Consider the following 144179-nt stretch of genomic DNA (forward strand, 5'->3'; position numbering starts at 1 on the left):
AGTGCAGGCCGCGGAGTATTGGTGAAATGTGGGCAGACCTTGGAAGCCCCATGATGGTTCTCGCGGCCGCGTTCTGCATGATCTGAAGTTTCCGAACACTCTTCAAAGGTAGCCCCATGTAGAGAGCGTTGCAGTAGTCAAACCTCGAGGTGATGAGGGCATCAATGACTGTGAGCAGTGACCCCCAGTCCAAATAGGGCCGCAACTGGTGCACCAGGCGAACCAGGGCAAATGACCTCCTCGCCACAGCTGAAAGATGGTGCTCTAATGTTAGCTGTGGATCGAGGAGGACGCCCAAATTGTGAACCCTCTCTGAGGGAGTCAATAATTCTCCCCCCCCAAGGTAATGGATGGACAGATGGAATTGTCCTTGGGAGGCAAAACCCACAGCCACTCCGTCTTGTCAGGGCTGAGTTTGAGTCTGTTGACACCCATCCAGACCCTCACAGCCTCCAGGCACCGGCACATCACTTCCACTGCTTCACCGTCTGGACATGGGGTGGAGATATATAACTGGGTATCATCCGCATACTGATGATACTTCACCCCATGCCCTTGGATGATCTCACCCAGCGGTTTCATGTAGATATTAAATAGCAGGGTGGAGAGGACCGACCCCTGAGGCACCCCGCAAGGGAGAAGCTTCAAGGTCAACCTCTGACCCCCCACTAACACCGACTGCGACCAACCGGAGAGGTAGGAGGATAACCACTGGAGAACAGTGCCTCCCACTCCCAACCCCTCCAGCCGGCGCAGAAGGATACCATGGTTGATGGTATCGAAAGTCGCTGAGAGGTCAAGAAGCACCAGGACAGTGGATAAACCCCTGTCCCGGGCCCGCCAGAGATTACCCATCAGCGTGATCAAAGCAGTTTCCGTGCTGTAGCCAGGCCTGAATCCTGACTGTTGAGGGCCTAGATAATCGGCTTCATCCAAGGACCGCTGGAGCTGGAGCGACACCACCTTCTCGACAACCTTCCCCATAAAGGGAAGGTTGGAGACTGGATGATAGTTATTAAGTATGGTTGGGTCCAGGGAAGGCTTCTTGAGGAGGCGGTGCATGAATGCCTCTTTATAAGGAGCCAGAAAGTACCCCCCCCCCCCCTCAAGGAGGCATTGACAATCTCCTAGTCCCAGCTCCGTGTCACCTCTCTGCTGGCCGAAACCAGCCAAGAGGGACATGGATCCAGCAAACAGGTGGCGGAACTCACAGCTCCAATGGCCTTGTCTACTTCATCAGGTATCACCAGGTCAAACTCTTCCCAGACAGATGGACAAGGATGGGCCCCAGTCACCTCAACTGACTCATTGTCAGTTGACACTGCTATCCAATCGGAATCAAGGTCTGTCTGGATCTGAACGACTTTATCAGCGAAAAATGAGTTAAAACCCTCGGCATTGCTCTGTAAGGGTTCCCCAGCCCCCCCCCAATTAAGAAGGAAGTGAATCACCCTAAACAGAGCAGGTGGATGGGATTCTGCTAATGCAATCAAGGTGGCATAGTACGCACATCTTGCCGCCTTGAGCGCAACTTTGTAAGTCTTAATATGAGATCTTACAAGTGCTCGGTCAGATTCGGATTTACTCTTCCTCCACCATTTTTCTAGATGTCTCTTCTGGCATTTCAACACCTGGAGCTCCTCGTTGAACCATGGAGCTCTACGGGGTCTAGTGCCACAGAGAGGTCGCAACAGCACAATTCGGTCAAGAGCCTCATTTGCAGCCCTGTTCCAGGCCTCAGCAAGAGACTCCGCCAAGCTGTGTATGAGTGAATCCAGTAAAACCCCAAGCACCCTCTGAAAGCCTTCTGGATCCATCAGGCGTCTGGGGCGGAACCACCTAGTCGGTTCTACCTCCCTGCAGGGGAGGATTGGAGCCATGAAGTCAAGCCGCAGCAGAAAATGGTCTGACCATGACAAAGGCAACACTTCTAAGCCCCTTAGTCTCAGACCATTACTCAACTGCTCTGAGAGAAATATCATGTTGGGTGTGTGCCCCCCCTCATGAATCGGACCTTGAACTACTTGGGTCAGGTCCATGGCTGTCATGGTGGCCATGAACTCCTGCGCTAGCCCAGAGGATTCGCAGAGCGATGGCAGGTTCAAGTCCCCCAGGACAATAAGTCTGGGGGACTCCACCGCCAGCCCGGCTACCTCCTCAAGCAGCACAGGCAGGGCCGTTGATACGCAGCTGGGAGGCAGGTACGTGAGCAACAAGCCCACCTGAACCTCTAGGTCCAACTTCACAAGGAGGCACTCACAACCCGCAATCTCAGGAGCAGAGAGCCTGCGCAGGCTAATAGTCTCCTTGGCTATAATAGCCACTCCTCCCCCCTTCCCTGGGGTCGTGGCTGGTGCTGCACCTGAAACCCAGCTGGGCATATCTCAGAGAGAGGAACTCCCCCCTCTGGGCCCAGTCAGGTCTCAGTCACACATACCAGGTCGGCCTCCTCCTCCAGAATCAAGTCCTGGATGAGGAGAGCCTTGTTAACTACCGACCTGGCATTGAGCAGCAGGAGCCTGAGTCCAGGGTCCAGATTACAATCATCACCAGAACCCCTTGAAAACTCAAGGGGCCAGAGCAAGGGATCGCTTTCAGGTAGCATTCTCTCGTTCCCCGGGAGTGGCGTGCCCCATGGTTCCCGCCATATCTGCCTCTCCCCAGCAGCACTGGGATTTTCTGGCCCTCTATCACCCCAGAGATAGGTCCCCCCCCCAATCCTCTCATCTCCAAGTCACCTGGCAGGCCGGCCTCCTCATTCCTAGCAATCCATTCATTCACCATACATATCACCTTGCCAATCCCAATCATTCATCCTTACAAACCCACCCATCAAATATTACTAGCAATAGAATTAAAATTAAAAGTATAAAATATAGAAAAAATATAGAAAGGATTTGGATAAAAATTGAATGTTTGTTCGGTAGTTGAATTAAACTAAAATCAGATTAATTTAATTTTAATGTTGTATTTTGAATTGATTCTGGGAACATCCGATTTAATTACCACTATTGTGTCTTCTTTTAAAAAAAAAATTTTTTTTTTATTATTTTCAAAAGAAAACAAACAAAGACATACAACATTGAACATTTAAGGAGCTACCATTGCTATGCTTATCATAGAAGTCTAACTAATACAGAATATAAAAAACTCTAACTATTATCAGATCTAAGCAGAAAAACCACACTTGAAGATTACATTATCGTTAAGTTTAATTATAAATTTTTAAAATTAAAATTATTAATTAAGTTTCTTTATGTGTTTTTTTTAAAAAGAAAAATCATAGAAAATAATATACATATATATATATATATATACATATATGTATGTATGTATGTATGTATGTATGTATGTATGTATGTAGATTGTTCTGAGTTCAGGTTTTGCCCTGTGTAATATTTTGCATGTTTATGCGACGTTTCGGTGAAATCACATCCACCATCATCAGGCTGAAGTTTCCAAGCTTCGTGCTGTTGTAAAATGGATTTTACATTTTACATTTACATGTTTATAAAAATCACCATTCAATCCTTCTAATAATTATGATTTTGGACTTTTGAAATTTGGAAACCAGCCTTAAACAAAAAACACTTCATAAAATCACCATGTCAATCCTTCTAATAATTATGATTACACCAACCAATCAGATCACTGAAACATAATCACCCAATCTATTTGCTACATTCAAACCAAATCTCCACCCCCACACTATACACTAGGAAGAAATGACAGTTGCAGACATTCCATTTTACAACAGCACGAAGCTTGGAAACTTCAGCCTGATGATGGTGGATGTGATTTCACCGAAACGTCGCATAAACATGCAAAATATTACACAGGGCAAAACCCGAACTCAGAACAATCTACATACATATACCCGTGAAAATTTACGAATATATATATATATATATATATATATATATATATATATATATATATATCAAAAAGCAATAAACAAATTATTAGTAATACAAGAAGGAGATAATATAAACACTTCTAAATTAGTTATAATATAAACTATATAGTTCTATCTTATGATTTTAAAATAGTCATTTATTCTTATATATTTAATTTTTTATACTGTTTTTAACATTCCACCAATCATATACTTTATCCCAAATTTTATAAAATTCTGTTTCGGTTTGATTGTTCAAACGTTTAGTCATCATATCTAGTTCTGCACACTCTATAATTTTTTTAAACACCTCAGTGTCTTTCGGTATCGTCTTTTCTTTCCATTTCTGCGCGAATGTTATTCGTGCCGCTGTCAATATATGTATTATTAAATAGTAAATTTCTTTTTTATACTTTATGTTTGAAATACCCAATAGAAAAAATTCAGGAGATTTTTTTATCTTCTCCTTTGTTATTTCATTTATCCAATTCTCTACTTTATTCCAAAATATTTTTGTCTCCGGACAGGTCCACCATGCATGGTAATATGTGCCAACTTCTTTTTTGCATTTCCAACAAATGGGCGATACCGAAGGAAACATTTTAGAGATTCTATATGGTGGAAGGTGCCATCTATAAAACATCTTAATTTGATTTTCTTTGAAAGAGATTGATTTTGTTATTTTCCAATTATACATCCATATCTTTTCCCAAGTATCTAAATCAATCTCTTTACCAAAATTTTTGCACCAACTGATCATATTATCCTTCAATATCCAACCTATCGTTCTATGATTTAATAAATATTTATAAACGTTTCCAATTGTCTTTGTTTGATTTTGGAATAATAATTTGCTCAATACATTATTTTCTTTTTTAAAAATATAAGTCTTTACATCTATTTGATATCTAGAACTAATCTGCATATAATGCCACCAATCTAAATCTATACCTAACTCATATAACTCTTGTTTTGTTCTTAGTTTTAATTGATTATCTAACAAATCACTATATTTCCAAATCTTACCTTTTCCTTTAAGATTTGGGTGTACTATAGCTTCAAGGGGTGAAACCCATTCTGGCATTACTAAAAAGTGATTTTTCTTCATTTCATTCCACACTTCTATCAATGCCTTTCTAATAACATTATTTTTAAAATATGAGTGGGTTCTTAACTTATCATACCATACAAATGCATGCCACCCGACCATCAAGTCGTGGCCTTCTAGATTAAGCAATCTTTGATTTTCTAGTGTGAGCCATTCTTTTATCCATGTCAGGGCCGTGGCATGGTAATATAGTTTCCAATTTGGGAGACCCAGGCCTCCTCTTTCCTTACGATCTTCTAATGAGTTTTGTTTTATTCTTGATTTTTTACCTTGCCAAATAAATTTTCTTATTATCTTATTCAATTCGGCAAAAAATTTCGTTCCTGGATTTATTGGAATCACTTGGAAAAGAAACAATATTTTTGGAAGGATATTCATTTTAACTGTGGAAATTCTTCCTACAAGTGATAATTGTAGATTACTCCATATTTCTAAGTCTTTTTTAATCTGATTTAATAATTTTAAATAATTGTCGTCTTTTAAAGATACGGCTTTGGAAGTCATCCATATCCCTAAATATTTCACTTTTTTCGTGATCTTCATGTTTGATAGGTCTCCTAAGTATTTTCTCTGTATTTCAGTCATGTTTTTTGTTAATATCTGTGTCTTTTCCTTATTTATTTTCAATCCTGCAACTTTCCCATATTCTTCAATCACATTTATTAAATTTAAAATAGATTCTATTGGGTCATCTAAAATAAACACTACGTCATCAGCAAATGCTTGTGTTTTATAGGTTTCTTTTCTAATTTTCAATCCTTTTATTTTCTTGTCTGCTCTTATTTTTATCAACAATGCTTCTAAAGTTAAAATAAATAACAATGGTGATATTGGACAACCTTGTCTTACTCCTCTTTGTATAATTACTTTTTCTGTTTGTTCACTATTTATTATAATTTTAGCAGTTTGTTCAGAATATATAGCATCTATTATATTAAAAAACTTTGTTCCTACTTCCATCTTATTTAATTGTATTTTCATAAAATTCCAATCCACATTATCAAATGCTTTTTGAGCGTCTAGAAATATAAGTGCCATTTGCTTTTCAGGGTGCTGCTCATAGTATTCCAAAGTATTAACTATTATTCTTAAATTATTTTTAATTTGTCTTCCTGGTAGAAATCCATTTTGATCACTATGCATCATATTATTTATAATACTTTTAAATCTATTGGCAAATATTGATATAAAGATTTTGTAGTCGACGTTCAACAATGATATAGGTCTGTAATTTTCATTTTTTTCTTTCTTAGTATCTGCCTTATGTATTAAGGTTATTAAAGTTTCTGACCAGGTTTTTGGTAATTTACCTGTTGTCAATATTTGATTATATATCTCAAGCATGTTGGAAAAAAATATTTCTAGTTCTAGTTTATAAAATTCAGCTGGTATTGCGTCTGGACCAGTCGCTTTATTATTTTTTTGATTCTTTATAGATTGTTTTAATTCTATATCTGAAACAGGTCTATTTAATCTTTGCTGTTGAGCTTCCGTTAAAACTGGAAGTTCTATTTTTCCCAGATATTTAAAAATTAAATCCTCACTTATCTCTTCTTTCTTATATAATTGTTTATAGAATTCCGATACTATTTCCTTTTTATCTTCTATTCTATGTTTTATTGTACCTTTTGAATCTGTCAGATTTTTTATAATTTTATTTTCTCTCTCTTTTCTTAGTTTGTATGCCAGCCATCTTCCAGGTTTATTCGCATGTTCAAAATAATCTTGTTTTACTCTCTTTATCTTTTCTACAATTAATTCTTGTTCTATTAATCTCAGTTTATGTCTTATTAATTCTCTCTGATTTTTTAATTTGTCGTCCTTATCCTCTTTTTGCATTAAAATTTCTAATTTTCTTAATTCTTCTACTAATGTTCCTTGATATTCTTTCTTTTCTTTATTTTTTTTTGCTATGAATGATATTGTTAATCCACGTATATATGCTTTGGTTGTATCCCATAAATTTTGAGGGGTGGTATCTGTGTTTTTATTTATTTTTTAAAAAATCTCTAATTCCTTCTCTATCCATTTCTTATATTCAGGATCTTTTATTATTGTTCTATTCATTGACCAATTCTTTATTATCCTTTTACCTTTCCAATATATGGATAGAGGGTTATGATCCGCCCAAGTGTTTGTCTCTATTTCTATTTCACTTATTTGTTCCATTATGTGAATAGGGGCCCAAGCCATATCAATTCTAGACCATGTCTTATGTGGGTTGGAATAAAAAGTATACTGTTTATCTTTTAAATGCTGTTCTCGCCATACGTCTTTTAATGCTAATTCTGAACTCATTTTCCAAAATGAGGCCGGTAATATTACCTTTTTTTTCTTTTCTTTTCTTTTCCCGTTATAATCCATTTGGTCATCTGAAATTGCATTAAAGTCTCCTATTATTATCATATTTTCAATTGATAACTCATTAATTTTTTCATGTAAATCTTTATAAAATTGTTTTTGATTATCATTTGGTGCATAAATTGAGACAATTGTTAAAGGTTTTATTTCTAAATCTAATTGTACTATCAAAATCCTTCCATCCCCGTCATTGTATATTTCTTTGGATTCAATTAGATCATCAATATACATTACTACACCTCTTTTCTTTTGATTAGCCAAACTTGTATATAATTTCCCCAATTTTGAGTTTTTAAGAAGACTTCTTTTTGATTTTTTGATATGGACTTCTTGCAGGATGTTTATCTGGGCTTTTTGTTTCGTAAGTTTAGTTAATACTTGGTTTCTCTTCCTTGGGTTATTCAATCCATTTACATTGACTGAAAATATTTTCAAATCATGTGTCATCTTTATTTATAGTACCTTTTCGGTTCTTTTGGTTCTCGAAGTCGGGTATCCAAAATTAAGTCCTGTGAGATCTGTAGTTGTTTCTGCCTCACCACCAACGCTTCTTCCCCTCCACCACCTGTGGCCCCCATCGTTTCGTCGCTGGGCTGTGGTTGAATCTGGATTTGTGCGGTGCTGTCCAGTCCACTGCGTGCCAGGAAAGATCTTGCTTGTTCTACGCTTTCTATTTTCACTCTCGTTGATTGCCATGTTAAGGTCAAGCCTTCTGGGATCAGCCATCTGAAAACAATGTTCTTTCTGATTAAAATGCTTGTAAGAAAATAATATTGTCTTCTGCTCTCTCGGATTCTCCTCGGAACTTGTTTCAGAATCGTGATTTCTTTCCCATCCCGTTTAATGGACTCATTTTTTGTGTATCTCAGTATCGTGTCTTTAACGATTCTTCTTGTAAACTTGATGTGGACTTCTCTAGGTAAATTATGGCGCCTTACATATCCAGTCTGGACTCGGTAGACTTCATCGATTTCTGTTACCAGGTCTGTTGGGTCTAACTGCAAAATAGCGCCCATGACTTCTGCCATTTTTGCAGGCAGATCTTCGTCTTTTTCTTCTTCAATATTTTGGAACCTCAAGCCATGTTGTGCGGAGTGAAGTTCAAGATTAGTTATTGCTATATCAAAATCTCTGCGGGCTGCATAGTTACGATCTTCATATTCTTCTACTCTCTGTCCCACATCTTGGATTTTCCCTTCTGTCACTTGTATTCTCTTTTCGCTGTCTTGTAATTTTTGTTGAATGACTTTTATGTTTCCATCCATTTCGACAACGTTCCCTTTTACTTCAGTTAATTCGGTTCTAAGTTCCGCAATTTCTTTTTTGATTTCGTCTTTCATCTCCTTCATCTCTTGCCTCAGTTCTTGTAAGTTTTCATTTCTTCCTTGTCAGTGTCACTTTGAGTTTTTGCCTGGGTTTGTAATGCCTTAATGTCTGCTAGTGCTTCTTGGATAATCTGGAAACTAGGGTCCATCGTAGGCTTATCTTTTTCTTTCTCTTTGGCCAACATTGTAGGTATGGTCCTTTGTTGTAGCGGTGATGAAGTTGGGGAGACCCTGGGTGTAGAGGTTGGGACGGGAGTAGTTGGTTGTTTTCGCGTTGTTATTGTAGCCACTGATGTCACACTCTGTGCCCTGTGGGAACCTTTCATAATCCAAAATCACTGTTATTATTTTATTTTAAAATTATTTTAATCTAAATCTTATGTATTCTTAATGGGAAAGTAAAACAAAGGAGAGGAGAAGGGGAAAAAAAGGAAATTAAGTATATCAATTCAATTCAATTTATGTTATAATTAATTATTTTAGTTTAATTAGAAAGAAAGGGAAAATGAAAAAAAAATGGAAAAGGAAAAGGGAAAAGAAAGGAAGGGTGGAAAGGTAAAAAAAATATTTCAATAAGTTCCTAGACTCCTTAAAGGGGGGTTCAGGTGGGGGAAAGGAAAAAGCCAATATTCTAGCACATAGCTATTTGATACCAAAAAAGAGGAAAAAAAATATAAATATGATTTTAAAAGGGAAAAAAGGGGAGAAAATTAATTGAAAGAAAAAAAAATCCAAAAAATCTAAAGGAAAGGTCCAATAGGTGAGGAAAGGAGCAAAAAAAAGAAGAAGAAAACTATTAAGTCCAAAAATGCCAAATATAGGTTATGCTTTAATAAAAATCTCAAAAAAGAAGATACTCCAAGCAAGTGTCCACTGTAATATCCAATGTAATGTCCAGTTAAAATAAATGTCTTCTTATTATATGGAAAAACAAGGAGAGAAGAGACAAGCACGAAAAATATCCTTACACCTCCAAATTTGTGTTGAGAAAGAGAGAATAATCCCACTTAGTCCATAGGAAAAATATTTCTGGCAATAAATCCAATTAAAGTGAACCTTTCCAAATTCAAGTACTTATAAAATAATCTGAGTCTCTTTATTTTATAAAAAAAGTAGAAAAAGTAAAAGTACAAAAGATATCCTTACACCTCTATTATAACACAGAAAAATAGTCCCATCAGGTCCAAAAACAACAATAGAAGAGAAATAAAAATGATGTCAACAGTTTTAAAAATAGAAAAATAGAGTAAGTAATCCAAATTTCATTTCAAATAATTATAGCTTCAGTAGGATTCCATTCAAATAACGTAGCTTCAATTTAATTCAGTTCATAGGTTCATGTATTCAGTTCATTGGTATATTTTACTTCATCCACTCAATGTTTAGCAAATCAAAGTTTAACTTTATTTAACTTTATTTAAGAGGAAGAAAAAGAAAATTTATATATCAAAAATATAGGAAAAAAGTAAAAAGGGAAAGTGTACACACCACACTATAATCTTAAGTTTAGAAAAAAGTGAAAGTTATACTTAATTGTAACAAAGACAAGTAGTTCCGGCTGGTTTTCTCTTCAGCGAATGGATATCACTTTCAGTTTTCTTCTTTTGTGGATTCGCCTTAAAGTTTAAAAGCTTCTTCTTCCAAAGTCGCCCCGATACCAAAAGAATTCCGTGTGGTGCTAACGATCTCCTTTATCTGCCGATCTGTTTTTTGTAGACTTCAATTCTGTTTTTTGAAGCTTCCGCTTTCGGCGGCCGCTATGGCTGTGTCCAGGCAGCCGCCTGGGCACAGCTCTCCATTCCTGCAGCTGCGGGGTAATCCCTAACCCCCGAGACCTCAGCGATCGGTCTCGGGGTGTCCAGGAGACCCCCTGACCCCTCCGGTGCCGGCACAACGCGAATCTGCGTCCTACAGGAGGGAAAGGAAGGTTGCGGAGCCGGAGCTTGGCTTCCGCACCTCCGACGTGGTCGAACTCCACCCGGAAGCCTCCCACTATTGTGTCTTCTTATATCAACCCAATCATAGAATTTTTCCCAAATTTCATCATATTTTGATTCTTCTTTGTTTTTAAGTTTTTGGGTTAATCTGTCCATTTCTGCACAATCGTAGATTTTTTTGATCATTTCTCTTTCTGATGGTATTTCCTCTTTTTCCAGTTTTGAGCTATCGTGATTCTGATTGCTGTTATAATATGTTGTATTAAATAGTAATAATCTTTTTTAGCTTTCTGATTTATTATGCCTAGAAGAAAAGTTTCTGGTTTTAGTGTCAGTTTGATTGTAGTCATTTCAAAAATCCACCTTTTAACCTTTTTCCATATTTCTTTTATTTGGGGATATGTCCAACATAGATGAAAAAACGTTCTGTTTTTATTTCTAAACCTCCAACAATTTGGTTTCAAATTTGGGTACATTTTTGCTATTCTGGCTGGTGCCAGATGCCATCTGTAGAACATTTTTTGGATATTTTCTTTATATGGAACAGATTTTGTTATTTTGTAATTTCTCCACATTGATTCCCATTGTTGTAGATATGTGGTTACATTTTTTGCCCAGCTGATCATGTTTCCTTTAACTATTTCTGTTTCCATTTTATAATCCATTAAAAAACTATATAGCCTAGTTATAATTTTTTTTCTTGGCCTAATATTAATTTGTCTAATATAGTATCTTTATCCTGAATTCCGTTATTCTTTTTGTCTTTTTGCCATTTTACCTGAATTTGTGTAAATGGCCACCAATCAATAATAATATTTTGTTTTTCCAGGTATTGTCTAGTTTTAATATTACCCTTTTCGTCTAATATATGATTGTAATTCCCTATTTTTTTTTATCTGAAGAATGTTTGGAGGTGTAAGTGCTTCCATGCTGGAATACCATCTTGGTATTTTCATATAGTGCTCTCTCTTTATCTTTATCCATATCGTTATTAAAGAATCTCTAATTATATGATTTTTTAAAAAGTTGGAACTTTATTTTTCTCATTCCATAGGAATCCATGCCACCCTTGTAAAATGTTGTGTCCCTCTAAAGCTTGTAATCTTTGATTTTTAACCTCTATCCAATCTTTTATCCAAAGCAGTGTTGTTGTTTGATAGTAGGTTTCCAAATCTGGGAGTCCGAATCCGCCTTGTTTGGTCTTGTCGTGTAACCATTTTAGCCTTATTCTCGGTTTCTTCCCTTCCCATACAAATTTAGAAATTATACTATGTAATTTTACAAAAAAAAAATAATAATAATTTTTCTGGAATCGTTTGGAATAAGTAGAGAAATTTTGGTAGAATCATCATTTTGATTGTGGAAATTCTCTCTATAAGTGAAATAAGCAATTTGTTCCATCTAATCAGTTGTTCTTCTGTCTTTTTGATTAATGTATCGTAATTTTCTTTTTTAATTGTACTGCATCTTTTGGTTAGTATTATGCCTAAGTATTTTACTTTCTTTACAATTTGGATCCCTAAACGTTTTTCTAATTCCTGATCTTGTTCTAGTTTTATGTTTTTAGTTATAATTTTAGTTTTTTGTTCGTTGATTTTTAGACCTGCCACCTCTCCATATTGTTTTATTTCGTTCATTAAGTATTCCCCTGCTTCTATCAGATTGTCTATTATAAATACTAGGTCATCTGTATATGCCTGCACTTTAAATTCTTGTTTTCTAACTTTCAAACCTGTAATCCTTGGATTTGTCCTCATTTGATTTAACATTGCTTCAACAGATAGTATGTATAATAGTGGAGATAACGGGCACCCCTGATGTACACCTTTCCAAATTTGAAATGATTTTGTTAATCCACCATTAATCATGATTTTTGCAAATTGTGTATGGTATATTGTTTGTATCATTTGAATAAATTTTGGTCCAAGTTTCATTTTTTTCTAATATTTCATATATAAATTCCCATCTCAAATTATCAAATGCTTTCTGCGTGTCTAAGAACATAAGCGCCATTTGTTTCTCAGAGTGTACATCATAAAATTCTAATACATCCAATATTGTTCTTGTATTATTTCTTATATATCTTCCTGGGAGGAATCCATTTTGATCCATGTTTATCCACTTATTCAGAATCAGTTTCAATCTCTCTGTCATAATTGACATAAAAATCTTATAGTCTACATTAAACAGCGATATTGATCTGTAATTTTGTATATTTTGCTTTTTTGAGGTGTCCTTTGGTATCAAACTTACTAACGCTTCTGTCCAGGATTTCTGTGTTATTCCCTGTTCTAAGACTTCATTAAATATATTTTTTTTATATTTTTAGTTCTTTATAAAGTTCACCTAGTATGCCTTAAGGCCTGGTGTTTTGTTGTTTTTTTGTTTCATTATTGCATTTTCTAATTCCATTAATGTTATTTTCTTGTTTAGTATTGTTCTATCTAATTCTGTTATCTCTTCTAATTTCATTTTTTCTAAATATGTGTTTAATTGTTCTTCTTTTATCTCTGTTCTGTAAAATATTTAATATTTATTTCTGTAAAATATTTAATATTTAGTTCTGTAAAATATTTAATTGCGATTTTCTTTTTTGCTTCCATTGTATATTGGCTATCTCCATTTTTGTCTTCTAATCTTTGTATGTATCGTTCTTCTTCTTCTTTTTTTAATTTATATGCCAGCCACCTACCCGTTTTATTTGCGTTTTCAAATTGATTTTGTTTAGCTGCCCTAATTTTACCGGTAATCTCGTCTTGTATTAATAGATTAATATTATGTTTTAGTTTATCCCTGTCTTCTCTTAATTTCTCATTTTGTAGATCTTTTTGCATTTCTATTTCTAATTGTTTTATTTTATATTCTGTTTTATTATTATATTCATTCAGTTTTTTATCTTTAGATTTCTTTACTTTAGCTGAGTATGCTATTGTTAGTCCCCTTGTGTATGTTTTTGTGGTGTCCCAGATGTTCTGTATTTTAGTGTCATTGTTCCAATTGTCCTGAAAAAATAAGTTAAGTTTTTGTTTGATATAGTTAATGTGATTTTGTTCTTTAGTCAACGTTTGGTTTAAAGTCCATCTATAATATTTTTTCTTTGGTTCTTTTATCTTCATTATTATTGGGTGGTGGTCCGCCCATATATTTGGTCCTATTTCAATTTCTTCAGTAATTTTTCCTATTTCTTTATTTGCCCAAATTATGTCTATCGTTGATCATGACTACTGGGGTGGAGAGCAGTAAGTATATTCTAAATCCTTGATATGTCTTTCCCTCCATAGATCTGTTAGTCTGTGTTCTCTCACCATCTCAAAGAATTCCATTGGCAAGGTTTTCCTCTCTTTATTTTTTATTTTTTCTGTTTTATAATCTTTTTGGGTATCATGTATCGCATTAAAATCAACAATAATGCACATATTTTTCCCTCCTACTTGTCTTACCTGTTCTTCTAATTTTTTTATAAAATTCTTTTTGATTTGAGTTTGTAGCATATATTACCATTAGGATTATTTCTTTGGCTCCTATTCTAATTTTTATACTCAGTATTCTTCCCTCCTTATCCGTATAGATTTTTTCAGGTTGAAGTTTTTCCCTAATATATACTGCTATGCTCCTTTTTTTGGATTCTGTTAATGCTTGTGAATAGTTTACCTAATTTTTTGTTTTCTAACCATTTAGAGCAGTGATTTTCAACCTTTCTTGAGCCGCGGCACATTTTTTACATTTACGAAACCCTGGGGCACATTGAGCGGGGGGGGGGGCTGCTAAAAAAAGTTTGGACAAAAAAATTATCTCTCTCTCTCTTCCTCCCTTTCACTCTATTTCTCTCTCCCTCCCTCTTTCTCCATCTTTCTTTCTCTCTCTCTACATCCCTTTCTTTCTCTTCCTTCCTTCCTTCCTCTCTTTTTTGCTCTCTTTCTCTCTCCCTCCCTACCTCCCTCTATGTCTTTCTCTCTCTCTCCTTCCCTCCCTCTCTCTCTCTTGCTCTCTCTCTTTCTTTCTCTTTCTCTCTCTCTTTCTTTTTCTTGTTCTCTTTCTCTCTCTTGCTTTCTCTCTCTCTTGTTCTTTCTCTCTCTCTCCCTCCCTCTTTCTCCATCTTTCTTTCTCTCTCTCTCTCCATCCCTTTCTTTCTCTTCCTTCCTTCCTCTCTTTTTTGCTCTCTTTCTCTCTCCCTCCCTCCCTACCTCCCTCTATGTCTTTCTCTCTCTCTCCTTCCCTCCCTCTCTCTCTTTCTCTCTCTCTTTCTTTCTCTCTCTCTTTCTTTTTCTTGTTCTCTTTCTCTCTCTTGCTTTCTCTCTCTCTTGTTCTTTCTCTCTCGCTCGCTCACTCTTTCTCTCTCTTTCTTTCTTTCTCTCTCTCTTGCTTGCTTTCTCTCTTTCTTTCTGTCTCTGAGCTTTGCGTCACACCTGACCATGTCTCGCGGCACACTAGCGTGCCGTGGCACACTGGTTGAAAAACACTGATTTAGAGTCTTGATTTCTTATATGTACTTCTTGTAGGCATAATATATCTGCATTTTGTTTCAATAATTTAGTCATTGTCTGTTTTCCTTTTGTGGGTGAATTCAGTCCGTTAATGTTTACCGAAAGTAATTTTAATGTTTTCATCATCATTTTTTTTCTTTCTTCCATTTCTCTACTCCCTTCTTCTCCTTCCCTCTCCTCCCTTCTTCTCTCTACTGCCGCTTTGCCACTGCTCTTGTTACAATTCTCTCCTCCTTTTGTGTCTCCCTCCTCTCTTTTCTCCTTTTGTCTCTTTCTCCTTTGATTCTTCTTCCCGCATCTGATTGTCTATGTCCGCATTACTATCTCCTTCTTTTTCTAGATATTGTCCAATGAAGTAATTGGCCTTTTTGAATGAATCTATTTTAATTTTTTTCCTTTCCAAGTTATTAAAAGTCATTCCGGGATTAACCATCGAAATGGTATTTCCCGTCTCATAAGTTTGGCCGTTAAGTAATGATAGTCTCTTCTTTTCTCTCTTATTTGTTTAGGTATCTGTTTGAGAACAATTATTTCCTTCCCCTGGTACATTACTTTCCTGTTTCTTGTTGTTTTGTAAATTTCATCTCTGATAGATTTCTTCGTAAACCATACGTGCACTTCTCTTGGTAGTCTGTGGTTTTTTGCGTAGTTGGTCTGAATTCTGTATATGTTGTCAATATGATTTCTCACCTCCTCTTCTTCCATTTATGTATTTTCAGTTATTAGATCTGCCATTTTATTAAATAAATCTTCTTCTGTATTCTCAGGAATGTTCTGGAATCGTAGGAAAAGTACTGATTTCTCCATCTCTAAGACTGCAATCAAGCCCTCCAGTTCTTTGTTGGCGGCTCTCAGCCTTCCCTCTGCTTCTCCTATTTTATCTTCTGTTCGTACAATATTAGTTTCCATTCTTTTTATTCTTTCTTTGTGATTTATAATGATTTCTTGTATATTCTCCATTTGTGTCTCTAAACCTTTGATTTTTCCCTGCCATTTTTTCAAAATTCTTGTTGTTTCTTCCTGTTTTTTTCTTTATTGTTTCTTGTGTTGTTGAAGCAGATTCCTGTCTTCACACCATAAATTCCTGGATTAGATCTAATGAGGCTTGTATTGATTGGAGAGATGATTTTTCTACCGTTGCCATTTCTATGTTTGCTTTTGTATTGGATATAGAGGGGGTTCCAGGTGTAGTTTTCTTCTGATATTTAGAAAAGTTTGTTGACATATTCAGAATTCTCTCTAGATGTTCCCAGATTTTTCCTATGTTTATATTACAGCTAGTGTAGAAATAGTATAACCACCAATACCTACTACTTAAAAGAAACAGATAATAATCTTGCTTTGGACAATCAGTCAGTCAATCTTATCACACTTCTAAATCTTGTGAGTCGCTAATCATTAATTAATCAATAAATGCAGTAAATAACAGTTTTTAAAGTTCTTAAGAGTATATCTATCTTAAATAAGTCAATATATATGCTATATATACCAATTTATCAGTAATTCAATAATAGTTCGCTAAGTTAATATCTATATAAGAATAATAAGTATAATGTCTATTTAATTAATATTGGAATAAAATGTTACAGTATATTAGATGTTAAATATTAAGTATTAAATATTAAATATTAAGTGTTTATTAATATAAACTTAATTATAAATTTAATTATTCTATAGTATTCTATAAATTTCTATTAAATATATTAAATAAATTCACTATGTTAAATATTTCTTAATATATCTAAATTAATATATACTATAGCATATACTATATAATTTTAAGGTTTGAAAAATTACATTCACTATATTACTTTCTTAATCAATTAATTTTTTAAAGTCAAATCTCATGGAGGGGAATCCAACTATAAATTAGATAAAGTAAATGAAGAAATAAAGAGAGATACAGAGAGGTAAAAAGAAGAAAAGAAAGAAGAGGCAGAGAAGGGGACGAGTAAAGATAAAAATAAAAAAGAAATAAAGTAAAGTAGTAATAATAAAGCGAAAAGGGGGAGAGGACAAAAATCACATAGGGAAACAACAGCGGTTAGTTCTAATTAGTTAAAACTTATGATTTGTAAAGTTTGTTGATTTCTCTTAAACTGGTTCTTAACATTTGATAGTTTAGTATAGTTCAGATAGTTCAATATCCAGACGCAAGAAGGAAGTTCTCTAAATTACAACAAGAGTTACAGTCTCCGATGGTCTCTTTCTCTTAAAAGAAAAACGGCGTCTCCAGTCCTTCTGTCACGTGCATGCACACTCACACTCTCCTCGCCTGATCTTTCCCAAATTCTGTCAAAATTTCTCTCAAAGTTTCCCAAACCTCCAAGCTTTCCAATCTCCGATCTCGATCTCACTACTGTTTTCAGATCCCTCACATCGAACACAGCAAACACAGGCACGTCAGGCACATTCACTGCCGATCACTCTCCAGTCTCCATTCTCCCTCCACTCACCAACTTTTCCAACCTCTATCTCCTGTCGCCGATCTCCTGTCACCGATCTCCAAACCGATCTGTGATCTCCGATCTCCGGTTTCTCACACAGGCAGATGAGCACACATTTTCCCCACAACCACAGACACACAGGCTGCCGATCTCAAGTGTTATGCCGATGCAGTTCTATTCCTTCTTCTCACCAGTCATCCATCGACTACCATTCACATCTGCCCACCATCAAAAACTTCCTTTCACTTTCTTACACTTTTGGACTGCTCCACTCTCCTAGATCGCTGCTATTTAAGAAATGGGAGACTCTCTAATTCTTTTCTCCCAACCCTTTTAGCCTCTGAGATTCTTACGGGTAAGTAGATATAGTAGTTTAACAATGAAATCTGCTGATGCCGCCACTCCTTTTTTGCTTCTCAGTTGTCAAATCGGTGTGCCAAGCCCTTGGGCCAGGGATAAACCCCGGGGGGTTTTTCTGCTGAAATACGGGGGTTTCGCCACCCGCAGTGGGGGATTGCACCCCACCCACTGCTGGAAAACTTCCCCTTGCTCTAGCTCTCCTCACTGTGGAGAGCCACCCCCGATTATACGGTTTTTTGATGAAAAATCTCGAGTGTAGACCAGGAGCTTCTAGTTTGCACATCGCTTCAGTTTGGCACCACCCCCGGAAGTCCAACATAACTTATTTACATACTGAATATTTACATAGGAACACAACAGAAACAGGAAAAGGCAGGGAGAAGCCTCCATGGGGCCTCTCTTGAATCTCCTGGGAGGAAACAGGGGCTCCACCCTCCCTGTGATTTCCCCAATCGCACGCATTATTTGCTTTTACACCGATTCCTATGGGAAAAATTGCTTCTTCTTACAACTTCTTCTTAAGAACCTGGTCACAGAACAAATTAAGTTCGTAAGTAGAGGTACCACTGCATTTGGATTGATAATGCTGGATTTATTTCATAAACTGATTTTAGAAGCTGAAATCCTGGAGAAATGGACAAAGGCTCTTATTACTTTGATACCGAAAGAAGATATGGGTATACAAAAAGTCTAAAAATATAGATCTATCTTATTATTGAATGTGGATTATAAAATATTTGTATCCATAATAGCAAATAGGCTCAAAAGATTTCTTAATGAATTTATTCACATGGATCAAAATGGATTTCTTTCTAAAAGACAGATATGTGTATAATTTTAAATACCATAGAGCACTACAAACAGTATCTTGAGAAGTAAATAGCTATAATGTTCTTAGATGCGCATAACATTTGATAATTTAAATTGACAGTTTATAAATAGACAATTACAGTATATGGACGGGGCAAGTTTTTTAGTTGTAATAAATGCAATTTATACTAAACAAACAGCAATAATAATAATAAATGGAAAAATGACTGACAAAGTTGTTATTGCTAAAGTAACAAGTTGTGAGCTGCTCCGAGTCTCCGGAGAGGGGCGGCATACAAATCTAATTAATAACAATAACAATAACAATAATAATAACAACAATAACAACAACAATAACAATAACAACAACAACAACAACAACAACAACAAGGCAAGGAGGCTCATGATCTCCATTGTTGTTTATTTTGACATTAGAAATATTAAATAAGATGGTAAAATGACAGAGAGATTATAAGGATTCAAAATCAGAAAAGAAGAATATAAACTATAAGCATTTGCAGATGACTTATTATTTATACTTGAAAATCCACTAATTTCAGGATTAAAACTCTTGTACCAAATTGAAAATTATGGCGAGGTGGCTGGATTGAAAATAAATAAAGAAAAGATGAAAATGACTATAAAAATATGACCGAAAAACAAAAAATGGAATGGACAGAAGTTCTAGATATACAAATAATTAAAAAAGTGAGATATTTAGTGATCCTACTATCAGCAAGGTGTTCAACGCTTAAAGAAAACAATTATTTGAAACTTAAAAAACAAATTGAGAAAGACTTGGAAAAATGCAAAAATCTCCAACTATTATTAATGGGTAGAATTACACCAATTAACATGAACATCTTACCATAGTTACTTTTCATATTCTCGATGATACTAATAAAATTTGATTAAAAAAAAAAATGTGATTAACAAAATAATGTCAAAATTTATTAGGCAAAGGAAAAGACCAAGGATTGGTTTGAAAATGTTACATCATGCAAGAATAAGAGGAGGCTTTGGTCTCTCTAATAGGGAGCTATATTACCAAGCAACAGCAATGGCATGGATTAAGGAATGGATTCTGCTTAGAAACAAAAGACTTTTGAAATTGGATGGCACACATTTATTTGGTATGGTGGATATAAACAGTATTGGGTTTCTACCTGGATGAGAGGGACGGTATTCCGGTAGCAAAAATGGAGCTGTACGCACAGCTCCAGTTGACTGGCAGGTACGTGCACACATCGGAGTGTGTTTTGGCTTCTGTGCATGCAGGAAGCAAAATCTTGCAAGAGGACACATGGGTGTGTGAGATTTCGGTGCTTTTTTGGCTTCTGAGCATGCTCAGAAGCCAAATCTCACTCCAATATACGTGTACGTGAGTACTGGACACATGTGAGCTCCCACCACTCACCCAAAGCTGCGCACACTACTGCACTGATAGCGGAGGTAAGCTGCAACCTCCACCTGGACCTAAGATACATAGCTACTTCCAGAGGCATATTATAAGGAACTCATTATTCTTAGTTTGGCAAATAGTACTAAACATTATTCTAAATTTATTGGTTATCGGCAATTGATACACCCAGTAGAACAGATTGGAATTACATTCTGAAATACAGTGATATTTTATTAAAGACAGATAAGCTAAAATCCACAACAAAACTGGAAAATCAAGGTATAAAAATGAACTGGTATTTGAGGATGCAGCTACAAGCAAGATTTGAAAAGGATAGTAAAGCAGAAGGAATTAATCTGGAAAAAACAGAACTAGATAAAATACTAACAGGGATAGATGAAAATAGGATAAAGAAACTCTATAACTACTTCTTGACTATTGAATTAGAATTTGAACAAGTTAAAGAGATGATTATAAAATGGATGAGGCATACAGTCTGATAGCATATGAGTCCTTAGAGAGGGGTGGCATACAAATCTAATATATTATTATTATTATTATTATTATTATTATTATTATTATTATTATCATCATTATATAGGACATACAATTGATATGAATCTGTGGCAGCAACTATGGGAAAGGAATTATAAAATGACAATGGCAACAGCATTTAAAGAAAATATGTATGTTTTACAGATGGCATATGTCTCCATTTGTCAAGAACAAATCGATGAAGCATTGGAAGTGTAACAACATATCTGGCTTTTTTTTAACAGCCAATCACTGTGCCCGATGGAGGAGTGATGTGGGCAGTAAATGACTCTTTGGGAAGTTTACCGAAAACCCCTGAGATTGTAATGTTTGAATTGTATAGCAAAGGTCGATCTCTGCTCGCCTGGGGGATCTGGAGAGAATAATAATGTCGTCCAGGTATGCTTGAAGACTTATGGAGTGTAGTCACAGATCCGCCATCACCACATCCAGAATTTTGGTGAATGTCCTGGGAACGGAAGAATGGCCAAAGGGCATTGTTCTGTATTGCAAGTGTGTACCATTTAGATAGAAACACAGGTACTTCCTGTGATCTGGGTGGATTGGTCTTTATTCTCAGCCATTGTGCTATGACAGGTAGACTCACCAATTACAATGCCTATTTCAGCTGTTAAAAAGGCTCAGCGAATCAGCAGAGCACCAAGGAAAGCAGTGGAGTTAAAGGCACCAGCATTTCCCTCAGCCGGGGATTTAAAAGCTTTCTCTCTGACAGAAACTGGAAAACCCTGCCAATTGCTTCAGCTGATAGGCTCTTCTGAGTGAAAGGGAGCTGTGGGCATGCATGGGATTGCTCTCCTCTCTGAATTTTGCATAGATACAGGTAATGTTGATTCCAAAGAGCCAATCACCAATCAGAAGCCGGCATCCAAAAAGGCAACCGCCAAACAGAAGCCGCCCATCAGAAGCAGGGTGGGAAAATGGTGAACAATCTGTAATCCCAGCGAGGAATCACCCTGTTTGAAAGCGCTGGTTTTTCAATGTGCTTGCTCACTGCTTTATGAAACCTTCCTGACTAGTAAGCAGTGGAGAGATGGACCCTCCTGACCAATGTTCCCTCTAATTTTTTTTCGGGGTGGGCGGAAAAGTATAGTGTCTGAGCGGCAGTTCCCTTGCGACCGGGCGGCATAAAAGTATAAATAAATAAATAAATAAATAAATAAATAAATAAATAAAAAAATAAAAAAATAAAAAAATAAAAAAAATAAATCCCTTCTTTTTTATTAAAAGAAATTAATAATAAAACAAAACCAAACTCTATTACTATTAAAACTAAAACAACCAGCAAATCCAAAAACATAACTATTAATAAAAACAGGTGAGGGCTGGGGTTTTTTTCTCTGTTATTATTTGAGTGCTTTTACCATATGCTTTAAATCAAGAGTCACTTCTCTCTCTGTTTCTCTCTCTTTCCTGTCATTCTCTGCCTCAATCATTTTCTCATTTCTCTTCCCCCTTTTTTCTATCATTTCTCTCTCCCTCTCTCTTCCTTCCACTCCTCTCTCTCTCTTGCTTTCTTCCTCTCTCTCTCTTCCTTCCTCTCTCCTCTCACTCTTTCTTTCTTGCTCTCTCACTCTCTCTTCCTTCCTATCTTCTCTCTCTTTCTCTCTCTCTCTCCCTTCCTTTCTTTCCTTCTCTCTTCCTTCCACTTTTTTCTCTTTGTCTCTCTCTTTTCCTTCCTTCTCCTCTTCCCCTCCCTCTCCCTCTCTTTCTTCCTCTCTCCCTTTATATTTATCTCTTCCTTCCCTCCTCTCTTCCTCCCTTTCTCTCTCCCTCTCGTTCACTTTTCTCTCCCTTCCTTCCCTCCCTCCCTCCTTCTTTCCTCTCCTCTTTCCCTCCCTCTCTTTCCCTTCTTTTTCTCCATGTCTCTGGCGGGCAGCTGGCTTTGCTGACCGGCACAAGGCTCAAGCCAGCTGCCCGGGAAAGCCAGGAAGGTCCTCCTGCACCCTCCCAGCCGAAAACACAATGGAGGTCTGCCACCACCAGCTTGAGCCTCCCGTCGCTCCACCCCGCTTCGCCTGTCATCCTGGACCTCCATTTTGTTCTCGGGGGGGGGGAGGAGTGGCAGGAAAGCCCTGTGCCGGCTAGAGCTTTTCAAATGCGCTGCTTTCTTGCAACTCTTTCCTGGGCAGGGGGGAGGGAGGCCACCCCCCCTCAGGAAAGAGGTGCAGGAAAGCAGCGTGTTTAAAAGGTGCGCTGCTTTCACGAAAAGCCGTCTTTCCTGGCCGGCACAGGGCTTTCCCGCCGCTCCCCCCCGAAAGCACAACGGAGGATGACAGGCAGGGTGAAGCGGGGTGGAGCTACGGGAGGCTCAAGCAGGCAGCCTCCGCCCTTTTCTTTCGGCGGAAGAGGTGGAGAGGGGGCGGATCGGGCGGGCGGGGGCAGCGCCTTCTACTGCCGGCGCCTCCCCGCCCCCCCGCAGGCTGGCAGGGGGATGGGGAGTGCGCGCCCGTGGAAAAGGGCGCGCAGGGGTTATTTTGGGGCGCGCGCATCCTCACGCGCGCAGCTTACGGGGAACAGTGCTCCTGACTGCTGAGAAGCAAGTGATTGGCAGGCAATGCCCACGGAGATCAAAGGCCTGCCGAGGTGATGGCAATAGCCTCTGTCAAGCCTTGCTCTCTGAGGTAAAGGCTTGGGCTTACAAATATTGTGAGTGTTTGGGTGGTATCCACTGAAGAAAGGGACCTCTCACATAATTTCCATGGTGGTTCTTGTCAGCGGACTGGCTAACCAGGTCATTAATCTTTCAATAACTTACCTGTTGATGTATCTAGCCCTGTAAGAAAGTCGAAGATGGGCCAGAATTTTAAGGTAAACAGTCGAACAGATATTGTATTTAAATCCCTACTCTACAACTGAGTTTTAAAAATTGGATCCTTAGAGGCAGCTAGGGGGCATTACCTCATTAATATGTAAATTTAAACTCAGTCCCTACCAATAAGACTGAAGTATGACCCCTGCTGGACTCTCCTAAGCAGCGCATTGGAGAAAGGAGAGAGTTTAGAAGGGGTGGGAGGGAAGGAGGTTGAGAGGAAAGAAGAGGAGAAGGTAGAGGAGTAAGAAAATAGGTATTAGAGGTGGAGTAGCCACTTGAGATAGAAAGAAGGGAGTGTGGAGAGGAAAGTATGAGATAGACTAAATATTATAAATTAGAATTTGAATGTAAATTAGGTTATTATTTTAATGTATTTAAGAGATAATACACGATTATTGATTTGTTTAGAAAGTTTATTTGATGTCATGTATGATTTTGAAGTGGAGAAAAATGAAAGAAAAATTGTACTTGGAAAAAAAATACAATATCGGAAAGCTTAATTTCCCGAAGGTTTTCCTTGTCCCTCAGGTAGTCGAATCGCACAAGCAGGAACCACAGCCTCTCGCTGTTTTGCCTGTCTGCCATAGTGCCTCATGGTGCCCACGCAATGGAGCAGCAACAATTACCGCTTCCCCTGCTGCCGTGCTGAACTCTGAACAGGCGGGGCGGTTGATTTCCGGACTCCATTTTAGACTCACAGTGGGCTGGGAGGGGTGTTGGATGAGCGGCTGTTTGCTGGGTAGCGACGGGCTACGTCAAGACCGGGCCCAGGCTCTGGCCTTGTTGCGCGTGCCCATTGTGTGACGCTACCTTCTGCCTTTTGGGGTCTCAGCCGTGCTGAGTAAAAAGGAAACAGCAGCTTCCAGCGGACAGAAATGGGCGCTGGGGGCCGCGCCGTCAGTCCCGTTTCTGGAAAGCGCTTCTCTCTTTCTTGCCGCTCCTAAGCCTAATTGCCAGTCGGGCGCCTAGACAACCGCCGACCCGATGGAGACCCCCGTAGCTGGGCCCCCCGTCACGCTCATCGTCAAAGCGCCCAACCAGAGGTACACGGATCAGACCATCAATTGTTTCCTGGATTGGACCGTCGGGAGACTGAAATACCACCTCTCCAAGGTGTACCCCAGTAAGCCGGTGAGCCCCTAGCCTTTCTTTTAGCTCCTCCTGAGTCCCCGGGCGGAACAGAGCAGCTGGTGGGGTTCAGGAGATGTTGACTGAGAAAAGCTGCTGCGTGGAGGCAGGACGCTTTATTTTCTTTTGGGCTTGCTTTAGTTAAAATGGAGTTTTTCACACCGCCTCTGTATTTGAGCAAGCTTTCTTTGTTATATTTCAGGGTTTTATATTATACAATAGTCAGAAATAAAATATAGCATTCCTATTGGTACCCCATGGGACCTCAATGCCATTTTTAAGTTATCTGCTCTACCTGCTCAACTAAGCAACGTTGTGAGACCTTCGCATAGTGATAACAACTAGGCCTCTCCCCCCCCCCCCATTTCCCAAATCAAAATCTCACGCTTGTGCTCCAGAGTGCTCCAGTTAGATTGTATTCTTCATTCAGTGTTCAACAGTGGGCTCACTTGTTGCTTATTTTCTCTTCCTTCAGCCCAAATCGGCAGCCAAGATGTTGGTTAGTTCTCTTTGTCTTAATTACTAGATGACGAATTTATCTTTTTTTTAATGTATACTGTAAGCATGTGTACCAAGACAAATTCCTTGTGTGTCCAATCACACTTGGCCAATGAAATTCTATTCTATTCTACAGATACAGAATGGTATAGTAATATATTATTTAATAAAATACCAGTGTAGCAGAATTCTTTTTACAAACCATTTACACTTTTTACAAACTTCAAACTTGACAGCCTTAAGACTCCTGGACTTCAACTCCCAGAATTCCTCCTCCAGTTATGCTAGCTCAGGAATGGGAATTAAAGTCCACAAGTCTTAAACTTGCCAAGTTTGAATACCCTTGCACCTCTAATCCCTAACCTAGGGGTCTTCAAACTTGACATTTTAAGACTAGTGAACTTCAACTCCCAGAATTCCTTTTCCAGTCATGCTAGATGGGTTAATTAAAAGGCAAAATCAGCCCCATATTTTTTTAAAAAATACCTGAGCAGTCCCCCCCCCCCTTTTTTTTTTGGAAAAATTGGGTGGGCAAAAGGTCTGAGAAGTCTACAGGGAGCTCCTAGGAGCTGGGAGATGACAAAAATGCCCCCATTTTTGTGAAAAATGGGAAGTTTAATATTGTCGATTTCAATTTCTATTTTTAAGCTAGCATGACTGGAGGAGGAATTCCAGGAGTTGAAGTCCACACGTCTTAAGGCTGTCAAGTTTGAAGTGTACATGGTTATAAAAAGTATAAATGTTTGTAAAAAGTATTCTTTTTAAGTTACACTGGTATTTGAAGTCCACTAGTCTTAAAGTTAGTTAATTAGTAAAATGTATACGCTGCCTGTCAGAAAAATTCCCCAGACCAAGAGAATAAAAGCTAAAAGTCTTTATTAACAATATGATATAAAACATAGAAACATATATCAAACATAACATAAACATAACATAAACAAAGTTTCCGACATGATCATACAGTATCATACAGGGACCTAGAGAAGTCACGGGAAGAATACCCATGAACTTCAGAAGGTAAAGTACCTAATTACAAGAATCATCTTATATAGCATTTTTATGTCTTGTTTACACCCCCTTCTTCCTGTCTACTATTTGTCCATATATGGGTTTGTCTTGCATCCAATTACATCATAGTTCCTCGGAACTCTCTAGATTAATCCATCAAGTTGTTGTTTTTCCTTTATGAATGTTTCTTGGCCTAGAAAATAGGATTTCTTCATCTCTGATGCAGGATGTAAACATGTTTTTGTTCTTTTGCATTTTCTGGCAAAGTCCACTGTCCAAAAGGTTGGAAGTTCAGTACTCTAATACAGTGATTTTCAACCTTTTTTGAGCCGCGGCACACTTTTTACATTTACAAAATCCTGGGGCACACCACAAACCAACATGACACAAAAAGACAGTAAATATTATTTATTTATTTATTTATTCAATTTTTATGCCCCCTTCTCCTTAGACTCAGGGCGGCTTACAACATGTTAGCAATAGCATTTTTTAACAGAGCCAGTATATTGCCCCCACAATCTGGGTCCTCATTTTACCCACCTCGGAAGGATGGAAGGCTGAGTCAACCTGGAGCTGGGGATGAGATTTTAACTGCTGACCTTCAGATTTACAGTATTTCTACATGTATTTATACATAGAACATACAATCCCATGTAACATCCCCTTATAAATACAGTCAATCATCAATCATCCCTCCTCAAATTTATACTACTGTCTCATTTCTGTCTCTCCCCCCGCCCCTTATATGTCTGTGTGTACTCAAACCATTTCCAAAACCAGGTGAGGGCTGGGGTTTTATTCTCTTTTATTCTTTTCAAAAACAGGTGAGGGCTGGGGTTTTTTTCTTATTATTTGGGTGCTTTTTACCATATGCTTCAAGAATCACCTCTCTCTCTCTTTTGTTTCTCCTCTCATTCTCTGCCTCAATCATTTTCTCATTTCTCCTCCCCTTTTTGTTCTCATTTCTCTCTCTCTCTCCTTTCCTCTTCCTATCTGTCTCTCTTGCTTTCTTTTTCTCTCTCTCTCTCTCTTTCTTGCTTTCTTTCAGTATCTCTTGCTATCTCTCTTTTTCTCTCTTGCTTTTCTTCTCTCGTGCTTTTTCTTGTTCTTTCTCTCTCTCTGTTGCTCTCTCTCATTCTCTTATTTTCTCTCTCTCTCTTTTCTTTCTCTCTCTCTGTTGCTCTCTCTCATTCTCTTATTTTCTCTCTCTCTCTCTTTTCTTTCTCTCTCTCTTAGTCTCTCTCTCTCTTGTTCTCTCTTATTTTCTTTCTCTCTCTTGTTCTTTCTCTCTCTGTCATGCTTTCTCTCTCTTGTTCTTTCTCACTCTCTCTCTCTCTGTTGCTATTAGCACTCCGGATCGGGCAGGCAGAGACATCGACAAGAAGCCATGGGCGCGAGGGGGCTCCAGAGAAGGAAGGATCGGGCGGGGGGGGGCTCCTGCAAGTGGAAGCCTCAGCCCTGGAGCCCCCTCGTGCCCATGGCTTCTCGTCGATGTCTCTGCCTGCCCGATCCGCGGGAGTGCTAATAGCGGCGGCGGGCAGAGACATCGACGAGAAGCCATGGGCGCAAGGGGGCTCCAGGGCTGAGGCTTCCACTTGCAGGAGCCCCCCCCCCCCGCTATTCCCGCCGCCGCCGCCGCCGCTATTAGCACTTCCACGGATTGGGCAGGCAGAGACATCGACGAGAAGCCATGGGCGCAAGGGGGCTCCAGGGCTGAGGCTTCCACTTGCAGGAGCCCCCCCCCCCGCTATTCCCGCCGCCGCCGCCGCCGCTATTAGCACTTCCATGGATCGGGCAGGCAGAGACATCGACGAGAAGCCATGGGCGCGAGGGGGCTCCAGAGAAGGAAGGATCGGGCGGGGGGGGGGGCTCCTGCAAGTGGAAGCCTCAGCCCTGGAGCCCCCTCGCACCCATGGCTTCTCGTCGATGTCTCTGCCTGCCCGATCCGCGGGAGTGCTAATAGCGGCGGCGGGCAGGAGCCCCCCCCGCTATTCCCGCCGCCGCCGCTATTAGCACTCCGGATCGGGCAGGCAGAGACATCGACGAAAAGCCATGGGCGCAAGGGGGCTCCAGGGCTGAGGCTTCCACTTGCAGGAGCCCCCCCCCCTATTCCCGCCGCCGTCGCCGCCGCTATTAGCACTCCCACGGGCGAGGGGGCTCCAGGGCTGAGGCTTCCACTTGCAGGAGCCCCCCCCCGCTATTCCCGCCGCCGTCGCCACCATTAGCACTTCCACGGGCGAGGGGGCTCCAGGGCTGAGGCTTCCACTTGCAGGAGCCCCCCCCCCGCTATTCCCGCCGCCGCCTCTATTACCACTCCCGATGCCACAAGTGAAAGCCTCAGCCGCTACTATTGCCCTCCCGCCGAGTCCCAAGCTCACCTGCTGCAAAGAAGGAAGGCACGAAGAAGAAAGGCGCGAAAATGAAGGTGTGAAGAAGCAAGCCGGGACACTCAACTTCCGGTTTGGAAGCGGAACTTTGCGGCACACCTGACCTTGTCTCGCGGCACACTACTGTGCCGCGGCACAGCGGTTGGGAAACGCTGCTCTAATAGGAGTGTTTTGTATCTATCTAGGCCTTAGATGTCTAGATTCTATAGATAATTCTCACAATCCCCCCTCTTTTAATTTTTTCTAAGAATTTTTCAAATTCTTAGAACATCTCTATATCCTGCATCATAATGCAGACCTTCCTATTCATGGGGATATTCATCTTTATGCCAGCGGGCCTTCCATCAGGTAATGCAAACCAGTGCACATTTGATACAGATACAGGTTTCAGAACATAATACAAAACCTAATACAATGATTCCTACAAATGAGTCTGGCAACCAAGAGGTTGAGATGTTGAGGTGCTCCATATGTCACTAGATGCAGCATTGTAGTGTATGATTCTACTCCCAACTGCGATTTCTTGAATAACTCATATCCCATTTTGATTAATATCTATATGTCTGTATAGCTACTCTATTTTATATTACAGATCCTTTAACACCTTTTCTGCTGCACAAGTATAATGCCCCATTCGCCTAAGTTGATTTTGTAAGGCACACCAGGGACATATACAGTGGTCCCCCCAGTTTCGCGATCCCGAACATTGCAAATCGCTATATTGCGATTTTTCAGCAATTGATACCATCTCAATCTTCGCGAAACGCTATATCGCGAAATAATAAAAATATTGTACTTAAAAATACGTGCGCGGTTTTTCCCGCCCGAAATGACCAAACTGCCGTGTACCATTGCTGGTTGGCCGAAATCTCGGCCAATCAGCTTTGCCATTGTAATAGGTTTGCCCGGCAATGGTGATACAGCAAGATTTCAGCCAATCAGCGTTGTCATTGCAAACATTTCGCCCGACAATGCTGATTGACAGAAATCTCGGCCAATCAGTGTTGTTTGCTCAGCGTGCTTTGCTTTGAAACTTTTGGAACTTTGTGAGCTGTTGGTCGGGGCTGTTGGTCGGAACTGTTTCTTGCATTGGAGCTCTTTCTTGGATCTGTTTCTTCGATCTCTTGCTTGGAGCTGTTTGTGAAGACTTCTTTGAAGATGGCACCTAAACGTTGCATACGGAGTGCAGGCGGCGACGCTAAAAAGACCCGGAAGATGCTGACAATCAAGGAGAAAATTGAACTTTTGGACATGCTGAAAGCGGGACGTTCTAATGTAGATGTTGATCGGCATTATGGGATCAACAAATCGACTGTGCGATACATCCGGAAAGACGAGAAGAAGATAAGGCAAACTTCTCAGATAACATTCAACAATGCTGCAAAAAGAATGGTGACGCCTAGAAACAAACGCCTTATGAAGATGGAAGCTGCTTTGTCTGTGTGGGTACAAGACTGCCGCAAAAAGAGCATTGCTTTGGATACCAACACCATAAGGACCAAGGCACAGCAATTGTACAACCGTCTTGAAGACACAGAAGGAGGCGATGCAGATGAGGGAAACCCAGGTGAGGGCTGGGGTTTTTTATTCTGTACTGTACTGTATTTAAGTGTTTTTTAAGGAAGGGGGGAGGGAGGGATGGATGGAAGGAGTGATGGAAGGAAGGAAGGAGTGATGGAAGGAAGGAAGGAAGGAGGGAGGAATGGATGGAGGGAGGAATGGAAGGAAGGCGGGAGGGATGGAAGGAGGGAGGGAGAGGAGGGAGGGAGGGATGGAAGGAGGGAGGGATGGATGGAAGGAGTGATGGAAGGAAGGAAGGAGTGATGGAAGGAAGGAAGGAAGGAAGGAGGGATGGATGGAGGGAGGAATGGAAGGAAGGAGGGAGGGATGGAAGGAGGGAGGGAGAGGAGGGAGGGAGGGAGGGATGGAAGGAGGGAGGGATGGAAGGAAGGAAGGAGGGATGGAAGGAGGGAGGGATGGAAGGAGGGAGGGAGAGGAGGGAGGGATGGAGGGAGGGAGGGATGGAAGGAGGGATGGATGGAAGGACTGTATGCTTTCATTCAAGTCACTTCTCTCTCCCTTTCCTGTCATTCTCTGTAGATGAAGGGGCTGGTGACTCTGAAGACCCCCAGCCATCAACATCTTCTGCTTCTTCAGCCCCAGCCACATTCACATCAAGCAAAGGGTGGTTTTACAAATTTCAACGGCGCTATGGCCTGAAGAGTGTGTCATTGCATGGAGAAGCTGCCTCAGCAGATACAGGTGCAGCTGAAAACTTTGTCCGGCGCACGTTTAAAGATCTAATTGCAGAAGGGGGCTACCTTCCAGAACAGGTGTTCAACATGGACGAAACAGGCCTGTTCTGGAAGAGGATGCCTTCACGGACTTTCTTGATGCAAGATGAAGCCAAAGCCCCTGGCTTTAAGGCCATGAAAGATAGAGTGACTTTGATCATGTGTGGGAATGCAGCAGGCTTTTTGCTGAAGCCAGGGCTAATTTATAAGTCACGAAATCCAAGAGCCCTCAAGAACAGAAATAAGAATGCATTGCCAGTGTACTGGATGCATAATCCTAAAGCATGGATTACAAAACCCCTCACGCGGGACTGGTTTCATCAGTGCTTCATCCCACAGGTGCAGGTTTATTTGGCTGCCAAAGGACTCGATTTCAAAGTGCTTCTCCTAATGGACAATGCTGGAGGCCATGATGACCTGGCACATGAACATGATGTGGTGGAAGTCGAATTCTTGCCACCAAACACCACATCGCTTATCCAGCCGATGGATCAAGGTATTATCCGTGCATTTAAGGCACTGTACACGCGCAATTCTCTTGCAAGCATCGTGGAAGCAATGGATGCTGATGAAAACTTCACATTGAAGGCCTACTGGCGTCAGTACACAATTGCATCTTGTCTGAAGAACATTCAGAGTGCCTTAATGGATATGAAGTCACAGACAATGAATGCCTGCTGGAGGAAATTGTGGCCAGAAGTGGTGAATTATCACAGGGGATTTGCTCCCGAAGAAATTCAAGATGCTGCAGTCCAGAACTCTGTGAAGCTGGCACAGGCACTGGGTGGAGAAGGCTTCGTTGACATGACACCAGAGGAAGTCAATGGTTTGCTTGATGAGCATGGCCTACCGCTGACAGACGGAGATCTGGAGGAGCTGACCAAGTCAGCGAGTGAAGAAGAGGAGGAGGAAGTGGAAGCTGAAGAAGCTGAGGAAGAAGAAGATGTTGGCCTAACGCTTGAGCGGCTTGCAGAAGTGAACAGAACTGCTGCACATCTCCAACGCATGGTGGAACTTTGGGATCCCAACATGACTCGCTCTATACACTTTAAGGCCTCCCTTGACAACACCATTGCACCATACAGAGCCATGTTAGCCAAGCAAAAGAAAACGCGCCAACAACTGCCCATAACTATGTTTGTCACAAAAACCAAGAGGTCTGCCACAACATCACCTGCAGCGTCCATTGTAGACATGGTGATAGAAGAAGATCCCGATTTATCCTAGTTATGCTAACCCCCCCCAAAAAAATTTAAAAATGTAAATAAATATTGTTATTGTTTCTATCAGGATGACTAAGTGTGTTATTCAATGTGTACAGTACAGGTTACTGTACAGGTAGAGGTACAGTACAGTACTGTACAGTACATTAAGGGGATGGGAAATGGTAATTTGTGGGTTGAAAGTGTTGGGACTGAGTGGCATAGAGAAGAATGAATGAATGACTGAGTGAATGAAATTCAAACACAGGTGAGGGCAGGGTTTTTTTATTCTGTCATTGTTTAAGTGCTTTTTACGAAAGGAAGGAAGGAGGGAGGGAGGGATGGAAGGAGGACATGAGGGCAAAAAAACCCAGGTTCAAATTGGAATGGGAAATCAGAAGTGACAAGTGTTCTCACTGAGAGCTAGCAGCTTGAGAGGGCAAAAAAACCCAGGTTCAAATCTGAATGGGAAATCATAAGTGACAAGTGTTCTCACTGAGAGCTAGCAGCTTGAGAGGGCAAAAAAAAAACCAGGTTCAAATCTGAATGGGAAATCATAAGGGACAAGTGTTCTCACTGAGAGCTAGCAGCTTGAGAGGGCAAAAAAAACCAGGTTCAAATTGGAATGGGAAATCAGAAGTGACAAGTGTTCTCACTGAGAGCTAGCAGCTTGAAAGGGCAAAAAAAACCAGGTTCAAATCTGAATGGGAAATCATAAGTGACAAGTGTTCTCACTGAGAGCTAGCAGCTTGAGAGGGCAAAAAAAACCAGGTTCAAATCGGAATGGGAAATCAGAAGTGACAGAACGACTCGTGCCCCAAGAAAGCCGGTGACAGGGGCGAATCGGGCGGGCAGGGGTAGCGGCGAGGAGCCCGGAGGCGCTGGGGTGTGTGTGGCCGGCATGAAAAATAACCATTGCCAGCCTCCGAACTGCCGTCGCCACACCATCTGTGCATGCGCGGCCATGGAAAACAGGACGTGCATGCACAGATGGTGTTTTTACTTCCGTGCCGCCACATCGCGAGGTTACGATTATCGCGAGGGGTCTTGGAATGGAACCCTCGCGATAATCGGGGGACCACTGTACTCAACAAATTATATTTATTATAATACTTCTATCACCTTACTACTCCTTGTATCTTATCCATGTGTGGGATATGTCACCTATTCTCTGGGCTTTAATCAAAACAACATTTGTAAATATAGGCCACTGAATAAGCCATTATCTTGGTATATGCTCAAATTGGGGTACATATACCGTTTCTCCACCTTCTGGGACATGTTTATGTATTGTTTCTTTCACCGCACCTTTCTATTATAATGCCTGCTGATACATGACTGTCATGGTATAGTGTAGAATGGTTTTGTTTCTTAATTACCCTTTCACAAATGACCAATTTTTTACAAAAAAATGTTACCTCCATAAATGTTATGTTTGTCTATTGTGCAGGACCCATTTGTTCCAGTTGCAAGAATGCGTAAGCATGAACATATAAGTCACCAAATAAAAACCCACTTGTCCTAGGGCTTCAGCTTTTTTCTTTTCCAGCATCTCTATGGATAATTGTGTTCACACCTCTTGCCTATATACTACATACTCATAGGCTGGTAACATATATTTCCCTGCAATTACCAGGCATATTTTACTTTGTCCATTTAGGGCATCCCAAGTAATTACCCTTACAAGTTAGGTTTTATAATAATCTTGACTTCAAACAAAAGGGGACATATATGCATTATATCTGGATTTGTTAATTCCCCTTTTCCTAATGTGTCTCCCATCTCCCTTGTTTGACTTCGTCTCTTTTCTTTCACATAGCTAATTGCACAGTTTTGCTAGGGCTATGTTGTATAAAAATACCAGTTTGGAGGGTGCTTTTGTTTCATGATATAGCAATAATAATTCTTCTTCTATAATCCTACACTTCTTATATAAAGGTGTGTAATCTATACCTTTAAAAATATTACTTACAAATAACTTCCACTTCATAGCTACATCCCAATTTTTTAACTTCCACATTATATGTACAATTGCACTGTGAATATTTTCCTACTGGCATTCCATTACTGAAAGCGGATCTGAGGCATATTCCAGTTTTCAAATCTGGATCAATTAATGCTAGTGATGATGTTTGTGTATACCAATGATCCAGTCCGGTATGGAAACAGAGCTGCTATCATGTCACCAGGTGATTAGGTAACACAGCCTCTGATACCATCCCTACCTTTGTGTACAGTATAACATTCCACAAAACAATCAGCAACTTTATTATCACATTCATGCTGCTATGTATTATGTGCACTAGCCCCCCCCCCCAAGGGTATAGTTGTATGCCATGTGTATATGTGACAGTATTCTATACACTAACACTTTGACTTCAGGGGCTTACATCCACAGATTTCCACAACATAAATGTGACCTATTCGGATATATCCTCTTCTCTATGAGAATGACAATGGCAAAGTAAATAATTCCTACCCAGATTCACAAATCCACCCTCCAAAGTTCCATTTATTTAAAAAACATTAAAAGGTTTTTCAGTCCTTCTTTCCCTCACTCTGCTTTTGGGAGACACTAATGAACTGGCAAAGTCCATTCTTTCATGCATCAGACTCTTCATGTGTGTCCATGGCGTGCACAGTCATCTCAATCATTATCAGTATTTGCAATGAATGTTCCCAAATAAGCTTCCGTTTGTGCTCGTTTAAGTTTTTACTCAGGAATCAGTCACCACTCTTAAAATTATGCACTTGTAAATAAGCCACTAGCCCGTCAGACCTTAAACAAGAAAAAAAAACTGGGACAAGTTTTTGTATTTGTTTCAGAAATAATTTAGCATCTCATTGCATCTTGTTCCAGTATAACTCATTTAAATATACATTGCACAATCATTTATACACATACAAATGCTAAAGGTAAACGTTTCAAGGTTGTTATACTGCTTCTGGGATTCAATTTTCTCCCCAACCTTTGCCAAATATACTCGGAGAGAAGGGAATCCTTTTTAGTTCCCTGTTCTACTAAATAGACCATAAAACGTGTACTTTTATCATTACAGTATTAATATACATTATTAATATACATACCATTTTTCCATACCAAGGCATGTTTCAATATTATATTTACTCTCATCTTAAGTATTTATCATTACAAATAAAAATGCTTTCACCCACCCACTTAAAGGATTCAATTCTTACCCAAATACATATCTCAACTGCTGGCATTTTTAATGTAATTCACTCAATTCACTGAAATGGCCAGCCAACACTTTACCTACTACAATTAAGCCTTCAAATCCAAGCAGTACGCTGAGATCCAGAAATACCTTTCTCTCCAGATTTTCCAGGTTCACCATTAAAGACCCTTTGGTCCTGGGAATCCAATATTACCAGGTTCACCTTGTGGACCAGCTGGATCAGCTGGGCCAGGGCAACCATCAGGTCCAGTTGAACCAGGAAGACCTAGACCTGGGCTTCCAAATTGTCCTGGAAGACCTCATAGACCCATGAGACCAGGTTCACCAGTGAGGACTAATAGCACCACCTAAACCTTGTACCACCATATTTGCCATAAGACTCTGGGATAACCACAAGATCCAGATTCTCCAAAAGGACCTATTGAACCACAAAAACCTTGAGGCCCTGTTTGACCAAATTCACTAGGTTCGCCTGGAGGTTCCTGGTAAACAGGAAAACCAATTAATCCCAAAAAAGCCAGCAACACCACTAGGGCCAGCAGGGCTAACTACCACTAGCATCAGCTTGTCCTGGGGTACCGTCTTCACCAGGTACACCAGATTCACCTTTGTTATCAACAATATTATTCATTCCAACCACTGTATTCCCTTATTTATGTTATTCCAATATCCATGTTTTAGTATATACACTCATTCACACTAAATCAAAAACAAAGTTTCTTTTACAATGAATGGAAAACAATTATGCATTCTTTCATGCACATGTCCAACACACAGTCATATTTCTCACACTAAGTTAAATTATTAGTTGTCCTTCTTCCCTACTGCCTCTTTTACAGCACCTAATCTTTTCTCAATAATCCTTATCTTATACAGGCCTTTCTTATAATCAATCACACTGATCATTCAGCTTTATTTTTAGACAGCTTTTAAAAACCTCTGCTTATCATACAAATTTTTATACTACCACTGCTTGTTAAATTTCTATCCAATTTTGTTACATGTGTGAAGCAACCCCCTTTTACAAAACCTTTCCCATTTTAATTACTAGCAGCTAAACAAAATTAAAGTATAAACAGACACCCTACGGGTCTATACTAATCCATTCAAATGCCTTCAGCCTCTAACACCTTCCTTCACCACAGGAAACCATCAATCCAAAACTATCAAAACTACCTGTCTTCTAAATCACAACAGGTTTATCTCATGTAGCTACACACGGTTTATTATATTCTGTATCTAAACCAACATTTACTGCCACAAACAACCCGAATACCAACACTACTATTGTAACAGCCAGAGTTGGAAGGGACCTTAAAGGTCATCTAATTTAACCCCCTTTTCCAGCAAACATCTCTCTACCAATTCATAAAAATGACAATCTCCTTTTACAACAGGCAAATCGCTCCACTATGTAATAGCTGGCTGCACTCCAGCATCCTCATACGTATCATCTTCTATCCTACTTCCCATATCATGTCTTCTAACAGTTTTCACATAGGAGTATTTCTTCATCAAACAATATAAAACACGGAACCACAATCCCAAACATATGTATAAACACCACTTATACCATGCTGTACAAAACAACTACATTTCCCTTCATTCCCTCAGATTACAAACCACAGAGAGAAAATAATGTGTAAAAGGAAAAGAATGTTGCACAATCAAAAACTCATAAACAACTTTTTCTTCCCTTAAAACAGAGCCAAATCCAGAAATACATCACCATACAGTGTGAATATCTATTTTCACAGAACCGGTTTATCTAAATTTACATGAGCCTCTCAGCTGTATTCAATGATGCCACAGATTTAATCCAGAAAGCAAGTGTTTATCATTGAATTCTACTTAATTGTGAAAATGTTGCCTAAAATGTTTAGCTTCCTTATGAGCATTGTAAAATTCAGCAACAGTTGTCACAGCAGCAATTAAACATTTTCATTTCATAACACCACAAGACTCCCTACCAGTACTTCATATCATTTATCAGATAGGTGTTCAATTCATAATTCATAATCAAAGCTTTTTTTAAAAAATGTTTCCCCTCATCTGGAACCTCAAGATATCCTTCAAAATATCCCAGCTAGCAATTTTCTCATGGGCATACAACAAGAGACTATTCCTTCCAACAGATATAAAAGGCAATTGTTAAAAAAATCTAATTCTTGCTATGTGTCTTTTAAATATATTTGTGCCAAAATGTTTCATTCAACTTCCTTTCAAAGTTATCTAGGGTTCTTTTAGAGGTACAGTATTTGCTTTTACTGTAATGATGAAGTTTCTAAAAAAATAACTCAATAGGTAATTAGTAGATAAATTCATCTATCAGAAAACATGAAAATTCCTCAGTATTGGACTCCAGTTCATCATATGTGAAACATACACACTACTATGCATGGAAGAAACCCCTTTCATAACCACATCTATACACTAACCGTGGAATTCACCAACACGGAATTCCCTCCAACTGACACATAAAGCCATCAAAAACCTTTATAACTCTTTCCCATCCTCAACCTCCTAATATACATAACAAACAAACTTAACAACTCAGCCACATAACTGCAAACCATTCACCTGTGTATTAAACACATGCCATCTATCCCAATACAATATTCAAATTCTCTACTCTCTCAAATAAAGAATATCCACAAATCCCCTCATCTCCAGCTGCTTATAAACCAAGCCTGCTGTAATAAATTAATTCTCCTTCAAATCTACTGCACCAAAAAATCCCAGGAACAACAATATCCTTTCAACAATTATAAACTTACTTCCCTAAAAAGAAAACACAACCTGTCAACCCACTTAACTTCAAGACAGCCTCACATTCTCACATTCCTTGTCTTAAACAAGCAATACTATAAACCCTACACACACAGTCTTAACTCCAATTCAACAAACAAAAAACCTTACAATTAACATCTGCTCACCCGAAACATATATCTTCTATTATTAATCACATTTATCAAAAGCTCTATTTCTCAATAATTCAAGAATTGCAGGTAGACTTCCCTACACCTCTTGCAATAATCTTTTTGCTCTAACAGCAATCTAACTATAACCATATGTATTATAACTTCTTAAATAATACCAGCAAAAGGACAAAATACTACATAGCACAGCTGCTATCACCCCATAAAGGCACTGTTCTGCTCTTCAACGTACAACTTACAAGAAGCCTACATCCCTTGTCAGAGAGGGGGGAAAGAAAAGGAAAGAAAAACAAAACAAAACAAAGCACAACACTCCACCGCAGCATCCGCTGTCAGTTCCCATTCCTAGCATATGCTATGTCCTAAGTTTAAAGCAAACACCCATATTTATGTTCCATAATAAAACCCGTTTCATTATGTTGCAGACGTTCACCCAGAAGTGAAACATAAGCAAGCCGATATTTATTTAAATATCTAATCTGATTCCTTTAAAACTTTTACTCAACGGTGTCACCACCCAACATGTGTTTTAAATTAGCTCTCGTGCACAAGAACCCAGCACAAATATAGAGACATTTCTCTCACGTGCTCTTTGTGCCCACATGTGTTCAATCATACCTCTACGTATCACCAACCCAGGATCAGACCCCTTGGCCAACGTTACTCACCAAGGATGCTTGCTTTCGCTGGCAGCTGCAACCTTTCCTGGGAAACCTCTCATTCTCCTGGTCTCTCAATTCGAAAAGAAGCTAATTCCTGGACATGAAAGCAAGAGAAAACCAGCCACTGGAAAAAAACTCCAGTAAGGGCGCCCTGCCAGGTTTCTCCCGTCCTCCAGCCAGGAAAAAAGTTCTCAGGCCCCACGTTGGGCGCCAATTTGTCAGAAAAATTCCCCAGACCAAGAGAATAAAAGCTAAAAGTCTTTATTAACAACATGATATAAAACATAGAAACATATATCAAACATAACATAAACATAACATAAACAAAGTTTCCGACATGATCATACAGTATCATACAGGGACCTAGAGATGTCACGGGAAGAATACCCGTGAACCTCAGAAGGTAAAGTACCTAATTACAAGAATCATATAGCATTTTAATGTCTTGTTTACACTCCCTTCTTCCTGTCTACTATTTGTCCATATATGGGTTTGTCTTGCATCCAATTTCATCATAGTTCCTCGGAACTCTCTAGATTAATCCATCAAGTTGTTGTTTTTCCTTTATGAATATTTCTTGGCCTAGAAAATAGGATTTCTTCATCTCTGATGCAGGATGTAAACATGTTTTTGTTCTTTTGCATTTTCTGGCAAGGTCCGCTGTCCAAAAGGTCAGAAGTTCAGTACTCTAATAGGAGTGTTTTGTATCTATCTAGGCCTTAGATGCCTAGATTCTATAGATAATGCTCACTCCAGTGGACTCTGGGTGGCTCACAATAGTAAGGACCATTAAAAGCAGTGGTAAAAAAGATTACAATATCAACAACAATAAAAATATAAAATCATAATAATAGTCCAGAAAAAACATACATACTCTCAATCATTCATGGTCCCAGGCCTGCCAGAAAAGCCAGGACTTAATGGCTTTCTGGAAGGCCAATATGGTGGGGTTAATATGGGTCTCCAGAGGCAGTTTGTTCCAAAGTGTAGGAGACATGATAGAAAAAGCCTTTCTCTGCGGTTCCACCAACTGACATAGTTTGGCGGATGGGATCCAGAGAAGGCCAATCCTATGGGCCTTTATTTGTCGCTGGAAAATATGAGGTAGCAGGTGGTCCGTAAATAGTCTGGTCCTAAACCATATAGGGCTTTAAAGGTAATAACAAACACCTTCAATTGCATTCAGAGACCTACTGGTAACAAATGCAGCTCGCTGAGAGTTGAAATGGTGTTGATGTACCTCAATATAAACACGATAGCTCGCACAGCTGCATTTGGAACCAGCTGTAGTCTCCAAATGTTTTTCAAGGGTAGCCCCATGTAGAGCGCATTACAATACAGTGGAACCCCGACATACGAGCAGCTCTACTTACGAGCTACTCGAGATACGAGCTGGGAGAGTAGAGAAATTTTTGCTCGACTCACGAGCTTCCATTCGGGATACGAGCCGAGAAGAGCCGGCCTGGCTTGCTTTGCTTCCGAGCTGATGCAGAGCCGAATAAAGCGTCACGCCCCTCTGACGCTTTCGGCGGCTTCCGAAGCGATGCTGGGCTCTTTTGCCACCAAAAGCGTCAGGGGGGCGTGACGCTTTATTCGGCTCTGCAAAGCAAACCAGCCTGGCTCTTCTCCGTTCGTATCCAGCGCTTGGTGAGTCCTTGGCTTCTGCTGGGGGTGGGGGGATCTGAACGCTTTCTGCTGGGGGTGGGGGGATCTGAACGCTCTCCCTGGCTGGGAGCACTTTCGCTGCGAGAGAGGGCTTTCCCGAAAGGGACGGAGAAAGCCCTCTCTCGCAGCGAAAGTGCTCCCAGCCAGGAGGCTGCGAGAGAGGGCTTTCTCCGCCCTTTCGACAAAGCGCGCCTGTCTGAAAAGATCGCCGCCGGTCTGGTGGGGTTTTGCAGCAACCTCCGAGCAACCTGGGCTCGGAGGTTGCTGCAAAACCCCACCGGACCGGCGGCGATCTTTTCAGACAGGCGTGCCGATTCTCCGCTTTTAGCAGTGAGCGGAGAATTGGCGCGCTTGTCTGAAAAGCTCGTAGCTGGCATGGGGGGATTTTCCATGCCGGCTACAATCTTTTTAAACAGATGCGCCGATTCGCCGCTCACCCGGAGTGAGCGGAGAATCGGCGCGCTTGTCTGAAAAGCTCGTAGCTGGCATGGGGGGATTTTCCATGCCGGCTACAATCTTTTTAAACAGATGCGCCGATTCGCCGCTCACCCGGAGTGAGCGGAGAATCGGCGCGCTTGTCTGAAAAGATCGGAGCCAGCATGGAAAGCCCCCCCATGCCGGCTCCGAAGCACCGGGCACCCCTCAGCCGACGTCTTTTCCCCTCAGCCCTCGGGCTTGCACGCATTAATCACTTTTCCATTGTTTCCTATGGGAAACAATGCTTCGACCTACGAGCTCTTCGACATACGAGGTTCCTTCCGGAACCAATTAATTTCGTATGTCGGGGTTCCACTGTAGTCATTTTTGGAAATGATGAATAAATAGACATGTTCTTGATTTTTCTGCAACTGTTTTTACATTAACTAATAGGCAATAGATTTCTGCATTTCTGCTCTACTCTTTACAGCTGTGTTTGAGCAAACTAATATGTTTTTGCTACATAATTTGTTTTCTAACATTTTAAATAGATGAAAATAGAATAGAATAGAATAGAATAGAATAGAACAACAGAGTTGGAAGGGACCTTGGAGGTCTCCTAGTCCAACCTCCTGCTTAGGCAGGAAACCCTACACCACTTCAGACAAATGATTATCCAACATCTTAAAAACTTCCAGTGTCCCAACATTCACAACTTCTGGAATCAAGTTGTTCCTCTGTTAATTGTTCTGTCAGGAAATTTCTCCTTAGTTCTGAATTGCTTCTTTCCTTTGCTTCTTGTTATACCTTCAGGTGCTTTGGAGAATAGTTTGACTCCCTCTTCTTTGTGGTAACCCCTGATATATTGGAACACTGCTATCATGTCCCCCTGGTCCTTCTTTTCATTAAACTAGCCATGCCCAGTTTCTGTAACCGTTCTTCACATGTTTTAGCCTCCAGTCCCCTGCTCATCCTTGTTGCTCTTCTCTGCACTTTTTCTAGATTCTCAACATCCTTTTTACATCATGGCAACCAAAACTGAATGCAGTACTCCAAGTGTGGCCTTACCAAGGCATTATAAAGTGATATTAATACTTCATGTGATCTTGATTCTATTTCTCTGTTAATGCAATCTAGAACTGTGTTGGCTTTTTTTTTTGGCAGCTGCTGCACACTGCTGACTCATATTTAAATGGTTGTCCACTAGGACTCCAAAACCCCTCTCACAGATACTACTGTTGCACAAGGTACTACATATACTGTACCTGTGCATTTTTTTATTGCCTAAATGTAGAACTTTACTTGTTCACCATTGAATTTCATTTTGTTAGATAGTGCCCGGTGTTCAAGTTTGCCAAGATCCTTCTGTATTTTTCTGTATTATTTCAAAGCATTCCTCTGGTCCAGTAATTTTATCACTTTGTCAAAGAATGCAATAAGATTAGTCTGGCATATATGTTTTTGACAAACTCATGTTGGCTTTTGGTTATTACTTTGTTTTATTCGAGGTGTTCATTGATTTGTTGCTTGTTTATCTTTTCAAGAATCTTCCCTGATATTGAGGTCAGGCTGATAGCTCTGTGGTTTCCTGGATCTATTTTTTCCCCATGCTCCAGGATCTTTGAAAGATGCAATTCAGTGGTTCTGGGATCTTGTCTGCCAGCACCTTTGGAATCTTGGGGTATAATTCTATCTGGCCCTGGTGATTTAAACTTGTCTAGGATAGACAAGTTTTAATTTGTGTTCCTAAACTGTTTTTGCGGTGCTGTTTTTGATGCATTAACTCCAAAAATAATGAGTTAAGTAGCTCTGCTTCTCCTTGTTGCTTGTCACCTTCTTGCCACTTTCTACCTGCAATGAACCAATTTTCTTGTTTTTAATGTGTTGGAAGAAGTATTTTTGTTACTTTTTACTTTTGTCGCAAGCCTTTATTGTAAACCTTAGCTTTCCTCACTTTACAGGTTCTGGCTATTTCCTGGTATTCTGCCTTAGTTATTTTCCCCTCTTCACTTTTTATACTTGTCCTTTTTGTCTTTCCATTTGTCAGAGAGTTCTTTATGCAGCCATGCTAGGGTTTGGTTTTTTTTTTTGTGACCTATTATTTTTCTTCTTCATTGATATTGGACTAGTCTAGGTTTTTATAATTTCACTTTTCAAAGTTTCCCAAGCTTCTTGGGTTGTTTTCCCTCTGAGGATTCTTGTCACAAAATCCCTTGCGCGCGCATTCCCTCACGAGATTTAGCTGCATGCATGGAGCAGAAGCAAAGCTGCATACGTGTCCAGGTTCCAGATAACATCCAAACTAAATCAGAATCCGAGTCAAGTACAGTGGTCCTCCGATTATCGCGAGGGTTCCGTTCCAGGACCCCTCGCGGCAATCGATTCTTCGCGAAGTAGCGGTGCGGAAGTAAAAACACCATCTGCGCATGCGCAGATGGTGTTTTTACTTCCGCCGCAGCAGCGAGGAGCCGAAGATTGGGGTTTCCCCGCCGCCCACGCAAACTCCTCGCTGCTGCCGCGCCCGGCGCTTGTCCGCCCGGCGCTTGTCTGCCCGGCGCTTGTCCGCCACCTGCCTGCCCGCGTGCCCGCCACTCGCCCACCCTTCGCCCGCCCACGCCATTCGCTCGCGCTGCTTCCCAGCTGAGTCCTGAAGGCAAAGGCGAACTTCCGCGTTTGGCTTCGGGACTCAGCTGGGAAGCGGCGCTGGGGTCTTACCGGCCGCCCACGCAAAGGGGAAACCCTGGCTCCTCGCTGATGCCCGCCGCTCGCCCTCCCGCCAGCAAGAGGGGGAAGACCCAGGGAAGCCGCCCAGCAGCTGATCTGCCGGGGGAACGCAAACTCCACCATCTACGCATGCGTGGCCATAGAAAAAAGGGGCGCGCATGCGCAGATGGTGTTTTTACTTCCGGGTGGAAAAATCGCGAAATAGCATTTAGCGAAGATCGGGATCGCGAAACTCGGGGGACCACTGTATTCATCAAAGTTCCAATTTATTCCCAGAGTGAGATCTGAGTTTCCCACTCAGTTGAAAGTTCACAACCCTTCTTCCCCACCGACAAACTTGTCACGTTGTCCAGTCAGATTGTACCAGTGTGATCAGTCCTTTCCTCACTTCTGGCCTGCTGGTTGCATCTGTTTCCTCCTGCTATTTACTCCTTCCAAGTTTCCAAAAACATCAGATCTTCTATAGATGGTGTGGCAAACCGTTAATTTATCACCAACTTCTGCAGTGGCTTTACAGCGAGCAGCGTACCGGTAGTGGCAGACTCAGGAATCCGCCTCTGCTTCAGATCAAGCATTTATTTTAATAATCTTCATTTTGTTGTATAGAACGATAATAAGGCTTTTGTCAATGCCCCAAATAGCATCTGGGAAATAAATCAGATTCCAGTCCAATTCTCTCATCCAAGGTTCAATTTATTAACAGAGCCATGTTGATCACACCATTGCCATCCCGATACTAACTTCCTTCCAGTTCCCCACCCAGTTTAAAGTTCATCCCCCAGACCCACAATTTCATCATGAGGACCAGTCTGAGTACAGGAATTTCACCGACATCCTCCTTACATCCATTGATGCAGAACAAAAGATGACATTGGACTCTAAGAAAGGAATTTGTTGTGGCTAGTAACTTTCCCCAGTTCCCATAATACTATTCTACTGTGGAGGCCAAAGTCTCTAGCTCCACGATGGCTTCGGCCTGACACGTGGCCCCCCCCTTTGCAAAGAAGCAACTCCTGAAACAATAGAATAAAACACACGAGTTAGTATCACTTTTAAACCACCTCCCCCAGGGACACTTAAGCTTGGTTGGGTATTTTTCGTGGAATTGTTTAATTAAACTATCAGCCTTGACATCCCGACTCTTAACCCAAGTAGCCTCCGACAAAGGGTACCCCTTCCAATGAAATAAGTACAGTGATACCTCAAGATACGAACCCCTCATCTTACGAACCACTCGTGATACGAACCCAGGGTTCAGAAAAAATTTGCCTCTTCTTACGAACTTCTTTTCGAGTTACGCACCGGCGTTCGGAGACTGCTGGGAAGCCGCGCGGCTGTTTTAAAAGCTGACAGCCGGGCGGCGGGGCTTCCCAGCAGCCTCCCAAACGCCGGTTCGTAACTCGAAAAAAGTTCGTAAGAAGAGGCAAAATTTTTCTGAACCCCGGGTTCGGTTCGGGAGGTTGCTGGGAAGCCCCCCAGCCCGGCTGTCACCTTTTAAAACAGCCGCGTGGCTTCCCAGCTGTCTCCGAACGCCGAACACGGAAGTTCGGGTTTGGCGTTCGGCTTCGGGAGACAGCTGGGAAGCCACGCGGCTGTTTTAAAAGGTCGCAGCCAGGCTAGGGGGCTTCCCAGCACCCCCCCCGAACCCCGAACTTTTTGCCGAACTTCCGGGTTCGGGGTTCGGGGGGGTGCTGGGAAGCCTCCCAGCCCGGCTGTGACCTTTTAAAACAGCCGCACGGCTTCCCAGCAGTCGGCCGAACGCCAAACACGGAAGTTCGGGTTTGGCGTTCGGCTTCGGGAAGCTGCTGGGAAGCCGCGCGGCTGTTTTAAAAAGGTGACAGCCGGCCTGGGGGCTTCCCAGCAACCTCCCGAACCCCGAACTTTTGCCGAACTTCCGGGTTCGGGGTTCGGGAGGTTGCTGGGAAGCCCCCCAGGCTGGCTGTCACCTTTTAAAACAGCCTCACGGCTTCCCAGCAGTCGCTGAACGTCGTTTTTTTGCGGGGGTTTTTTTTGGTTGCACGGATTAATTGACTTTACATTGTTTCCTATGGGAAACAATGTTTCGTCTTACGAACCTTTCGTCTTACGAACCTCCCCTGGAACCAATTAGGTCCGTAAGACGAGGTATGACTGTACTGTAATTGGCCCCGGAAAATGAGGGAATCCAAAATCTTTTTCACTTCATAGTGGGGTTTCCCTCTGTATTACTACAAGGGGAGGGGGGATTGCGTATGTGTCTGAATGTTGGACCTGATCACCAGTTTTAGCAGGCTGCAGTGGAATACAGGGTGGATCTTTCCTAGGATTCTAGGAAATACAAGCTGCACCGTGACCGTGTTGATTACTTTCATGGTTTGGAAAGGGCCTAGAAAATTTAGGATCTAGCTTTTTGCTAGGCAGTTTTAACTGATGTACTTGGTTGACAGGAAAACCTTATCCCCCACTCTAAAAGGGAGTTGCGATCGATGTTTGGTCTGCTTGTTGGCTTCCGCTGCCTCAACAAATGCCTTCTTGGTGTCCTCCTATCCTCTCTTTAATTTCTCCATCCACTCTGTCAACGTGATGGATGAGGGAGGCTCTGTAGGTAGTTCAGGCATGGGGATGAAATCTTTTCCACTGGTGACCTAGAAAGGGAGTTAGTCCCGTGCTGCTATGTACGGAGTTGTACGCTACTTCCGCTAGTAACTTTCCCTCTCATGCAACTACCCCTCCCAGTTCCCATAATATTATTCTACTGTGAAGGCCAAAGTCTCTAACTTATGACAGTTTCGCCCTGACGAGCTTTCTTTAAAAAAAAGTCTAATAATTTGAACATTCTATAGACGTTTATAGTTTCCAGCCTGTTATCATCTGGTGATATGGCTCCTGATTTTTGTTTAGAATTTAAATATAGCACCCAGTACATGGTTTCTGGGCTCCAGATTTTATACTTATTTTTAAATGGATTTGAGGTACATTGATTCAAAAATTGTTATATTATGATGCACTGTTTTGGCTAATTGAAGGTTATAAACTGATAGTTTTTGTAGTCTATAGATCTTCCTAGGAGGTATACTATTTAGAGAGAATCATTAGTTCTGAATAAGACTAATCAAATATTTATTTCAGCAATAAATTTAAATCCCTTCTAATCACATATAAACTGAATGATGGCAAAACTCACATTTGGAAATTTTAAATCATATTACCATTCTTCATTAAAGGTGTTGTCATGTATGTCAAAATAAAGACATTAGTTTTAAAAAGCACTGGATAAAAACTAGAACATAATGATAGTGTTGTGAGACAAAGCAATTAGTTGTGATATTTTATTATCTTATTTCCTTCAAATTTAGCAAAATCAATATTTATAAATGACAATAGTTAGTCAAGAGAGATCATATTTGACAAATAAATTACTTAAATGTATGTTCACTTTATTTATTAAATCAGATTGGATGAAATATTCCATGCTCAAAGTTATAAAAGCATTTTTGTGTATCTGTATAACCACTGGGCATGTAGATTTAAGCCTTGATACCATTTACACGTATTTCAAATGTTAAATGTAAGATGTTTAAATTAAACTATTAATCTACAGATGTTGTTTGCGGGTCTAGTATAATGCTTCTGAAAAGGATTAATTTTTCCTTTGTCACATCTCTTAGTCTACAAAGGATCAGAGATTGGTTTATTCTGGCAGGTTGCTTCCTGATCACTTGCAACTGAAAGATATTCTCAGAAAAGTAAGCTTTACTCAATTATTGTATTTTAAATACATCACTATTGTAAAATGGAACAATTCCAATGTTGTATGATATGCTGACTTTTTAAATAACATGTCTTTAACATCTGTTTTAGAAAATTATTACATATTTATAAGTGATACCGTATATACTCGAGTATAAGTCGCTCCGACTATAAGTCGAGGCACCTACTTTTGCCACAAAAGCTGGGAAAATTTATTAACTCCAGTATAAATCGAGGGTGGAAATTGCAGCGGCTACTGGTAACTTATAAAAATGGAAACCAATAAAATTACATCAATTGAGGCATCAGTAGATTAAATGTTTTAGAATATTTATTTCAAAGAAAGCCAGTAAACTAGCTCTGTAAGTTTAAAAGAGGGTAAACAGGTATATATCCCCCAAAGGCAGGTACAGTGGTACCTCAAGATACGAACCTAATTGGTGCAAGGGGGAGGTTCGTAAGACGAAAGGTTCGTAAGACGAAACATTGTTTCCCGTAGGAAACAATGTAAAGTCAATTAATCCGTGCAACAACAAAAAAACCCCGCAAAAAAACGCTGCCGCCCGGCTGTCACCTTTTAAAACAGCCGGGGGGGGGGGGCTTCCCAGCAGCCTCCCGAACCCAGCGAAGTGACGTGGAGGAATGGGAAGCTTCCCATTCCTCCAAGTCACTTCGCCGCTCCTCTCCTGGCTAAACCGTGCGGCAGGAGATAGGCTTTGAGTTTTTGGCTGGGGGGGAAGGTGAAGCGCTGGGGTGGGGTGGCCGGACCTCCTGCCTCCTCCCCCAGCCAAAACCCCAAATGTCTCCGCTGTAGCAGCTGCTGCAAGAGGCTTCCCCGCTGCTCTGTCCCACCCATCGCCCGTATCCAGCAGAAGCTGCCACCCGAGCGGGAGGCGAAGCACTGGGGTGGGGGGGCTGTCGGGACACCCCCCACCCCAGCACTTTGAATCCCGCCGGCCAAGAGCACTCGGGCAGCAGCTTCTGCCAGACACCGGCAATGAGCGGGACAGAAGGGCGGGGAGAATCAGGAGGCTCCTTTGGCGGCTGGGGGCTGCCTGGCTTTGTGATTTTGGCTGGGGGGGGGAGTTAGGAAGGTCCTTCTTCTCCCCCCCCAGCCAAAAACTCAAAGCCTATCTGCTGGATACGGGCGATGGGTGGGACAGAGCAGCGGGGAAGCCTCTTGCAGCAGCTGCCACAGCCACCAACTTCCGCGCCGCTCGTCCCACCCATCGCCTGTATCCAGCAGAAGCTGCTGCCCGAGTGCTCTTAGCCGGCGGGATTCAAAAGTGCTGGGGTGGGGGGGCAGTCGGGACACCCCCCACCCCAGCACTTTGAATCCAGCAGCTTCTGCTGGATACGGGCGATGGGTGGGAGGAGCTGCCACAGCCATCGGCTTCCGCGCCGCTCGTCCCACCCATCGCCCGTATCCAGCAGAAGCTGCTGCCCGAGTGCTCTTGACCGGCGGGATTCAAAAGTGCTGGGGTGGGGGGGTTGTCGGGACACCCCCCACCCCAGCACTTTGAATCCAGCAGCTTCTGCTGGATACGGGCGATGGGTGGGAGGAGTTGCCACAGCCACCGTCTTCCGCGCCGCTCGTCCCACCCATCGCCCGTATCCAGCAGAAGCTGCTGCCCGAGTGCTCTTGGCCGGCGGGATTCAAAAGTGCTGGGGTGGGGGGGCTGTCGGGACACCCCCCCACCCCAGCACTTTGAATCCAGCAGCTTCTGCTGGATACGGGCGATGGGTGGGAGGAGCTGCCACAGCCACCGGCTTCCGCGCCGCTCGTCCCACCCATCGCCCGTATCCAGCAGAAGCTGCTGCCCGAGTGCTCTTGGCCGGCGGGATTCAAAAGTGCTGGGGTGGGGGGGCTGTCGGGACACCACCCACCGCAGCACTTTGAATTCAGCAGCTTCTGCTGGATACGGGCGATGGGTGGGACGAGCGGCGCGGAAGCCGGTGGCTGTGGCAGCTGCTGCAAGAGGCTTCCCCGCTGCTCTGTCCCACCCATCGCCCGTATCCAGCAGAAGCTGCTGCCCGAGTGCTCTTGGCCGGCGGGATTCAAAAGTGCTGGGGTGGGGGGGCTGTCGGGACACCCCCCACCCCAGCACTTTGAATCCAGCAGCTTCTGCTGGATACGGGTGATGGGTGGGAGGAGCTGCCACAACCACCGGCTTCCGTGCCGCTCGTCCCACCCATCGCCCGTATCCAGCAGAAGCTGCTGCCCGAGTGCTCTTGACCGGCGGGATTCAAAAGTGCTGGGGTGGGGGGGTTGTCGGGACACCCCCCACCCCAGCACTTTGAATCCAGCAGCTTCTGCTGGATACGGGCGATGGGTGGGAGGAGTTGCCACAGCCACCGTCTTCCGCGCCGCTCGTCCCACCCATCGCCCGTATCCAGCAGAAGCTGCTGCCCGAGTGCTCTTGGCCGGCGGGATTCAAAAGTGCTGGGGTGGGGGGGCTGTCGGGACACCCCCCCACCCCAGCACTTTGAATCCAGCAGCTTCTGCTGGATACGGGCGATGGGTGGGAGGAGCTGCCACAGCCACCGGCTTCCGCGCCGCTCGTCCCACCCATCGCCCGTATCCAGCAGAAGCTGCTGCCCGAGTGCTCTTGGCCGGCGGGATTCAAAAGTGCTGGGGTGGGGGGGCTGTCGGGACACCACCCACCGCAGCACTTTGAATTCAGCAGCTTCTGCTGGATACGGGCGATGGGTGGGACGAGCGGCGCGGAAGCCGGTGGCTGTGGCAGCTGCTGCAAGAGGCTTCCCCGCTGCTCTGTCCCACCCATCGCCCGTATCCAGCAGAAGCTGCTGCCCGAGTGCTCTTGGCCGGCGGGATTCAAAAGTGCTGGGGTGGGGGGGCTGTCGGGACACCCCCCACCCCAGCACTTTGAATCCAGCAGCTTCTGCTGGATACGGGTGATGGGTGGGAGGAGCTGCCACAACCACCGGCTTCCGTGCCGCTCGTCCCACCCATCGCCCGTATCCAGCAGAAGCTGCTGCCCGAGTGCTCTTGGCCGGCGGGATTGAAAAGTGCTGGGGTGGGGGGGCTGTCGGGACACCCCCCACCCCAGCACTTTGAATCCAGAAGCTTCTGCTGGATACGGGCGATGGGTGGGAGGAGCTGCCACAGCCACCGGCTTCCGTGCCGCTCGTCCCACCCATCGCCCGTATCCAGCAGAAGCTGCTGCCCGAGTGCTCTTGGCCGGCGGGATTGAAAAGTGCTGGGGTGGGGGGGACTGTCGGGACACCCCCCACCCCAGCACTTCGAATCCAGCAGCTTCTGCTGGATACGGGCGATGGGTGGGAGGAGCTGCCACAGCCACCGTCTTCCGCGCCGCTCGTCCCACCCATCACCCGTATCCAGCAGAAGCTGCTGCCCGAGTGCTCTTGGCCGGCGGGATTCAAAAGTGCTGGGGTGGGGGGGCTGTCGGGACACCCCCCCACCCCAGCACTTTGAATCCAGCAGCTTCTGCTGGATACGGGCGATGGGTGGGAGGAGCTGCCACAGCCACCGGCTTCCACGCCGCTCGTCCCACCCATCGCCCGTATTCAGCAGAAGCTGCTGCCCGAGTGCTCTTGGCCGGCGGGATTCAAAAGTGCTGGGGTGGGGGGGCTGTCGGGACACCCCCCACCCCAGCACTTTGAATCCAGCAGCTTCTGCTGGATACGGGCGATGGGTGGGACGAGCGGCACGGAAGCCGGTGGCTGGGGCAGCTGCTGCAAGAGGCTTCCCCGCTGCTCTGTCCCACCCATCGCCCGTATCCAGCAGAAGCTGCTGCCCGAGTGCTCTTGGCCGGCGGGATTCAAAAGTGCTGGGGTGGGGGGGCTGTCGGGACACCCCCCACCCCAGCACTTTGAATCCAGCAGCTTCTGCTGGATACGGGCGATGGGTGGGACGAGCGGCGCGGAAGCCGGTGGCTGTGGCAGCTGCTGCAAGAGGCTTCCCCGCTGCTCTGTCCCACCCATCGCCCGTATCCAGCAGAAGCTGCCACCCGAGCGGGAGGCAAAGCACTGGGGGGGGGAAGTTGTCAGGACACCCCCAACCCCAGCGCTTAGTTCCCACGGGTGAGGGGCGGGGAGGATCGGGAGGCTAAGTCTCCTGCAGTAGGTGGTGTGGTGGGGACCTGCTGCCCGCGTGAGCCAGGAGGCATTCAGGGCGAAGTGCGTGGAGGGTTTGGCGTTTGGGTTCAGAAGGCTGCTCGGAAGCCTCCCGACTGTTTTAAAAAGTGACAGCCGGGCTACGGGGCTTCCCAGCATGCCTCATGGCTCACGCGGGCAGCAGTAGACCCCCTTTGGGTTTTCGGCTCGGGGGGAGGGAGTTAGGAAGGTTCTCCTGCCCCCCCCTACCGAAAACCCAAAGGGGGTCTGCTGCTGCCCGCGTGAGCCATGAGGCATGCTGGGAAGCCCCGCAGCCCGGCTGTCACTTTTTAAAACAGCCGGGAGTTTTCCGAGCAGCCTCTGAGAACCGAGAACCCAAACGCCAAATCCTCCATGCACTTCGCCCTGAATGCCTCCTGGCTCACGCGGGCAGCAGCAGACCCCCTTTGGGTTTTCGGCTCGGGGGGAAGGAGTTAGGAAGGTCCTCCTGCCCCCCCCAGCCAAAAACCCAAAGGGGGTCCGCTGCTGCCCGCGTGAGCCAGGAGGCATTCAGTGCGAAGTCAGGGAAGCCAAGCCGGGTGTGGCAGCGACAGCGGCAGTGCTGCTGCTCACTTCACCCGGTCCTCTCCTGCCTCCGGCGCTGATGTTCCCCGCTGCATCGGGTGCCACCAGCCCCGAGTTGGACGCACCCTTGCCGCCGCGCCCAGCCGCTGCCCGCCCCGTCCTAGCCGGAGCCTGAGCCGGGCCCGCTCGGTCGCGCCTCCTCGCCCGCCGCCCGCCCAGGATGCAGACCTGCTGCCTCTTCCCGCGCCCGCTGCCCGCCTGATCCTGTACCTCCTGCTTCCCACCCCCCCAGCCAAAAATACAAAGGGGTCTGCCGCCGCCCGCGGAGCAATGGGAAGCTGAAGCTGCCGCCGGTTTCAGACTCCCTTTGCTCCACGCTGCTCCGCCCTGCCTGTCATGCGGCGGCAGACCGTCTTTGTGTTTTTCGCTGGGAGGGGGGAGCAGGAGGACCTTCCTGATTCCCTCCCCCAGCGCCGGACCTCCTGCCCTCCCTCCCAGCCAAAAACCCAAAGCGGCCTCCCGAACGTTTTCCATCTTACGAACCTGCCGCCGCCGCTGAGAAGCCCCGCCGCCCGGCTGTCACCTTTAAAACAGCCGGGGGGCTTCCCAGCAGCCTCCCGAAGCCGAACGCCAAACCCGAACTTCCGGCTTCGACTTCGGGAGGCTGCTGGGAAGCCCCCTGGCTGTTTTAAAAGGTGACAGCCGGGCTGCGGGGCTTCCCAGCAGCCTCCCGAACGCCGAACCCGGAAGTTCGGGTTTGGCGTTCGTAAGACGAAAAAAGTTCGTAAGAAGAGGCAAAAATTTTCTGAACCCCGGGTTCGTATCTCGGGTTGTTCGTAAGACGAGGGGTTCGTATCTTGAGGTACCACTGTATAGGCAAAAAAATTGCAAGTACCTAGGTACTTACCTCAATCCCCTGCTCCTGCTGGTTTGGGTTAGGGTTAGGATACTTGGCCTCTCCTTGGCTCAAAGAGAAACAATTTCACTTTATATTTACTATTACTGAACATCCAAAATATACTTAATTCTATGTATATATGCTATATGTGTAAATAAATATTACACACAGGCACACAAAAATATACTGTACATTATCTACTATATAAACTGTATGTGTATATACAGAGAGGTGTTTTGGAGAGTAAGTTGACTCTTCTTTGTGGCAAACCCTGAGATATTGGAAGACTGCTATCATGTCTCCCCTGGTCCTTTTTAAATTTAAACTAGACATTCCTGCAACCGTTCTTCATTTTTTTTGATTCTCCAGATAATTTGAATCCACAGTCAGTGGGTTGACCTCCGTCCTTCAACCAATCAGGACTGAGTCCATGTTATAAAAGCTCAAGTTCTGTCAATCATCCCGCTTTTTTCCTCAGTCCTCAGCAGGACAGGACGTGTGGTCAACTCACTGATCTTTCTCACCTTTCTACCTATCTTCTCCTTTTTCACCTCTCAGGTAATCCTTAAAGCAAAAAAACCAAAAACAAAACCCCTCTCCCATTTTCTCCTTCTCCCCTTCAGCCACTGCCTCGTGAAGACAATTTGTGAGGAGGGAAGGCTCATCCTTTCCAGGCTGGCCTGCCCAAACAGGCCAGCTGAGTTGCTAATAGAAAGCAACTACTTTGCCGCCATTTATTTGGAGCCTTGAGCAACTGGGCGGGGGAGAGGTATTTAGACTCTATGCAGCCAAAAGTCCTTCCCGGAGGATTGTACGAGCTGGCGAAAGGAGTCACCGAAGCGGGAATCGTCCTGATCGAGCAATTTCAGCTTTTTTCTTACCGGCTTGCTAATCCCCCCGGTTCCTCTTGATTAACACAGGTGATCAGCTCCGGCGGCAGTGCGGCGCACCGCTCCTGCTGGACAGGCCTCTCTGTACCTTTTTCTAATTGTTGTGTCAGAGTCAGTTACTGCTAACAGCAGGAGGCCTACTGGCCTAAACAGGGGAATCCCTTGTTTTCCAATCCCCTCGTGAATAAAGGCAATCGGGAGCGGCAGTTACAGTGGCAAAGCCGAAATTGATTTATTTTTCCTTTTATTGACTCAGGGAGTGAGTGAGTGAGTGAGTGATAAGCGTTCCTTGCAGTTGAAGAGTGTCAGACACTGAGGCCTTAGAGCACTAAGTCAGACTAGGCCTCCCGCCATTTTCCTTCAGTAGTTTCAACACCGGCGGCCATTTTATACAACTCAACTGCCATTTTGTCTGGGCTCTCTTGTTTTGCTCACCATGTCAAATCCTAATCCTGTAAGCCAGGAGTCAGGGGTCTCAATTTCGACTCCTGAGGGGGATCCTCAGTCCCTGGGGCCTAGCAATGTGGGGTACTCCTTTAAACATTCCAGAAAACGAGCCTTTAAGGCCAAGGAGACCTGGCCCAAAGCAATCAAGGCAGCAAAAAAATTGGAGACACGAATGCACAAGGTCTTAACTAAAATGTGCGACAAGGCCTCTAAAACAGCCTCAAGTAGCGGCCCTATGCCACCCACTGACCCGACAAATAAGGCCCTGATGGAATCCCACAATTTAGTATTGGCAGATTCTGACATCTGGGGGTCCTCTGGTCAGTCTTTACCTTTTACCCCTACTCCTCTTCCTCCATGTCCTCCACCTCTTCCTTCTCTACCTTTCACTTTCACCCAAGGCCATAATTTCTGCCACTGTCTCACAGAGTATAACTCAATGCATGCAGATCATGAAAGGTTCTCAGACCCTATTCACTAGTGTGAATTAGGCTAACGTTCCAGGGGGGCTAGCAAGCCAACCTCAACCTCAGAGCCAGCCACTTCCACAGCTAGCATATGCAGCAGAATTTCATAATCCTGTAGAGGAAGATGAAAGGGGGCCAGATTTAGAATTATCCGACGATGAGGGTATCCCACCAGAACCTCCAGCTACTGTCCACCCTTCTTTATTTTGTTCCTTATTATTTAAGGCCAGGAATGCGGCCAATATTGCAAACCCAGCCCCTTCTGCCACTCCTGGGTCGGACATCAATCTCCTCTTCTTGAAAACCCCAGAGGCTCAGGTGATCCCTTGTCCACTGCTTTTTGTTCAATCAGTCCAGCAACAGTGGCTCTTCAGTGGGGGCTATTCCTTCAGCCAATGATAAAATAATTTTCAATGTTAGCCCAGAATTGGCTCCTTGTCTTAATCCACCCTCGGTGGATGCCCCTATCACTGCTCTCCTGTCTCCTACAAACCTTCCAGGCGAGGATGCAGAGCTGCTGAGGCTGGAAGATAAGCGGTCCGAACAAACTTGTCAAGAACCATCAGACGGGTGTCTGGGTGGTAAGATCAGCCACTTGGCTTCTTTCTTTGCTTGTGCTAACCTAACCTGGTTGCGAGATTTATAGGAAAGAAACCCAGCGGAAGATACCAGGTCCCACCAGGACATAGCAAAGATGGCTGCTCATTTCACGATGGCTGCTTCTCTGCAAGCGGCCAGATTTGTCTCCTGCACCATGGCCACTTCCATTGTAGCCCAGAGGCTCCTTTGGCTCCACTCCTGGCAAGTGGAAGCTTGCCACCTCTCCCTTCGATGGCTAACACCTCTTTGGACCAGCTCTGGATCTGCTTCTGCCTGAAGACAAGGACATACGTAAGATTTTGCCAGCTATGACTTGCAGGGGTAACTCCAAATCTGCCCCTATCCCTAGGAGGTACTTTCATCCCCCTGCCCAATCCCCGGCCCCCTCTAGGCAGCACTATTTCTATGGACTTTTACGGGGGGAGGCAGAGGCCATTTCAGAACCAGTCCTTTCATGGTAGGGGTTCTAAGCGGCCCTTTCGAGGCAGAAGAGGTCGCTCTTTCCGCTGCACCAAGTCAGTCAGATTTGACTCCTCCCATTGGTGGTCACCTGTCCTTGTTTGTGGACCAATGGGAGGAAACCACATCCGATGCATGGATCAGTGAGACGGTGAAATTTGGCCTCTCCCTAGAATTTCTCTCCACTCCTCTGCAATTCTTTATCCGGTGCCCTGTGTCTAACAACATGGCCAAGAAACGCCTCATGAATGAGGCCATTGACCATCTCCTTCAGATTAAGACCATTCAGCAGGTGCTGGATCCTGAAGCTGGATCAGGATTCTACTCCATCCTTTTCCTGGTATCCAAGGCTTTGGGGGGCTAGAGAACCATTCTTGACCTCAAGAGATTGAATCGTCATATTCGGTACTGACGATTCAAGATGCACTCACTTCAGTCCATCTTGGTGTGCATATGGATGGGTGATCTCCTATCCTCCATTGACCCCATGGAGGCCTGCCTCCAAATTCCCATTCACCCGGATTTCCAGCAGTACCTTTGGTTCTGCTATGGAGGTGCCCATTTCCAATACCGGTCCCTTCCCTTCGGACTTTACTCAGCTCCTAGAGTGTTCACTAAGGTGTTAGTGGCCTTAGCGGCCCACCTAAAGACACTCCCCGTGCATATTCATTGTTACCTTGATGACATATTGTTGCTGGCTTCCTCCAGGATTCAAGCCCTGCACGATATCCAGGTAACTCTAATAACCTTAGAAGACCACGGGGTTTCCATCAATGAGGATAAGAGTCAATGGAGCCTTCCTTCTCCATTGTCCATCTGGGAGCTATTATCGACTCCCTAGAGTGTAGGGTGTTCCTCCCAGGAGCGGCAGGCTAGTATTGCAGATCTAAATTCTTCCACCTGTGTCAATGCATAGTTCCCCTGTACTTGCTTTCTACGCTCTTGGGAAAATTCATTTTGGCCTTCCATATTGTTCCATGGGCACGCCTACATCATGGGATTTGCAATGGTTCCCTTCCAAAAACGGTTGTGGTTCTTCTCCGGCTGATGGTGGGGAAGCATGTCCTGGTCCTCACCGACAACATCACAGCCAAAGCTCATATCAACAGGTATGGGGGCACCCGGTCCCCTGCTCTTATGGAGGAGGCCAGGATTCTCTGCACATGGGCCGAGCAGCATCTACTTTCCATCAAAGCGGACTACATAGCGGAGGAGGACACGGTGGACTACCACAGAGGACTGGCTGAGTCGCCCCACCATAGATCAGACGGAGTGGAGGCTGCACCCCAGCATCTTCCGACAGATATGTGGGCGTTTTGGTCAGCTTCACATGGATCTCTTTGCCAAGAGCCAGAACAGTCAACTGCCTCGCTTCTTTACCAGATTCCACTGTCAGGGAGCAGAGGGCACGGATGCTCTTCGTTCCCCATGGCCAGAGGGGCTCCTTTATGTGTTCCCCCCTGGCCTAATTCCCAGGCTGATTCGCAGACTGTTGGAAAAGAGAGCGGAACTGGTTCTGGTGGCCCCATACTGGCCACACAGGGCCTGGTTTGCAGACCTTTTGACTATCTGTCTCCCCTCCATGGCGCCTTCCAGTGTCATCCACCTCACTGAGTCAGGGCTCGATCTTCCATCTAGACCCCCTCTGAATGAAACTGACCGCCTGCCACTTGAGCGGCTCACACTAGTCAACCACCAGGTGCCTAGTGGAGTGATGGGCCTGATCCTCAAAAGCAGACGGCCATCTACTCAGCGGATCTACACTTCTACTTGGGGCGCCTTCTGCAGGTGGTGCAAGGGAGCACGTTGCTCTCCAACAGACTTGACAGTAGGCCAGATGCTGGGGTTCCTAAGTGAGGGATTTGATAAGGGCTTGGCTCCCAACACTCTTAAATGCCAAGTAGCAACCTTGTCTTCAATTCTGGCTTGCGCAGACATCTCTCCCTTGTGCCAGCATCCTCTGATCAAAACACTCTTGAGGGGTGCCTCCCTACGCAGCTCTCCGGTCGCTCATTGTTTTGCAAACTGGAACCTGACCAAGGTCCTGAACTCTCTGACTAAGTCTCCATATGAACCTTTCCGGGATTCTTCCACCCACCACCTTAGCCAGAAGGTGGCTTTCCTTGTGGCCATCACCTCGGCCAGAAGGATTTCTGAATTGGCGGCTCTATTAATGTGCAAATATCTCTGCCTTTTCCTACCGAACAATGTCGTCCTATGTCTTGACCCTTCCTTTTTCCATAAAATCAACTCCTGATACCACAGATCCCAGGAACTCACCCTTCCCTCCTTTTGTTTCAGGCCTGTCCATCCATTGGAACGAAAGTGGCACACCTTAGTTAGGCGCACTATTCGCATCTACCTAAAACACGCAGTAGGGTGGAGGAAATCTGAGGCCCTTTTCATCTCGTATCTCCTGGCCTCTATGGGAAGAAAGGTCAATTCCAATACCATAGGTAGATGGATCAGGGCGGTTGTAGCTAAAGCCTACGATTTGTCCTCGTCCCCTTGTTCCCAGGGCATTACAGCTCACTCCACCTGGAGCGCAGCCACTTCGGCTGCCTGGTCTAAGCAGGTTTCCCTGGAAGAGGTGTGCAGGGCAGCTACCTGGTCTGCTCCGACCACCTTCATCAAGCATTATAAAATAGATACCTTTGCATCTTCTGATGCAGCATTTGGTAGGATTGTCCTCCAGCAGGTAATTCCTGCGACCACTCCAGTTACCTAGTTCTCCTTCCCGCAGGAGACAGGCTTTGGCAGGTCCCACTGACTGTGGACTCCACCTATCTGGAGAATCAACTGTTGAATTTCCTTACCTGGGTGGTGATTCTCAGTAGTGGTGGAGTCCACAGTCAGACCCTCCCTCTCTCATTCTCCTTTTAGGTTCTAGTAACTTGCTCCTCTCTAACCTTCTTTGCTCAACTAAGGAGGATTGTATACCATATACTGTTTGTCTCAACTACATGTTGTCTGTCAATCATTGTACCTGTTGACCACACTGAGCCCAAGCTTCGAACTTGGAAAAAAAGCGGGATGATTGACAGAACTTGAGCTTTTAAAACATGGGCTCAGTCCTGATTGGTTGACGGACAGAGGTCAACCCACTGACTGTGGACTCCACTACTACTCACCATACAGGTAAGGGAATTCAACGGTTGATTCTCCTACAAAAACAGTTTTAAGAAGCTACAGTAGAAGAATATTCGATTTTTGTAAATTACCAGTAGTCACTGCATTTTCCACCCTAGGCTTATACTCGAGTCAATAAGTTTTCCCAGATTTTTGTGGCAAAAGTAGGTGCCTTGGCTTATAATCGGGTCGATTTATACTCAAGTATTTTTCTTGAACGCTTAGGAAAATAAAATAGGGAATTATGAATTATATAAACACACACACACACACATACAGATTCTTTTCCTATTTTCTTCTTTCTTTTTTTCCTTTTCTTACTTTTGCTTACTTGTTCTGTTTTCTGTTTCTGGTAAGGAAGAGAGCCAGCCAGCCAAAAGAGTACTATGTGTACTGGCCTATCCATTGCTGTGTGCACTGAGCTATTCTTTGAAAACAAAGATTGGATGATTAATACAGATACTACAGCTGGAACAGTCATGATAAACCTGTATACTCATTGGCTGGATTAACTAGGTCAGATTAAGAGCTAGAAATTGTATTTGCATAATTTACAAGCTTAGGTTTATTTTTTAAAAATCATAATTTAATTTGTTCTGTGAATCCAACATATTTCCTTACAGTCGATACACATGTAGAAAATGGGTTAATTTAGTAATCTGCTCAGTGTGTTGTGCAAACATACCTACTGTACTAATTATGTGAATACTTACACTATGATTTGTATTTCTAGTCAACATGGATTTAATGTGAAAGTAAACAACACTAAAAATACTCCCATTTATTTTAGCAAGATGACTATCATATGGTTCATTTAGTATGTTCTTCACGGACACCCCCAAATCTCCCAAAACCTGATACTGTTAGAGAAAGTCATGAGTCTTCAGCATCTAGCAACAGCTTGGTAAGTTATTTTTGTTTGAGATGTAATAATTTAAGTTCTATCAAAAAATAAATGCTATGTTAATATATTCATTCTTACATATAATAATGATAGGATGATAGTACTGTTGTCAGGAAGTACTGTTGTATATCAACTATTTTGGCCAATTTATAGTATTAGTTTACTGATGAATTAAATGAGGCATAATAAAAGGTTTTAGACTGTATCTTTTAGAACTATGATTTCTAAAAATTAGAACAAAAATTTGCAAGTACCATTTCCCGTCCTTCCAAGAATATACACAATTTGTGGAGATTTTTAATAGATGATAGCAAATATCTTACAAAGCATTTATAAGATACCTTAGTCCAAATATAGATAGGCTGACATTCATATGGCAATTATATTATGAGTTCTGGATTCATGATGATGTTTTCCGATTCATAATCTGCTTAACGTATTTTTTGGTGTATAAGATGCACCAGTGTATAGGACGAACCTAGATTTTAGAGGAGGAAAACAAGGAAAAAAGTATTCTGAACCAAATGGTGTAGTATTAAATAGTAATAGTAAAATAGAATAGAATAGAATATAGAATAGAATATAGAATAGAATAGAATAGAATCTCAGTGTACATAAAAGAAAATATAGATTTGTCAAGAATCATGTGGTACAACACATACTGATTGTCAATAGGGTCAAGTAAGCAATGAAGAAACAATATTAATAAAAATCTTAGGGTAGAAGCAACAAGTTACAGTCATACAGTCCTAAGTGGGAGGAAATGGGTGATAGGAATTATGAGGAAAAAAACTACTAGCAAAAGTAGTGCAGACTTAATGTTTGACAGTGTTGAGGGAATTATTTATTTGATGGCATTCGGGAAAAAACTGTTCTTGTGTCTAGTTGTCTTGGTGTACAGTGTAATAGTAACCTCTCGAGGGGGTGGGTTTGTGGCTCCTGGTGTTTTCTGTGAGAAATGTCTCCCTTCCTTCCCTCCCTCCCTCTCTCCCTTTCTTTCCACTTCTCTCTTCTCTCTTTTCCCTTTCTCCCCCTTTTTGTTCTCATTTGTTTCTCCCCTTTTTTGTTCTCATTGGTCTCACTTTCATTTCTGTTTTTCTCTCTCTTCTTCCTCTCCCTTTTTCTTTCGCTTCCCTTCTCTCTCATTTGTTTCCCTCTTCTCCCTATCTCATTCTCTTTCAATCTTTCCCTCATTTCTCTTACTCTCTCCCTTTCATTTTTGTTTTTCACTTCCCTCTCCCTCTTTTGCCTTCTTATCCCTTCTCTCTTTCATTAGTTTGTTCTTCCTCTCCCCCGTTCTTTCCCTCCATCAGTTTCTCATTTTTCTCTTTCTCCTTTTCTCTCACATTCCCTCTCCCTCTCACTCCTCCTCTCTTTCCCTCTGTCTCTGTCTCTCCAGGGATGAGCCAGCAGCCTACCCCACTTCTTCTTAGCTTGTCCTCCAGGGATGAGTGGGGCGTGTGGCAGCTTCGATAATCCAGCGGACAGGGCTTGGCTCCATCAGCCCCCACCCTAATTTGCTGCCTTCGGGGGCGCCTTCGGAAGGACGCAGCGGTTGGCAGAGATGCTCTGAGCAGAGGGTGTCAGCTGCAGAATTCCCGAGCTGAGGCAGCATTGTTTGGAGCGCCTTCGCCATCACCTCTGCCATCCAGCCAGCGGAGGAGCCCATAGGGCAGCTTCGATCATCCGACAGGATGGGGTTTGGCTCTATCAGCCCCCACCCGCAGCGGTTGACGAAGGCGCTCCAAGCAAAGCCGCATCTGCTTGGAAATTATGCAGCTGCGCCCTCTGCTCAGAGCCCCTTTGCTGACCGCTGAGCCCTCCCAAAGGCACCCCTGAAGGCGGGAGATTGGGGTGGGGGCGGATGGAGCCAAGCCCTGTCTGCCGGATGATTGAAGCTGCCCTGTGCGCTCCTCTGCCGGCTGGATGCCACGCGCCTCATTTATCCCCGGGGCTGAGCTGCGGGACTCCAGCCAATGACTGCTGGGCGGCCTTGGGGATAGTCACTGCTGGGGCAGTGCCAGCAGGGACCCTGGGAGGAACTCCCGGAAAGTCCACCGCCGGGCAGTTGAGGCGGGGCACACAGCAGCAGTTTCCAAGAAGCGGGCGGGTATCTCCTCAATGTAGCCACTTGGCTTGGCCCGGCTTTCCCCTCCGCTCCCTCGTCTGCATGTGTGCGTGTGTGTGTGTGTATGCGAAAGAGAGAGAGACGGAGGGGAGGAACCACCAGGAAACAAGCGGCATCTGCGCTAGTTTCCAAGCCCTCCTGCATGACTGATTCTCTGTCTGGAAGCCCTGTCTCCCTCCTCCAGACCAATTCTCTGTCTGGAAGCCCACGCACCCCTCGTTTCATCCTGCGCTCCAAAATTACTTTTCTCTCCATTTAGGACCAGCGCTCTTCTCTCGGGGTGGGGAGAACGGAGCCCCAAGCGCTACCTTCAAGCTTTGTGCAAGGCAGCCACAAGCGCTTCCGGCAGTCTTCGGCCAGGCAAAAGATGCAGTGGTGGTGGAGGATGCCTGAGAACCGTCTTTTTTGGATGAAACAAGGGGTGCGCGAGGCGGGGGAGGAGATGGGGCTTCCAGACAGGGAATCAGTCATGCAGGAAGCTTGGAAACTAGCGCAGATGCCGCTTGTCTTCTCCCTGACACCGAAGCGAAGGACAGAACGAGTTCCGCCATCCCTCTTTGCAACCAGGGCTGGTATGCACGGCCAGCGGCAGGATGGCCACAGCGGCTGGCGAAGGACGCTCCAAACAAAGCCTCAGCCAGAGAGAGACAGCCCTTGCCCAGCTCTTGCCTCAGCCGTTCACCCAAGCTGCATTTCCGCCTGCTGGGAGGGCTCCTCGGGCAACGCCTGCCGGTCTCCTGCAGAGAGGGAAGCAGCCAAGGGCTGCTGGGCGGCCTCGGGGACAACTGCCGAAGCACGGGAAGGCTGCCGCTGCCGACTGCTGCTCAGCTCCCCCTTGGCAGCATTTGATGTATAAGACGCATCCAGTTTTTGAGGTTTTAAAGTAAAAAGCTGCGTCTTATACACTGAAAAATATAGTAACTTTTATTCTTGATGGTGCTGGTGAAAAAGAAAAAAAACCTTACAGTATGTACTATTTTAACCAGCAAAATAACACACTATTTTTTTTAAAAAAAAATGTGTAAAATGCATAAAGAAGTTCTGGGACAAGGTTTAAAACTGCTATAAGGTATAAAAATTGGATTACTAATAGGAAAAAGCTAATGTCCAGCATAGAATATTAAACTAGTTTTCATAGTAATTTGAAGAACCATCACTGAATGCCTTGCACATCTAATTCAAACTATTATCTGCATTTTAAGAGTTCAGAACATTTGGGATCAACATCTTCCCCATCTCAAGAAACTGTATATACAGCTATCAGTAATTCTGAAGGTGTGCGACATCGCAACCTTGCACAGACACAAAATAATCAAATGCAAAGCCATCCATTCTCATATATACTGCAGGGGTAAGTAGCATATAAATTATTTGAATCTTAAAGTTTTATTCAACATTTTATAGTGTAAGCAATATAAGCCACTGAACACTGAAAATGTGAAAATGTGTAGTAGTAAAGAAATAAAAGGATAAGAAAATAAATACTTGACTAAAACTAATGTACAATAACAATATTCACTGTATCTCTGCCACTCTTTCTATCCTTACAAACTATTCTTCCTTAATGTCTACATCAGGGTGTCAAATTCAATTTCATTGAAGGCTGCATCAGAGTTGTGTTTGACCACTGTGTGTGTCCGGCTGGGTTGGACATGGCTAGTTGAAGTCACTCACGTCAAGGGACGGGGACGTGTAGTGGCAGGGAGGAGCCATTGTCTCTAGCAGAGGAAAGCAAGGTCAGGGAGAATGCCAAACCCTTGCCATCTCTTTCAGACCATGCAGAGGACCCTCAGATGATAGTGCAAGGCTGTCCAGAATCCTAGGCAGCAAAAGGCAAGTGCCCAACCTGGCCATTGAGCTACCTGGGCACTGGCACTCTACAGCTCAGCCTAGTCCCGCTTTCCTGAGGGGGTGCCTGCTATGCTTACCTCTTCAAGGCTGCTGCTTTCCTTGGCCAAGTTGGTCATGGTGTGTGTTAGGGACAAAGTATGTGGGTCAGAGAGTGAACTACTCACTCGCCACACAAGGAGACCCAGCTTTGTAACCAAACCATCCTCAGTAATAAATGGGAGCAATTATCTTAAGCTTTGACTATTTTCTAGTTGCATCATACTGCAAAGTCTTCAGATTTTTCAGCCAATGCATAAAAGCATTCAAAAAGTACATATATATTTCTAACCAATATAGTTCTAATATTAACATAACTAACCCATACATGTTGTTTATTATTATTATTATTTAAATTTATATGTTTATTCATATGTAGACAATTCTCGATTTATGGCTACAACTGAAAAAAAAAAGTCTATTGCTAAGCAAGACAATTATGGTCATGTGTGATTCTGAGGAGGATGAGCCAGGCCCCTCTGGGTCCCATGGGCCGGGGGGATTGCCAGAGGAAGCTGAGAGTGAGAGTGAGTCTGAGGGAGTTGATGTGACATCGGGGGAATGGTCCCAGTCAGACAGTGAGGAAGACATGTTAGTGGAAAACGATTGGATACATTCTTTCTATGTAAAAATGATTCGAAGGCGAGAGGGGATCCAGAGTAAAAGGTATTGATTCACAGCCTTAGCTCTTGGAAGTGTGATGTCACTTTCAGGCATTATAAAGGAATGAGTTTATGAGAAATGGGGTGGGGTGTCTCAATATTCGTTCTTTGGAAGAGACATGAAAATGGGGATGTGCTGGAACAAAGCTTTTAAGATTATGATTTCTGTTGCAAAACTATCATCCCTGCTGCACGCAGTGCGTTTGGTGCACAAAACTATGTTTCAGTACTGCATATACTCGAGTATAAGCCGACCTGATTATAAGTCGCGGCACCTACTACTTTTGCCACAAAAACTGGGAAAACCTATTGACTTGAGTATAAGCCTAGGGTGGAAAATGCAGTGGCTACTGGTAACTTAAAAAAATGGAAACCAATAAAATTACATTAATTGAGGCATCAGTAGATTAAATGTTTTAGAATATTTATTTCAATGAAAACCAGTAAACTAGCTCTGTAAGTGGGTAAACAAAAGGGGGGTAAGCAAATACAATCTGGTATTAACAATAACTTAAAAAGTAAAAAAAGGTAGCTCAATCAGCAATCAAGCTAAAACCTAAGAGTTAAAATTCTTCAAAACTGGATTCCTCCTCATCATCTGTATGTCCAAACAGAGCTTCAGCATTAGCTGCTGTGAGGTTATCAGCATAGACATTGTCATCATCACTGAGTTTGCAGTCATCACCATCACTGCCGTCATTCTCAAACAAAGCACTGTCTTCACTGCCATCCATAGCATTACTAATGCCACATTTCTTGAAGGCGTGTTGCCCCATGTCCTCTGGAATCTCTTCCCATGCGTCACGGACCCACTTTGCTATGTCGGCTTCTTCAGATTTCCAGCTTTTGTCAGTTGGGCTTGACCAGATGACATCCATTCATGACACGTCTTTCAAACACGGTCTTTAAAAGGTTTAATTAAGCAAACATTTAGGGGCTGCAATACAGATGTAAGCCCACCTGGAATAACGGCCAAAGTAGATTGAAAAGACTTTGCCAATTTTTGTTATGTCATCAGACGTGTGGGCTCTGAACATATCCCAAACTAGCAAAGATGTTTTTTTCTTTAAGGCTGCTCCTGAGAAACGTGTAAGCTTTGAGCTGAATTTGAACTCTGAATGAACCTTTGGAGAAAAAAAAGAATCTTTGAGAAAACTACATTATATACTACAAAACTGTTGGAAGGAACAAAATAGGCTGCTTAAGAGATTTTTTCTTAAACAGCTGAACATATAAATGTTGTTTCTGCAGATATGGAGAAGATGGAGATTCAGGAAAAAAGGGAGCTGTTCAATGATGTTTATGGAATTATTAAAGAATTTAAAGAATCAATGAGAGACTGCATTGGAATTACCACAGAACCACAGAAAGCGGTGGATTTAAAAGAGATATGTGGAAAAGAGGATGCCTCAGAACGATCAGGAAGATATGGAGAACAAGATACTGTCAAGATGTTAATTCTTTGGGCAATAAAGATGGAGGATCTCTGGCAGGCCCGGGACAGGGGATTATTCTCTGTCCTGGTGCTTCTCGACCTCTCAACAGCTTTCGATACCATTGACCATGGTATTCTTCTGCACTGGCTGGAGGGGTTGGGAGTGGGAGGCACTGTTCTTCAGTGCTTCTCCTCCTACCTCTCCGGTCGATCGCAGTGGGTGTTAGTGGGGGGTCAGAGGTCGACCTCTAGGCTTCTCCCTTGTGGGATGCCTCAGGTGTCAGTCCTCTCCCCCCTGCTATTTAATATCTACATGAAACCATTGGGCGAGATCATCCAGGGGCATGGGGTGAGGTATCATCAGTACGCTGATGATACCCAGCTGTACATCTCCACCCCATGTCCAGTCAACAAAACAGTGGAAGTGATGTGCTGGTGCCTGGAGGCTGTTAGGGTCTGGATGGGTGTCAACAGACTCAAACTCAACCCTGATAAGACAGAGTAGCTGTGGGTTTTGCCTCCCAAGGACAATTCCATCTGTCTGTCCATCACCCTGGGGGGGACACTATTGTCCCCAACAGAGAGGGTCCGCAACTTGGGCGTCCTCCTCGATCCACAGCTCACATTAGCTTTCAGCTGTGGTGAGGAGGGCATTTGCCCGGGTTCGCCTGGTGCACCAGTTGCGGCCCTACCTGGACCGGGACTCACTGCTCACAGTCACTCATGCCCTCATCACCTTGCGGTTCGACTACTGTAACGCTCTCTACATGGGGCTACTTTTGAAGAGTTCGGAAACTTCAGATCGTGCAAAATGCAGCTGCGAGAGCAATCATGGGCTTCCCTGGCTATGCCCACGTCACACCAACACTCCGCAGTCTGCATTGGTTGCCAATCACTTTCCGGTCACAATTCAAAGTGTTGGTTATGACCTATAAAGCCCTTCATGGCATCGGACCAGAATATCTCTGAGACTACCTTCTCCCGCACGAATCCCATCCAGTTAGGTCCCACAGAGTTGGTCTTCTCCGGGTCCCGTCGATTAAATGGGCAGGACCCAGGGGAAGAGCCTTCTCTGTGGCGGCCCCGACCCTCTGGAACTAGCTTCCCCCGGAGATTAGAATTGCCCCCACCTTCCTTGCCTTTCGCAAACTCCTTAAAATCCACCACTGCCGCCAGGCATGGGGGAATTGAGACATCTCCCCCAGGCTTATATAGTTTTATGTATGGTATGCTTGTGTTGTATGTTTTTAAATAATGGGATTTTTAGATATTTTTTCAATATTAGATTTGTTCATTGTACACTGTTTTATTATTGTTGTGAACCACCCCGAGTCTGCGGAGAGAGGTGGCATACAAATCAAACAAACAAACAAACAGGCTGATGATCACGTATTTTTCAAAGAATGTATTGAAACTTGCACAAGTAAGAAATAGAAAAGATGTAAGGAGAGGCACGGGGTTTCTCAGACTAAAAAAAATTAAAACTATAAGTGAATTAGGAACTACAAAGAGGTACAGAAAAAATACAAAAAAACAAAAAATATAGATTTACAAAGCTTGAAGAGAAGAAAGAGAAAGATTAAAAAGGATATGGGATTAAAAGGAGATATAAAAAGAAAGAAAGCGGCGAATTTCAAAATTGATTAGACTAGAGAAATGGGAATTTGAGAAGGGTTGATTAAGTATTGGATACATAGAAATGTAGAAGACTGACGGCAGAAAAAGATCTCATGATCCATCTAGTCTGCCCTTATACTATTTCCTGTATTTTATCTTAGGATGGATATATGTTTATCCCAGGCATGTTTAAATTCAGTTACTGTGGATTTACCAACATGTCTGCTGGAAGTTTGTTCCAAGGATCTACTACTCTTTCAGTAAAATAATATTTTCTCATGTTGCTTTTGATCTTTCCCCCAACTAACTTCAGATTCTGTCCCCTTGTTCGTGTGTTCACTTTCCTATTAAAAACATTTCCCTCCTGAACCTTATTTAACACTTTGACATATTTAAATGTTTCGATCATGTCCCCCCTTTTCCTTCTGTCCTCCAGACTATATAGATTGAGTTCATTAAGTCTTTCCTGATACATTTTATGCTTAAGACCTTCCACCATTCTTGTAGCCCGTCTTTGGACCCGTTCAATTTTGTCAATATCTTTTTGTAGGTGAGGTCTCCAGAACACAGTATTCCAAATGTCTCACCAGAGCTAACGGGATCACAATCTCCCTCTTTCTGCTTGTTATACCTCTAGCTATGCAGCCAGGCATCCTACTTTTCCTATCGCCCGACCACACTGCTCACCCATTTTGAGACTGTCAGAAATCACTACCTCTAAAACCTTCTCTTCTGAAGTTTTTGCTTACACAGAACTGCCAATACAATACTCAGATTGAGGATTCCTTTTCCCCAAGTGCATTATTTTACATTTGGAAACATTAAACTGCAGTTTCCATTGCTTTTACCATTTATCTAGTAAATCTAAATCATTTACCATATTACAGATGCCTCCAGGAATATCAACCCTATTGCACACTTTAGAGTCATCGGCAAATAGGCAAACCTTCCCTACCAAACCTTCCCCCATGTCACTCACAAACATATTAAAAAGAATAGAATTAACAATAACTCTCTGATCTCTACACTTCAGCCAGCTGCAAATCCACTGAACTATCCAGGGATTAAATCCAATCTTCACTAATTTATCTATCAACTGATTTGGGTCCAATAAGTTATTGTTTTTTAGGTGCTGATTTATCCTCTTTTTGAATAGAGTCTCCATTTTAACTATAACTGATGTCAAGCTAACTGGCCTGTAGTTACCAGCTTCTTCTCTACTGCCCTTCTTGTGGATAGGCACAACACTGGCCATTCTCCAATCCTCAGGAACATCTCCTGTTAACAGGGATTGGTTAAACAGATCAGTCAGGGGTGTAGCAATGACAGATCTGAGTTTTTTAAGAACTCTGGGGTGGATGCCATCTGGACCCATTGCCTTATTTATCTTTAATCGTTCAAGTTCTTCTAAGACATCGCCTTCTAAGATCACTGGAGCTGAATCCGTACAGCTGGAATCAATGCTATATCCATCTATAGTATTATATTGTAAGGTGTCTTTTGAGAAAACTGAACAGAAGTAGCTATTGAAATGGTCAGCGATCTCCTTATTCCCATCAATGCATGTATTATTCCCGGTACTAAGCTTCGTGATGCTGCAGTTTTTCTTCTTCCTATCACTAATATACACCTCTCTATCAGCTATACTTCCAGACTCTTTATACCTCCTTTAGGCAGCCTTTTTTTCTTTTTCTTTTTTTAAAGTAATTTTTATTAATTTATTTTAAAAAGCATAATCAAGAAAATATATACATTGACATATTTGCAAAATTTGCAATACACAAAAAAGAAAATAGAAAAACAAACATACACTTCTAAACAAACAAAAAACACCTGGACAATTGTAATTGTCCAGGCAGCCTTTTTTTCATTGACTATAGCCCTTACATCTAAACCATAGTGGTTTCTTCTTCCTTTTACCTTTAGTTATTTGCCTTACATACAGTGCAGTGGCTTTTAAGATGGCCTTTTTTAATACAGTCCACTGGGTGCTCGCTCCTGCCATTTTATCCCTCCCCTTTAATTTATTATTATTATTATTATTATTATTATTATTATTATTATTATTATTATTTATTGGATTTGTATGCCGCCCCTTTCCGCAGAGTCAGGGCGGCTAACCACAGAATAAAAACAGCATGTAAATCCAATACAAAACAGTTTAAAAAACCCTTAATTCTAAAACCAAACATACATACAAACAAACATACCATGCATAAATTATAAAGGCTTAGGGGGAAAGAATATCTCAGTTCCCCCATGTCTGACGGCAGAGGTGGGTTTTTAGGAGCTTGCGAAAGGTGAGGGTGGGGGCAGTTCTAATCTCCGGGGGGAGTTGGTTCCAGAGGGTCGGGGCCGCCACAGAGAAGGCTCTTCCCCTGGGCCCCGCCAAACGACATTGTTTTGTTGATGGTACGCAGAGAAGGCCCACTCTGTGGGATCTAACCGGTCGCTGGGATTCGTGCGGCAGAAGGCGGTCTCGTAGATACCTTGGTCCGGTGCCATGAAGGGCTTTATAGGTGATGACCAACTCTTTGAATTGTGACCGGAAATTGATCGGCAACCAATGCAGACTGCGGAGTGTTGGTGTTACATGGGCATTTCTGGGAAAGCCCATGATTGCTCTCGCAGCTGCATTCTGCACGATCTGAAGTTTCTGAAAACTTTTCAGAGGTAGCCCCATGTAGAGAGCATTACAGTAGTTGAGCCTCGAGGTGATGAGGGCATGAGTGACTGTGAGCAGTGACTCCCGGTCCAAACAGGGCCGCAACTGGTGCACCAGGCGAACCTGGGCAAACGCCCCCCTCGCCACAGCTGAAAGATGTTTTTCTAATGTGAGCCGTGGATCGAGGAGGACGCCCAAGATGCGGACCCTCTCCGAGGGGGTCAGTAATTCCCCCCCCAGGGTGATGGATGGACAGATGGAATTGTCCTTGGGAGGCAAAACCCACAGCCACTCCGTCTTATCAGGGTTGAGTTTTAGTCTGTTGACACCCATCCAGGCCCCAACAGCCTCCAGACACCGGCACATCACTTCCACTGCTTCGTTGACTGGACATGGGGTGGAGATGTATAGCTGGGTATCATCAGCGTACTGATGATACCTCACCCCATGCCCTTGGATGATCTCACCCAGCGGTTTCATGTAGATATTAAATAGCAGGGGGGAGAGGACCGACCCCTGAGGCACCCCACAAGGGAGAGACCTCGGGGTCGACCTCTGACCCCCCACTAACACCAACTGCGACCGACCAGAGAGGTAGGAGGAGAACCACTGGAGAACAGTGCCTCCCACTCCCAACCCCACCAGCCAGCGCAGAAGGATACCATGGTCGATGGTATCGAAAGCTGCTGAGCCGTCGAGGAGCACCATTACAGAGGATAAACCCCTGTCCGGGGTGCGCCAGAGATCATCCATCAACGCGACCAAAGCAGTTTCCGTGCTGTAACCGGGCCTGAAACCAGACTGTTGGGAACCTAGATAATTGGCTTCTTCCAAGGACCGTTGCAGCTGGAGCACCACCACCTTCTCGACAACCTTCCCCATAAAGGGAAGGTTGGAGACTGGACGATAGTTATTAAGTACGGCTGGGTCCAGGGAAGGCTTCTTGAGGAGGGGGCGCACAAGCGTCTCCTTATAGGGTGCTGGAAAGGACCCACTCCCCAAGGAAGCGTTGACAATCTCCTGGGCCCAGCTCCGTGTCACCTCCCTGCTGGCCGAAACCAGCCAGGAGGGACATGGATCCAGTAAGCAGGTGGCGGAACTCACAGCTCCAATGGCCTTGTCCACTTTATCAGGTGTCACCAGATCAAACTCTTCCCAGACAGGTGGACAAGTACATGCCCCAGTCACCTCGACTGACTCTGCTTTCCAATCGGAGTCGAGGTCTGCCCAGATCCGAGCAATTTTATCAGCGAAAAATGAGTTAAAGTCCTCGGCACTACTCTGCAAGGGCTCCCCAACTCCCCCCTGGTTAAGAAGGGAGCGGGTCACCCTAAACAGAGCGGCTTGGCGAGATTCCGCTGATGCAATCAAGGCGGCATGATACGCGCATCTTGCTGCCTTGAGCACCACTTTGTAAGTCTTAATATGAGCTCTTACAAGTGTTCGATCGGATTCAGACTTACTCTTCCTCCATCGCTTCTCTAGACGTCTCTTCTGGCGTTTCAACTCCCGGAGCTCCTCGTTGAACCATGGTGCTCTACGGGGTCTAGTGCCGCGGAGAGGTCTCAACGGCGCAATCCGGTCGAGAGCCTCCGCTGCAACCTTGTTCCTGGCCTCAGCATGAGACTCTTCCGAACTGTGGATGAGTGTATCTGGAATAACCCCAAGCGCCTTCTGAAAACCCTCTGGGTCCATCAGGCGTCTGGGGCGGAGCTTCTTAATCGGTTCCGCCTTCCTGCGGGGAAGGGTTGGAGCCATTGCATTAAAATTTGTTTTTCTGAAATCCAATACTTTGGTTGCAGTATAGGATTGCTCACAATCAGTTTTTACATCAAACCGCAAACATAGATGGTCACTGTAACCTAAATTTTCTCCAACCTTAACCTCTGAAACCCAATTCCCATTCGTAAAAACTAAATCTAGAATATTCTCCCCTTTAGTCGGTGTCTTAACCAGCTGTGCCAGAGCTGCTCCTCTAAAGGCCTCTACTATATTCTTACTTTTGCATGTAAGGACACTGGGGATATTCCAATCAACATCAGGCATGTTGAAATCACCCATAACCACAATATCTCCCTTTACTGCCATTTGGGTAATTTCATCCACCATCTTGTTGTCATATTCCTCAGATTGCCCTGGAGGCCTATAGATCACCCCAATTCTAATGACAGAACCTTCTTTATTTTGCATGCAAACCCAGAGAGTCATCAGATCTTTACATGAATTTTGAATTAGTGTTGTTTTTAGTCTTTCCTTAACATAAATGGCTACTCCACCTCCCCTTCTCTCTATTTTATCCTTCCTATACATTGTATCCATTCATTAGAATCCTTAAACCATGTCTCAGTTATGGCAACCAGATCCATGTTATATCTAGATACTTTTTAACTGCCTTCTTTTATTAGACATATGAATTTGGGAGTTTATTTATTTATTGGACTTTTATGCTGCCGGTTCCGAGGACTCGGGGCAGCTCACATGTAATAAAACAATACATAACATTTCGAGTCTAATTAATTAAATATATAATTTAAACTAAAAACTCCAAAAAAACAATCATTCTCATTCAATCAGTTTCTCTCAGTCCATTCATCGTTCAGAGGGCAAGAATCTAATGGCTCCAGGCCTGGCGACATAAGTGAGTCTTGACACTCTTGCAGAAGGCAAGGAGGGTGGGGGCAATACAGATCTCTGGGGGGAGTTGATTCCAGAGGGCCGGGTCCTCCACAGAGAAGGCTCTTCTCGTAGACCCCACCAACTGGCATTGTCTAGTTGACGGGACCTGGAGAAGGTCAAATCTATGGGACCTAATCGGTCGCTGGGATTCATGCAGCAAGTGGCGGTCCTGTAGGTATTCTAGCCTGATGCCATGTAGGGTTTTATAGGTCATAACCAACACTTTGAAATGCGTCCAGAAACCATTTGGCAGTCCGTGGAGTGTTGGATAGATATGTACATGTCTAGGTAAGCCCATGATGCTTGCACGGTTATGTTCTGCACAATTTTCGGTTTTCGAACGCACTTTAGAGGCAGCCCCATGTAGAGAGCATTGCAGTAGTCAAACCTCGAGGTAATAAGGGCATGAGTGACTGTGAGCAAAGCCTCCCTGTCCAAATAAGGCCACACTTGTGCACCAGGTGGACCTAAATGAATGCCCCCCTCGCCACAGCCGAAAGATGGTGTTCTAAAGTCAGCTGTGGATTGAGGAGGATGTCCAAATTGCGAACCCTCTCTGAGGGGGTCAATGATCCCCCCGTGTGATGTACGGACAGATGGACGTGTCCTTGGGAGGCATTACTCACAGCCACCCCGTCTTGTCGGGATTGAGTTTGAGACTGTTAGCACCCATCCAGATACTGACAGCGTCCATGTTACTTCCACGGCTTCACTGAATGGACACCGGATGGCAATATATATGTATCATCAGCATACTGATGGTAGCTAACCCCGTGGCCGCAGATGCAATCAGGGCAATATTACACACGTCTTGTCATCCTGATCGCCACTCTATAAATTTCCATATAAGCTTTTACAAGTGTTCGATCTTTAGTTTTTAGTAGAAATATTAGCATTGATTATATTAAAATATTTACAAGTAAAATCAATTTAATGTATTACTATGTAAAAGATGAACTTGACAAAATATTGGCTGTCCTTTTGGTATTACATCGTAGAAGGTACTAATTTTTTTAAATTTATATGTGGATTTAGAGTAAAATTAAGGATTGTCAACGATTCTTGATTGAAAATACAGAATATCTAGAAGCAATGTGCCCTCTAATTTTTTTTCGGTGTGGGCGGAAAAGTATAGTGTCTGAGCGGCAGTCCCTTTGGGACTGGGCGGCATAGAAGTACAAACAAACAAACAAATAAACAAATAAATAAGAAAAAAATTCCCTTCTTTTTTTTTATAAAAGAAATTAATAATAAAACAAAACCAAAATCTATTACTATTATTACTATCTTCTCTTTTTCCATCCCTGTCTCCTCCTCCCTTGTGTGTGTGTGTGTATGTGAACTCTTGAACCATTTCCAATAACATGTGAGGGCTATCGGAAATGGTTCAAGAGTTCACACACACACACGAGAGACTGGGTTTTTTCCCCTGTGTTATTATTTGGGTGCTTTTTACCATATGCTTTAAATCAAGAGTCATTTCTCTCTTTCTCTCTCCTCCCTCTCTCTTTCTCTCTCACTCTTTCTCTCTTGTTTTCTTTCTCTTTCTATTGCTTCCTCTCTCTTTCTATCTATTTTGCTTTCTTTCTCTTCTCTCTCTTGCTATCTCTCTCCCCCTTCCTCTCTCTCTCTCTTTCTTACTTACTTTCTCTCTCCCTCTTTCCATCTTGCTCTGTCTGTTGCTCTCTCTCTCTCAGCGAGGGGGCTGTGAGAGCGCTTTCTCCGAGTGCTTCAGGAACGCCTTCCCTGCCTCTATTGCAGTCCCCTTGCTGAAAGCTCGGGACAAAAGCGCTCCCAGCGAAGGGGCTGTGAGAGGGGCGGGGGCGGGGGGGGCATTCCCGAAGAGCGTGGAGAAAACCCTCTCACAGTCCCCTGGCTGGGAGCGCGGAGGAGGAGAAGCCGCAGCCACCACCGCCGCGGGAAAAGTTGCGCCCCAAGGCGGGAGGCAGAGAAAGCCAGAGAGGGGGCGGATCGGGCGGGCGGAGGGCAGCGGCGAGAGGCCAGGGGCGCGAGGTGGCCGGAGGCACTGTGGGGAGGCGGGGGCAGCCGTGGCTCCCTTTTTTCCCACCCATGTCTACTGCCGGCGCCTCCCCGCCCCTCCCCCCCCGCGGGCTGGCATGGGGATGGGGAGTGTGCGTGGTGCCTCCGCACTTTCATCACTCCCGCCCCCAACTCGAACGCCCGGCTCCTTGTGCGCTCTTGGAAAAGGGTGTGCGGGGGGGGGGATTTTGGGGTGTGTGCATGCACGCGCAGCTTACAGGGCACAGTGTCTAGAAGTATTAATACATAAGTAAGAAAGGTGGATTATCAAAAATTGATACAAATTAATTGGTTAAATATTTGAGTTGGAAACAACTTTAAAATCTAGGATTAGTAAAAATGTACAATTTAGAGGGAGGGGGAAGGGTCTGAATTTCGTGTTTATTTTTTTAAAACTTGTTAATACTTGATTGGTTATATAGGGGTTTTTAGTTTATAGAAAAATGTGTAAAAAGAAGTAGGAGGGACTACGGCATAATATTTAATAAGTTAGAAATATTGTTTGCGTTATATATCTAATGGAACATTAAGGAGGGAATTTAACCAGAAGATAATGGATCTAACTGGATGACAAAATTAGAATATTTTTGCAAACTTTTTGATGAATGATATGAGTTAACTAATAAAATGTTGCATTTTATTTTATGATAAATAGATGGTACATTGCATTGTCGGAATGTATGTTGAGGAAAAAAAATTAAAAAAATTACCCCAAAAGAAAGTTGCAAAAGATTATCACATGACCCCAGGACATTGCAACAATCATAAATACATGCCAGTTGCCAAACGTCCAAAGTTTGGTCATTTAACCATAGGGATGTTGCAGTAGTCATGTGTGAAAAATAGTCATGAATCACTTTTCACTCTTGTAACTTTGAATGGGCATTAAATGAATGGATGCAAGTCAAAGATTACCTGTATTATTGTATCGTTTTTGTAAATCTATAATATACAGGATACTTTCTTTTCATTGTTATACATTTTCAGAAATCTAAAAATGGTCTGATGTGGATGTACCTGGGTGCACCCACAACAGCTTGCAAGACTGCATTCTGGACCAATTGTAGTCTCCAAATCAAACAACTTGTATCATAGAGTTTAATGTGTGGTTAAGGCAGTGGTGTAAAGCTGAAGGTTTTGGCTATGTAAGTCATGATGTCAGTAGGTGGTCTAATAGGGAGTTGTTTAAGAGGGATGGTTTGCATCCATCATACAGAGGTACCCAGGTGCTCGGTGAGGAATTCAGAACTTTTTTGGATAGGCATTTAAACTAGGTAAAGGGGACAGAGATGTGGATGATTTCTGTCCCCGACCAATGAGGGTAAATCAGTTTCTGGAAGCTTATGAAAAGGGAGCTGTAAATAGAATAGATGTAGTTGTTGATGATAAGGGGCAAACTAATAATGAAAATAATGTTCTTCGGGTAATGTGCACAAATGCTCGAAGCTTGAGCAACAAGCTCTGTGAGTTAATGGCCATAATATCTAGAGATAATTTGGATCTGGTTGCCATAACTGAGACATGGTTTAAGGATTCTAATGAATGGGAAATATCCATACCAGGATATACACTGTATAGGAAGGATAGAATAGAGAGAAAGAGAGGTGGAATAGCCATTTATGTTAAAGAAAGTCTAAAAACAACACTAATTCAAAATACGTGTAAAGATCAGGAGACTCTCTGGATTTGCATGCAAAATAAAGACGGTTCTGTCATTAGAATTGGGGTGATCTATAGGCCTCCAGGGCAATCTGAGGAATATGACAACAAGATGGTGGATGAAATTACCCAAATGGCAGTAAAGGGAAATATTGTGGTTATGGGTGATTTCAACATGCCTGATGTTGACTGGAATATCCCCAGTGCCCTTACATGCAAAAGTAAGAATATAGTAGAGGCCTTTAGAGGAGCAACTCTGGCACAGCTGGTTAAGACACCAACTAGAGGAGAGAATATTCTAGATTTAGTTTTTACGAATGGGGATTGGGTTTCAGAGGTCAAGGTGGGAGAAAATTTAGGTTACAGTGACCATCTATGTTTGTGGTTTGATATAAAAACTGATTGTGAGCAATCCTATACTGCAACCAAAGTATTGGATTTCAGAAAAACAAATTTTAATGCAACGGGGGAATATTTAAATAATGAATTAAAGGGGAGGGATAAAATGGCAGGAGCGAGCACCCAATGGACTGTATTAAAAAAGGCCATCTTAAAAGCCACAGGACTGTATGTAAGGCAAATAACTAAAGGTAAAAGGAAGAAGAAACCGCTATGGTTTAGCAATGATGTAAGGGCTATATTCAATGAAAAAAAGGCTGCCTATAAGAGGTATAAAGAGTCTGGAAGTATAGCTGATAGAGAGGTGTATAAAATGAGACAGGAGGCGAAACAGATAATACATGCTGCTAAAGCCTCAAAAGAAGAAGAAATTACCAAATCTGTAGAGAAGGGGGATAAAACCTTCTTCAGATATATTAGTGATAGGAAGAAGAAAAACTGCAGCATCACGAAGCTTAGTACCGGGAATAATACATGCACTGATGGGAATAAGGAGACCGCTGACCATTTCAATAGCTACTTCTGTTCAGTTTTCTCAAAAGACACCTTACAATATAATACTATAAATGGATATAGCATTGCTTCCAGCTGTACGGATTCAGCTCCAGTGATCTTAGAAGGCGATGTCTTAGAAGAACTTGAACGATTAAAGATAAATAAGGCAATGGGTCCAGATGGCATCCACCCCAGAGTTCTTAAAGAACTCAGATCTGTCATTGCTACACCCCTGACTGATTTGTTTAACCAATCCCTGTTAACAGGAGATGTTCCTGAGGATTGGAGAATGGCCAGTGTTGTGCCTATCCACAAGAAGGGCAGTAGAGAAGAAGCTGGTATCTACAGGCCAGTTAGCCTGACATCAGTTATAGTTAAAATGATGGAGACTCTACTCAAAAAGAGGATAAATCAGCACCTAAAAAACAATAACTTATTGGACCCAAATCAGCATGGCTTTACTGAAGGCAAATCGTGTCAGACTAATCTCATTGATTTCTTTGACTATGTCACAAAGGTGTTGGATTAAGGTGGTGCCGTGGATATTGCCTATCTGGACTTCAGCAAAGCCTTTGATACGGTTCCACATAAAGAGCTGATAGATAAATTAGTGAAGATTGGACTTAATCCCTGGATAGTTCAGTGGATTTTAAGCTGGCTGAAGCATAGACATCAGAGAGTTATTGTTAATGGCGAGTATTCTGAGCAGAGACAGGTTACAAGCGGTGTGCCACAAGGGTCTGTTCTGGGTCCTATTCTTTTTAATATGTTTGTGAGTGACATAGGGGAAGGTTTGGTAGGGAAGGTGGTCGGACGGTAGGTAAAGCAAGTAGGATGCTTGGCTGCATAGCTAGAGGTATAACAAGCAGGAAGAGGGAGATTGTGATCCCCTTATATAGAGCGCTGGTGAGACCACGTTTGGAATACTGTGTTCAGTTCTGGAGACCTCACCTACAAAACGATATTGACAAAATTGAACGGGTTCAAAGACGGGCTACAAGAATGGTGGAAGGTCTTAAGCATAAAACGTATCAGGAAAGACTTAATGAACTCAATCTGTATAGTCTGGAGGACAGAAGGAAAAGGGAGGACATGATCGATACATTTAAATATGTTAAAGGATTAAATAAGGTTCAGGAAGGAAGTGTTTTTAATAGGAAAGTGAATACAAGAACAAGGGGACACAATCTGAAGTTAGTTGGGGGAAAGATAAAAGCAACGTGAGGAAATATTATTTCACTGAAAGAGTAGTAGATCCTTGGAACAAACTTCCAGCAGACGTGGGTTTTAAATCCACAGTAACTGAATTTAAACATGCCTGGGATAAACATATCCATCCTAAGATAAAACACAGGAAATATTATAAGGGCAGACTAGATGGACCATGAGGTCTTTTTCTGCCGTCAATCTTCTATGTTTCTATGTTTCTAATGGTGGGCTCCTGCCGGTACAGCTAATTGTGTGCAGCTCCGCAGCTCTGGCATGCGAATGCGTGATCAAGCACAATTTTGCTTCCCACATCTGTGCAGGAAGCAAAATCTTGCACAGGCGTGCACTTTTCGGTGAGTTTTTTTGCTTTCACACATGCAGGGAAGCAAAAAACATCACCAAAATGTGTGTGCACGTCCATCTCCATGCAAGATTTTGCTTCCCGCACAGGTGCCGGAAGGAAAATTGCGAGAGCCGCAGATATGTGCACAATTAGCCATACCGGGAGAAGTCCACCACTGTTCCAAATACTTGTAAAGGGTAGCCTTATGTAGAGCGTATTACAGTAATTGAGTCATGAGGTGATAAGGGCATGAGTGATTGTGAGTAGAGATTCTTGATCAAAATAGGGCTGCAATTGATGCACTAGGTGAACCTGTGCAAAAGTCCCCCTACCTACAGCCAATATATGTTGTATAATCTCAGCTGTGAATCTAGGAGGACACCCAAATTGCAGACCTGTTCTGAGGGGGTTAATATTCCCAGCTCCAGAATCATGGAATAGTCAATGTACCCTCTAATTTTTTTTCGGTGTGGGCGGAAAAGTATAGTGTCTGAGCGACAGTCCCTTTGGGACTGGGCGGAATAGAATGAATGAATAAATAAATAAATAAATAAATAAATAAGAAAAAATCTCTTCTTTTTTGTTAAAATAAATTAATAATTAAAAAAAACCAAAATCCATTACAGTACTATTAAAACTAAATCAACCAGCAAAACCAAAAACATAACTATTAATAAAAACAGGTGAGGGCTGGGGTTTTTTTCTCTGTTATTTAAGTGCTTTTACCATATGCTTTAAATCAAGAGTCACTTCTCTCTCTGTTTCTCTCCCTTTCCTGTCATTCTCTGCCTCAATCATTTTCTCATTTCTCTTTTCTCCCCTTTTTTCTACCATTTCTCTCTATCTCTTCCTTCTACTCTTCTCTCTCTCTCTCTCTTGCTTTCTTCCTCTCTCTCACTCTCTTCCTTCCTCTCTCATATCTCTCATATCTCTCTTTCTTACTTTCTCTCTCTCTCTTTCTCTCTCTCCCCCTCTTGCTCTCTCTCTTTTTCTCACTTTCTCTCTCTTGTTTTCTTTCTCTCTTGCTTTCTCTCTCTCTCTCACACTTTCTCTCTTGTTTTCTTTCTCACACTGTTTCTCTCTCTTAGTTCTCTCTCTCTTGCTATCTCTTTCTCCCCCCCTTTCTCTCTCTCTCTCTTTCTCACTTTCTCTCTATCTTGCTGTCTGTTGCTCTCACTCACTCTCGTTCTCTCTCCGTTCTTCTCAGCGGAGGCTGGCGAAGGTGATAGTTAATGTTGGGGGTGCGTGGGCGGTTGCACACGCTCCCTATCTCCATATCAGCCCACTCAGAACATTCAAAATAAGAAAAGCCTTTGCCGGCGAAGGTTTTTCTTATCTTGAATGTTCCGAGTGGGCTGGTATGGAGATAGGGAGCGCACGCGCGTGCGCGCGCCTCCAACATTGAATATCACCTTTGCCGGCCTCCGCTGAGAGAACATCTGCCCCGCCTCTCCTGCAACGCCCTTGCTGAGAGCCTGGGACAAAAGTGCTCTTGGCAAAGGGACTGTGAGACGGGCAGGGCGTGCGTTCCTGGTGCCAGTGCCCAAAGGCAGGAGGCGGCGGAGGAGCAGAGGGGGCTGGGTGGGGGGCAGCGCCAAAAGGCCGAGGGGGCCGGAGGCACCGTGGGGAGGCAGGGGCGGCCGCGGCTCCCTTCCCTTCTGATGCCAGCACCTCCCCGCCTCCGCCCCCCCGCAGGCTGGCAAGGGGATGGGGAGCGCGCAGCCGTGAAAAAGGGTGCACGGGGGGTATTTTGGGGCGCGTGCATGCGCGCAGCTTTCGCGGAACAGTGGGAATAGTCCTTCAGAGGCAGTGCCCACAGCCACTCAGTCTTGTCAAGGTTGAGCTTGACCCTGTTGACTTCCATCCAGATCCTCACAGCCTGCAGGCACCAGTATATCATGTCCACTGCTTCACTGAATTGATACGAGGTGGAGATGTAACGCTGGGTATCATCAGCACATTGCTGATACCTCATGCTGTGCCTTTGGATGATCTCAGCCAGCAGTTTCACGTAGATGTTAAATAGGAGTGGGGAGAGAACTGAACCCTGTGGCACCCCACAAAGGAGGGGCCGAGGGGTCGATCTCTGTCCCCTCACCAACACCGACTGTGACCAACTAGAGAAATAGGAGGAGAAACCACTGTAATAAGGTGTCTCCCATTCCCAACTCCCCTAGTCACAGAAGGATACCATGGTTAATGGTATTAAAAGCCACTGAGAGGTCAAGAAGCACCAGGATAGTAGAACGACCCCATCCTGGGCTTGCCAGAGATCACCCATCAGCATGAACAAAGTGATTTCTGTGCTGTAGCCGGGTCTGAAACCCAACTGATAAGGGTCTAGATGAGGGGTAGGCAAAGTTGGCTCTTCTATGACTTGTGGACTTCAGCCCCCTGGAATTCCTGAGCCTATCATGCTAGCTCAAGAATTCTGGGAGTTGAAGTCCACATGTCATAGAATAGTCAACTTTGCCTACCCCTGGTCTAAATAATCGATTTCATCCAACCACTGTAGGAGCTGGAGCGACAGTGCATTCTCAACAACCTTTGGAACCAGCCTTGCATCACCTCCCTACTGGCTTTAATCAGCCAGGAACGGTATGGGTCCAATAAAAAAATGTAGAATCTCATCACTCCTATGGCCTTGTCCACTTCCTCGGATGTCACAGGATGAAGCTCATCCTATACAATAGGAATAAGGCTTGCCCCTGTCATATCTGGGTATAATTTTTTTTATTTTTTTTTCCCACCTTAGACAGTCATACATAAATGAAAACACAACATCGATGCCTAACAATATACATAGCATTTTCTTATCTTAAAGTCTTAACAAAACATCCTAAAATTCTATTTTCATTTCATCAATCATAACTCCATCACTTTAAAAAAGCTAAAAAAGATAATATTAAATTTTTTATATTTAATATATAAATCTTAAACTATTTTAAATTTGTGTTACATAATTGCTGTATTTTTCGCAGTATAAGATGCACCGGAATATAAGACGCACCTTAGTTTTTGGGGAGGAAAATAGGGAAAAGAATCTGCTTACCAGGTATCAATTTGGCTAGCGTCCTTAGTCTGAGCAGCTTCAGGATATTATTTTCTCCCCTGGTTAGGGCTTAAAAAAATTTTCATTCAGCGAGAGTAACAGTGAAAGAGCTTGCAAGCCAGTAAGAGCTGGGAACATCATTAGCATTTGAAAAGAAACATTCAGAGCAAGTAGAGCAATGGGGAAAAACTCTGCAAAGACATAGGACTTGGAAAACATTCTTTGCAGAGAGTAACAATGAAAGAGCTTGCAAGCCGGTAAGAGCTGGAAATATTGTTAATTTCTGGTTAGGGAAGGAAAGAAACATTTGGAGCAAGTAAAGCAATGAAAAGAAAACCACTACAGATTAGATTAGATTAGATTAGATTAGATTTATTGGATTTATATGCCGCCCCTCTCCGCAGACTCGGGGCGGCTCACAACAATGGCAAAACAATACATAATAATAAATCCAATACCTACCAATCCAATTACAATTTTAAGCTAAAAAAATCCATAAAAACAACCCCAGAATATTAAAAAACAAGCACACAATCAATCCAACACCAGAACAACATGGGCAAGGGGGAGATGTTTCAGTTCCCCCCATGCCTGACGGCAGACGTGAGTTTTAAGAAGTTTGCGAAAGGCAAGGAGGGTAGGGACAATCCTAATCTCAGGGGGGAGTTGGTTCCAGAGGGTCGGAGCCACCACAGAGAAGGCTCTTCCCCTGGGTCCCGCCAGACGACATTGTTTAGTCGACGGGACCCGAAGAAGGCCAACTCTGTGGCACTGAACCGGTCGCTGGGATTCGTGCGGCAGAAGACGGTCCCGAAGGTATTCTGGTCCGGTGCCATGAAGGGCTTTATAGGTCATAACCAACACTTTGAATTGTGACCGGAAACTGATCGGCAACCAATGCAGACTGCGGAGTGTTGGAGTAATATGGGCATACTTAGAGAAGCCCATAATTGCTCTTGCAGCTGCATTGTGCACAATCTGAAGTTTCCGAACACTTTTCAAAGGTAGCTCCATGTAGAGAGCGTTACAGTAGTCGAGCCTTGAGGTGATGAGGGCATGAGTGACTGTGAGCAATGACTCCCAGTCCAAATAGGGCCAAACTGGTGTACCAGGCGAACCTGGGCAAACGCCCCCCTCGCCACAGCTGAAAGATGTTTCTCTAATGTGAACTGTGGATCGAGGAGGACGCCCAAGTTGCGGACCCTCTCTGAGGGGGTCAATAATCCCCCCCCAGGGTAATGGATGGACAGATAGAATTGTCCTTGGTAGGCAAGACCCACAGCCACTCCGTCTTGTCTGGATTGAGTTTGAGTTTGTTGACACTCATCCAGGCCCCAACAGCCTCTAGGCACCGGCACATCACTTCCACTGCTTCGTTGACTGGACATGGGGTGGAGATGTATAACTGGGTATCATCGGCGTATTGATGATACCTCACCCCATGCCCTTGGATGATCTCGCCCAGTGGTTTCATGTAGATATTAAATAGCAGGGGGGAGACGACCGACCCCTGAGGCACACCACAAAGGAGAGACCTCGAGGTCGACCTCTGACCCCCCACTAACACTGACTGCGACCGACCGGAGAGGTAGGAGGAGAACCACTGGAGAACCGTGCCTCCCACTCCCAACCCCTCCAGCTGGTGCAGAAGGATACCATGGTCGATGGTATCGAAAGCCGCTGAGAGGTCAAGGAGCACCAGGACAGAGGACAAGCCCCTGTCCCGGGCCCGCCAGAGATCATCCATCAACGCGACCAAAGCAGTTTCCATGCTGTAGCCGGGCCTGAATCCAGACTGTTGAGGACCTAGATAATTGGCTTCTTCCAAGGACCGCTGGAGTTGAAGTGCCACCACCTTCTCAACAACCTTCCCCATAAAGGGAAGGTTGGAGACTGGACGGTAGTTATTAAGCATGGCTGGGTCCAGGGAAGGCTTCTTGAGGAGGGGGCGCACGAATGCCTCCTTATAAAGGGCCAGAAAGGACCCCCTCCCCAAGGAGGCATTGACAATCTCCTGGACCCAGCTCCGTGTCACCTCTCGACTGGCCGAAACTAGCCAAGAGGCACACGGATCCAGTAAGCAGGTGGCGGAACTCACATTTCCAATGGCCTTGTCCACTTCATCAGGTGTCACCAAGTCAAACTCCGCCCAGACAGATGGACAAAGACGTTTAGCCCCAGTCACCTCGACTGACTTGTTGTCAGTCGACTCTGTTTTACAATTAGAGTCGAGGTCTGCCCGGATCCGAGCGATTTTATCAGCGAAAAACGTGTTAAAATCCTCAGCACTACTCTGCAAGGGCTCCCCAACTCCCCCCTGATTAAGAAGGGAGCGGGTTACCCTAAACAGAGCGGCCGGGCGGGATTCCGCTGATGCAATCAAAGCGGCATGATACGCGAATCTTGCCGCCTTGAGCGCCACTTTGTAAGTCTTAATATGAGCTCTTACAAGTGTTCAATCGGATTCAGACTTACTCTTCCTCCATCGCTTCTCCAGACGTCTCTTCTTGCGTTTCAACTCCCGGAACTCCTCGTTGAACCATGGAGCTCTACGGGGTCTAGTGCCATGGAGAGGTCGCAACGGCGCAATCTGGTCAAGAGCCCCCACTGCAACCTTGTTCCAGGCCTCAGCAAGAGACTCTGCCGAACTGTGAATGAGTGTATCTGGAATAACCCCAAGCGCCCTCTGAAAACCAGATACAGGGTTTGCAAAACATTCTTTGCAGAGAGTAACAATGAAAGAGCTTGCAAGCAGGCAAGAACTGGGAACATCATTACCACCTGGTTAGGGCTGGAAAGAAACATTTGGGGCAAGTTAGACCAATGAAAAAAACCCTGCAAAGACTTGGGGCTAAGAAAACATTCTTCGCAGAGAGAAACAATGAAAGAGCCTGCAAGTTAAGAGCTGGGAGATTGTTAGGTACCAGTTAGGCTGGGGGGGGGAGCTACATTCAGAACATAAGATGCATCCAAATTATCAGCCTCTTTTAGAGAGGAAAAAAGTGCGTCTTATACTCCGTAAACTACGATATCTGATACTGCCACCATTTCTCTTTTCATCATCTGGGTTTCTACCATCCAATTTCTAATTCTTTTATATTACTTTCAAAATAATTATCTATTTGTATTATTTTTATTTTCATCCAAATTTTGTAATATTCTGAATTTTCTTTATCTTTAATTTTCAATGTAAGTCTATTCATTTCAGCATAGTCCATAATCTTCCTTAACACCTCTGTTTCTGTTGGTATTCTGTGCAGCCTCCAAATTTGTGCATATATAATTCTAGCAGCAGCCACTATATTAAGTATATTTCTTTTTTGTTAATTTTTTCTGGTAAAATGCCTACTTGGACTTCAGCAAAGCCTTTGATACGGTTCCACATAAAGAGCTGACAGATAAATTAGTGAAGATTGGACTTAATCCCTGGATAGTTTAATGGATTTGCAGCTGGCTGAAGCATAGACACCAGAGAGTTATTGTTAATGGCGAGTATTCTGAGCAGAGACAGGTTACAAGCGGTGTGCCACAAGGGTCTGTTCTGGGTCGTATTCTTTTTAATATGTTTGTGACTGACGTAGGGGAAGGTTTGGTAGGGAAGGTTTGCCTATTTTTTAGTGATTTCTGACAGTCTCAAAATGGGTGAACAGTGCAGTCAGGCGGTAGGGAAAGCAAGTAGGATGCTTGGCTGCATAGCTAGAGGTATAACAAGCAGGAAGAGGAAGATTATGATCCCGCTATATAGAGTGCTGGTGAGACCACATTTGGAATACTGTGTTCAGTTTTGGAGATCTCACCTACAAAAAGATATTGACAAAATTGAATGGGTCCAAAGATGGGCTACAAGAATGGTGGAAGGTCTTAAGCAATAAAACGTATCATGAAAGACTTAATGAACTCAATCTGTATAGTCTGGAGGACAGAAGGAAAAGGGGGGACATGATCGAAACATTTAAATATGTTAAAGGGTTAAATAAGGTCCAGGAGGGAAGTGTTTTTAATGGGAAAGTGAACACAAGAACAAGGGGACACAATCTGAAGTTAGTTGAGGGAAAGATCAAAAGCAACATGAGAAAATATTATTTTACTGAAAGAGTAGTAGATCCTTGGAACTAACTTCCAGCAGACGTGGTGGGTAAATCCACAGTAACTGAATTTAAACATGCCTAGGATAAACATATATCCATCCTAAGAAAAAATACAGAAAATAGTATAAGGGCAGACTAGATGGACCATGAGGTCTTTTTCTGCCGTCAGACTTCTATGTTTCTTGTATAGCCTATATGTCTTATCCACTTTGCCATAGTCTCTTTCCCTTGTTGAAATTCTAATTTAATGGACAACAGTTTTAAAATTTCATTATCAAATTTTCATCTGATCCCAATAAAATGTCATCTAATTTTGCTTTTCCAAGATTAATTCCTTCTGCTTTAATATCTTTTTCATATCTTGCTTATAACTGCATATTCATATACCAATCTATTTTTAAACCTTGCTTTTCTAATTCTGATGCTGATTTTAACTTATTTCTCTGTGATATTATATCTGTATACATTCCAGTCTATTCTACTGAGGTATGTCAAAGATTCTATTGTTGAGATCCAATATGGTACTTTTGAATAATGTTTACTTTTCATCTTTTTCCAAATTGTGAATAGCAAGTTCCTCATGCTTTGTTTCTGGAAATAGCTATATATTTTTTGTCCTCCATACCAAACAAATGAGTGCCATCCTATTTGTAAAAGATGTCCTTTTAATATCATAAGTCTTTTTTTTTCTAAGCATGATCCATTCCTTAATCCATGTCATTGCTGTAGCTTGATAATACTGCTCCCAATTTGGAAGTCCAAAGCCACCTCTTATTCTTGCTTTTTATAACATTTTAAACTAATCCTCAGTCTTTTCCCTTGCCAAATAAATGTAGTCATTATTTTATTAATGTCATTAAAAAATGTAATCAATTTTTATAGGTATCCTTAAAAATCAGAAAAGTAAACATGGTCATCTTGATTAATGCACTTCTGCCCATTAATGTTAATTGGAGAGTTTTCCATTTCTCCAAGTCTTTCTCAGTCTATTTTTAAAGTTTTATTTAATTATCTTCCTTAAGTGTTGAGCATCTTGCTGACATTTGGATCTCCAAATATCTTACATTTTTCACAATCTGTATATCCAAAAGTGCTCTTAATTCCATTTTTTTTACTTTCTCTCATATTCTTTACAATCATTTTTGTCTTGTCTTTATTAATTTTAAGTCCAACAACCTCTCCATAATTTTCTATTTGTCACGGTTTGTAAGTTATTAATGTCTGTTTGAACATTAATCACCGCGGAGGCAATGGATGGAAGCCCAGTCATTTGTTTCAAAGCAAGATTTCTTTTTATTATAAAAGTAGAAAATAAACTTGTCTCGAGGGACAATATAACAAATACGTATTACATGATGGAGGTTAGAATAGGAAAGGAGATTTTAGCATGAAGAAGAAGGATGTGATGTTAGACAAGGCAGGATATTACATCATAATAGGAGGATCTTAGTAAAGTACACATAGTTAACCCTTTAATTTCTAAATGTCTCTGGGGCTGGTAATATTCAGCGTGCCACTATTGATGTAAAATTTTGGGTCCTGATATAAGTATAAGCATCTTATACTCCAAAAAATAAGGTATATATAAATATATATACTATCCATCAATCCATCCATACCTATATACATGTATATATATACACCATATTCAGAGCAGCAGAAGCCAATAACTTCAGCCTGAAGATGGTGAATGTGATTTCGCCGAAATGTCGTAAAGACACTCAAAATATTACATGGGAAAAAACCCCAACTGACAACAATCTACATACATCTACCCTTGAAAATCTGTGAAAAATACACACACACACACACACACACACGAGTTGGGGGCGGGGTCTCGTGACTGCAGCACCGGGATATTTCCCTCTCTCCTGCGAAATGTCCCCAAATCCTATTGCCCGGGGGTTCTGGTCCTTTTGGACCAGACCGGTTCTCTCCTACAGGGAGAGTGACACTTGGTACGCTGCCAGGGGCCAGGCAGGGGCCGGCATGCCCCATTGGGTGAACTGTCTTGTCTTGCACCAGCTGTGGTGAAGCCGGATAGGCAGCCATGCCTGTTCCGACACAGCTGTAGAGACTATCAACGCCGGGAGGATAGCCGAATGATTCCATCTGGAAAGAGAATTGGAGGTACAGCACTTACTTGCAGAGGGGAAGAAGAAATTTTCTGTCTCTAATGGTAAGCGGGAGAATGCCTGATTGGGATTTTAGATCTTTGTTTCTCGCTTGGTTGCTGGACAGAGTTAAAATGGCCTGAGATTGAAGAAGGCAGCTAACTGTGCAACGTGGCATTTCAGCGAAAGCTTCTAAATAGCGGAAATTGCCCATCATTTGGATTATTTTCAACTACCTAATTGGTTCTCTTTGAAATTAGCCTTTTGGAATTTGGAATTTTTTACTTTTGTTTTGGAATTTTTATCTTTCCTTTCTTCTATAAACAAAGAACAACGATAGAATAAAATAGGAAGTGACAGCAACAGGAAGTAACAGCCAAAGAGTCATTTAATGCTATTCACAGAACGGCTACATAAGAGAAGACTTGGAGAATTGATCACCTAGCGACATTGTGTGGCCGGAGGAAATATAGTAGTTTGCTACTGGTTTAAATACAGAACTCTAGAGAAGAATGACCAGCCAATGCATTAAGGAAGTTAATGTTTAAGATGAAATTATTTGAACTGAATTAACTGATTTGATTCAATTTAATTGGACTGATTGATTTGACTGAAATTACATTTCTCATAGATTTAAAGACTGATAGCTAAACCCATGGAAGGAAGATAATGTTCAAGATGAAATTATTTGAACTGAATTAAACTGATTTGAATAGATTTGATCTAACTGGACTGATTGATTTGACTGAAATTACATTTGGACCATCTGATCTGCCTGAAATTACATTGAATAATATAAATTGAAATTATATACTTTTAAGAATTAAAATGTTTTAAAGAAAATTAGAACTAAAATATGTGTAAGAATATTTAAAAGTTACTAAAATATATTAGCACTTTCTTTTTTCTTTTCTTTGCTCTTATAAAATTATAAATTACCAAAAAAAAATGAGTCTACTTAATATTGTGTTTGGGCTTGGGCCAGCCATTGCTCCCATATATGGGAGAGATGCGGCACAAAGTGAGTGCGAAAGCCTGGCTGACAGCCAGGAAGACGTGGCAGACAGCCCTGAGGATGAGGCCACTGGTTCAGAGGAGTTGGCAGACACAATGCAGGACCCAGCAGACAGCCCAGGGGATTTGGCATGCAGCCACTCAGACAGTCTATCCTCATTGGATTCCGATGCAGAACAACTCATAGACATGCGTAGCCAGAGAGCAATGCAAAGGAGGGCTCAATTAAAGAACTATTACCGGTGATCAGAGTAGCACCTGGGCTGGGTGTGGTTCTCATACTGAGGGCTGGGTGTGATTCTCTTAATGAGGGCTAAAGGTATAAAAGGGAACAGGCAAAAGGCAAACTGTGGCTGTTTATCTGTGTGACTTTGTGGTTCCTGCTCTGAAGCTTCTGTTCCGTGCCTTTGGATTTCAACCCAGCCTTTTCAGGCATGTGGGAGATGAAACCTCTGGGACTAGCTGTTTGCTCTCGAGAATCTAAGATTCAAAGGACTCCTGAAACATTTCTGCTCCGTGCAGGTTGTCTTTGTTTGCTTTTTCCTGTGCTTTGTATTTGACTGACTTACACCTTGCACTATAGTTTATTCCTGACAATAAGGACTGTTTTTGTTAACCCTTTTTTGTTTGTTTAATACAAGTTTGCTGATTAGCAAAGCACGTGTGTGTTTGATTTCTTTTCCTTGGACTATTACTAATCGCCTGAGCTCAGTCAGGCAGAACACTTAATGAATTGGATTTTTTAATATTTTAATCTTATGGGCGCTTATATATATAAACAAATATACAAGCAAGTGATATAAAGTGTAAAATGGAAGAATTATATAAGAGGAAAAAAAATTAATGGCTTATAAATGAAAAAATTGAAAATAGCTTTGATTACTGCACATAACATAGATGAGATATTTGATACTTATTATAATTATCTTTGGTTGACCTTTTTTTTTAAAAAAAAATCTCCTTTGCTTTTCTTTTTAATTTAATTTATGGTGATAAAGTGGGAGGAAGGGGAAAAGAAAAGGGAGGAGAATTACAATAGCAGGAGTAGAATTAATATGGGATAATAACTAGCACTAATTATGTTAGGCATTATATAGGAAAGACAGAAAATCAATAGATTAGGTAAGATTATCACTGAGTTTGATAGTGGAAGACATTTAGAATTAGGGATAATATATAGATTAGGGAAATATATAGATTAGGGAAGATTATGGCATTGCATTTGGCAGTGAAAATAATTAGAATAGGGAAGATTATTGCACTGATATGACAGTGACACATAGATTAGGGAATATTATTACACTGGGATTGGCAGTGAGATTTATAGATTAGGGAAGTTTATTATACTAAGAACGGCAGTGGAAAATATCTAGATTAGGGAAGAATATTAAAAGTTGGGTTCTTTTTTGTTTTTTTAATGGAGTATAATTTTTGCATAAAATAATGGAGCAATAATGATTATATTTATTTTGATTTGTTAAAGTAGAAATCATATACTGATATAATGAAAGAAGTGGAATAAATGAATTGAGTAGGGAATGTATTTTAAAATTTCTAATAATAATCCTTCCTCCTATGTATGGATTAAGATGATAAGAATAGCGTTTTTTGTTTTCCTATTCTTTTCCGCTCTTCTTTTTTGTTTTCTTTTCTCTTTTATTCTTTCTTAATTTTTATTTTTTTCTCTTTCCTTCCTGGGCTTTTAAGGAGTCGTAAATTTGGATATTTTCTATTGTTAAGGGCAGTTATGATAAAATGAGGTTTTTGTTTTTTTAAAAAAAATGAAAGTAGGAATGTGCTTTCTAAGAAGGGACTGAAACACGATGGCGTAGTTCGGAAAAACAGCAAATAGCCAAGAGAAATTTAGATAACTATAGCACTTTAAATATAAATGAAAGCTAAGAACATTATCTAAAATCCAGATGATAGCATTTGGAAAAGAGGTAGCACAGGATGAATGATATGTACCAGAAAATAATTGGATGAATAATTTTGAAAATTTTGATTAATTTGAGTAAGAAATTGGCATTTGACATTGTATTATATTATATTTTAATTTGAGGTATGTAAATTGGAATCTCTGCAAGATGTGAAAAACAATAAAAAATTTATACCCAGACACACACGTATACACATACAGTGGTACCTCAAGATACGAACCCCTCGTCTTACGAACAACTAGTGATACGAACCCGGGGTTCAGAAAAATTTTGCCTCTTCTTACGAACTTTTTTCGAGTTACGCACCGGCGTTCGGAGACTGCTGGGAAGCCACGCGGCTGTTTTAAAAGGTGACAGCCGGGCGGCGGGGCTTCCCAGCAGCCTCCCAAACACCGGTTCGTAACTCGAAAAAAGTTCGTAAGAAGAGGCAAAATTTTTCTGAACCCCGGGTTCGGTTCGGGAGGTTGCTGGGAAGCCCCCCAGCCCGGCTGTCACCTTTTAAAACAGCTGCGCGGCTTCCCGGCTGTCTCCGAACGCCGAACACGGAGGTTCGGGTTTGGCGTTCGGCTTCGGGAGACAGCTGGGAAGCCGCGCAGCTGTTTTAAAAGGTCACAGCCGGGCTGGGGGGCTTCCCAGCACCCCCCCGAACCCCGAACTTTTGCCGAACTTCCGGGTTCGGGGCTCGGGGGGTGCTGGGAAGCCCCCCAGCCCGGCTGTGACCTTTTAAAACACCCGCCCGGCTTCCCAGCTGTCTCCGAACGCCGAACGCGGAAGTTCGGGTTTGGCGTTCGGCTTCGGGAGACAGCTGGGAAGCCGCGCGGCTGTTTTAAAAGGTGACAGCCGGCCTGGGGGGCTTCCCAGCACCCCCCGAACCCCGAACTTTTGCCGAACTTCCGGGTTCGGGGTTCGGGAGGTTGCTGGGAAGCCCCCCAGGCTGGCTGTCACCTTTTAAAACAGCCGCGCGGCTTCCCAGCTGTCTCCGAACGCCGAACGCGGAAGTTCGGGTTTGGCGTTCGGCTTCGGGAAGCTGCTGGGAAGCCGCGCGGCTGTTTTAAAAGGTGACAGCCGGCCTGGGGGGCTTCCCAGCAACCTCCCGAACCCCGAACTTTTGCCGAACGTCCGGGTTCGGAGTTCGGGAGGTTGCTGGGAAGCCCCCCAGCCCAGCTGTCACCTTTTAAAATAGCCGGGCGGCTTCCCAGCAGTCGCCGAACGCCGGGTTTTTTGCGGGGTTTTGTTTTTGGTTGCACGGATTAATTGACTTTACATTGTTTCCTATGGGAAACAATGTTTCGTCTTACGAACCTTTCGTCTTACGAACCTCCCCCTGGAACCAATTAGGTTCGTAAGACGAGGTATGACTGTATTTCTATCCATCCATCCTTGAGTTTGTTTTTGGTATCAGTAGAGGTATTAATCTTGATGTAAATTTGCTATATTATATTTGAATACATGAGAAAGAATATAAGTAAAATTAATGAAATATTATCAATGAGATATTGACTTAGATAAGTATTATAAATGAAATTTGTAATGGGATATAAGCTGATATAAAGTTAATTAATTAAATAGATTTGAAATTTAGATTTAGATGTTATTAGAAGAAAGTATTACAACTAAAGCAAACTTATGGAATTTTAAAGAATAAGGATGCTTGGTATTTGATTATTAAGATTGATAAATAGCTAAAGTAATGGTTATAAGGTGTATTAATTTTTCTTTTTTGTTATAGTCTATTACTATGACATATTAAAATTGTTAAATACACATGAATTTAGAGAAAAATTTAAGATTGTTATATGTTGATATGAACTAGAAAGAGGAAATGGGCAAAGTGAATATATTCTCTATCATCAAGAGCTCACCTCTTCTTCATTTCTTATTAGTGCTAATGCCAATATAATAATAATAATGTAAAATGCGAGCATTAGCCCATTCATTAGTCAGACTATTTTCTAAATCTTCCTTTGTTTTGCCTCTATAGACTTCCTCTTCTTCCACATCACTAATTACCGTATTTTTCGTTGTATAAGATGCACCTTTTTACTTCAAAAGGGTGCATCAAAAACTGGGTGCGTCTTATACACCAAACCCTGGGCGGCAGTGGCGGCCCCCAAGCCACCCGGCAGTCCTCGGCTGGAGGCCGGCGGCTCGGCCCTGGGGATGAGTGGGGCGCATGGTAGCAGCTTCGGAGTAGCAGGCGGGCATCCCCTCAATGAATCCAGCCAGCGGAGGAACCCGCCGGACGGCTTCGATCATCCGGTGGGATGGGGCTCGGCTCCATCAACCTCCACCCCAATCTCCTGCCTTCGGGGGCACCTTTGGGAGGGCGCAGAGGTTGGCAAAGGCACTCCTAGCAAAGCTGCCTCAGCTCGGGAATTCCAGAGCTGGCGCTCTCTGCTCGGGGTGCCTTTGCCAACTGCTGCGCCCTCCCAAAGGCGCCCCCAAAGGCAGGAGATTGGACTGGGGGCTGATGGAGCTGAGCCCCATCCCGCCAGACAATCAAAGCTGCCTCGCGGGCTCCTCTGCCGGCTGGATGAGTTGAGGGGACGCCCACCTCTTCTCCGAAGCTGCTGCCTTACACCTCACCTGCCTGGCGGCGGGCATTCCTCCTGGGGCGTTCCTCCCAGGGTCCCTGCTGGCACCGCCCCCAGTTCAGATGCCCGCCTCGGAAGGCAAGGATTCGCGCACGAGGCTGGAAGGCAATGCCCCCCTCAGGAGCAGCCTTGACATGCAACCCTCTAGCCCGGGATCTGCCTTTCCAGATGACTGAGCTTCTCTGGCAGGAGCAGGTAGAACCAGACAGCTTACTTCTCCCAGCGAGGGAAAGAGAGAGGGTGGTGCTAGGGGGGTGAGGAGGAGGAAGAGCTGTGGCCATAGCCACAGGTTACTCTCCCTTTACCTGCCAGGCTGGCCTGGAATCTCTCCTGACCCCTGGGGCTGTGTCCCGTTTTATTTCCCCGAAGTTTTGGGGAGGGGAGCCATTATTTCTCTGCAACCTTCCGTCCTCCTCCCTACTTTCTTGCCCTTTTGGGGAAACTTTTTCATGCGGGAGGAAAAGTGAGCTACACACACACACCTCTGGCAACCTTTTCCAACCTCGGCAAGCAGTGTGTGTGTGTGTAGCTCACTTTTCCTCCCACATGAAAAAGTTTTCCAAGAGGGGCAAGAAATAAATCTTTGGGGAAATAAAACGCCTGCCTGATCCAAAGGAGGTGGGTACTGTAGTTGCTTCCCCCCCAAGATGCAGCTTGGCACTTGCAACTCTTTTTGAGGCATTTGAGATTGCTACAGTAAATGAGGTTAATTCAAGACCAGGGAAAAGATTTGCAAGTGCCGAGCTGCTGTGCTGCTCTCCTCGATGCCTCTCTCTCTTGGTAGGTTAGTCACGCCCACCTTTCCTTCCCCCTCCCGCCTCCCCGACTCCCGACATGGAAAGACAGCCGAGGGGAAAGATGCAAATAGATAAGAATAGATAGGGGGGGGGGAATAAGATGTGTTCCCAGTTTATAACTCCCTGGTAAATCCTGCAGCTTCTTAAAGCCTTCTCTCTCAGGGAAAACGAGAGTTTAGTTGAATCTTTAGTGCTCTAAAACGGGGGTCTTCAACCTTGGCAACTTTAAGATTTGTGGACTTCAACTCCCAGAGTTCCTCAGCCAGCTCTAGAAACACTCCTTTTAAGGAATACAGTGATCCCCCGAGTTTCGCGATCTCGATCTTTGCGAAACGCTATATCGCAATTTTTCCACCCGATGACGTCACTCCCTTCCTTTCTCATCTTTCTTTCTCTCTCTCTTTCTCTATCTTGCTTCTTCCTCTCTCACACTCTCTTCCTCCCTCTCTCATCTCTTTCTTTCCTTCTCTCTCTTTCTCTATCTCTCCCCCTCTTGCTCTCGAGCGGCAAGCGAGCAGCCGGGCGGGCGGGTGAACGGGCAAGCGGAGCGGCCGGGCGGGCAGGTGAACGGGCAAGCGAGCGGCCGGGCGGGCGGGTGAACGGGCAAGCGAGCAGCCGGGCGGGCGGGTGAACGGGCAAGCGGCAAGCGATCTTGGGGTTTCCCCTTTGCCTGGGCGGCAGGAAGACCCAGGGAAGGTTCCTTCGGCCGCCCAACAGCTGATCTGCTCCGCAGCGCGGCAGCAGCGAGGAGCCAAAGATGGGGTTTCCCCGTTGCCCACACGCAAACTCCACCATCTGCGCATGTGCTGCCATGGAAAAAGGGGCGCGCATGCGCAGATGGTGTTTTTACTTCCGCACCACTACATCCCGAAAAATCGATTATCGCGAGGGGTCTTGGAACGGAACCCTCGCGATAATCGGGGGATCACTGTATTTCAGGTTTATCATCATCACCATATATTTCTGTGCACTTCATTTGTGAAAATTGGAGAAGTCAAGAAAGGAGTCTTTGAAAACCTCATGGTATAGTAGTAATAAGTCAACCTTAGCAGGGAACTGTAATTGTAAATGATTCTATCACTAGCCATTTCTGTGACTAAAGGAACAATTAACAAAATTGTTTGTTTTGTTTGTTTGTTTGAGTTAGGACTTCAATTCCCATTTCTGAGCTAGCATGACTGGTGGAGGAATTCTGGGAATTGAAGTCCATAACTCTTGAAGCTGTCAAGCTTGAAGTTTGTAAAACGTGTACATGATTTTAAAAAGTATACATGGTTTTAAAAAGTATATATGCTTTTAAAAAGTATGCATGATTGTAAAATACCAGTGTAGCTGGTATTTTATTAAACAATATAGTACTACATCATTTGGTTCAAAATACTTTTTCCTTGTTTTCCCCGTCTAAAATCTAGGTGCGTCTTATATACCGATGCATCTTATATACCAAAAAATACGGTAACTCTGCACAATCAGCATAATAGGTAGTATGTCTATTAATTTGTCCATTTTCAATCTCATCATTGCTTTTATCTCTATAACTTCCTGTAATCTCCTTCATCTATCTATCTATCTATCTATCTATCTATCTATCTATCTATCTATCTATCTATCTATCTACCTACCTACCTACCTACCTACTTACCTACCTACCCACCCACCCACCCACCTACCTACCCACCCAACCACCCACCCAACCCACCTACCTACCTACCTAATCTATCTACCGCTCACTCCAAATGGACTCTGAGCGGCTAACAATTGGAATAAATACAACAACAATAAAAACAGTTAAAATCTAATAATAAAAGTCAGTAATAACAGTAATATAGAAAATATACATACTGTACTTGCAATCAGCCCTATTCCAGGCCTGCCAGGTAAGCCAAGTCTTCTTTTTCTTATGTTCTTCTTATTCTGCATCATCTATTTCTCCAATTCTGTGTTTGCTGTCTTTATTACAATTATTACTAAGAGTCTCCTTTATATCTAAGACTCCCTGTATTTTTCTTCTCATTACAGTTGTGAGTTCAATAAGATCTCTTGTTGCATTTTTACATTCCTTAAGATTTCTTTGAAAATCATTGTAGAGATACATTAACTCCTGGATCTCCATCTCCTGCATATAATTCCAGCTGGCTACTAATATCTTCAACAGCCTAAAAAACATCACTTTCAACTATTCCATAGGCAGAGATCATTTTTAGTATTTAATATAGCTTTCTCTCTCTTTTTTTGAGTTCATTTAAAGTTCAGATTCAAAATTCAGCAACAACAACATCATTTCCTTTTGTTTCTTCTTTATCGCATTTTGTAAAAAAGAAAAACAACACTCTGCTTAAACAAGTTAGATTCTTGCTTCAAGGTCACAGTTGAACAACAGACACTAATAGAGACCATATGAAATCTCTTGCCAACAAATCTTCCACCACCAAATTTCATCACTGCACAGTCCCAAAGTCCCAAAGTTTCTTTTGAATTTCTTTTAAGTTCAAAATAAAATTGAAGCTTTTGAGTTTTAAAGTTTATTTATTTGGATTTCTATGCTGCCTTCTCCATAGACTCTGTTCCTTTTAAATCCAAATTTTATGTCCAAAAAATAAATTCCACCAACATGGGTTTTAGTTATAGTTTTCTAAGTCCTCTATGAAATATAAATTGAACGCTTCCAATAACTAATTAGCCACTTCCGTGACTTTTCTCTGTATCTTTTCTTCATTAATCTAAAATAAAAATTCTGACACACCCCCCTCTCAGCAAAATAGTTCACCATGACCTTAGGCTCTTTTTCTCTTCGTCCACTAGCACAATACTTAAATTTTCTTTTTTTCTGGATGATATCCAACTTTCCAATCCAGTCATTCCATAATAGTCGCCGTGGCTAGGATGACTAAAAAGCTGATTTCACACCACCGCCTGTGGAGGCTCTAGACCAGCTCTCTGTGGGGTATGCTGACCCCAAAACAGATTGCTGGTCAAGTCCCCTTCTTCACCTCCTCTCCAGGGAGGGTCTGGACTGATTCCAGTAGAATCAGCATTCCCACATGACGGGGATTCGGGGTTCCCCTGCGGAGCGCAGAGACCTCTGTGTTGTCGTGGCGCTTGACCATATCCCTCTCCCACATCTCAGAGATTCCCTCCCTCACCCCATAGGCCCTCCACCTCTCTGGCAGGCCATATTAAACAAAGGATTATAGCTCGGCCCTCATCTGCTTCTGTCTACACACTCAGCAGAGAGAGCCTCAGCCTTCGCCTCTGGCTTCTTCTTCCATCATTTACTATAACCATTCATTCCCCCTCCCCCAATAAAATATGTATATTAAAAAAACTGCAGTAAATTCATATAAGGTATATTTATTTATTTATTCATTCATTTATTCATTCAATCAATCAATTTTTATGCCGCCTTTCTCCTTAGATTCAGGGTGGCTTACAACATGTTAGCAATAGCACTTTTTAACAGAGCTAGCCTATTGCCCCCACAATCCGGGTCCTCATTTTACCCACCTCAGAAGGATGGAAGGTTGAGACAACCTTAAGCCGGTGGTAAGATATATAAAAGTGACAAGATTGTTTTTTCTTCTCAATGTTTATAGAATAATATGCCAGGGTTTGCCCATTCCCCTCAGAGTCCCTGTTGTAAATATATTTATACTAGGAGAAGAAATTCTTCTTGAACCAGTTAAGGCTCCCCTCAGCAAAAACCCTGTTAGTATAGTGGCAGTCTGGGCAATAATGTCTCAAGTATAATGTAATGACAGAAGTGTCTATTGCTGGGATGGAAATGCAGGTAGGAGATAATGTAAACATCAATGGGCCTTTATTATAATAAACAATGTCCTTTCATTCACACAGCTATATAATATAACATGTTCTTAATACTAACCAGCATATATATATACCAACAACAATACAATGTAAGGCAACAGAACAGATGCAATGCCGCTCTGTTTAGGGTGACCCGCTCCCTTCTTAACCAGAGGGGAGTTGGGGAGCCCTTGCAGAGTAGTGCCAAGGACTTTAACACATTTTTCGCTGAAAAAATCGCTTGGATCCGGGCGGACCTCGACTCCGATTTGATAGCAGAGTCAACTGACAACGAGTCAGTCGAGGTGAATGGGGCCCATATTTGTCAACCTGTCTGGGAAGAGTTTGATCTGGTGACACCTGATGAAGTGGACAAGGCCACTGGAGCTGTTAGTTCCGCCACCTGCTTACTGGATCTGTGTCCCTCCTGGCTGGTTTCGTCCAGCAGAGAGGTGACACGGAGCTGGGTCCAGGAGATAGTCAACGCTTCCTTGGGGAGGGGGTCCTTTCCGGTGCCCTATAAGGAGGCGCTTGTGCGCCCCCTCCTCAAGAAGCCTTCCCTGGACCCAGCCGTACTTAATAACTATCGTCCAGTCTCCAACCCTCCCTTTATGGGGAAGGTTGTTGAGAAGGTGGTGGCGCTTCAGCTCCAGCGGTCCTTGGAAGAAGCCGATTATCTAGGTCCCCAGCAGTTGGGCTTCAGGCCCGGTTACAGCACAGAAACTGCTTTGCTCATGTTGATGGATGATCTCTGGCGGGCCCGGGACAGGTTTATCCTCTGTCCTGGTGCTCCTTGACCTCTTAGCGGCTTTCAGTACCATCGGCCATGGTATCCTTCTGCGATGGCTGGAGGGGTTGGGAGTGAGAGGCACTGTTCTTCAGTGGTTCTCCTCCTACCTCTCTGGTCAGTCACAGTCGGTGTTAGTAGGGGGTCAGAGGTCGACGCCAAGGTCTCTCCCTTGTGGGGTGCCTCAGGGGTCAGTCCTCTCCCCCCTGCTATTTAATATCTACATGAAACCGCTAGGTGAGATCATCCAAGGGCATGGGGTGATGTATCATCAGTACGCTGATGATAGCCAGCTTTACATCTCCACCCCATGTCCAGTCAATGAAGCAGTGGAAGTGATGTGCCGGTGTCTGGAGGTTGTTGGGGCCTGGATGGGGGTCAACAGACTCAAGCTCAAGCCTGATAAAGATGGAGTGGCTGTGGGTTTTGCCTCCCAAGGACAATTCCATCTGTCCATCCATCACCCTGGGGGGGGAATTATTGACTCCCTCGGAGAGGGTCTGCAACTTGGGCGTCCTCCTCAATCCACAGCTCACATTAGAAAAACATCTTTCAGCTGTGGTGAGGGGGGCGTTTGCTCAGGTTCGCCTGGTGCACCAGTTGCGGCCCTATTTGGACCAGGAGTCACTGCTCACAGTCACTCATGCCCTCATCACCTCGAGGTTCGACTACTGTAATGCTCTCTACATGGGGCTATCTTTGAAGAGTGTTCGGAAACTTCAGATTGTGGAGAATGCAGCTGCGAGAGCAATCATGGGCTTTCCCAAATATGCCCATGTTACTCCAACACTCCGCAGTCTGCATTGGTTGTCAATCAGTTTCCGATGACAATTCAAAGTGTTGGTTATGACCTATAAAGCCCTTCATGGCACCAGACCAGGGTATCTACAAGACTGCCTTCTGACGCACAAATCCCAGCGACCGGTTAGGTCCCACAGAGTTGGTCTCCTCCGGGTCCTGTCAACTAAACAATGTCGTTTGGTGGGACACGGGAAGAGCCTTCTCTGTGGCGGCTCCGACCCTCTGGAATCAGCTCCCTCCAATGATTAAACTGCCCCCCCTTGCCTTTCGTAAACTCCTTAAAATCCACCTCTGCCGTCAAGCGTGGGGGAACTGAAACATCTCCCCCTGCCTATTTAGTTTTTTGTGTATGATGACTGTATGTATGTTTTTATATATTTGGGGTTTTTGTTTTTTAGACTTTTACAATGTATTATTGTTATTTTAGATTCCAACTATTAGATTTGCTATTACATATTGTTTTTATCATTTCTGTAAGCCGCCCTGAGTGTACGGAGAGGGGCGGCATATAAATCTAATAAACAATAATAATAATAATAATAATAATAATAATAATAATAACAACAACAACAACAACAACAACAACAACAACAACAACAGCTCAAGAGAATGCAACCACAGAATGTAACAGAGAGTAACTTATATAGCTAAATTGCAGCCTAACACATAATTGCTACCTAGCTCTTAAAATAATAGTATTATTATACTATTATAGTATTAAAATAATACTATTATTTCCTTCTAACATACAATGCTGTTTTATCTTCATATATTGGAAACCCAACCATTACAGTAAGTGGTACTGACAGTAATAATAATCCATGTAACGAAGTGATCAAATCAATAGTCTTATTAAGGCACGAGCTCAAACCTATGGTAGAATTAATAAAGGATGGTATGCTCGATGTTGTAACTGTTTCTGCACTAGTCTCTCCTCAGAGGCTTCAAGCTAAAAAGTCCAGTGCCCAAACCTAAGGGGGGGGGGAGCTTCAATAATAGTAGCTGCCAGATCATGATAAAATCCCTAATTAATGCCTCTAAACTAGGGCCCTTAATTAAGCTCAAGTTGTCTTCGAAAAAGAGCCTCCCCATCATCTCCCCCCTTGGTGTTCATAATAAATATGGCGTTAAAAGCTGACATAATGATGGCTATCACAATGGGTTGGTAAATCACAGTGAGATGGTAAAAACTCGAGCAGGCTGGTAAAGCTCCAGTGGCTGGGATACATCTACCCCCAAAACAGTTTCCAGGGGTCCCTGCTCTCCCGTATAGATAACCTCCTGGGTAGTATTCTTAGTGTCCAGGTGCTCGGCATTTGGATGGCGCCTTCAGAGCTTCTCCCCACCCTCCAAACCTAATCGCTGTCCTCCACACCACACTTGGTATTTGGCCATCACATGAGTGAACCACACCACTCCCTATGTTCGTTCGCTGTCCCGGCCTAGGTCCCCAGTGTTCCGTCGCAGTCCACCTTGGTTACCACAACCGCCATAGTCACTGCCTTAGGTTACTGCCCTTCTTGCTTTACTCCAATGCTCAGCCGCTATCTTCTGCCGCCACCGCACTTTTCCACCCTCCAGTGCTCAGACTCCCACCGCCTTTGACTCGTCGCTAGGTCTCCAAGTAAGGACAAGCGGATCCTGGTACACTATCACGGTGGTAATCCTCAGAATGGTTCTTGTTATTTTTCGTTGGTAATTCTGGTGGTCACCGTTGTTGCCGGTGACAGAGCCTTCCTTTCCTGCTCCTCTCTGTGCCCCAGGATCAAAATCAGGAACAATTACTTGATACCGGGGTCCCACTCTCATTTCTCCTCCTCCATGCTCCTTATCGCTGGAAGAGCCAGAGCTGCCTTCTTCCCAGTTGTTGCTGCTGCTATTCCCCTGCTGCTATGGTTTGTTATTGTTAGTATTTATTAAAGAATGTGTAGCTTAGAAGCTCTCAGCAAAAATAACAGCAGCTTTTGTTTGTGACTGAAGCTATCCTTGGCTGTTATTTACTCTCTCTCTCTCTCTCCACTTTACCTGGGCCCTTGGAAATGGAATGGCATCTTTTTCCCATCCCCATCTTTAATAAGCAGGACTTTGCACTGGCCTGAGATTTAGGCATACATTTTGTGGAGTGTCTCTCGTCCCCTCATCCAGAAAAAAAATAGGTTTCAGAAACACGAACCAGAAAACCCAGAGGGTGTCCCCTCTGGACTTGGGGTAGCAAAGACAGAGAGGGTTGATGGGCTACCAATCTGAGAACTTGGTGCAATCTGAAGCTGCTGCCTTTTATCCCTCTTGCTTCCAACCAAGGCCCTTTACTTCCCCATGGAAAATACTCCGAAGTGGGTGGACAGGCAAAGAGCCAGTCTACATGACAGAAGGGGTTCTTTATCCACTCCCCCTTGAAGCATTTTAGTTACTATTGTCCCACCTTGCTTTTCCCTTCTCTTAAAACAAGACTAGAGAAGAAAGCCGAGAGGGGGAACCTGAGGACGAGGGAAGAAGTGGCCCAGGCTGATCCCTCTGATTAGCCTGCTGCCTAGATTTTGACTGATTTCCTGTCCAATCCTGCCTTTGCAGAAACCATGTTGATTTTCTTTCAGCAATGCTTGTTCTTCTCTGTGCCCAGTAATTTTATCTTTAATAATGGTTTCCATCACTGCCTGGAACTGAGGTTAAAATGACTGGTCTATAATTTCCTTGGTCACCTCTGGATCCTTTCTTGAAGATCGGGGCTACATTTGCCTACCTCCAATCCTCAGGTACAGTGCCTGATCTTAGAGAAAAATTATATATTTTAGCTAGAAGTTCAGCAATTTCACACTTGAATTCCTTGGGAACTCTAGGATGGATGCCATCTGGACCAGGCAATTTGACATTTAGTTTAGTAAGGCATGCAAGAATATCTTCCTTGTTTATCTCTATCTGGTTTAATTCTTCTAATTCCTTCCCTGAGAAAACTAACTCAGCAGCAGGCAAATGCTCTCTATCCTCCTGATTGAAAACGGAGGCAAAGAAGTCATTTAGCCTCTGAGCAAATTCCTTTTCTTTTCTGATTATCCCCTTCTGATCGAGTGGCCCAACTGTTTTTCTGGTTGGCTTTCTGCTTCTGATGTACTTTAAAAAGTTTTTGTTATTACTTTTAATATTCCTTGCTATATACTTCTCAAAATCTCTCTTGGCTTTCCTGTCTACTGCCTTGCTTTTAGTCTGCCAGAGTTTGTGATCCTTCCTGTTTTCTTCAGTAGGAAGAGCCTTCCATTTTTTAAATGAGTTTTTCTTCTTTCCACTAACTTCCTTTACCTCATTCTTAAGTCATACTGGTGTCCTGTTGGACTTTCCAGTCCTCTTCTTTTAGGAATGCAGTTTAATTGAGCCTATTGTAACATATTTTTAAACAGTTTCCAAACATTTTGGAGGGATTTGACTTTTTTTAATTGTTCCTTTTAGTTTCTTCTTTACCTATTTTTCTCATTTTGGTGAAATTCCCTTTGTGAAAGTTTAAAGTCCCTGTGTTTGTTTTCACTGACAATTTGCTATCCATGGTTAAGTTGAAAGTTATTGTGTTGTGATAACTGGGCTGGTTACAAAGTTATCATGAACCAGATCCTGTGCATTAGTTAGAACCAAGTCCAGGATCCCTTTTACCCTGATTGGTTCCATGACCATCTGCTCAAGGGAACAATCAGCTAACATGTCGAGGAACTTTGTCTCTCTTTCATGTGTAGAACAAGAATTTACCAAATCTATTTGGGGATAGTTGAAGTCCCCCATTATGATTACCCTATTTCTTTTTGAGGCCTCCTGAAATTCATTTTCCAAATAGCAATCTGCCTCTGGAGTTTGGTTGGGAGGGTGATAGCAGATCCCTAATGTCAGATTAGTTTTCTGTCCTCGGATTTTTATCCACAATGTTTCTATGGGTGAGTTTGAATTTTCTTGAATTTCAAGTTCATGAGATTCTAACTCCTCATTTATGTATAATGCCACATCACCACCATTCCTCTCTCTCCTGTCCATCTTGTACAGTTTGTAACCTGGACTCCTTGTGTCCCATTGGTTTTCATCTGTCCACCAGGTTTCTGTTATGCCAATAATATTGATATTTTCTTTCGCCAAGCACTCAAATTCCCCTATTTTTGCTCGAAGGCTTTTAGCATTCGTGTACAGACATTTTTGTGCACTTTCAACTTTAACGGTAGATTTTGACTGAAGAATTTAACTGTAGAATTTGTAGATGGCCTACCATGTCCTTCTGCTTGACTATTACAATCTAGTTTTTCTGTTGACTCATCAATATGTGCAGAACTTTCACCCTTCATATATGGTGGTGCACCTTCTCAAACCAGAAACTGCCCAACTCCTGTCTACTTGCCCCTCGAGATCAGTTTAAAAGGTGCTCTGAAACCTTTTAAATATTCATCTCCAGCAGTCTGGTTCCATTATGGTTCAAGTGCAACCTGTTCCTTTTGTATAGGTGTGGCTTGTCCCAAAATGTTTCTCAATTCTTAATGAATCTAAACCCTTCCTCTCGACACCACTGCCTCATCCACGCATTGAAGCTCCTGAGCTCTGCCTGTCTAGATGACCCTGTACGTGGAACAGGTAGCATTTCTGAGAATGCAACCTTGTAGGTCCTGGACCTTAATCTTCTATCTAGCAACCTAAATTTGGCTTCCAGAACCTTCCAATTAGCCTTCCCAATGTCATTGGTACCGACATATACCACGACAGTTGACTCCATCCCATCACCATTTATCAGGCTGTCTAGATGCCTCGTGATACCTGCAACCGTTGCACCCAGCAGGCAATTTACCATGCAGTCAACACTTCCATCGCAAACCCGTCTCTCTATGTTTTTAACAGTCGAATCACCAAGTACAAGAAGTCCCCCTCCCATCACCTGTGGAGAAGTATCCTCGGTGCAAGAGGATATGGGCACATCCTCCATGGAAGGGGTCCCAATTAAGGGAGCCTGTCCAGAGACTGATGTTCTCCAAGATCCCCATTCTCCAAAGCAGCTGGAGAGCTGCTCAGCATGTAGTGGGATGCTCCTACTACATCCCTGAACATTTCTTGCCTCACTATCTCTCTCTGTTTCTCCAGGTCTGCTACCTTGGCTCCAAGGAAAAGAACCTGTTCCCTAAGAGCCAGGACCTCATTGCACCGATCGCACACCCAAGACTTCTGTCCAGCAGACAGTCATACATGTGACACTCAATGCAAAACACTGGGAAGCTCCTCTCCTCCTGCTGACTATCTACCTCCATTTCTTATTAATATGTGTTTACTCTTATTTGTATTGAAATTACTTTTTTTTAAAAAAAAGATAGACTTCCTCTTCTAGATATTGATAATTTTTAATGTTTTTGATAAGGTTGATAATTTTTTAATTTTTTTAAAACAGCTTTTTAGGTTGTTCAACTTTTGGTTTTGGTCTTAGTTTACTTTTTGGAACTTTTTTCTACTTGTTTCAGCATTTATCAAACTAGGGCAAACTTAGAAAAGGGGGAAGAACCTTTTTATGGCTGTTAAAAAAAAGCCGAATTAGCAGCTAAACAAGAAACTTATCCACAAACTTACCAGGGCTCAGCAGATATTCTTCTCAAAATTGCTGCTAAGTTCCTTTCTCCCTTTTTATTTTCTGCTTTGTTTTCCATTTTTTGAAAACGCTCTCCTTAATCAAAAAGCAGTTGTCGCTCTGCTTCCCAAACAGGAATCTGTAAGGTGTTCTCGGACTGCCTTGCACAGCACACCAAAATTTAGCGTGCTTCACAGTGTGACCCTGTCCCACTCACCGCTAGCAAGGAGATGAGAGTGGTGGGCCTGGAGTGATTCTCTTCTCAGGTCAAGCAAGTAATGCCTGGGAGAGGAGGGGCAATGGACAGGGCCAACCAGTGGTAAGATCAGTTGGGAGTGCTGAAAAACCTAACTACTGGTAGTGTGATGGAGCCACAGGAGAGGGGTGAAAGCTGCATGCTTATGTACACTTGTTTGAAGTAGGACAATTTAGGTCTGGTGGTTTATATCTTAAGTAAAATTCATTTATTTTTTTAAATTGTTAATATTCCTTAAAATGCTAATTCTAGAAGACATTTTAGTCTGTTTCTGACTGGTCTAACAAATGACAACTCTAAATCTCAACCAGCAAATGCTCTGTCCTACACATTGGCAAAAAGAATCAGAACCACAAATACAAACTGACCAAATTATCACAGATACCCCCCACTCGGTTAAGGACCTCGGAGTACTAATAACAAAAGACCTAAGTGCCAAAGCCCACTACAACAACATAGAAACATAGAAACATAGAAGACTGACAACAGAAAAAGACCTCATGGTCCATCTAGTCTGCCCTTTTACTATTTCCTGTATTTTATCTTACAATGGATATATGTTTATCCCAGGCATGTTTAAATTCAGTTACTGTGGATTTCCCAACCACGTCTGCTGGAAGTTTGTTCCAAGGATTTACTACTCTCTCAGTAAAAGAATATTTCCTCATGTTGCCTTTGATCTTTCCCCCAACTAACTTCAGATTGTGTCCCCTTGTTCTTGTGTTCACTTTCCTGTTAAAAACACTTCCCTCCTGAACCCTATTTAACACTTTAACATATTTAAATGTTTCGATCACGTCCCCCCTTTTCCTCCTGTCTTCCAGACTATACAGATTGAGTTCATTCAGTCTTTCCTGATACGTTTTATACTTAAGACCTTCCACCATTCTTGTAGCCCGTCTTTGGACGCGTTCAATTTTGTCAATATCTTTTTGTAGGTGAGGTCTCCAGAACTGAACACAGTATTCCAAATGTGGTCTCACCAGCGCTCTATATAAGGGGATCACAATCTCCCTCTTCCTGCTTGTTATACCTCTAGCTATGCAGCCAAGCATCCTACTTGCCTTTCCTACCGCCCGACCACACTGCTCACCCATTTTGAGACTGTCAGAAATCACTACCCCTAAATCCTTCTCTTCTGAAGTTTTTGCTAACACAGAACTGCCAATGCAATACTCAGATTTAGGATTCCTTTTCCCCAAGTGCATTATTTTACATTTGGAAACATTAAACTGCAGTTTCCATTGCTTTGACCATTTATCTAGTAACGCTAAATCATTTACCATATTACAGACCCCTCCAGGAATATCAACCCTATTGCACACTTTAGAGTCATCGGCAAATAGGCAAACCTTCCCTACCAGACCTTCCCCTATGTCACTCACAAACATATTAAAAAGAATAGGACCCAGAACAGACCCTTGTGGCACACCGCTTGTAACCTGTCTCTGCTCAGAATACTCACCATTAACAATAACTCTCTGATGTCTCTGATGTTATTACCAGATTGCTTTCGTTTACCCTCTTTTAAATTTACAGAGCTAATTTTGGTTTTCTTTAAAATAAATATTCTAAAACATTTAATCTACTGATGTCTCAATTAATGTAATTTTATTGGTTTCCATTTTTATAAGTTACCAGTAGCCACTGCATTTTCTAACCTCGGCTTATACTCGGGTCAATAAGTTTTCCCAGGTTTTTGTGGCAAAAACTGGTGCCTCGGCTTATACTCGGGTCGGCTTATACTCGAGTATATACGGTATTTTAGTTCCTATTGTGTGGATTGTAGATTGCCTTGGAAGCTCTGCCTTTTACTGCTGAAGCAGTCTTATGTCCAAAAGCTGGCCAGTCTTCATCTTGTAATGGAGTACTCTGGGTTTTTTCAAATTTGTTGCGTGAAGTTCCCTCTTTTCGGTGTTGCTCTTTTGATACCAGAGTTGATGGTAAATCCTGGTCTGGATTGATTGGAGAGCTGGATTGCTGTGCATCTTGGTCTTGAAGCAGAGATCTTGGGCTGCGTGACTCTATTTCATCACTAGATGGCAGTAGATGTTTTTGAGCTTCTTCTGCCGAGTTATAAATTGTAGAAGAACCATCAGAATTTCTAATTCTTAAAATGGCTGGATAAAATAATTGGAAACACACCTTTTGTTTTGCTAACATAGAGCATATTCCACTAAATGTTTTTCTTTTTCTTGTAACCTCTGCTGAATAATCTGCAAATAGGAGGGCATACAAATCTAATTAATAAATAAAATAAATAAATAAATTTTGCAGCCTCTCACTTTAACTCGGTCTCTGTGATTTCTATAGGTTCTCAGCAATTCTTCTTTCTCCACATAGTCTAGAAACTTCATTATGACCTGTCTAGGTCTTACAGCGTCTTTCTTTGCATTGTCCAAATTTTTGGAGAGTATCACCCCTATCCTATGGGGTCTTTCTATTTTGAAAGGGTGAGGAAGACCCAAAGCAGCAGATAAGTCCTTCTCACAAATGGCATGCAAATCCTTTGCAGGGGTATCTTCTGTAAGACCTACCATTTGGAGGTTATTCCTTCTGGAATGATTTTCTAAATCCTCAGTACATTCATGTAATTTGGTAGTTGCTTGGATCACATCTTTAAGCATGCTGTAGTTTTCCTCCACTTCTGTTTCTATTGTAGTCAAGTGTTTGCTTCCTCAAGGCTCAAGCCCTGTTGTGCTACATCAGCTTTTATAGCAGTTAGAGTCTCTTGTATTGTATTTCTGAATGTAGCTTTAAGGTCTGGAGCAAGCAGTTTAGCAACTTCAATTGCCATGTTACTGTAATCTGGTGCTTCAAGGGTTAATGTAGTTTGAGTATCTTGCTTGGTAATTAAGGCTGTTGCTTGGGAAGTTTGTTGCCTTTGAGATTTGGGATCTAGAGAGGAAGGCGCCATTTTGGAGAGAGTTGTTCTATTCCTCGTGTTCTGTTCAGCTGTGATTCTAGGTTTGTTTTCACTCCGTAAAAAGTAATGTTCCACAAAACACAGAGGTACCAGCTGTGGAAGTTCCCACGTGCTAGGAACCTGATTTTGGTTTGTATGAGCTGCAGAGCAGGCTTTCTGGGGGATGGTTGAACGGAGTTCTCAGCTCAAGCTGCCTGCATACCAGCGCCGGAACCGGAAGCCCCTTTATTGTATGTTTTTACGAACAACCTTAAATTCTTTCATAAAGCCAGATACATTTTGTAAAAAATAAATACTTTATTCCTACCCAAATCCGGGCTTCAAAAATCTCAACTCCTAGAGGGAAGCAAAGAGATATAGAAATGCTTATTCTTTGTGCTACCTAAATTTCTGAAGCTCATATATTTTATTTATATGTACCTCTGTTCTGTAAAGCAGATATGTATAATTAAATTTCAATGTGTTTCTAACAGTGTAGATAATCAGTTTCCTGGGCAAGGACTTTCAACTGGGTTTCCAGTATATGCTACTTTCAGCCCTCTACAGATGTTATTGTGGCAACAGATGTATGCACGCCAGTATTATATGCAATAGTAAGTATAAATAGAACATGATTTTAATTAGTACTAAGATGGAAGATTGCTAATTAAAACAAAGACTAGATTTGGGTTTTTTTGATAGATTAGTTTTAACAAACCAATTCTGAAATAAAAATATGATTTGTCAAAGCTTTTACTAAAATTACTGAGTTATAAAACTTAATTATTTAAGAGTAATTTTATTTTTGTTTTGGTGGCTAATTCAGAGATATGCTTTAATATCAGCCTTCCACCTTTCTCAGGTGGGTAAAATGAGGACCCATATTGTGGGGGCTTATATACTGGTTCTGTTAAAAAAAGTGCTATTGCTAACATGTTGTAACCCACCCTGAGTCTAAGGAGAAGGGCGGCATTAAAAAATCAAATGAATGAATGAGCAAACAAATAAATAAATATGTAGAAAAATTATTACGTGAAATTTTCCTTCCATTAGACTGCATTTTGGGAAGAATTTTATTAGAAAAGCAAAAGAATATTATGTTAAGACACAATCCCATATTTCCAGTTTCTTTTTATGTAAAAGTTTATCTTAGCTACACATTTGTGCCAAACGGGAAATAACTTTACTATACATGCTTGAAATTTGTCATAAGAACATAGGAAGAGCCATGCTGAATCAGGCCAAAGCCCATCGAGTCCAGCTGCTTTCTCTGTCACACAGTGGCCCACCAATTGTACATGGGGATCTTGAGTAGAAAGAGAAGGCAAAACCCTCCCTTTCCCTTGACCCCCAACAAATGGTACTCAATGGAATCCTGCCTGCCTCAACCAACATTGAGGTGGCACATGGACATCCAATATATATGGCATGATTAATCTTATTCGTGATAATTCAATGAGATTGAAGAGAAAGTAAGCCTGGCTGTACCTCCTCCTTTACACCTTCATATTTCTTCCCTGACCTTTTCTGTGTTTCCTTCATGAGCTATACACCATCCCCAATTCTTGCTGTGTCTTGCCTGGTATTTACCACCATCTGAAATTCTCACTGCAACTCATATAATCATACCTCATATAATCACACCTTTTATAGCCTATGCACCGTCCTAAATCTCATTGTACTTTATTCACATCCTTACCCTCTGAACCTGTCTACACCTCCCTGGCATCCCCATGCATATTCCCTGATCCTTGTGGTACCCTGATCCAAATATATCTTCATTACTTACAGTGGAAATTCTGCTTCTAATAGTCATTATACATTGAAGATTGTATAATTGAGTACAGTTATTTGTCCATAATTTCAGTATCTCAGGTTGATTCTTATTTTTGAAATGCCTATTTCAGCCACCAGCGTGAGATAATCTTTTTTCCCCTTCCTTAGTTCATTAAAGGAAGAGGGGTGCCCTTCTCACAGCAGCTGATTTAAACCTGTTCTGTTTGCATTTACTATACACTTGTTCTGTTCCGGGTCCTTTTAGACCCGGAGAAAAAAAAGGTTGGTTTTAGCTACTGGAAGTGTTTTTTTGAATACTTTTTTCACTAGTATACTAATTTGAACATTTCTGAACATAATGAAATGAAAAATGAAATGAAAAAAATGTTGCTTATTTTTTTATTTTGCTCAGAAAAGCCCCCCCCCCCTCGGCTGTGTGCAATTATTTCACTTTATATATAGATTAGCCTGCCAGTTCACCCAAAAAATTTCCCAAGTAAATTTTTTAAATTTTTAATTCCACATCATAAAATAAAAAAAACAATATACTGTCTTGTTACAATAAAATAGTTTTGGATTAGTAAGTTTTATATAATCAGATTATACATTCTTAAATCCCATCTATTTAATTTCAGTTATCATCACACACCCCTTATTCCATTCTTTCTAATTTTGTCATCCAGATAAATCTCCAGTAATGTCTAATTAGGTCCATCATTAATATTCCATAAACTATTGGTAAAATCAATATCTTTTGCATCTTGTAATCCTAATATCAAAGCCATAGTGCCTTCCTCCCTCTTAGTACAAATCTCAAAACAGACTAAAAACCCTTATACCTAATTTTATCGGTATAAAGATTTTATACTTATACTATAGCAGTTAAAAACCAAAACAAATACAAACATTTAAATTCATTAATTATTATGCCATTATTGTATTTCATCAAACCCCTCAATAAACTAAAACTAAGCAATAAAAACAGATACTTTGATTTCCAAATCTGTAACCTCCATTTAACAAACTACTGTAATCCAAATTGAATAAACCTTAAAAATCTAAATTAAACACACTTAAATCCACTTAAAGCTGTCCTGAGTCTACGGAGAGGGGCGGCATACAAATCAAATCAAATCAAATCAATCAATAAATAAAATCACCTTAATATATTTCATTTACTAAATTACTTCATCATAAATTTTATCAAGATTCCTAAATTCACTACTACTAAGTAAATCAAAAAATAACTACTAAAAATAAAAAAACTATTATAAAGTCCAAATTGAATAAATCTTAAAGTTCTAAATTAACCTACTTAAATCACATTAATATATTTCATTTAGAAATTTACTTCATTATAAATTTATCACAAGTGATAAATTAACACTAAGCAATGAAAAACAGATACTTTGATTTTCAAATCTGTAACCCCCAATTAAGAAACTAATCCAAATTGAATAAACCTTAAAAGTCTAAATTAAACCCACTTAAATCACCTTAATATATTTCATTTACTAAATTACTTCATTATAAATTTTATCATAATTCATAAACCTACTACTACTAAATAAATCATAAAATAACTACTAAAATAAAAAAACCTATTATAAAGTATTATAAAGTATAATAAAATATTCTAAATTAAATCAACCGTTTTCAAAAAACTCTTTTCCTTGTCTATATTTCATTTTCATTTTCCTCTTCTTCTTCCTCACCCATCTCTTCTTTAAATAAAAAGTCCCCTTTAAAAATCCCATCTTTGCAAGTTACCACTTTTTCATTCCCATTCTTTTTGAAATTGGCAAAATCTGATATCTTTGCTTATATCTTCCCTTAGCAGTACTTAGCTTAATACACTCATCATTTATGACATGGGCATTGATATCTCCATCTACCAAACCTTTTTCAGGGGTTTGTATAATTTTAGCCCCAAATTTCTCCTGTTTCACCTCAGCATGTAACGATACGCCATCAAAAGTAATTGTAATATATCCCCAATTAATTCAACCTTAATCCCAAAATTATTTTCATTTCCACATTCGATAATTGTCTCTATGTGTTTCAAGTCCAACTTGTTCTGGTACATGTTCTGCCCCCACTTCATGTTCTTCTGCATTTTCTATTTCAAATCCAAATTCCTCAAATCCATTATAAAAGGTATCAATATCCTCTGCCATCTCCAATTTGTATTCCTAATCCAAATCCAGTTCCAGTTCCAATGTCAATTATTGATCTCATTTCATGGTGGAAACCTTTAATATCCTCACAAATCTCCTTGCGAATCTCATCCATCAAGTCTTTTATTTCTCTTAATTCCTCCACCTTCTTTTTTCACGTAAAAAATGGCTAATTTTGTCCAGCTGTTTAAAACAAACAGCCTACAAAAAAAGCCAACAGAGCACTTTATTGTTATTATTATTTTGTGTGGAAACTGCAACAGGTTTATTTAATTCAGATAGCAGGTTTCATGAAGGTTGAGTCTAAGTAAACAAAAAATTCCAACTCGAAAACTTTCTCACGAGTACAGTCTCTTCCAATAGTTGGCAATCGTACCATTCTTAAATCACTTGTTATTGTTGTTTTAAGTTTTCAGCTTTCAATTAAAATAGTATTTAAAAAAAGTAAAAATAAAACTTTACAAATTCACCAATATTCTTCCAAAATGATTTTTAGACGTTAACTTTTACTCCCATTCAAAACAAAAACAGCAATTGTAATATCCATTTAGCCGTTCTCCCCAATTTCTTGAACTCCTTTTCCAGTAATCCATAAGCAAAAAAAAAAAGCAAAAAAAGATTTTTCCCTCCGGCAACAATGCTCAACTTGAAAGTCAATTCAAGCACAAAAGCTTACATTCCCTTTTCTTTTCTGGATGACTTCCAATTCTTCAAGCAACTCTTCCTAGCACGCAGTCTTTTTGGCTAATGGCGGCTAGCCAACTTCATACCGCTGATGGTAGAGGCTCCAGGCTGGTCAACCCTGGGGTTTGCTTACCCCAAACAGGGACCAAACCAAGTCCCCTTCTTCCCTCCCCTCCAGGGAGGTTTGGGCCAATTCAAATTGAATCGGCACCCCCAAACAGCGGGGAACCAGAGTTTCTCCGCGGGAGCGAGAGAAACGCCGCTGCCACCGAGGCGCTGACCATACCCCTTCTCCAGTTCCAAAATTTTTGAATATTTTTGGCATTGGCATACTGATTTGAACACTTCTGAACATAAACAAATGAAAAATGAAATGAAAAAATTGATGCTTTTTAAATTTTGCTTAGAAAAGGGCTTCCCCCCCCACCGGCTGTGTGAAGTTATTTCACTTTATATATAGATTAGCCTGCTAGTTCCAAATTAATCCTTATTTTTGGAATTTCAGGGTGCATCTGTAAACTGTAAATAATTTGGAACTGGCAGGCTAATCTATATATAAAGTGAAATAATTGCACACAGCTGATGGGGGGGAGGCCCTTTTCTGAGCAAAATAAAGAAATAAGCATCAATTTTTTCATTTCATTTTTCATTTCATTATGTACAGAAATGTTCAAATTAGTATGCCAATGACAAAGGTATTAAAAAAATTCTGATTTTGCAAGCTAATCTATATATAAATTGAAAACGTTGCACACAGCCTGGGGGCGGGCTTTTCTGAGCAAAATAAACAAATAAGCATTAATATTTTTCATTTTATCTTTCATTTCATTGTGTTCAGAAATGTTCAAATTAGTATACTAGTGAAAAAAGTTTTCAAAAAACCCACTTCCAGTAGCTAGAACCGACCTTTTTTTAATTCTGGGTCTAAAAGGACCTGGAACAGAACAAGCGTATAATCATTTCACCCAGCAAAAACCAGACAACCAAAAAACCCCAACAACCCCCTTATAGAAAGAACCCCTCAAATGAGACAAAGTCATGTAATTTCAAGTTTCAGATATGCAGGGAAAATTTTTTACAGGGTCTCAAACTTTTTTTGGGGTCTAAAAGGACCTCACCAGAACATCAGGGTTAAATGCCATAATGAAATTGTTTTGCTGCATATTATAGGTAGCTAATATGCCTTACTTTTGAGAAGCTATGCATTATTTCTATTATAGTCAAGCTGCAGTTTCAGCACAAGCAACCCTTAATCCTGAGTCTACGAGTCCTCCAATTCCAGAAACTTCAAGTTCTAATTATGTTCCTGTGAATGAAGCCCCAGCTGCTCCAAACTTAGCTCCACAGGAGAACAGACCTATAAATCAAAACGTGCAGATGAACGCTCAAGGAGTCCCAGTCATAAATGAAGAGGACTTCAATAGAGATTGGCTGGACTGGATATACACATTCTCCAGAGCAGCTATTCTTCTTAGTATTGTATATTTCTATTCATCCTTCAGTCGCTTTATTATGGTGATGGGAGCTATGTTATTAGTTTACCTGTAAGTAAATATGATATATTTATGTAGTACATAATTTTGTGACTTTAAATTTGAGAAATTGGAAAAGTTTATATATTTTATTGTTAATTTCATCAGTTTACATTCTTTAACACTCACTTTGAAAACAGATACACGGATTAGTCTGCAGTAGTATTGGGCGAACCCAACGAAGTTCGTGATCGGTGGGTTTGGACGAACTTGGCGGCGGAGTTCGGATAAGTTCGCCGAACCCGAACACTTCCGGTCCTGCCCTCCCGTCTTCTGCCAAAGCAGCCCACAGCCGCCTGTCTCCTTTTATTTCTTATGGAAAAGTCTCAGACGCCACAGATGCACCTTTTCCATAAGAAATAAAAGGAGACAGGCGGCCGCGGGCTGCCCTTGGCAATGGACGCAAAAGTGGGGAAGAGCCGCGCTGCCTCTGAGCCCAAAATTTCCCCGCCTCGGGAATGGCGCTGCAAGCAAAAGGAGGTGGGGAATCCCATTTGCTTGCCGCCCACGAGGGGATTCCAGGGGTGGGGCTTTGATGTGACGGGGACTCCTTCCTGGCTGAGACCGAAACAGGAGTTGATGAAATAAAGCCACGGGCCAGGACGTCAAAGACCTGCTGCAGGCCTTGACCCGGAACAACACACAGCTGCTGGTGGGTCAGCTGTGGGCGCTGCCATCCAAGTGGCTGGAAGCCAGAGCGGGGCCCATGGTGGCCCGCCTGCCCAAGCTTTGACGCACTTGCCCAGGGAGAAGCCGCTGACCAAGTGGGAGCATTTCGCATGCCTCAAGGGCATCTGGCCGATGCACAAGAAGCGCAGCACGCTGGTCTGGGATGAAGCTGCCCAGGAGTGGAGGCGGCGCTGGGGTTACCGCCGAGCTGGTGGGGACCCCTCCCATGACTGGAGGACCAGTTCGCCAAGCGGCAACACGAGAAGCGCGAGCGGATGGCGTGCAACAAGCTTAACCGCCTGAGGAATCTGGTGCACGCCCAGCAGGGCCGCCCGGCCGCCAGCCTCCATCCGATGGGCCACCAAGACCGGCCCGAGATGAGCCGCGTCACCACCCTGGCTCGCATCTCCACCACCTTCCAGGGCCGCTTCCAGCCTCGCCTGCCTAAGGAGCCCACCATTGCCCAGACCAACACGGCCCAAGGGAAGAAGCAATGCTTCCAGCTGGGGGACCTGGAAGGCGGGAAGAAGTGGCATCTGGGGCTGGCCCACAGCCTGAGTAGCAAGAATCCCGCCCTGGACCTCACCCGTGCTGTCCTCCCCAGCGCTTCACCTCCTGCCGGGCAAGAGGGCTCAGGAGGCAGTTTCTGCCGGCCGGCTATTAAGGATCCCGGCCAGCAGCTTCAAAAGCGAACCGATCCGGGGGAATGAATGGGGCGTCCCCAGCTCGATCTTCACCTTCTGCAAGCTGGATCGAGCTGGAGGCGCCCCATTCATTCCCCTTGATCGGTTCACTTTTGTCTTCTTTTACCGTAGCCAACACCGCTGAGGTTATCTGGGACTGGCAGTGGCGGCTTTGAGGCTAATCCCAAATCCAGGAGCTCCCCACAGATTTCATACACTTAACACTTTTGTCCAGCTCAATCTGGACAAAAGCTTGATCTGAGTCAGAGCCCTCCCTCCCTCCCCCTCTCGCCCACCACACGCTTGAAGCTGGAATTCATGCGGTAGAAGGCGGTTCCGGAGGTAATCTGGTCCAATGCCATGCAGGGCTTTAAAGGTCATAACCAACACTTTGAATTATGACCGGAAACTGATCGGCAGCCAATTCAGGCCACGGAGTGTTGCAGAAACGTGGGTGAATCTAGGAAGCCCCATGATGTCTCTCGCGGCCGCGTTCTGTATGATCTGAAGTTTTCAAACACTTTTCAGAGGTAGCCCCATGTAGAGAGCGTTGCAGTAATCGAACCTCAAGGTGATGAGGGCATGAGCGACTGTGAGCAGTGACTCCCTGTCCAAATAGGGCCGCAACCTGGGCAAACGCCCTCCTCGCCACAGCCGAAAGATGATGTTCCAATGTCAGCTGTGGATCGAGGAGGACGCCCAAGTTGTGAACCCTCTCTGAGGGGGTCAATAGTTCCCCCCCAGGGTAATGGGTGGACAGATGGAATTGTCCTTGGGAGGCAAAACCCACAGCCACTACGTCTTGTCTGGGTTGAGTTTGAGTTTGTTGACACCCATCCAGGCCCCAACAGCTTCCAGACACCGGCACATCACTTCCACTGCTTCATTGATTGGACATGGGGTGGAGATGTATAACTGGGTATCATCAGCATATTGATCATACCTCACCCCATGCCCTTGGATGATCTCACCCAGTGGTTTCAACTTTCAAGGAGGGTGGAAGCCCCAGCTCCCAGCCATCCCCTGTTTGATGGTGCCTGACACCCACCTCCCCCCCCCCAGCCTCTACACTGCCGCCCAGCTTTTATCTTCTGAGAAGAGGAGGAGAAGGAGCCTTAATTTCCTTATTTATTTAGTCCAACCTTGGCAACTTTTAAGACTTGTGGACTTCAACTCCCAGAATTCCTCAGTCTAAGTTTATCCATTGAGTTCATAACTAAAGTGAGAATCTTAATGCTATATATTAGCATTGACTGAATTCAGAAGAATCTCCTTGATCTTAATCCCAAAATATACATAATTGTCAAGCATTCAGTTAATTATTTAATTTTGTTTTCAAGTTTATTTTTATTTAATATCTTAAATAATTATTTTAAAAATATATAAAATTTATGTGATGAAATGCACATGTGAAGAAGCAATGTGAGAGAGTTTTGGTAACACAGGGGAGCTATCGGCCGGTCAGGAGGCGGGAGATGGGAGGAGGAGGAGGAGGGAGGGGAGGTGTCAGGCTCGCGGGCGATGGCCAGGGCAATGGCCAGGCCTGGATTAAGTGGTTGTGCAGTCCCAAAATGGATGGGTGGTGGTGGTGGCGGTGGAAGAGGTTGAAGATATCCTGTTTTCCCAAAATAAGGAATGTCTTATTTTGCCTCAAAAATCAGGCTTTTGAATGCATGGCAATAAGGCCAAGCACACACATGTTGGGGTCTTATTTTTGGGGAAACACAGGTAGTATCTCTGAAGATTGATACTTCGGTTGATACTTAAACTGTCTAACTGTAGGTTAGATAGCTCTCCTTCTCCCTCTCCCTTTCCCTCTCTTTATAGTATTTTTACACAAATTTAATTATATTTAGATGTACTGAAATCTGTTGAACTTTTTAGTTTACAGTAAAATTTAATCCATTATTTAGTAAATATGAGTATTTTTCATTCCTGAAAGCTGATCAATTAGTAACATTCATAATATTTACAGTGAATTGTCATGTGCTCTTCTAAACTAAAACAGAATACGTTAGTGCTTCTACATGTTCATTTTATATGTTACATGTACTCAAAAATATAATTGAATGATTTCAACTTTACATCATGAAATTATATCCAATACATTTAATCACATTCAAAAATATGTATGTATTTGGCTGAGGAATTCTACAAGTTGTACTCCTAGCACATCTGGAAAGCCCAATGATGGGGAAGAATGAGTTAGATGATATTAGTTTAACTGATTTATTATCAATAATTGCTTTATATTATTTGCTGATCTAAATATTTTATTTCACTTTAGTAATTTTGTCAATGTCTTTTGTAAAGGCACCAAGCTGGGTGGTTCCCATTCAGACAAGGAATCGAACAGCCTGCAGCAAACAATGCAGATATAAACCATGATGGTCAAAATGTAAATAATGTTGGTCTTGAAGATATGGTAAGGTGATGAATTGAGCAACACCATGCATTTTAAATTTAAGAATTACTGTTTTATGAAAGTTCAACTCTAAATTTAGCAAATAAAAATAAGATTATTTCATGCATGCTTAATAGGGAATATCTTTTACTAAATTCAGAATTGAATACATTTGCATTACATTGCAATGTCTGATTATTCTTTATGATTTATAAACATAAGCATAATGTTTGTAAATTTGTATAATTTATCAAATTTGCAAAGAGGAATACATTATATTTTGGTTTCTAGATAGGAAGAAGGACACATGTTTTCCAAGAAACTATAGTTTACAGTAGTTCTGTTAACACAAATTATATTAATATAATTAACTCAGGGTTTTTTTATATACATAAAGGAACGTCTGATGGATGAAGGTTTTGAAGAAGATAGTGGTGAAGACATTGGTGATGTCAATGGCGAACAGTATCCTGGATTTATGGCTTCCGCATGGTCTTTCATTACCACTTTCTTTACATCCCTCATTCCTGAAGGACCTCCACAAGTTGGCAACTAAGCAAACGAGGAATAATTAATAGAGCATGGAAGTTGACTCTGGGAGAGTGGTATTTTGTGTGTGTGTGTGTGTGTGTGTGTGTGTATACATATATATGTGTGTGTACTCACACACATGCAAACATACATCATACATGTATACATACATACAAACACACATACATATAATACATATATACACACAGTATAAACTGAGCGTCCTGTACAAAAATGTGATTTTTTCTTTCAGCTATGCTAATGAATATTTTAAACAAATGAACCTCTGCTTAAATTCTTTAGAAATATTTTTCTGTAAAGAAGAAAAATGTAAAAAATGGTCTTTCATGTTTTTGTTTAAATTGTATTAACAGAAGGTAGGAACTTGTAACTGGTAAGAAATGTCTTTTCTTCAAGGAGTTTTTAAATTACAAATCTTACCAATAATAGTATAAATAAGTTCCTTTAGAGTAAAAAAATACCCCTTATGTTGGAATCTTTCTCATTTCTTTTTTAAAAAATTGTGTATAAAATGTATATTGTGCTTACAGTTTTTAGCAATAGCCCTGCCAGTGGCATGTCTAGGTTTATCCACTTGCCTCATGATATTAATAAAGCAGAATTTTGAGGGTAATACTGTAGATTAGTGATGGCGAATCTATGCACGGGTGCCACGGGTAGTACGTAGATTCATATCTGCTGGCATGTGAGCCCTTGCTCTAATTCAGTTCCAACATGTATGTGTGTGTCGGCCAGCTGATTTTTGACTCGCACAGAGGCTCTGGGAGGCTGTTTTTTGCTTCCAGAGAGCCTCCAGGGGAATTGGGGAGGGTGTTTTTACCCTCCCCTGGCTCCAGAGAAGCCTTTGGAGCCTTGGGAGGACAAAACACGAGCCTACTGGGCCCGCCAGAAGTTGGTTAACAGGCTGTTTCCGGCCTCCAGAGGGCCTTGGGTGGGGGGTGGGGGCAGGGGAAGCTGTTTTCACCCTTCTCAGGCATTGAATTATGGGTATGGGCATTTGCACATGCACAGTAGCGCCTGAGAAATCTGAGGAAAAAAAGGTTCACCATCACTGCCGTAGATAATAACTGACTACATTGGAAATATTTAATTGATAAGAAAATTATTTTAAAAATAGTTCCAGGACGCACATGAATGTAGAGAGTTTTTAAATTAACTTGTATTGAGGAAAGTAATCTGCAAGTCTTCAGTATTCATTTGCATGAGAAAAGCACAATATTTCTGATACAAACCATAAAGAATGTTATATACATATTTACTATATTATTTATAGTAGCATAATCTAAACTATGCTCTCATGATATTTGGGCATGGGGCAGACATAATAGATCCAGAGGCTATATATAGCAAAATATACAGTATCAATAAAAGAGAAAGTTGGAGTTCAGGATTAAAATGAAGAGAGCTCGCTGCACTCTAAGTTGGGTTTTTAAGTCAGACTAGGACTAATGATGTTGCCTAGTTTAGGTAATGACATGTTTGCAAGAATATAATCAAGCCCAGAGAGCACCAAGGATATTTCAAAACCTAGAAATACGAATAAATAATTTATTATGGCAGATTCCATGAAGTTTAAGTGGTTGGGGTCTGCAACGTTAAACACTCAAGGGGCCATTTGGACCAGTTTCCCATAGAAAAGGAAACACTGGGAGCCACAAAACCTGGATAGGTGTGGCCAATTCAATTTTACTCAATCCCACCCAATCTCCTGACCTCCTAATCAGATCTACTCAACTGGTCATTAGGATAGACAAACACCGGGAGGCACAAAACTCTTTTGACATCTAAAATGATGCTAAATTAGTTCCCCCTCCCCCTCTATATATATTTTGTTTGTTTGTTGCCTTTATATGCCTTTCATTCCGAAACGGACTCTGCATGGCTAACAACAGTTATAAATATAATACAGATAAAAAGAGCCATTAAAAACATCAATAAAATTTACAATACAAAAACTACTATATCAAAAACTATACATACTAACATTCAATTCTAATTCCAGTTCTGCTGGATGGCTTTCTGGAAGACTGATAGGGAGGAGATAATGCGAATCTCTGGGGGCAGTTCATTCCACAGGGTCGGAGTCGCCACAGAAAAGGCTTTTCCCCGAGGTCCCAACGAGGTATGAGGGAGGAGGCGGTCCCCTAAATAGTCTGGCCCTGAGACATTTAGGGCTTTAAAGGTAATAATCACTTGAATTGCATTTGGAGAGCGACTGGCAATCAATGCAGCTCGCATAAAGATGGAGTGATGCAGGCGTACACCCATAATGGTACACCCATTATGGTACACCCATAATGCATGTGCTGCTGCATTTTGCACCAGCTAAAGTCTCCAAACGCTCTTCAAGGGTAGCCCTAAGTAGAGCACATTGCAATAGTCAAGATGAGAGATGATGAATGATTGTGTGGAGCGACTCCTGGTAGGGCCACAACTGGTAAACAAGACGAACTTGCACAAAGGCCCTCCTAGCCACAGCTGAAAGATGTTCTAACCTCAGCTGTGGATTTAGGAGAATACCCAAGTTGCGAATCCTATTCGGCGGGGGGGGGGATTTTTTTCTCCCCCCAGGACCAAAAACGGATAGATGGAATCGTCTTTAGGAGGAAGGACCCACAGCCACTCAGTCTTGTCAGGGTTGAGTTTTAGCCTGTTAACCCCCCATCGAAGCTTTTACAGCTTCATGACACTGGCACATCACTTCCACCGCATCACTGAACTGACATGGGGTGGAGATATACAACTGAGTATCATCAGCATATTGTTGGCAACTCACCCCATGTTGCTGGATGATCTCACCCAACGGTTTCATGTAGATATTGAATACAAGAGGAGAGAGGACTGATCCCTGAGACATCCTACAACGGAGGGGTCTAGGGGTCGACCTCTGTCCACACATTAACACTGACTGCCAGAGAGATAGGAGGAGAACCACTGAAAAATGGTGCCTCCCACTCCCAACCTTTCCAGACATTGCAGAAGGATACCATGATTGATGGTCTCAAAAGCCGCTGAGAGGTCAAGAAGCACTAGGATAATGGAGTACCCCCTATCCCGGGCCCACCAGAGATCATCCATTAGCATGACCAAACTGGCTTCCATGATGTAACCAAGTCTGAAGATAGATTGAAGTGGGTCTAGGTAATCCACTTCTTCCAAGGTCCACAAGAGTTGGAGCTCCACCACTTTCTCAACAACCTTCCCAACAAAGAAGGTTGGAGACAGGATGATAGTTATTTGATGAGGCTGGATCTAGGCAAGGCTTCTTGAGAAGGCCTTACAACTGCTTCCTTCAAAGGTTGTGGGAAGAACCCCTCACTCAAAGAAGAGTTGACAATCACCTGGAGCCAACCTTGTGTCACCTTCCTACTTGGCAAAACCAGCCAGGAGGGGCACAGGTCCAACAAACAAGTGGAGGCGCTCATTGCTCCTATGGCCTTGTCCACTTCATCAGGAGTCACAGGGTCAAACTCATCCCACACAACGGGACTAAGACTTGCCCCAGTCACCTCGCTTGACATTGCTCAATTGGAGTCCAGGTCTACCCAAATCTGAGCGATTTTGTCCATCAGAAACGGAACAAATTTCTTGGCTCTGCCCTGCAAGGGGTCCTCCACTCTTCACATCAAGGATGGAGCGGGTCACCCTAATCAGGACAACCAGGCAAAAATCTGTGGATGCAAGAAGAGCGGAAAAATACACGTTTGCCGCCCTTATCACCACTAGATAAGTCCTAATATAGGCTCTTAGTGTTTGGTCAGACTTGGATTTATAGGCCTTCCAGCGTCACTCTAGTTGTCTGTTCTGATATTTCATCTCCCAAAATTCCTCAGTGAAATGAGCTCTTCAGGATTCAGTGCAACGGAAAAATTGAAAGGCGTGATCCTATCTAGAGCCCCAGATACCGCCCTGTTCCAGGCAGATACTAGGGACTCTGCCGGACAAGGGAATCAGGTATCTCCCAAAGCTCCCTCTGGAACCTGAGTGGGTCCATTAGACTCCTGGGGCTGAGCCACCTAATTGGCTCCGCCTCCCTGCAGTGAAGGATTGGCATCTTAAAGTCAAGCCTTACCAGGAAATGATTTGACCATGACAAAGGAAAGACATCTATGCTCCTTAAATTCAGATCATGTATCCACTGTTCTGAGACAAAAACCAGATCAAGTGTATGTCCCCCCCTCATGAGTCAGGCCCTCAAATATTTAGTTCAGGTCCAATTCCTGCACTAACGAGTCTACAGAGAGGGGCGGCATACAAATCTAATAAATAATAATAATAACCACAAGGACTAGCCAAGTGAGATTAAAGTCCCCCAAGACCATCAGTCTGGGGAACTCCTTCGCCAACTCGGCTAGCATCCCGAGCAGCACAGGCAGGGCTGTTGCAATGCAGCTGGAAGACAGGTACATTAGCAGCAAGCCTACCTGAACCCCTAGGTCCAACTTTAGGGGGGGAGACTCACAGCCGACTATCTTGGGTGCAGGAATCCTGTGAGGATTAAAGATCTTCTGGACTATAATAGCCACTCCATCCCTTCTCTGGTGTCGCAGATGGTGCAGCACCTGAAACCTGACTGAGCACATTTCCGAAAGGGGAACACTCCCCTTGTGATCCAGCCAGGTCTCAGTTATGCATGCTAAGTCAGCCTCCTCCTCCAGAAACGTGTCCCGGATCAGAGAGGATTTGTTAGTTACCGACCAGGCGTTCAGCAGCAGAAGCCTGAGACCAGGGCCTTGACATTCCCTGTCATCAGTTATACGGGTTGAACTCGGGCTGGAACAAGGTGAGCAGACTATCCCTCAGTTCCCATCATACCTACTTCTCCCCGTGACGACCGTAATGCTCTGGCCCTCATGCTCCCCAGAGATCACCTCCATCTCCACCGATCTCTTCTCTGGCAGGCCCCATGCATCCACATCACACCAGGGGTTACAGTTTGGCCTCACCTGCTTCAGCAGGGGGGGCATCGGCCTTCACCGCATTCATTCTAATTAACCAGTTAGTATCCCATGCAATGGTTCATCTTGCCCATTCCTGCATATATATATTCATATTTGCATAACATGCATACCATTCACAATCTCAATTCAATCTCCCAAAACAATTATTCCCCCCCTTAACAGTAAAAAGAAATTAGATAAATAAACAATACAGGTACTCAAGAATTGAACTAAATTAATGGACTTCCAGTTTTTGCCATCACACTGACACCAGGCAGCCTTCGGTTTCTCCGGGGTTGTCCTGGCTTTTCGTGTGTTTCTTGGTGGCTTAACAGCGATCACCGACCTGGAGAGATGGTGATTTAATAGAAGAATTCCCAGTGCACCTGAGGGAGGTCAGCGGACCCACCGGGAAATGGGGAAACCCTTTTCGCCAGCGCACAAAGAATCTATCTGCAGATCGGCCTGAAGCTGTGACACTCCGACTCCATTAAGGAAGCTGTGAGAAGACGGCGGTGAAAAGCCGTTGGAGTGAAATAAGTGATGGATTTCTGTTTGATCGATTGATCGTTGGTTGTGTGATAATAGCAGATGACAGACCCCCTGTTGTGTGCTTTGCATTGATTAAAGAAGAGTGCCAAAACCTCTGAGAAAAGCGGCAACTGCGATTTTGTTTAACTGGCTGATGGCGGCAGAGAACAAAAAGATTAGGCAGATTGAGTGGATGTGTGAGTGAAAACTATATACCATCTGGACTTTTCCGCTGGACTCTGTTTATGATTAATGCAGTGATAGATTGGAAACAATGTGTGATATACAACAGTTGGGGAGATAAAGTTTTTGGATGTCTTGATGGTAAGAGGAAGTTTTGGACAGATTTGAGTGGATTAGAACGAATTGAGTCGGTGACAAGCTACAAAATCGGAGGTCTTTATATACTCCTTATCTTTTTTACCTTCCCTTTCACCTCCTTCCCTTTGTTTAATCCCTTTTCTCCACCTCATTTTTGACTTTGTATTGACTTTGCATTGTTGCTCCAGTTGTTAAAAAACAAAAAACTACAAACTCTGAACTTTGATTTCCTATTGAACCTACAACATTGTTCCCTTACTGACAGAGACTGAACTGTGACTCAGCACTATTGCATAAACCCAAGGAGAAAGAAAAAGAAAAAGGAAGAAAACATCTTCCCGATACTATCTGCTTCTTACTGTTTTTCTTCCCACTCCTGAATAATCCTGTCCCTTGCTGCTCTCTCTTTCAATCATTTTTTGAATACTTCATATGTAATTTGCTGCAACATTGAGAATAACCTTTTAATTGATTTTTGAGGGGCGGCATACAAATCTAAATAATAAATAAATAACTAAATTCTCCACTGCATCTGGAAGGAGAGTCCAACATGGGTAATTCACCAATCTTATTGGTAGAGACTGAGTTAATTTAAATATTTAAATATGAGGTAGTCACCGCCCCTTAGCAGCCCCCAATACCTCAGTTTTAAAAACTCAGTCTTAGTGTAGAGACTGTTGAGTTTGCTTCTCTGATGAAGCATTTAATAATAATAATAATAATAATAATAATAATAATAAAAATAAAATTTATTAATTTTTCTGTTATTTCTTCCCTTTCTATTTACAGGTGCTGTGAATCAGGAAAAGGGTTTCAAGGGGTCTCTGCCCTCCGCGGGCAGAATCACCCCCACCGTTACTCTCCTCGGGCTTCCCTTCCCTCAGAGGGTACCATGCCTAACGAGGAGCACCTCAGCCTAGGGTCCCCGACCTCAGTGGTCATACCCGGCTGTCAGCTGAAGGTGAGGGGGTCCGCCCCCCTCACTGGGAAGCTTGGACTGCAGAATTTCCACGGAGGACTGCAGGATTTCCGCAGAGAATGAAGGCGGCTTGATTTGGCGCCGGGCCAGCGCCTCTCAGCTGTTCGGCGGCTTTTGATTGACGCCGCCGCCGCCGTTGCCGCCGAAGCCGAAAAGCCGTTTGCAGAGCCGGGAAGCCGCTTGGATCGGCTGGCTCTAGAAAGCGAATTGTGGGGGGGGGGGCATCGATTGCTGGAAGCTCCCTGAGTTGGCGAGGGCGGCAAAAAAGAGCGGGAACGCCATTTTGAGGCAACGGATGCCCGCGCCCGCCCTGTTTAGGCGGGTATAAGGTTGCTCTCCGCCCAATCACTGGGCGCGACCAACCTGTCAAACACAGGCGTAGGCTCTGAGGTGCCAAAACGCCATTTTGAGTGCATTTGCTCAGTGACAGCTATATCTGTCAGCGTGTTTCAGCTTCTGTTAATAATAGAACAACTGTTAACCGTGAGTAATGGAGGATAAAACCTTGGAGAAGGCATCTTCCCCCAGTGGGTTGCCTCAGGATAAAGGCAAGGGGAAGTCAAAAGAGAAATCTAAGGCCCCAGCCTCTTCTTCTTTTAAGGAGGCAGAGAGGCGCATTAAAGCGTTGGAGCAGAGACTGGAGGCAGCCCTCTTAACTCCTAGGACCACCTCTCCCTTATTGCAGGCAAGGGATCCACCAGCCCAATGTAATTTGAGACCATCAGAGACTGTATCAGAGAGAGAGTGGTCTCCAGAGAGGCAGTATTTCATGCCTCAGGTGGTTCCTCCAACTGGGCCTCAGCAACAGAGACCAGGGTCTGCCAGCCACTCAATAAGGAGTGCACCATCTGCCACCTTTACACCCACTGCGGCTGGGTTGCGTGTGCTACCTGACACCTGGCAGCAGATGTCCCCTGCCTTGCAAGGCCTCATCTCTGATGCTTACTCACAAGGGATGGCTGTGGGGGTGCAACAAACGGCCCAACACCCCCGCTCTGCACAGCCCAAGAATCTGTGGGCTGCACCGCCCCCCTCGGGTATGGGGTCCTGGATGGAGGAGCCATCCCCCCTAGAGGAAACTGAAAAAGAATACAACTTTTCAGATGATGAATCAGCTCCAGATCCTCCTGTGACAGCTGGACTCTTTAAGGCTCCTCTTTTCAAAATTCTGCTACACAAAGCTAAACAGGTAGCAGACTTACCGGGTCCCACCAAGGCTTCCGAGGCCTCAGAGGACCCTAAGCCTTCAGCAGTGCTTTTCAAAGAGCCCCAACCCGAGACTGAACATGTGCCATCCTCGGATATATTTAGACAGAGCATCAAACGCCCATGGCAACAGCCTGCAGCAGCTCAAGGTCCTTCAGTCATCGAAAGGAAGTTTTATACCTTGGATGATGACATGGAGAAGCTGCTAGAATTTCCGCCCATCGATCAGCCTGTAATGACCTTGATCTCTAAGGCCTTAGTACCATCTGAAACCGGCGATAGCTTGAAACCGGAGGATAGAAAGGCGGAAATTTTACTAAGAAAATCCCATCATATGGCAAGCTGGGCGTTTAGGGCAGCGACCGCAGCTTCATTTTTCAATAGGGCCTCCATAATGTGGTTACAGGAGGTACAGGCCCGCCTAGGTCCAGAAGAAGGTCGCTTACGTCAGGACCTCAGTAAATTATTGGCAGCTGCGGAGTTTTCAGCAGATGCAACTCTCCATGCCGCTAAGTTTTCGGCTAGAGGGATGGCGGCGTCACTTGCATCCAGACGCCTCCTTTGGCTGAGGAGCTGGCCAGCGGACCTGAAGTCCAAATGGAACCTGGCATCATCTCCATGCCAAGGGGAGAAACTCTTTGGAGAAGCCTTGGACCCTGTCCTCATTGAGGATAAGGACAAACGGTATGCTCCCCAGAGCATACCGACGCCAAGAGCGTAGACCCAATCCTTACGCTCGCCGTCAGCCATTTCGTTGGGACCCCTCTTCCTCGGCTGGACAGAGCAATAGGTCATACACTCAAAATCAGTATGGCCAACCCGCTTTTAGAGGGGACCGAGCGGCCTTTCAGGATAGGCCCAGAGGATACCAACAGTCTCGGCGTCCTTTTAGAGGGAACCAACGGGGCTTCAGGCGCACAAAATGACTTGGCTCCATTACAACCCATAGGAGGCAAACTTCAACGCTTCAGTGCCTCCTGGAGGATTACCTCCACCGACAAATGGGCAAGGGCCACAATATCACGAGGACTGCGCCTGGAGTTCTTGCAGCCCCCACCAAACCGGTTTGTCACCTGTCCGCTAACGCGAGACCCACTCAAAAGGCGTCATCTACAACTGGAGATAACACACCTTCTCAAAATACAAGCGATAGAGAAGGTGCCCGAACATGCCAAGGGCACGGGATTCTATTCCATTGTGTTCCTAGTGCCGAAGTCTTCGGGGGGGTTCAGGATGATCTTAAACCTGAAACTCCTGAACACCTTCATTTTGTATCGCAGATTTCGCATGCACTCCCTACAATCGATTTTGGCCTCTGTTCGGCACAACAATTTTCTCGCCTCTATCGACCTCAAAGAGGCTTACCTGCATGTTCCGGTTTGGCCAAATCATCGTCGTTACCTCAGGTTTTGTCTCAACGGGGTCCACTACCAGTACCGTGCCATGCCGTTCGGCCTATCTTCGGCTCCCCGTACATTTACGAAGCTGATGGACATTCTGACAGCACATCTAAGGGCCCAGTCCATAAGAGTTATGGCATACTTGGACGACATAATCGTTATGTCCAAGTCTATGGTCCAAGCGCAACACCATCTGGCGCTCACACGGGAAACTCTGGAGAGGCATGGGTACACGGTCAACGTGGAGAAGAGCCATCTTCATCCCACCACATCAATACAACACCTCGGCTCCATCATAGACACCGCAGAGGACACGGTCTCACTAACACCAGAGAGGGTCCTCAATATCCGGAGATTAGTAACCAGCCTTCGTCGACAAAGACAAACGCCGTTGGCAACATTGTCCAAGGTACTAGGGACTATGGTCTCTTCCATAGGGATTGTGCCATGGGCTCGCCATCACATGAGGGGCCTCCAATGGTTTCTCCTTCCGGCCCAGAGGGACAAGGTGAGTCACTCCCACCGAAAGGTGCGACTCCCAGCTTCAGTCAAGCAGTCGCTGGCATGGTGGTTGTCCCCAGCTTTGATCCAGGGTTCTCCTCTTCACAGCCACGAGCGTGTGATTATCACAACAGACGCGAGCTTGTCGGGCTGGGGCGCCCATATGGGGCCTCATATAGCTCAGGGCCTGTGGTCTCAGGAGGACTTAACCCAGGTCAATATCAACGTTCTCGAACTCAGAGCGGTTTTCTTAGCCCTTCAGGCCTTCGCTCCCTGGGTTCAGGACAGGCATGTCCTGGTTCTGACGGACAACGTGGCCACAAAAGCCCATCTGAACCATCAAGGAGGTACGAGATCTCATCGCCTCATGGCTCAAGCCACGGACCTCTTCGATTGGGCCGAATCTCATCTGGCCTCTCTGACGGCGGAGCATATTGCCGGGACCAGCAATGTGCAGGCGGACTGGCTGAGCAGGTCCACTCTGGATCCTTCGGAGTGGCAACTGGACCCGGCACTCTTCAAGCAGATAGTGCTACGATTTGGTCTTCCATTGGTGGACCTCTTCGCAACCCCAGCAAACACCCAATTACAGAGGTTTTTCTCCCGGTTTCCGATGCCAGGGGCGGAAGGGGTCAACGCCCTATGGTCACCATGGCCCCAGGGGTTACTGTATGCCTTTCCCCCCACGTGTCTCATTCAAAGGATATTAGACAAGACAATTCGGGAGGGGGTGGAAATGATCATGGTGGCTCCCTATTGGCCGAGACGGCCTTGGTTTGCAGACCTAGTAGCCCTGTCGGTGTCTCCCCCGTGGAGGATTCCAGATTCCGAGGTAGTGTTAGTTCAGGGGTCAGTTTGCCATCCGGACCCTCAGTGGTTCAAACTGACCGCCTGGCACTTGAAAGGGCGGGTCTGAGACAGCAAGCCTTGCCAGATGAGGTTATATCCACCATTCAGGCAGCACGTCGCCCATCAACGGTAAGACTCTACCAGGCCACTTGGGCGGCCTTCTGTAAGTTTTGTTCGGATCACCACCTTAATCCAGGGGAGGCTTCGGTTGTGTCAATCTTACGATTCCTACAGTCAGGGAAAGAGAAAGGGTTAGCCCCGAATACCTTGAAAAGGCATTTAGCTGCTCTGGCAACCATCATCCGGGTACCCCATGCTCGCTCCCTGGCACAAGATCCTTGGATTAGGGATTTTATTAAGGGCGCGATTAACACCCATGCGCCTCCAGTGCACAGATTCCCGACGTGGGACCTTTCCCTGGTACTCAAGGCGTTGACAGCCCCTCCTTTCGAGCCGATGAGGACGATTCCAGTACGATTGCTCTCCTTAAAGACTGGCAATTACGTCGGCACGCAGAGTGTCGGAGCTGTCGGCCCTGTCTACACGTGCAGATTTGTGTATATTCCACCCGGATCGGGTAGTTTTGAGGTTAGACCCTACATTTATCCCCAAGGTTAACTCTGGGTTTCATAGGGCTCAAGAGTTAGTTTTGCCAGACTTTTGCACACATGGACAGCACCCTCTCGAGCTGAGATGGCACAAGGTAGATGTTCGGAGGGCCTTGAAAATCTACATCAGACAAACTGGACATTTCAGGAAATCTGAGTGGCTGTTTGTGTCCTTTGGTCAGCGATCAATGGGTCTGGCAGTGTCAGCTAGATCCATCAGTCGCTGGCTGAGAGATTGTATTGAGGAAGCTTACAAAGCCCGGTCTCAGGTACCACCAACCGGGGTAACAGCACATTCCACTAGAAGTGCAGCCACTTCGGTGGCTTGGAGAACTCAGGCGTCCATAGAGGACATTTGCAGGGCGGCTACGTGGGCGTCTCCTACCACCTTTATACGCCATTACAAACTGGACTCAGTAGCTTCGGCAGAAGCTTCGTTTGGGAGACGGGTTTTGCAGCAAGTGTGTTCAACTCCTGCGACCGTAGCTCAGCCTTTTCCCTCCCATGGGCAGTAATCTTTGGCATATCCCATGTTGGACTCTCCTTCCAGATGCAGTGGAGAAGAACCGTTGTACATACCTGAACGGTCTTCTCGATGCACTGGAAGGAGAGTCCAAACCCACCCGGCATGGTTGTTTCGCCAGGTCACCGGAGTTTGGGACTACAAGTTAAACAGTTATGAGGTTATATGGTTATTGTTCAATAAACAGGTTATCCTTAAACTGGCTTCGTTTTTAAAACTGAGGTATTGGGGGCTGCTAAGGGGCGGTGACTACCTCATATTTAAATATTTAAATTAACTCAGTCTCTACCAATAAGATTGGTGAATTACCCATGTTGGACTCTCCTTCCAGTGCATCGAGAAGACCGTTCAGGTATGTACAACGGTTCTTCTATACTGATATACTGCCATTATACTGTTATACTGCCATTGATAATATTCTATACTGTTATACTGTCATTACTACTAGAGATTTATTGAACCTATGAATTAATTGAACTACTGAGCTAGATTTACTTACTGATTTATATCTAAATTAATAATTTATTTATTGACCTATATACATATATGCTCGTGTTGATTTATCTATTAATACAAATACTAAAACTTGCTAATCGTAATTAATTATTATGAATTAATTGAAAATTACCTTTTACTACTTATTAATTACTTAATTATTCTGTCCTTAATTTACTCCAATTTACTTGAATACTTGAATACTCATATTTAGAACCTTGAAGACATTAATAATACTTATGAGATATTGATATAGAATTGTATATTGACAGTTTTGACTCACAAGACTTGGACTTTAGAGTTTATTATGTTATCTTACTAAGATTAATATAAATCAACTTTGATCCTTTTCAGTACAATCTAAAACTAATATCTCCATATCTTTTATTATACTCTATTTTATTTTCTTATATTCATAATACAAAACTTCTAGCTAGTTACTTTTACCGTTCATTACTTTAATCATTTTAATGCAATTACTTTGAACTATGACAGATTTCAAATTGAAATCCCCATAACTAATTATACACGACTAAACTGGAAATTATTTGTAAAATATTCAAAATGTCATCTACTAATACAAATACAATTACTAAAGCTTGGAGGAAGGCAACACCTCAACCCTCAACCCCGGTCATCCAGCATAACTCAGAAAACCCCTGTACTGACAAAACATCAGTTGTACAATCAGACCAAGTTGCACCTATCACCTTAGCCTCTTTACTAGAGATAATTATTAAAATGCAGCAATCAATAGATCGAAATTATGAAGTAATGATGGGAAACATGGATGCGATGAAGGAAGATATCAAGGAAGATATTAAGAAAATTGACGACTGTGTTGGGCATCTTGATGAGAAAATAGAAATGATGCATGGAACCTTCACACAGAATGATGAGAAAATTAAAAAAATTGAGGAACTAAATGATAGAATGGAAACCAGACTACAATATGCAGAAGGTATTATTATTATTTTATTATTATTTATTCGATTTGTATGCCGCCCCTCTCCGAAGACTCGGGGCGGCTCACAACATGTAACAACAAATCATAAATAATCTAACAATTTTTAAAATGTTTAAAGATTTAAAAGACCCCATATACTAACAGACATACACACACGCATACCATATATAAATTAAACATGCCCAGGGGGAGATGTTTCAATTCCCCCATGCCTGACAACAAAGGTGGGTTTTAAGGAGTTTACGGAAGGCAGGAAGAGTAGGGGCAATCCTAATCTCCGGGGGGAGTTGGTTCCAGAGGGCCGGTGCCGCCACAGAGAAGGCTCTTCCCCTGGGGCCCGCCAACCGACATTGTTTAGTTGACGGGACCCGGAGAAGGCCCACTCTGTGGGACCTAATCGGTCGCTGGGATTCGTGCGGCAGTAGGCGGTCTCGGAGATATTCTGGTCCAGTGCCATGAAGGGCTTTAAAGGTCATAACCAACACTTTGAATTGTGACCGGAAATTGATCGGCAGCCAATGCAGACTGCGGAGTGATGGAGAAACATGGGCATACCTAGGTAAGCCCATGACTGCTCTCGCAGCTGCATTCTGCACGATCTGAAGTTTCCGAACACTTTTCAAGGGTAGCCCCATGTAGAGAGCATTACAGTAGTCGAACCTCGAGGTGATGAGGGCATGAGTGACTGTGAGCAGTGAGTCCCGGTCCAGATAGGGCCGCAACTGGTGCACCAGGCGAACCTGGGCAAACGCCCCCCTCGCCACAGCTGAGAGATGTTTTTCTAATGTGAGCTGTGGATCGAGGACGCCCAAGTTGCGGACCCTCTCTGAGGGGGTCAATAATTCCCCCCCCAGGGTAATGGACGGACAGATGGAATTGTCCTTGGGAGGCAAAACCCACAGCCACTCCGTCTTATCCGGGTTGAGCTTGAGTCTGTTGACACCCATCCAGGCCCCAACAGCCTCCAGGCACCGGCACATCACTTCCGCCGCTTCGTTGACTGGGCATGGGGTGGAGATGTAGAGCTGGGTATCATCCGCATATTGATGATACCTCACCCCATGTCCTTGGATGATCTCGCCCAGCGGTTTCATGTAGATGTTGAATAGCAGGGGGGAGAGGACCGACCCCTGAGGCACCCCACAAGGGAGAAACCTAGGAGTCGACCTCTGACCCCCCACTAACACCGACTGCGACCGGCCAGAGAGGTAGGAGGAGAACCACTGAAGAACAGTGCCTCCCACCCCCAACCCCTCCAGCCGGCGCAGAAGGATACCATGGTCGATGGTATCGAAAGCCGCTGAGAGGTCAAGGAGCACCAGGACAGAGGATAAACCCCTGTCCCGGGCCCGCCAGAGATCATCCATCAACGCGAAGAACAGAATATATTAATAAAAATCTGGAAGAGGCCATAATAAACCTTGAACTTGAAAAATCAGCATTCTTCTTGAGGTTCAAGAATATTACTGAATCAAACAAAGAGGACCTGCCCCAGATTATGTCGGAAATTCTCGCATCCATTACTAACAAAACCTCACAGGAAATGTATCAGCAAATAGATGAAATTTACAGATTATCCACGAGCTATGCATAAAGAAATCACTTACCCAGGGAAGTACATGTCAGATTTATAAAGCGTACTATAAGAGATTAAATTTATAATATGTCAAAGGAAAACTCTGTATCATATAAAGGAAAAGAGATAATAGTCCTATGTCAAGTTCCCAGATGAGTTCGAGAAAAGCGGAAGCCCTATCAAACCCTAGCTACTAAACTTAACAGAAACAAGATACCGTTTAGATGGCTGACACCTGAGGGCATGCTCATCTCCCTGATCAATAAAAAATACAAAATAACTTTGATAGATGATGCAAGGGACTTCTATGACCAAGTCATCAAAAAGGTGGATGAGGAATGTATTAGGGAACAAGAATCAAAAGATACCTAGTCTGGACAAACTTAGCTCTGAAGACATTCTCTCAGACAAGGAAACTGGATTTAAATTAACGGAAGAATATGGCAGAGACGGTCCAACAACAAGATCTAAAGCGGAGGTGAGAAAGGAGAAAAGAAGAGAACCAGCAAATACCTACATCATAAAAAAACCTTACCTAACAATGAAATAAGATTATTTTCCATTAATATAAACGGCCTCAATTCTATTAAAAGGGAAAAAATTCATAAAATCCAACAACAAAATGCAGAGATGATATGTGTCCAAGAGACGCATGTAAGAAAACAAGACCAATTAATTTTGAACCATCCCAGGCTTGGAGAAATCTTCTCATCCCTTGCTCAAGTTAAGAAGAGAGGAGTAGTACTATACATGAAACCTAAATTCACTCCCAAATTAATCTATACAGATGACAATGGACAGATATTAATAGTACAAATCAGGACCAAAGAAAATACACATAATCGTAATTTAGGCTCCCACAATAAATCAATCTATTTTCTACGCAAAACTACATAAAAAAATTACCGAACTAAACTTGACAAATATAATAATAGTTGGCGACTTCAATGCAATCTTAGATAGGAAAAAGGATCATAAAAGCACTAAACAAATGAAAAAGAGAAAACAACTACCGACAACCTTCGAACAACTCACAACTGAATTAGCTCTAAAAGACATATGGCGTTACTTCAATCCAAACAATAGACAATATACTTTCTTCTCCTTTCCCCATAAGTCATGGTCCTGCATTGATATGGCCTGGGCTGATTTAGAATTTATCAATGAAGTAACAGACATACAAATACTTCCGAATTTTTGGGCAGACCATAACCCCATATTGTTGAAATGGAGAGATTCAACCAATAATTATGTAAGGCGATGGACTATGAACCAAGCAATACTTAAGAAAATTTTCAAAAAACTTTAAAACAAGAGATGTGTGAATTTCTCCAAATCAACAATGATGGTAATACCTCTACACAAAATTTATGGGAGACAATGAAAGCATATGTGCGAGGAATTTATATTACATACCTAAGTAAAAAGAAAAAACAGAAACAAAACAGCCTATGTACACTAAAAATAAAACTTCAGAACCTTGAAAAAACCTTACAAACCAAACCAAACAACACTGAAATTTTAGGAGAACTGAATACTGTATTACAAAACATTATATAAACTTACAAACCCAAGAAGAACTTTCACACAAACTAAGGATTGCCAAACAAAAGTATTTCGAATTTGCAAACAAACCCGGGCGATGGCTAGCCTCAAAACTCGCTCATCAAAAAGCAGACAAAACCATAGAGGCAATATATGACCACACAGGTGTCTTAAAAACAAAAATTAGTGATAAAAAAGAAATAATTAAATCCTTCTTTGAGGAATTGTATAAAAAAGACAACGCAAATGAACAATCAACAAAGAAACTATTCGAGAGTTTAAAATATACAAAAATAAATAAGATCAGGATATGCTAAATGACAAAATAACATCAATAGAATTAATTAATGCAATTATGAAACAAAAAAACAATAAAACCCCGGGCACAGATGGTATACCCAGCGACCAGTTAGGTCTCACAGAGTTGGCCTTCTCCGGGTCCCGTCGACTAAACAATGTCATTTGGCGGGACCCAGGGGAAGAACCTTTTCTGTGGCGGCCCCAACCCTCTGGAACCAACTCCCCCCAGATATCAGAGTTGCCCCCACCCTCCTTGCCTTTTTTAAACTCCTTAAAACCCACCTCTGTCATCAGGCATGGCGCAACTGAGATTTTCCCTCCCCCCTGGGCTTATAAAATTTATGCATTGTATGTCTGTATGTATGATTGGTTTCTTAAATTAGGGTTTTTAAATTAACTTAAATATTAGATTTGTTTATATTGTCTTATTGTTGTTAGCCGCCCCGAGTCTACGGAGAGGGGCGGCATACAAATCTGATTAAATAAATAAATAAATACCCGCTGAATTCTATAAACAATTTCAAGAAATATTGGAGCCTATAATGTTACCTCTCTTTAATGAAATTTTTGAAGGTTCAAAACTTCCTTCCTCTTGGAATGAGGCCTATATAACATTAATACCTGAAGACTCCCAAAATAGAGCCTACATCCAAAATTATCGCCCAATATCCTTTCTTAATTCAGATTACAAAATCTTTGCATCAATCATAGCTGAAAGATTTTTAAAAATACTTTTAGAATACATATAGACCAAAATGGTTTCCTTCCAGCAAGAAACATAGCAACAAACACAAGGATTATTTTGGACTCTCTAGAATATTATAATAAAAACATAGACAAACCAGTAGCATTCCTATTCCTAGACTTACAGAAAGCATTTGATAGTTTATACTGGCAATTCTTCATAACCCAAATGGCATCAATGCAACTTGGTATTAAATTTACAGAACTCATTAGAACTATTTATTCAATACAAACAGCCAAGATACTGATAAACAACGATATGACAGAAACAATAAACATTAAAAAAGAGTAAGACAGGGCTGTCCCTTAACCCCCCTGATTTTTATTTTCGCACTAGAAGTTCTACTTAATAAAATAAGGCACAAGAAGGAAATCCAAGAACTAAAAATTAAAAGTGAACATTATAAACTTCAAGCATTTGCTGATGACATGGTGTTCATTATACAAGACCCCTTAGAATCTGCACCTATTCTGATTAATGAAATAAATAAATTTGAAGAGATTACCGGACTAAAAATCAACGGGGAAAAAACTAAGATGATAACAAAAAATATGATGCAGCAGCAGATATCGAAACTAGAGGAATCTATTAAAATCAAAACCGCCAAGAAAGTTAAATACCTATGACTATGGATCACCGTTAACTGTAGCACTATTAAGAAAGACAACTATGATAAATTAATTAATGAAATGGACAAAGATTTTTCCAGATGGTCAAAGCTCCAACTTTCTATAATGGGGAAAATTGTCATAATTAAAAGTAGTACACTTCCCAGATTTCAATACCTTTTTCAAACTGCACCTATTTAATTGAACAAGACCTTTTTCAATAACCTTCAGAAAAAAATTCACAAATTTATATGGACAAAAAAAGAGGCCAGAATAAAACTCAAAAACCTACAAGACCATAAATCAAGAGGTGGATTCGGATTACTTAACATGGAATTATATTACCATGCCTCAATTGCAAATTTACTGAAAGAATGGATAACATTAAAAAATTCTAGAATATTAACACTTGAAGGCTACGACCTTCAATCAGGGTGGCACGCCTTTTTGATGGCAGACATAGGTAAAATACCAACATATTTTAGGTCACATTGCATACAAAAAACTTTAATTAACACCTGACACTTTATTAAAAACACACATTATCTCTGTATCCCGAAATGGATATCCCCAACAGAAACAATTATATACCCGAACGCATTAACCCTTGACAAAATCATAACATATGATCAACTGTTAAATGAAAATAATGATCTAATCCCTACACAAAAACTCGTGGAAAAAGGTATTAAAGTGGATTGGCCACACTACCTACAAATTAAATCAAAATATAATGAAGATAAGAACAAATTCGGCTTCCAAAAAAGCAACCTCCTTGACAAGATCATTTTTGGCCCACAAAAAAACCAAATATCAAACATATACAGTAGTCCCTCACCTACTGCGGCTTCACTTCATCGCGGGTTTCTGAGGAAGTCGATCGGCAGGTTTTTAAAAAAAAAATAAATCTAAAATTGTAAATAATGTATTTAAATACTGTATCTAAAATAAATACTGTGTGGGAAGGGTTTATAAAACAATGAAAACTTACCAAACAATTACAATATAAATACTTAAATAAGTACTATCAGTCGATAAATTCCCCATCGCGGATTTCACCTATCGTGGCCAGGTATGGATAGGTGAGGGACTACTGTATAATCTCCTCCTTCAACACGATATGGTAGAAGAAATAGTTAAAGGACCCATGATAGCTTGGTCACAAAACTTTGGATATTTTATTTATTTATTTTATTTTATTTATTATTAGATTTATATGCCGCCCCTCTCCGTAGACTCGGAGCGGCTCACAGCAACAATAAAACAATGTAAAATAAATCTAATAATTTAAAAAACACTAAAAAAACCCATTATTAAAAGCAAACATACACACAAACATACCATGTATAAACTGTATAGGCCTGGGGGAGATGTCTCAATTGCCCCATGCCTGATGGCAGAGGTGGGTTTTAAGAAGTTTATAAAAGGCAAGGAGGGTGGGGCAGTTCTAATCTCCGGGGGGAGTTGGTTCCTGAGGGTCGGGACCACCACAGAGAAGGCTCTTCCCCTGGGTCCCGCCAAACGACATTGTTTAATTGATGGGACCCAGAGAAGGCCAATTCTGTGGGACCTAACTGGTCACTGGGATTCGTGCGGTAGAAGGTGATCCCGGAGATATTCTGGTCCGATGCCATTAACTTAAATAAATGGGGAAAAAATTGGACTGTCAACTACAAACTAAGAATGACAACCTCATATAAGGAAAATCATTACAAAATTTTTTTACAGATGGTACCTGCCACTGGCTAGACTTGCATAAATGTATCCAAATTTATCACATCTATGTTGGAAATGCAGGGAAAAACCAGGCACATATTACCACATCTGGTAAATTAATTCCAGTCCCAGGGCTACAATGTGGATTCCACCTTGGAAATCTCATCTCCAACTGTGTCAACAGAACTCTGCCTCTGCAGCTGTCTCCCTTGCCTTTGAAATAAGACTGGGATCTAACTACTTCAGTCACTCTGCCCACTGACATCCGTTCTCTGGTGTCTGGGAGGCTTCTTGGTCCTCTTCTCCTCTGCCTCCAGTTATCCCCGTTCGACTGTCTGAGCAGAGTTTGGCCACTAGATATTTTGGCTCATCGCTGCTCTTTGTATTCCCAAGGTTTGTATGGTGATGTTCGGGGGCTTTCAATGACTCCCCCAACTCCCGAGGCTATCCAGGTGCCCTCACACTCATCGCTCAGTCTTGCTCCCTTGTACTCGCTCCAAAAGCTCTGAATGTGGTCTGTTTCAATCTCCCCCTCCCCCTCTCAGCTCAGCTGAGAACCAGAGGGGACTGCTGGCGACTATTTAAGATCCCCTAACACGCCAGAAACGCTGAGGAACATCTGAGACGCTCAGCGTGGAGGTGGCAGATTAACGGACCTAAGACGCTGGGATGGCGAAGGTGGGGGCGCCGGGTGTTGGAAGGACGTCTTCCACTATTGCAAAAAAGAGGAAACGGAGTTTTTCATCGAGACTGTGTTCGTCAAGATTTATTAAGAAGCGTTTTGCAATTGTGTAGGCTGCGCGGAGCTACGAAGGGGCGATGGAGATAGAGATGTTATCGAGTGGGACTGAGGACTACTGGAGATTGTCCAGGGCACTTGATGGAAATTGGAGCTCCCAGAGAGAAAGAACTTGGGACATTTTCAATCGAGGTAAAGAGTCAGAATTTTTACAGTACTGGACACCGATCTTGACCAGTACTAGAAAGACCAAACTGTATTTAGACCCTGAGACCCAGATACTGATATCCGAGGCTTTCAGAACTTTTACAACTTTGAGAACTAATCAGCCAAATCAACCTGGAGTCTGGCGCCCTCTTGCTGCTGCTTTTTGCTCCTTATTTCTGCTACTTCCCCTTTTTAAGAACTATTAGCAAATTACTTCTATACTATTCCTGTCCATGTGTTATATGTTTTTATATTTACTGTTTTTTAATTAATTGATTTTAAGGGTTAAATTATTGATGCTAGTAGTGTTTTTAAGTATCTTTTTTTAACTTAATTATTAGGGGTTTTAGCAATGGATTTTTATGGGAATGAAATTAATGGGGGTGGGTGGGAGGGGGATAGTGAATGGAATGGGATAGGTGGGTGGGATTACAGTAAGTATGAAATGAATGGTTATGATTTAAATGAAACCCTTGGCACACCTGACGCTGGAGAGGCAGGAGGGGAGGGGGCACCTATCTCGGGTGGCGGAGGGTCAAAATATTCCGGTCTTGCTGGGGAGAGGCAGATATGGTAGGAGCCTTGGAGCTAGCCGTTCCAGGGGAAGGAGGGATCGCTGCTTAGTAGCGATCCCTTCTTCCGGCTCCTTGAGCTCAACCCAAGATACTGGTGATGAGTATAATTCTGGCCCTGGGCTCAAGTTGCTGCTCAATGCCAGGTCGGTGGTAAATAAAGCTCTCCTCATCCGGGAATTGATCCTGGATGAGGAGGCCGACCTGGCATGTGTGACCAAAACCTGGCTGGGCCCGGAGGGAGGAATTCCTCTCTCGGAAATTTGTCCAGCTGGGTTTCGGGTATGGCACCAACCTCGACCCCAGGGAAGGGGAGGAGGAGTGGCTATTATAGCCAGGGAGAGTCTTTGCCTGCGTAGGCTCATTGCTCCAGAGGTTGCGGGTTGTGAGTCCCTTCTGGTGAAGTTGGACTTAGGGGTTCAGGTGGGCTTGTTACTCACGTACCTGCCTCCCAGCTGCGTGTCAACAGCCCTGCCTGTGCTACTCGAGGAGGTGGCTGGGTTGGCGGTGGAGTTCCCCGGACTTATTGTCCTGGGAGACTTCAATCTGCCGTCACTCAGCAGTTCCTCTGGACTGGCACAGGAGTTCATGGCCACCATGACAGCCATGGACCTGACTCAAGTAGTTCAGGGTCCGACTCACGAGGGTGGACACACACCCGATATGATATTCCTCTCTGAGCAATTGAGTAATGGTCTGAGACTAAGGGGCTTATAAGTGTTGCCTTTGTCATGGTCAGATCATTTCCTACTGTGGCTTAACTTCCTGGCTCCAATCCTTCCCCGCAGGGAGGCGGAACCGATTAAGTTGTTCCGCCCCAGATGCCTGATGGATCCAGAAGATTTTCAGAGGGCGTTTGGGGTTATTCCAGATACAATCGTTCACAGTTCGGCAGAGTCTCTTGCTGAGGCCTGGAACAAGGCTGCACTGGGGGCTCTTGATCGGATTGCACCATTGCGACCTCTCAGTGGCACTAGACCCCGTAGAGCTCCATGGTTCAACGAGGAGCTCCGGGACTTGAAACGCCAGAAGAGACGTCTAGAGAAGCAATGGAGGAAGAGTAAGTCTGAATCCGATTGAACACTTGTAAGAGCTCATATTAAGACTTACAAAGTGGCGCTCAAGGCGGCAAGAATCGCGTATCATGCCGCTTTGATTGCATCAGCGGAATCCCGCCCAGCCGCTCTGTTTAGGGTAAGCCGCTCCCTTCTTAATCGGGGGAGTTGGGGAGCCCTTGCAGAGTAGTGCTGAGGATTTTAACACGTTTTTCGCTGATAAAATCGCTCGGATCCGGGCGGACCTCGACTCCAATTGTAAAACAGAGTCGACTGACAATGAGTCAGTCGAGGTGACTGGGGATAAACGTCTTTGTCCATCTGTCTGGGCAGAGTTTGACTTGATGACACCTGATGAAGTGGACAAGGCCATTGGAGCTGTGAGTTCCGCCACCTGTTTACTGGATCCGTGTCCCTCTTGGCTGGTTTCGGCCAGTCGAGATGTTACACGGAGCTGGGTCCAGGAGATTGTCAACGCCTCCTTGGGGATGGGGTCCTTTCCGGCCCTTTATAAGGAGGCACTCGTGCGCCCCCTCCTCAAGAAGCCTTCCCTGGACCCAGCCGTGCTTAATAACTACCGTCCAGTCTCCAACCTTCCCTTTATGGGGAAGGTTGTTGAGAAGGTGGTGGCACTTCAACTCCAGCGGTCCTTGGAAGAAGCCGATTATCTAGGTCCTCAACAGTTTGGATTCAGGCCTGGCTACAGCACGGAAACTGCTTTGGTCGCGTTGATGGATGATCTCTGGCGGGCCCGGGACAGGGGCTTGTCCTCTGTCCTGGTGCTCCTTGACCTCTCAGCAGCTTTCAATACCATAGACCATGGTATCCTTCTGCACCAGCTGGAGCGGTTGGGAGTGGGAGGCACTGTTCTTCAGTGGTTCTCCTTTTACCTCTCCGGTCGGTCACAGTTGGTGTTAGTGGGGGGTCAGAGGTCGACCTCGAGGTCTCTCCCTTGTGTGCTCAGGGGTCGGTCCTCTCCCCCTGCTATTTAATATCTACATGAAACCGCTGGGTGAGATCATCCAAGGGCATGGGGTGAGGTATCATCAATACGCCGATGATACCCAGTTATACATCTCCACCCCATGTCCAGTCAACGAAGCAGTGGAAGTGATGTGCCGGTGCCTGGAGGCTGTTGGGGCCTGGATGGGTGTCAACAAACTCAAACTCAATCCAGACAAGACGGAGTGGCTGTGGGTCTTGCCTCCCAAGGACAATTCTATCTGTCCATCCATTACCCTGGGAGGGGAATTATTGACCCCCTCAGAGAGGGTCCGCAACTTGGGCGTCCTCTTCGATCCACAGCTTACACTAGAGAAACATCTTTCAGCTGTGGCGAGGGGGGTGTTTGCCCAGGTTTGCCTGGTGCACCAGTTGTGGCCCTATCTGGATCAGGTGTCATTGCTCACAGTCACTCATGCCCTCATCACCTCGAGGTTCGACTACTGTAACGCTCTCTACATGGGGCTACCTTTGAAAAGTGTTCGGAAACTTCAGATCGTGCAGAATGCAGCTGCGAGAGCAATTATGGGTTTCTCTAAGTATGCCCATATTACTCCAACACTCCGCAGTCTGCATTGGTTGCCGATCAGTTTCCGGTCACAATTCAAAGTGTTGGTCATGACCTATAAGGCCCTTCATGGCATCGGGCCAGAATACCTTCGGGACCGCCTTCTGCCACACGAATCCCAGCGACCGGTTCGGTCCCACAGAGTTGGCCTTCTTTGGGTCCCATCGACTAAACAATGTCGTCTGGCGGGACCCAGGGGAAGAGTCTTCTCTGTGGCAGCTCCGACCCTCTTGAACCAGCTCCCCCCTGAGATTAGGATTGCCCCCACCTTCCTTGCCTTTCGCAAACTCCTTAAAACCCACCTCTGCCGTCAGGCATGGGGGAACTGAAACATCTCCCCCTTGCCCATATTGTTTTGGTGTTGGATTGATTGTGTGCTTGTTTTTTTAATATTCTGGGGTTGTTTTTATGAATTTTTTAGCTTAAAATTGTAATTGGATAGGTGGGTATTGGATTTGTTACTATGTACTGTTTTGTCATTGTTGTGAGCCGCCCCGAGTCTGCGGAGAGGGGCGGCATATAAATCCAATAAATCTAATCTAATCTAATGTCTCCCTGCCTGTCCCTGCCTTCTGTATTTCTCTTTCTCTTGTTTTTCTCCCCTTCACCCTCTCTATTTTTGTCTGTCTGTATCTCATCCTTTCACTGTGCATCTGTCTCCCCCACTTTTGCTGCATAATCTCTGCCCCTTTTCCCCATCTCTACCTTTCCTCCTCTCCCCACTCTTATCTCTCTGTGTCTTCCCCCCCCCCACACACACTTTGATTCTGATTATCTGGCCTCTCTTCCAGGGGCCTCATCTGACAGACTGAAGCAGGAAAAGTGGTTACTTTTAGCCTTTAGAAGTAGCTGCTTGGGGAGATGCATTTTATTTCACTGTGCTATGTAAGGCACTAAGAAAACAGTGGGCAGGCGATGAGTTAGAGGCCAAAGGGCATTGGACAGGCAATAAGAACATAAGAGCCATGCTGAATCAGGCCAAAAGCCCATCGATTCCAGCATTCTGTG

The 144179-nt window shown here is 43.2% G+C and overlaps 1 protein-coding gene and 1 pseudogene across 3 annotated transcripts; both read left to right on the forward strand.

The window, feature by feature from the left end:
* Positions 1-23708: 23708 nt before the first annotated feature.
* Positions 23709-119685, forward strand: HERPUD2 (HERPUD family member 2). Of its 3 annotated transcripts, XM_070726311.1 has the most exons (8): positions 23709-24627; positions 47265-47342; positions 59689-59802; positions 63133-63281; positions 109236-109355; positions 114599-114922; positions 118576-118687; positions 119064-119685. In XM_070726311.1, exons 1-8 carry the CDS (start codon positions 24481-24483, stop codon positions 119220-119222), a joined length of 1203 nt encoding a protein of 400 aa, XP_070582412.1. In that variant the 5' UTR covers positions 23709-24480; the 3' UTR covers positions 119223-119685. The 3 variants fall into 3 exon arrangements, with proteins under 3 accessions (XP_070582412.1, XP_070582413.1, XP_070582411.1); XM_070726312.1 differs by lacking the exons at positions 47265-47342; positions 59689-59802; positions 63133-63281; ... (2 more) ...; positions 118576-118687; positions 119064-119685 and adding an exon at positions 30618-32100 and having other exon boundaries at positions 23998-24627; XM_070726310.1 differs by lacking the exons at positions 23709-24627; positions 47265-47342; positions 59689-59802; ... (3 more) ...; positions 118576-118687; positions 119064-119685 and adding exons at positions 29351-30084; positions 30618-32100.
* On the forward strand, positions 115497-117723 carry LOC139153111 (ribosome biogenesis regulatory protein homolog; annotated as a pseudogene).
* Positions 119686-144179: the final 24494 nt, after the last annotated feature.

This window comes from Erythrolamprus reginae, chromosome Z, assembly GCF_031021105.1.
Source record: "Erythrolamprus reginae isolate rEryReg1 chromosome Z, rEryReg1.hap1, whole genome shotgun sequence".
NCBI lineage: Eukaryota > Metazoa > Chordata > Lepidosauria > Squamata > Dipsadidae > Erythrolamprus > Erythrolamprus reginae.

What these genes read in the sequence shown, in the direction of transcription:
- HERPUD2 (XM_070726310.1), top strand. Translation starts at nt 29,676, where the DNA reads ATGGCACCTAAACGTTGCATACGGAGTGCAGGCGGCGACGCTAAAAAG. An exon ending in TGCAGATGAGGGAAACCCAG is followed by an intron (nt 30,085 to 30,617) that starts GTGAGGGCTGGG and finishes CATTCTCTGTAG; the next exon opens with ATGAAGGGGCTGGTGACTCT.